General features: G+C 33.9%; 16 protein-coding genes, 4 long non-coding RNA genes, 2 other non-coding genes and 2 pseudogenes across 29 annotated transcripts; 14 read left to right on the top strand and 10 right to left on the bottom strand.

Moving 5' to 3' along the window:
• Positions 1-8237: 8237 nt before the first annotated feature.
• On the bottom strand, positions 8238-11494 carry LOC142529911 (protein FAR1-RELATED SEQUENCE 5-like). The gene is made up of 3 exons (XM_075635612.1): positions 11323-11494; positions 10798-10943; positions 8238-10514 (listed from the first exon to the last, which is right to left on the bottom strand). The coding sequence occupies exon 3, from the start codon at positions 10446-10448 to the stop codon at positions 8253-8255; it is 2196 nt and encodes a 731-aa protein (XP_075491727.1). The 5' UTR covers positions 10449-10514; positions 10798-10943; positions 11323-11494; the 3' UTR covers positions 8238-8252.
• Positions 11495-11628: 134 nt separating this feature from the next.
• LOC142529913 (jasmonate-induced oxygenase 1-like) lies at positions 11629-13882 on the bottom strand. Its single transcript, XM_075635613.1, has 3 exons — positions 13076-13882; positions 12111-12444; positions 11629-11994 (listed from the first exon to the last, which is right to left on the bottom strand). Exons 1-3 carry the CDS (start codon positions 13573-13575, stop codon positions 11740-11742), a joined length of 1089 nt encoding a protein of 362 aa, XP_075491728.1. The 5' UTR covers positions 13576-13882; the 3' UTR covers positions 11629-11739.
• Positions 13883-21788: 7906 nt separating this feature from the next.
• LOC142529521 (protein trichome birefringence-like 3) lies at positions 21789-23951 on the top strand (annotated as a pseudogene).
• A 5197-nt stretch (positions 23952-29148) lies between these two features.
• On the top strand, positions 29149-30812 carry LOC142529522 (uncharacterized). Its single transcript, XR_012815913.1, has 5 exons — positions 29149-29291; positions 29411-29491; positions 30089-30150; positions 30230-30288; positions 30384-30812. It is a non-coding gene; the product is annotated as an uncharacterized LOC142529522 (long non-coding RNA).
• An 8467-nt stretch (positions 30813-39279) lies between these two features.
• On the top strand, positions 39280-46012 carry LOC142529915 (chlorophyll synthase, chloroplastic). 2 transcript variants are annotated; one of them, XM_075635618.1, is made up of 15 exons: positions 39280-39461; positions 39596-39640; positions 39828-39916; positions 40245-40332; positions 40424-40509; positions 40597-40683; positions 40748-40813; positions 40887-40970; positions 41244-41305; positions 41398-41473; positions 41558-41620; positions 41924-42005; positions 45288-45364; positions 45509-45556; positions 45800-46012. In XM_075635618.1, the coding sequence occupies exons 1-15, from the start codon at positions 39359-39361 to the stop codon at positions 45860-45862; spliced, it is 1119 nt and encodes a 372-aa protein (XP_075491733.1). In that variant the 5' UTR covers positions 39280-39358; the 3' UTR covers positions 45863-46012. The 2 variants fall into 2 exon arrangements, with proteins under 2 accessions (XP_075491733.1, XP_075491734.1); XM_075635619.1 differs by having other exon boundaries at positions 39813-39916.
• Positions 46013-46912: 900 nt separating this feature from the next.
• On the top strand, positions 46913-48088 carry LOC142529918 (uncharacterized). Its single transcript, XR_012815983.1, has 2 exons — positions 46913-47308; positions 47370-48088. It is a non-coding gene; the product is annotated as an uncharacterized LOC142529918 (long non-coding RNA).
• Positions 48089-48436: 348 nt separating this feature from the next.
• Positions 48437-53465, bottom strand: LOC142529916 (uncharacterized). 2 transcript variants are annotated; one of them, XM_075635621.1, is made up of 13 exons: positions 52472-53465; positions 52239-52373; positions 51916-52005; positions 51230-51406; positions 51028-51132; positions 50795-50953; positions 50410-50454; positions 50088-50309; positions 49401-49507; positions 49260-49316; positions 49087-49144; positions 48778-49015; positions 48437-48592 (listed from the first exon to the last, which is right to left on the bottom strand). In XM_075635621.1, exons 3-12 carry the CDS (start codon positions 51931-51933, stop codon positions 48854-48856), a joined length of 1110 nt encoding a protein of 369 aa, XP_075491736.1. In that variant the 5' UTR covers positions 51934-52005; positions 52239-52373; positions 52472-53465; the 3' UTR covers positions 48437-48592; positions 48778-48853. The 2 variants fall into 2 exon arrangements, with proteins under 2 accessions (XP_075491736.1, XP_075491735.1); XM_075635620.1 differs by having other exon boundaries at positions 49087-49147; positions 52472-53241.
• A 1114-nt stretch (positions 53466-54579) lies between these two features.
• On the top strand, positions 54580-55899 carry LOC142529917 (uncharacterized). Its single transcript, XR_012815982.1, has 2 exons — positions 54580-55119; positions 55181-55899. It is a non-coding gene; the product is annotated as an uncharacterized LOC142529917 (long non-coding RNA).
• Positions 55900-56247: 348 nt separating this feature from the next.
• Positions 56248-67625, bottom strand: LOC142529914 (uncharacterized). Of its 3 annotated transcripts, none has more exons than XM_075635615.1 (24): positions 67141-67625; positions 66918-67027; positions 66345-66417; positions 66041-66102; positions 65573-65714; positions 64844-65050; positions 64671-64737; positions 64146-64545; positions 62905-63052; positions 62651-62811; positions 61708-61807; positions 60283-60357; positions 60050-60184; positions 59727-59816; positions 59041-59217; positions 58839-58943; positions 58606-58764; positions 58221-58265; positions 57899-58120; positions 57212-57318; positions 57071-57127; positions 56898-56955; positions 56589-56826; positions 56248-56403 (listed from the first exon to the last, which is right to left on the bottom strand). In XM_075635615.1, the coding sequence occupies exons 1-23, from the start codon at positions 67279-67281 to the stop codon at positions 56665-56667; spliced, it is 3003 nt and encodes a 1000-aa protein (XP_075491730.1). In that variant the 5' UTR covers positions 67282-67625; the 3' UTR covers positions 56248-56403; positions 56589-56664. The 3 variants fall into 3 exon arrangements, with proteins under 3 accessions (XP_075491730.1, XP_075491729.1, XP_075491732.1); XM_075635614.1 differs by having other exon boundaries at positions 56898-56958; positions 67141-67624; XM_075635617.1 differs by lacking the exons at positions 56248-56403; positions 56589-56826; positions 56898-56955; positions 57071-57127 and adding an exon at positions 57643-57752.
• Positions 67626-68213: 588 nt separating this feature from the next.
• Positions 68214-68704, top strand: LOC142530199 (uncharacterized). Its single transcript, XR_012816060.1, has 2 exons — positions 68214-68395; positions 68492-68704. It is a non-coding gene; the product is annotated as an uncharacterized LOC142530199 (long non-coding RNA).
• Positions 68705-73084: 4380 nt separating this feature from the next.
• Positions 73085-76667, bottom strand: LOC142529504 (ammonium transporter 2-like). The gene is made up of 5 exons (XM_075635058.1): positions 76169-76667; positions 75731-76076; positions 74501-74786; positions 74267-74370; positions 73085-73675 (listed from the first exon to the last, which is right to left on the bottom strand). The coding sequence occupies exons 1-5, from the start codon at positions 76468-76470 to the stop codon at positions 73235-73237; spliced, it is 1479 nt and encodes a 492-aa protein (XP_075491173.1). The 5' UTR covers positions 76471-76667; the 3' UTR covers positions 73085-73234.
• Positions 76668-83665: 6998 nt separating this feature from the next.
• LOC142528680 (ethylene-overproduction protein 1-like) lies at positions 83666-88151 on the top strand. Its single transcript, XM_075633774.1, has 4 exons — positions 83666-86355; positions 86603-86894; positions 86983-87292; positions 87536-88151. Exons 1-4 carry the CDS (start codon positions 84311-84313, stop codon positions 87784-87786), a joined length of 2898 nt encoding a protein of 965 aa, XP_075489889.1. The 5' UTR covers positions 83666-84310; the 3' UTR covers positions 87787-88151.
• A 1067-nt stretch (positions 88152-89218) lies between these two features.
• Positions 89219-90663, top strand: LOC142528535 (protein NODULATION SIGNALING PATHWAY 2-like). Its single transcript, XM_075633581.1, has 3 exons — positions 89219-89228; positions 89461-89782; positions 89865-90663. Exons 1-3 carry the CDS (start codon positions 89219-89221, stop codon positions 90661-90663), a joined length of 1131 nt encoding a protein of 376 aa, XP_075489696.1.
• A 2174-nt stretch (positions 90664-92837) lies between these two features.
• On the top strand, positions 92838-95829 carry LOC142529124 (small ribosomal subunit protein eS4x-like). The gene is made up of 5 exons (XM_075634523.1): positions 92838-92988; positions 93695-93772; positions 93957-94137; positions 94403-94500; positions 95233-95829. Exons 1-5 carry the CDS (start codon positions 92986-92988, stop codon positions 95665-95667), a joined length of 795 nt encoding a protein of 264 aa, XP_075490638.1. The 5' UTR covers positions 92838-92985; the 3' UTR covers positions 95668-95829.
• Positions 95830-97647: 1818 nt separating this feature from the next.
• Positions 97648-97769, top strand: LOC142530229 (small nucleolar RNA SNORD14). Its single transcript, XR_012816070.1, has one exon. It is a non-coding gene; the product is annotated as a small nucleolar RNA SNORD14 (small nucleolar RNA).
• A 213-nt stretch (positions 97770-97982) lies between these two features.
• Positions 97983-100692, bottom strand: LOC142528665 (uncharacterized protein At5g01610-like). Its single transcript, XM_075633755.1, has 3 exons — positions 100423-100692; positions 99442-99496; positions 97983-98863 (listed from the first exon to the last, which is right to left on the bottom strand). The coding sequence occupies exons 1-3, from the start codon at positions 100507-100509 to the stop codon at positions 98493-98495; spliced, it is 513 nt and encodes a 170-aa protein (XP_075489870.1). The 5' UTR covers positions 100510-100692; the 3' UTR covers positions 97983-98492.
• Positions 98014-98105, top strand: LOC142530269 (small nucleolar RNA R32/R81/Z41). The gene has a single exon (XR_012816107.1). It is a non-coding gene; the product is annotated as a small nucleolar RNA R32/R81/Z41 (small nucleolar RNA).
• A 1470-nt stretch (positions 100693-102162) lies between the features above and the next one.
• Positions 102163-103104, top strand: LOC142529018 (abscisic acid receptor PYL12-like). Its single transcript, XM_075634371.1, has one exon. The coding sequence runs from the start codon at positions 102365-102367 to the stop codon at positions 102992-102994; it is 630 nt and encodes a 209-aa protein (XP_075490486.1). The 5' UTR covers positions 102163-102364; the 3' UTR covers positions 102995-103104.
• A 4855-nt stretch (positions 103105-107959) lies between these two features.
• LOC142528534 (protein trichome birefringence-like 34) lies at positions 107960-108743 on the top strand (annotated as a pseudogene).
• A 9607-nt stretch (positions 108744-118350) lies between these two features.
• LOC142529264 (protein DETOXIFICATION 44, chloroplastic-like) lies at positions 118351-122873 on the top strand. Its single transcript, XM_075634743.1, has 6 exons — positions 118351-118673; positions 120806-121152; positions 121264-121335; positions 121457-121573; positions 121831-121974; positions 122455-122873. The coding sequence occupies exons 2-6, from the start codon at positions 121024-121026 to the stop codon at positions 122464-122466; spliced, it is 474 nt and encodes a 157-aa protein (XP_075490858.1). The 5' UTR covers positions 118351-118673; positions 120806-121023; the 3' UTR covers positions 122467-122873.
• Positions 122874-123423: 550 nt separating this feature from the next.
• Positions 123424-126657, bottom strand: LOC142529791 (putative leucine-rich repeat receptor-like protein kinase IMK3). The gene is given in 3 exon segments (XM_075635431.1): positions 123424-123733; positions 123735-124249; positions 124337-126657. Coding segments are annotated over 3 exon segments (2442 nt in total). The 5' UTR covers positions 126183-126657; the 3' UTR covers positions 123424-123652.
• Positions 126658-126752: 95 nt separating this feature from the next.
• Positions 126753-128714, bottom strand: LOC142528753 (PRA1 family protein B4-like). 2 transcript variants are annotated; one of them, XM_075633896.1, is made up of 2 exons: positions 127948-128710; positions 126753-127028 (listed from the first exon to the last, which is right to left on the bottom strand). In XM_075633896.1, the coding sequence occupies exon 1, from the start codon at positions 128619-128621 to the stop codon at positions 127965-127967; it is 657 nt and encodes a 218-aa protein (XP_075490011.1). In that variant the 5' UTR covers positions 128622-128710; the 3' UTR covers positions 126753-127028; positions 127948-127964. The 2 variants fall into 2 exon arrangements, with proteins under 2 accessions (XP_075490011.1, XP_075490012.1); XM_075633897.1 differs by lacking the exon at positions 126753-127028 and adding an exon at positions 127054-127158 and having other exon boundaries at positions 127948-128714.
• A 623-nt stretch (positions 128715-129337) lies between these two features.
• Positions 129338-131130, bottom strand: LOC142528754 (uncharacterized). 3 transcript variants are annotated; one of them, XR_012815729.1, is made up of 4 exons: positions 130914-131130; positions 129833-130033; positions 129636-129745; positions 129338-129518 (listed from the first exon to the last, which is right to left on the bottom strand). XR_012815729.1 is itself a non-coding variant. In XM_075633898.1 (4 exons), the coding sequence occupies exons 1-3, from the start codon at positions 131022-131024 to the stop codon at positions 129692-129694; spliced, it is 366 nt and encodes a 121-aa protein (XP_075490013.1). In that variant the 5' UTR covers positions 131025-131130; the 3' UTR covers positions 129338-129518; positions 129652-129691. The 3 variants fall into 3 exon arrangements, 2 of the variants coding, with proteins under 2 accessions (XP_075490013.1, XP_075490014.1); XM_075633898.1 differs by having other exon boundaries at positions 129652-129745; XM_075633899.1 differs by lacking the exon at positions 129636-129745.
• A 1898-nt stretch (positions 131131-133028) lies between these two features.
• Positions 133029-136543, bottom strand: LOC142528953 (uncharacterized). The gene is made up of 2 exons (XM_075634259.1): positions 136308-136543; positions 133029-133361 (listed from the first exon to the last, which is right to left on the bottom strand). The coding sequence occupies exons 1-2, from the start codon at positions 136416-136418 to the stop codon at positions 133134-133136; spliced, it is 339 nt and encodes a 112-aa protein (XP_075490374.1). The 5' UTR covers positions 136419-136543; the 3' UTR covers positions 133029-133133.
• Positions 136544-138366: the final 1823 nt, after the last annotated feature.

The following is a 138366-nucleotide window of genomic DNA, read 5'->3' as shown; positions in this document are numbered from 1 at the left end:
TTCATTACAATTATGGATCAATAAATTCATGGTTAGCAGAAAAAATCCATACATCAAATTAATTTGTCTGATTAGTCGATATACCAATTTCATGAAATTAAATATAAATCAACAAATATTTGAAGCAAACAAGAATATTAAATTAAGCACAAAACCTCACAATAGTAAAATTGAAATAATGGAGTTTTTCCTTGAATCAGAAAAAAGATCTTAGCCAAACATGACTCGATTTACAATCTCCATAAAAACAAATAAAGAAAAAAAGTACTAGAATTGTTGGAGCAAACTTGGAGAAAATCTCACGCTTTGCTCTTGCTCTTCACGTGTGATGATGGTGGAAGAAATCCCTTTCTTTTTTTGTCTTTCTCGCGACTCATGCCTTCTTCACGTGAGTTATGGTTCTTGGGTCAAAGAAAGAAGCCCACTAAATTAAAGAAAACATAATGTACACAAAATCATATCCCAATAATAAAAATATCGCTTCAATTATTTTTCACAAATCAAATACTATAATTATGGGTCTAAAATCTGATACTATCTTTACAGTTTTCGAAATTCAGACTCACTTGTGCCGACAGCTGAAGAGTAGTCACAAGGCGTAATCACGCATTGCGGAAAGTACATTTTTGAAAATTTTATGTTTCAATTAATTCACAAAATTCATATTGACAACTTTAATTGTGATAAAAAAAATCACCTTCTTTAGCCCATGTTTATCTTAAAAACAGAAAAAAAAATTCCTACAACAGTAAGGAGAGGTTGAAATGGACCGAGGAATTACATGATATGTTCGAAAAGGCGGTCAATCGATAGCAAGTAAAATTTATTCATATCATGATCAGAAGTTATATTAAACTTCGAAGTATATGCATCGTTATATTTCATTCTCTGTATTTTAGCTCAGATCAGATCATGTTTTATATTCTTTGGTCGCTGGGGCTACACCAAAAAGGTATTTTGAGGGCTATGGCAGTTCCTGGAATGACCATCTTTCATGTCAAGAGTCACTTACAGATTCTTTTCCGAGGGTCGGACCTTTTATGAGGCCATGGAGGCCACCGCCTTAGGGCCCAATTCTTGAGGGGTCCAACCTATATATTTTGATTTGATGACCTGCTGAAATAAATTTTTTTGCTCAATACTAAATAAAACGAAGAGTAATTTGAATATTTTTTGTTTATAATTGATCAAACTCGATATTTTCTTCAAGTTCGGTTTGAACAATTTAAATAATATCAAGAGACTTTGAGACATTTGTTGAGTTTGGATAAGTTAACGAGTTAGTTTTTAACTAGTTTGATGAAGTATTGTATAGAACTTCAACAATTTTTAAGATTCCCCGGTATTTGGCAAAACTGAATGATTTATTCTCAAATATTTATATTGTCTATAAGATTTTGTTAACCATCCTAGTGACAGTTGGAGAAGGAAAAAGGAGTTTATCAAAGTTGAAGTTAATAAACACTTGTCTTCGATTAATAATGTCACAAAATAGACAAAAAAAAGCTAGCTATGTTGTTGATTGACAAAGAAATTAAATGATATGAAAATTGGATTATACAAATTTGATATATATTTTCTCCTCCAAAAATAGCTAGATGATTATTATTTATATAATTATTTCAAATTTTTATTGACTTGTTTTTTATTTAATATATTCTTTCTTGTGTATTTATATTATTTATTATATTATTATTTGCTAACTGAATTTTAGCATTATTTATATCAACAAGAGAACTCATTTTTTAATTTTCGCTTCTAAGTCCATAGAATCTTGTTGATTTTTGTCCAATTTAACGTAGGGGGATCCATACAGATCTAATTCTATGTTCTTTTTTAATATTTTGTCCCTCAATGCATCTTATAATTTTTACAGAAATACCGGATGTCAGTATTCAGTCGAGAAGAAGACCACATCAGTAAGTCTGATTTACCATCTAAAATCGTTTTGTTTGCTTTCTTTTTCTTTTAAGAATTGTGTTTATCCTCTATTTTTCCACAAGCAGGAGGTAGATCTGAAAGGAGAAGTATATCCGAGATGCTACCGAACTTCGGTATAACATCATGAGTTTATCCCGATTGAGGGGTTCTTGAATCCGTCAGCTGTTCCTGTGTTACAGTCAATGACAAGTACATGCATATTCTGTAAGGCGTGCTCAGCAGACTGAGGCATTAAATTAAAATTTGAATATATTTTCACTCAATGGATCGGATTCGACGACATTGCGTTCACGTATCAAGAAATCGTGTATTCATGGAACGTCAGAGCAGTACAATCACCCCTCCCACAGGGACTTCCATTGTCCCATGAATTTGTGAAAACTATCTGCAGTAAAGACCTAAGTATAAGATGAAATCACGGTACTGATAGAATAATATAAATTTTCAATTGTACGAGACATGTTTCTTAATTATTCGACTCAATTAATGAAAAAATATTACTTTTATTTCCAAAAATATTTATTTTTATTATAGATATGGATTGAGTCGCCTGTATCACAAATATAAATATGTGATATTGACTCACAAAAGACCCAAGTATAAGATGAGAAATTCAAAACTTTTTATATTTGAGAATTTTCAAAGTCTATAAATTGTTAATAAGAAAATAATTTTTTGAAACTTTTTTATATAAAGCTAGGACAATTTATTAAAATATGATTATACTGTTTTTTGTTTTTCTTGAAATTCAATTATATTGTTTATATTATATTGTTGTTTATCTATATAAAGTGAATTTTATTGAATTTTATTTGGTTAATCAATTAACGAATACTATTTAATTATTAAAAAAACAAATATAATTAAATTTATGTTCGTTGAATCAAAAACTAACTCTTTAAAATAATAAATTATTAGTGTATCGTTTAATTATTATCTTTCTAAACTAATAAAATTTCATGGGCTCGGCATTATTAGTTTATAGAGGTTTTACTCTGATCGATATCTGAACTACATTGTCAGGTGAATTTTGTCAAGTAAATCAATGGTACGAACGCTTTAGCTACAAACCATCGATCCAAATTCAATTTTAAATTTAAATTTAAGAGTTTAAAAGTGATTTATTAGTCCTATAAATTCTCGAAACATTAGAGCTATATTTGGTAGCTATGATAAGAGAATGATTATTAAATAATATCTCTTATCTCGCGTTTGGTTCATTTTTTATTTAACCTGCAGGCCCTTGATTATGATTGAAAGCTTTCATTATTTATGTTATTTGTGTGATTAAATATCCCTACTCAAAGTTGTGATAATGTATAATTCTTGATTAGTGATAATGATAAAATTATATATTGACCATAATACCCTTGAATTGTCTTCTTCAATATAATATGCAAATTAAAATTAGTGAAAATTTAATAATTAATATAATATTTACATTTTTATTATATTTTTTATAAATTAATTTCTTATATTTTTATTATTTTCAATCATTTTAAGGAAAATAAATTGTAATGCAAATCTATCTTAAATTTAATTTTTATAAATTTTTAATCTTGTTAATTAATTCTTTTATGAAAATAAATATTTATTAAATTCTAATTTATTTTGTTTAATGAATATCGTAATATTTTAAAATATATTTCTAATAAATATATTTAAATTAATTTTAATAAATGTAAATTATAATTATTTAATTATCTATAAAATTATTTTAAGAATATTTATAATTATTTTAAAAATTATAATTTTGTAATTATTACTAAACTTTATTTAACATTAACATTCAAAATATTATTGCTATTTTAATTATTAAAGTAAATGCATATTTACAAATTTATTTCTAATGAATATATTTAAATTACTTTTAATAAATGTAAATTATAATTATAAATATTTAATTATTTATCCAATTATTTTAAGAATATATATTTAATTAACACTTGGGGCATTTTGGTCATTGCAATAAAATTTACAAAATTAATCCATCATTTTAAAATCATACCAAACATCATGTTATTTATCCCACCATATTAATCCATATATCTCATTTTTTAATCACTCTAATTATTAATCATTTACTTATCTCATCACACGTACCAAACGAAGCCTAGGAATACGAGATTAGTTCAGTGAAACTAGCTCAAAACTAGAATTAATATTTTTTACTAACAGATAGTGTTTCTTTTATAAAAAAAGAAGAAGTTGAGACTCTTATATTGTGTTTGAATTGATGAATTTGAGATAATATATTTCGAATTCTTTGACATAATTGGATTGACAAATTTTAAATTGATTTATCTACTCAACGTCAAGTAATACAATATATGTTTATATATATAGTAATACAATATATCAACGTCAAGTAATACAATATATGTTTATATATATAGTAATACAATATATGTTTATATATATATATATATATATATATATATATATAACAAGGTAATCTGCTAAATTTAGTAAAATCTCGTCATGCATTTGTTAAATAAATAATAATTATATCATTTAAGTATCAACATAATATATTAAATATTAACAACAACAAAAACACTTAAATTTAACTTTTTGAAAACGATTTATTTATTTTTAAAATTTTAATAAACTTTTACGGTCATTTTATTAGTACAATTATCTTCAATCAAGATATCAAATATAATGGTAAAGAAATCAATTTTCTGCAGATAATTATTATCCTCATTTGATGCATTATCTCAAATAGTATAAACATTTTTGTATGATAATAAATAATTATTCTCTTATACCTGTTATTTTTATTCATTAGTTACATTAAAAAAACACCATGTGCATCGCAAGGGTAAGATATTATTATATATAAAAATATATTTGTATGCTAAATTTATTAAATCCCGCCAAAATGCATTTGCTAAAAAAAGAAATAATTATATAATGTAAGTATTCGTGTAATGTCTTATTTGTTCAATATAAATATATAATGAATAAGTTATTAAATGTGAAGTATTTTCGATTTCATTTTTAAAATTCAATTTGAATATGATGTCCCTTGAAAACACTAAGTGTTACTTTTATATATTAAGTTTTCACTACTCTATAAAATATAAATAAAATATAATTTTTTACATAATATTGTGTTTTACACCTTTTTAGTTAACAATGTCATCGTAATTTTTTGGTATATTGATTGTTCTTAAATTTATATATTATTATTATTATGTGTCTTAATCACAACGTTAATATAAATATTTTTATCATGTTCTAAAAATTAATTACTTTTTTAAATCAAAATTATTTATCTAATAAATGACAAGAATATTTTACTTTTTGAATAATATTTATTTATTATTTAAAATTTTTATAGACAAAATAATATATGATTTTTAAAATATATTATATATTTTTTATTAATAAAAAGTCCACTAAATCAATATATCAAATACAATGTTAAGAAAGTCAATATGACGATAGAAAATTGTTATCTGCATTTGAATGGTATCTCAATTGATATAAATATTTTTTATACGAATTTTTTATAATGTAAGACCAATCACTTGTCGTTTTACAAAAAAATTATAGTTTGGGATAATTTTACGGCTCAAATTTTTTAAAATGTACAACAACTCAAGCGACATGTTTTGATTGTTTTCTCTAGCAGAGACAGTTATTGCACCTCATCATATAATAATATTTAAAATGTAACTATATTCATTACATAATATCTGTAATTTTAAGTGATGATTCAAATGCTCAAATTTTACTAATTTTAATAATAAATTAAATAAAATAATATTATGTGTGTTGCATGAGTGATATACTAATTTCAATAGCAACTAAGATTGATTTCAAATAAACAAAATATGAGTGTTTTTTTGTTAAATTCATCCCTTAAATCATTTCTCATATCACGTCTTTGTCTCAATCGAATCCATCAATCAAAACACAACATTATTTAATTATCGTATCATAATTTTCAAATGTGATCAATAATAATAAGATCTAAAATATATCAAATTTTACTGGATGTAATTGGTAGCCATTCTATAGCGACAGCGGGCAAATGGCCTCACACTACACAAGAAAGACTCAATCACATTGCATGGATGATCGAGATTGAAATAATACTCTATAACTTATGTAAACTATTCGTTTGAATATAAAAATTGTAACTTTATAAAAACTTTATTAATCTCGATCAGTTCATATTTATAGTTTGTAATCAAATAACAAATTAAACTTTATGTTGAATGAATAAAAACTTTTGTCTTTACATGAAGAGTCATGGATCAATCATTCAAATTGATGCGATTTACCTGATAAACATGATTTGTAGTCTACGGATTTAGCCAAGTAGTTTACACAATGTGAACGAAAAAATAGCTGTTTTGAGCTCCCGGGTCATAAAAAAAAAAGGTCAAATTGATTGTTTTTATTTAACAAAAAAACATTGAAAACAAGTATGGTAATAGAACAATTTGTTGACTAGTTAAAACAATTGATATGAATAAATGATTATTAATTTCAGCCCATCAAGGTAGAAAAATAGGATATCCTTTCTAGTCGTTAAAAAAACGTGCCAATCCTAATTCCTCACCTAAAAAGGGAAACGAAAAAAGCAACACAAAAGTTCGACCGTACAAATTTCAACATATTTATTAATACAAGCGTGAGATGTTCATATAATAATACAAGCGCGAGTGATATGAGTTGAATTCTCGTCACTTGTTTTTTTAAACGTTGCGATTTCAGTCTCGTAAATTGCTATGTTTTGAGTTTTAGTCATATGACTTTTCAAATTTTGATTTTTATGCAATAACTTGACTTTTTTTAATCTTTTTTATGCTAAAAACTACTTAATCCATCGAATATGATCTATTTAGCATTGATTATTTCTTACGTGATACAAGTGACGAGAATTCAACTCATATTACTCAAATTAAAGTTAATATGAAGAAAATAGAGCAAATGTCACTCAATACTTCAAATTGGAGGAAAAAAATTGTCGTTTCCATTTATTTTTGTTTATTTATATTTTATTGTGTAGAATATAAGCTTTATTTTGGCACATGAGTCACGTAAAAGATTATCGGTGTCAAATAATAAATATTTTGTGAATTTAGTAGTTTCGGATAAAAAAGACCAAAACCCAAAAGGAATCTAAATTACTGTATGAAAACCAAACTTTGATATATTACATGACTAAAATTTAAAACAAAGTAACTTATATACTAAAATTGCAATTTTCTCTATTAATTTTGATATATTTTTTTTTTTATCTTTTTGGAGGTTGTGAATTTTTTAGAAAAATCTTAATAAAGCTGAAGGTTTTTTTTTATTATATAAAGGTAATTGGCCTTAACCACTTTGAGCTGTATCATATTCTAATTTTTATATTTTACGATTTAATGATAGTTAATTTTTGCACATAGAAAACGTGTGCTTTGGACCATTAGCATAAATGATCTTTATTTGCATTATCTTATAGGTACATCAAAATGAAGGGACTTAAATCTTTTTTTTCCCTTCATTTTGATGTACCTATAAGATATGCAAATAAATATCATGTATGCTAATGGTCCAAAGCACACGTTTTCTATGTGCAAAAATTAACCATAAATCCGAAACGTAGATATTTAAGGCGGTGATTACTTTTATTTGGCTGAAAAATTGGAAAAAGATTTTGCGGCTTGAATATTCGAACCTAAAATTTCATAAAAAATTCAGCTCAATATTGATAACTAAATTCATTGGGTTTTCATCTTCTGAATCTATACGTGACAAATAGAGAAAAATGGGAGGCACTACAACACAGAGAGTAATGGGGGAGTGGTGGGTTAGGGATGGGGGGTGTGTGAGTGAGGAAGAAGAAACATATGTTCAGAAGAAGATAAGAGATACATAGATACATAAATATGCATACATGTATTTGATTTTTAGTCTTGTTTCGCCTTATAGCATCTGGTATGATACCAAATATATCTAACAATTTTGACGGTCACGTTAATAATAGCCAATTTGAATAACGTCCTCGCTTTTACGAAAATGATTAACTCAAGTTGCTATAGGAGTCCATTGTAAGACCGTTATAAACTCATTTTAAATCATTAATTTTTAAGATGTGGGACAAATGCATCACATATACACATTTGAATTCCAACCTATATTGTTAATTTAAAAGCAAGTTAATATTTTAATTTATTTACTCGATCGACTAATTTATAATCATCGAAAAAAAACACAAATGAAGAAGATTATCTACAGTTGCTCTGGTAAATGATAAATAGTCATATTTACAAAAAAATAATGAGATTAATTGGTTTGTAAAAATATTATAAAACAAACACAAAATTAATCAACGTATACCTGTCATGCAAATTTGGGCAGTTGCGCTTGTCATGTGACACACTTCGACGCCCACATCCACGACATATCCTGGTCTTTGAGGTTGACTTCTCTTTTGATGATTTCAACCTCTTCCCACATCCTTTTGTTCTTACTTCAAAAGGATCGGTAATACCATAGACCTCATCCATGATTTTCTTCTTTTGACTTCCATTGCTGAATGTTCTACTAATGTTAACCTCTTTAATTTTTTTAAAAATATAATCTAATTGTTCATCTAAGAAGTTGGTTCCTTCATCATTCAATGATGCATCATCAATTACTACAGAAGCTTTATAGGATAACCTCGAGTGTCTTGACATCAAACACATTTTTGGATCGTCGATGACATTTTGCTCAGTCATAGCATATATTGCTCCAACCTTTGCATCTCGTGTCCATCGTTTGAGTATATACTTATCAGGCAATTGAAACACTTGATTGATACGAAAAAAAGCTAACATATGTCTGCATGGTATGCCCTCAAACTCAAATTTCATACAACTACATGATATATAATCCAACTGTTTATTATGTGTGAGCGTCCTTGATTTGGAGGAAGAACAAGTTTGAAAATTCATCACATTGTAAACCCCTAATTCATCTCCTACAGATACTTGTTGCACGTAATAACCATGACTCTCACACATTTCACTTTGAAACTCCACATATTTTTTTTTCGTATACACCTTAACCATTTGAGCTTCCATTGGCCAGTTTGTCTTGATCTTGGGATGCTCATTCATATCAATATGGTCAGCAACTAACTCATTGTGCCTTTGGTGCCGTAGTGCCCTATTGAATCGGGTGATAAAATCCATCAATGAATTCTTATTAGAGACGTGCCTCTTGAAAAATGCATGTGAACTTTCAGATCTCTGACTACTTGACATTCCAACACAAAATATATGGTTAAAATATATTGGCACCCACTTCTGTCGCAATTCATACATCAATGATAACCAATCATTTTGCTCCAATTTAGCACACTTGATAACATCTTCCCACGACTTCTCAAATTCATCAGGTGTTGTGGAATTTTGAATGACATTCTTTATGCTTCGATAGTGGTCACGAAAAGTCATAGGGTTTAATTTATCTGGGAAATTGTTCAATATGTGCCACAAACAATATCGATGCACTGTTTTAGGGAAAACTTGTGCAATGGCTTTCGCCATAGCAGGATCTTGGTCAGTGATTATCACGTTTGGTGCACCTTTAGGCATTGCTTCTATGAACATGTTAAACAACCAAACAAAAGATTGAGTTTTCTCGTCAGTTAAAAAACCGCAACCAAACACAATTGTCTGATGATGATGATTAACTCCTACAAATGGTGCGAAAATCATATCATATTTATTAGTGTTATACGTCGTATCAAACACCACAACATCATCAAATACACTGTTTGCCCTCCTTGACACAGTATCTGCCCAAAAACACATGCTAAATCTTTTATCTGAATAAGTCTCATAATCAAAGAAAAATGAGGAATTCTTATCTTTCTCAGATGCAAAGAACTCAATCAATGTTTCGGCATCGATACCCTTTTGTTCATCTCTTAGCTTTTTCTCAAAGTTTCTAATATCTCTTTCAGTACAACCTACATGCTCGGGCCCTCCATACTCTATTTCCAATAATCGCAGTTGTTGACAAGTTGGCACATTGGCTTCTGAAAACTGTTGAGTCAATGCTTTCTTTGATGCCGAAACATTACGATGTGAGCGTAGTAAATGCACCTTCGAAGGAGTCGAGAGTGGATGATTATGGCTTTCCATGAATGTACAGACAATCCAATTAGGACCAGTTTGTTTCTTGACAATTGAAATCTTTGACTTACATCCAGTTCTAACTTCGCCGCGAGCTCTTTCATTTTTCGGTTGATCACCTTTTTCTTGTTTATTCGACCTGATTTCGTTTGTACGCCCTTCTTTAAAGCATACAAATTTCTTCCAAACAACTTCATTTGTTATCTTATTTTTCTTGCTGTTGCTTATTCTTGCGCTAAATCCTGCTTCTCGTGCGTATTGGTTATAGAACGAAAATGCATCCTCTAATGATACGAATTCCATCCCAATTTTTGGCTTTCGATCGTCTGCAACTTGAGGAATGAATTGCTGATCATCACCAATATTTTCTTCCATTTGATGAACATTTTATTTAATCACCCAATTATTATATGTTCCGGTTCCTCCGGCTTCTCCTCTGTGCTGCAAATTTTCGATCCACACTCTCAGAAACCATCATAACTCAAAAGAAAAACTCCCTACTCTCATTCTAACAAATAATTAACGAAAGAAATGAGATTCCAAAAGACCCTAATACACTCACATACACAAAAGCCAAAAACCCCAAATTTCGCGTAGGCGAACCAAAAGGAACAGAAGAACAAAATTTAACTGGAAGCATTCGTAATTAACAAATTAGAACATATGATTACAAGTCGAAAAATTGAAAAATCAAAACAAAATGGTAATAGAAATAAAAACGTACGGGTGGCGGCGAACGACCTTCTCCTTTTGATTAGCTATTTAATTTTGAACTTGGTATCCTTTCTCTCAATCTCACAATTAGGGCTTCACGGATATGGCTGGCTGTGCAACCTGTTGCCGCGATATTTCTTCAAATTCCCTTCCCATCTGTTCAATTTGAACAAAACATGGTATTAGGATAAGAGAAAGCTAAACCGGAAAAAAAAATCATTGACTTATTCCCAACTCCCAATAAAGCAGAAAGTACAACTTTAGATAAGAATTTCATTTTTTTTCAGACTCGGAATATTTTGGGCAACATCATTGTCCCTGCGTACCCGAAATATCCTTCATTCTACAGCTTCAATAGAACGAATAAAACCCTTTACCCAAACACGGGAGTCAATTTCAGCTATGAAATGAAAAGAAAGCTGTGGGAAAACAGCCAAATGACAAGCCTTATGACTCGAAATCTTCTTAGACAATACCTAGTTAAAAACAATAAATGAAAAAATCCTCAAACATTTAACGCTCCAAGTGAACCTACATGATGAAATACGTAGCACAAGTATTCTGGAAGTGGCGATCGATTTTTCACAACGTTGGTGGGTATTTCCCGATCGCTTAATTTTTGACGAGAAGAGAGAGTTTTCCCGATAGCGTTAATTTTTGAGAAGAAGAGATAGTATCTGATTTTGTGTACTGAGAATTTAAAAAAAAAAAGAGCCACCTGGACGCCAACTCAGCGGCGCCCAGGGAAGTACACACACAAAGGTGTGCGGGGTAACATTTTTGTATATATATATATATATCTTGCAAATATTAAACCCACAAGAAAAAGCAATCAACACCATTAATAATACTACTTAAAGTGCATTTACACAACGTAGTGAAGCAAAAGCATGCAAATAATTAATAAGAGAAAATTATTAATTAAGAGGGAACAACGAGGAGTCTGAATTATTTATCGTGTGGGTGATTTGACGAGTGAATCCACTTGGGACTTTCCATGGAGACCCTTTGTCCTAACATAGAGTCTATATTCATCAAATGTCAAGGCTGGATACAAGGACGGATGCTCCTTCGAAACAAGAGGCTCGGCTGGCTTGATCACTATGTCTCCCTTTGGGTTGTAGAAGTAAGCAAGGGAGACCCTCTCTTTCTGCGCGTTCACGATCACCCTATGTTCCACGCTTTTGTAATTCCCATTACTCAGTATCTGCAATATATATTTTGTCAAGAAACTATGCAACTGGAAACCTAGCTTGGTGTTAATCATGTTGTTTTATGGATAAATAAATTGACGCAACAAGACAAAAAAAGATGTGGGGACACCTGAAGTTGATCCGCCACGTTGACTATGAAGGCATTAGGCAGTGGCTTGACGGTGACCCAGTTACCGGCATGGCGAATTTGGAGACCCGAGACATTTTCATCGGGGAACAAAAGAGTCATCGTACCCGGATCCGAATGGGGGGAAAGACCCAATGTGAGATCCGGTTGAGGGCATTTTGGATAGTAGTTAACCCTTAAGCATGTACCTATCTCGTCGTCTCCTCCCAAGGCATCTTGAAGATACCCTTCTCTTAGCCCAAGATTTGTTGAGAAAACCTTCATCAATTTACCACCCAGTTCAACAACTTCTCTACTGTACTCGTCCACCAGTTGCCTGCAATTATTTCAAAAATAACACATGAAATTGTCATGCAACAGATCATACATTGTAAATCTTCAAGGCGGTTCGATTTTAACAATAAAATATGTGTACTTTTAAAGAATCTTGCCCTTTATTATCTATTTTTTGATCCAAGTTCACAAGCTCGAGGAATATTAAGCATGCCCACGCACTAGAATCTAATTATTTCCCTGACGGGATCAAAGTAGCTAGATGAAAACAAGGGGCAAATCAAATTCCTTGGCTCCTGGATTAATCTTGGATTCCATCTTCATTTACGTACAAACAATAATAAATCATGAAAGAAACATTTCATCGAAATATATTTAATTAACACAATGAAACGATAGAAGAATTGTTTAAGATCAAGGGTACTAATATTTCAACTGATTAATTATTTTATAAAATTTAGAAATTCTTCCCCGATTAGTTGATGCCAAAAGAGATTGGAACATCTGGTTATACACATAAAAATGCATGTTCTGACTTTGAATTTAATCACGATTTGCCACGAAGACACGCAATTTACCTTCGAAAATGACAATTATAAACACGTTTTTTGGCGTAGCAAAATAGATATACCTGAACCTGCGGATACTATTCTAAAAAACAGAAGTCGATATACCTGCAAGAAACTGGAAGAGTCGGCCACTTGTTCTGATCCCTGAGCCCCACGGGCAGATAGTGAAGAAAGAAGTAATCACTCCAATCCAGGGACATCCCTTTCTCCACCCCCAGCCTACTCCCATATCCCTCGTAAGTAGTCGGCAAATTCGCGTACTTCTGCTTCTCCTCCAGCGGGAGATGGAAGAATTGGTACCAGGCCTCACGGGTACGTGCCATCAACTCGTGGTTGACGCTGTGGTTGACCACCTGGAAGAATCCCCACTCGCGGCAAGCGCTGTCGATGAGAAGGGCCGTCCTTCGCCGGAGTGACGCATCCACTGAGTACAGATCCTTCATGTCAATGGCAGGAATGTTAACTTCATCACTCGGGACAGGTTCAGCAGAACCCGGCCTTTCCAGTGGCTTCTTCACGTAGCGGTCGGGTATGACCCGTATCCCGCTGTCGGATAAATGTTGGACTCGCACTACGGGTTCCGGCCAGCTCGCCAAGCCGTTCATGATGATAGAAATAGACACAGAATTAACCCGGATATATAATACTAAATATCAATAAATAACTCGAACATAAATTCGATCATGAAAAATCCATGGTTTTTTTTAGCTTGTGAATATATACGTTACAAACAGAGAAATATGGGAATATGATCCTTATAATATATAATTTTACTTTGATATGCAAGAGCTAGGCATTGTGGGCAGAAGAGTAGTACTGGGAATGGAAGCTCTAATGATGAGTAGTAAGCGAGGAAGAAGAGACATATACACACATATATAGAAGAAGAAAAATTAGAGATACAGAAATATGTATGCATATACGTATGTGAGCGCAGGAATGGAGCATATACTTATCCGGCGCCGTGAAGAAGTTGAATTCATACTCGATCTTTATGTCTCTCTGGCACACAGAGAGCAGCATACATCCCATATTTTATTTTGTTATTTATATTTATTATAAAATAAATGTTATTGTCCCATGTGCGTAAAGAAGATTCAATTTTATTATAATACTTTTATATTTATTTTTATTTATTCTACTGTAAAAATGTGTGACGTTATTCAAATCTGATTTTCGATTTCTAACTGAGAAAATTCAGCACTCGTAATTTAGAATTTTGTTTTCTTATGTTTTGAATATAATAATTAATTAAATAAAAATATTGTATTTACTATTGCATTTTTAAAAAGTAAAATTATATTCCGATCCATGTTATTGCTAAGAGTGGTCTAAATTTGTTTCGATTTTTATGTAGGAAAATTATAAAATTGGTTTCGTAATTTGGCCTATTTTGAATTTTTTTTTTGTAATTCGACGCATTTTGTTCTGTAAGATGAAACACTCGACTTCTATTTTGATGCGTCGTCAGTAAACTCTAGAGCTGACACAATACCCTATAAATCACGCTAGTTAAGTAAATTGCATTGGGTAACTCATGTACGACAAACTCATCCGATAAAGAATTTGTGAGAAAATCGAACACACGATCATTGATCAGTCGTTCACCTACTCTACCAACTCGAACTTCTATTGAAAGACAATTCGTTTGTCCATTTGATCCTTCTTTACTCGTAGTACCAATATGTCGCCTAATGTTAACGATGTGTTGTTAATTATTTTTTGTCAAGGCGTTAAATGTCATTGATATGTTGATTACTTATGATCCTCTATTTGTTGAATATAGTACTAACATGTCGTTTAATGTCGGTCCTCGTTGTTACTATACAATGTCAGTTATCGTTAGGGATGGGGCGGAGGCCGATTTGCCATCCTCATCCCCGTCCCCGAATTTCATCCCTACCCTCATACCCGTCCTGATCTCCGTTTTTTCAGGTATGGAGAATCCCAAAACTCGAAACTTCGGGGATCAACTCCTCATCTCTGTCCTCATCCCCGAACCCAAAACCGAAAAAATTGGGGATCTCCATCTCCGTTTTGGGTTTTCCTCGTGAGAAAAGTTATCATTCCTAATTATCGTTGACATGTCTGATGTCATTTTAGTTCGTGAAAAAAAAATACACAAAAGAAGCCTACTAATTGCATCAAAACAAACTTTGATAGCTTACCGAACCAAAAAGCACCATTTGTGGACCAATTTGGTAATTTTTATTTTTAGAATATAGTTTCTTTTTAAAAATGAAGTTTTGGGCACCACTTATTCATCATTGATTCGTCGTGAATCACCACAGTGCAAGCCTCAATGCATGCTAGCAGCCTAACCGGTACGACCAGTTAGGTTCGTCAAATCGATCAGATATTAGATAATTATATTTATAATATTTTTTATATATTTTTATTTTTTTATCTAGTAACAAAAATTAGATTAAAAAATGTTCAAATGAAATGTTTTCTTATAACAAAACCAACATAATCAAAATGAATTAGCTAGTAAATATTATTTAATTATGATATTTTTCGTAAAATTCTTGTTTCTCATAATAGCCAGTAGCTAGGATCGGTTGAAAAATTGATCAACTTGGAATAACACAAGATTTTTTAATTTTTTTTTAAAAAAAACAATATGATTTAATATAGTGCTATAAAAGTAAAATATGTTGAATAATTTATTTTTTGCTGCTGTGCATGTACTTCGAGGGACAACGTTTTCGAAATCAACTAGAAATGAAGTGGCTAAGACTTGTTCGATGCTATCCTCGTAGCAAAGTTTTAAGGATATCCAATTATTCATATTTATTTTTAAATGTCACCATAAAAAAATTTATGAACTGTGTCTGTTAAAATAAATATAGATTGTTAGATGCATTCTTAATCAAGACATTATTTTAAGAGTAACATCGAATTTTTCGCAACTGACATGAATATTTGTATAGATTATATTACATCATATACATGTGTCACGTCTCTAGTTCACATTTATAATCAGGTATATTAGTGTAGTCATAATTCAATTTGGATTAGAATTCAAAACCGTATTATTAATTAGTATTTGAAAACAAAACACAATGTAAAGAAGATATCGTACGTGATTACCAAAGAGAAACTATATGAATGAAATGTTGTACGAACACAGCAGAACTCACGACGGAGTTCGATCTGCGAAAGCTACGATGAGATTAACTGTTTTATATATATATATATATATATATATATTGTTCACACGCATTTATTCTAATAATGACAATTATCAGGCAAAATGGATATATAAAAGACAAGATAACAAATTTAGCCACCAACAAAGTCAAACCAACGGGATTCTCCATTTTTTAAAAAATTATTTTTGGCTTTATCAGGCGTTAGCGTTATCAATATTTTCCTGTAATTGATATTTTTCTATGATGGAATAAAATATTTGTGTGTGTGTGTGTGTGTATATATATAGAATAAAAATATATATGATTTTACATTAAATCATAAAAATTAAATTACACTCTCTAATAAAATCGTTAACTATACATATGATATGGACAAGTTTCTTTCAAGCTCCTTCCATTTTTTTCTAAGAAAACAATCGAGCAAGACACACTTTTATTCAAAACAATAATAAATGCAAAACGACAGTATATATATAAATATATATATTTATTAAAAAAGTGATGTAATATTTCAAAGATGTTTTCATAAATATCTTGCAGCGTCACGAGTTGTCTTGCGGCATCACGAGTTACCACAAAAAAAAAATAACATGTAACATTTCAAAATTATATTATTATATTTGTATGTTTTTACAAAATGATTTATCTTTCCCATACGATTTAATAATATATATTTTTACTAAAAAGTATCAATAAATTAGATGTGTTAACGATATAAATAAATCAAATTAAGATAGTGTTGTTTTTTTTCCACTGAAACCAGAAAAATGAAATAAATATTGTTTGTTTGGAGGATGGTAAAGTCATATATAAACATAACAAAATTGATTCATTAATGTTAAAAAATATATAATATTAAATTTTAGTGATCAAATCAATTGTTATACACTCATATACGTAAGTATATATAATATTTATAAAGTTTGTCAGATGATGATAAGGTTTGGCCGACATCAAACTCTCTAGTGTTATTTTGTCAAAACTATAAATCCATTGTCATATACCGCACGTGGATAATTACATGAATAGGTCATGGATTGGAGTTAATGTAATTATTATTTTAAATTAAATTTTCTCCATCACATCACATCTCTTTATTTATTTTAATTTTAATAAATAATCTAATCTATTATTTCAATTATATAATTAACTAATCTTATCGTTATTTAAAATTTTGAAAAAGTTGTTTTTTAATGTTAGAACTATTTGTGTGTTCATGTAATTTAATTAATTTATTAATTTTACATTGACATATTATATTTAATAAAAGACTCAATAAGGTACTCTAATTAATAATGAGTTTTCAAAGTATTGAATAAATTGTTATGATATATCTTATATGTAGAAACTATTGTTTTGTGTGAGACGATCTTATGGGTCGTATTTTGTGAGGACATATATCTTATTTGAGTAATCCATGAAATAATCTTACTTTTTATACTAAGAGTATTATTTTTTATTGTGAATATTGGTAGGGTTGACACGTCTCACAGATAAAGATTCGTGAGACTGTCTCACAACAGACCTACTCTTCAGACACTCCCCCTCCCCCGCGCTCGCGATGCTTGATATTTTCGGTGTATCATATACGAATCAATGCTAAGTCGCAATTAAGCGACAGCCATGACGAAACTTAAAAATAAAAAATTTCGAATCTTGGATGAAACACAGTTTCATTGTAGCTAAAACAAGTCACGATTATAAAGTGTGAGAAATGAGAATAATCCATTATTTTTTTACGAGAAAATACATTCACCCATATGTTTATTTGAAGGATATATATAAAACAAATTGGCACCCCTAATTGGATGCCCGAACTCGACACGATCGGATCATACAATTATGAATTAAGTTCATTTATATAGGTTGTAATGTGATCAATAAAAGAACTAAATGGGGATATTTTGATGTATTTGTCCGAATGAGCCCAAATTAAGTGAGACCCAATATTTGATGTTGCTCCATAGTTGAGATGTCATAGGGTTGTCGTTCACCTTGTCCAAGCCAACCTCTTGGAAAATGTCATTAGCCATATCTGTGAAATCATCTACTCCATCTTCCATCGAGGCATCCCCAAGTTCATCGGCCTAGCTCGACGAATGCCATCTCCGACATTGTCGAAACAGTGATGTTGATGGATCATCAGGTTTCCCTAATCATGTTAGGCAAGAGATGAACAAAGGCGCAGTCTACTGAGAAACTGGTCTTTTTTCCACAATTTTTAAAAAATCAAGACATATAACATATTAGTTGAAATCGTGCATATAGTGTCATTAATTCTAAGAACCTATTACACTTTTATTAAAAAAAAAAACAAATAATGCAAATTCAAAGGAAAACAATCACACTACTAGCATGGAAAAAATATATACATTTCCCAAAATGGAAACCTCTCCGTTCCTTAAATCAAGCTTGCATGCAATTCTCATTGACAAAACAAATCGTACAAACTTTAAACAAAACCATAGTACTATAAAAAGAAACAAATCACGAAACACTCTTAAAACTCGATGCTATATATTCTGGGTTCGAAATTAAGCTGATCAAGCTCGTGATAAATGGCTAAAAGTACTCTGATAGTCATCGCACTTGTTGCTATCGTTTTCGTTTGGGGTTGGACGCATCGGGTCGAGGGGCAGTTCCAACAAGTAGGAGAATGCTTGATAAAGTGTGGGGAGGAATCAACTATTTGTTCTACTAATTGCGGAAGCAACAAGAACCTGGCTCTCACCTGTTACGAGAATTGTGGTGCTGTGGATATTACTTGTGTCAGTTCTTGCTTAACCCATGGCAAACCAGATGTGCTTTCAATGCCAAAAGTGTGATTTATTTTTAATCCCACGTAATTAGCAATTGCTATGAGTAAATTAATTAACCAAAATGAAGCGTAATATTATAATAATATTGTAACCGATACGGGATAATTATCATCTATTACTACTTCGTGAATTACTACTTTTATAAATGAAGAATTAAGGCACTATTAAATATTAATAAAGTACGTCTCTTGCATGATCTCTTTTATATTACCACGTCTGATACAATTACACATGTTGTCCGATCGCCAATTATTGTCACTTCTCACATTATTTATTTGGTCAGTTTGAATTAAGAAATAATAACTGAGAAATTATTTTTGTCGATTTCGAATCTTTTAGTTATAATTTTAAACAAAAAACATAATATATATTTAATATTTTCATATTATAATTATCAAAAAGAGATTTTTTTTTATTCAAGAGAGAATATAAAACTAATACGAGCCCGTTAACCATTTTTTCATGAAGCTTTTTTATGTGGAAAACAATCAAAGATTTGAGAGGAAAATTGACGAATATGTAAAATTAATAATTATAGGTACAAAATTAGGACTTAACTAAAATGAACCTAACGTTTGCTTGTGTTTGGAGAAATTTCACGGGCTTTTTTTCTAACAAGTATTTCAGCATGAATAATGTTAAAAATACAATAGATATATCATATATTTATAATAATTATATTATGATATTTTGGTATTATCTCATTATATTTTATTTAAATTTATCACAAGATTTTGATAGAAAATTTTTTTTATTACTTTTTTTTGTGTTATAATATATAAGGTCAAGGTTGGACCCGCAGCAGGTGCCTTTCTAATTGATAAGCGACTTCTCAGCTTCTTCCTCGATAAACCCCATCCAACAGTAAAAAAAACCCTGTAGTTGTTGAGCTGTATATTCCAGTATGATTAACGAGTAACAATATATCAAATTGAAACTTTTTCGTTAACAATATGACATTGCGACATGTATGTTCTAACATAATTTCGTCTTTCAAATTTCAAATTATTAATATTATTAATGTATCATATTCGAAATTATATTATAATATTCGGTCAATTGAATATAAATTCTAGTTTATGCTTGTGTGTTCATGTAAAAATAATATAAAGAAAATTAAAGATTGATTAATATACCTTGGAATTGAGGCATGTGTGGAATTTATATATTTATTTTTAACTGGGAAACTTAAAGATGGTATATCGTACCATACCGTATCGAAGATTATATATATCGTATATCGTACTGAAAATTATGATATAAGCAAATTCATAACGAACTAGCATACCGATTATACCGAAATTGTATAGCATACCGAGATTTCGGTACAGTATCGGTATATACCGTTTTATACCGAAAAAACCTTGCATTTTTCAAATTTTATAAATTTATTATTCTAAAATATTATATATTTTTTCGGTATTTTGGTATTTCGGTATATACCAAAATTTTCAAATTGTATATCGTTACCATACCGTTAAATTCGGTATTGTTACCGTACCGTATCGAAATCTTCGGCATACCGAAAATTCGATATTTTTTCCATCCCCTAAGGGAACCCGCAACACCTATTCACATGTGCACTAGATAAACCCTAAAGTTGAACTCAGTCAACTAAATAAATCACACTAGACAAACGTTGTATAACATACTCGTCCAAAAATATGTTGACAAGAAACAAAACACATGACTTATTGGTCACAAGTACACTAACTCCACAATTTAATAAACATTAGAAGGGTAATTTAACTTGAGACCGAAATTTATTACGTTACTTTACTGGAGGCCTTTTTCAGTGAACCCGTCTATTTCAATTTGACAGCCGTAATTACTATAAGATAAAGGGCAACTTATCAAATCATCGAATGATTGTTTAAGAAAAAAGCTCATCGAGGTGAAGAAAATGATCAGTTTTGTCTATGTTATCCTGTTATGATTGAACTTAATTTGGATATCCAATACATATTGGTGTCTCGAAGGTGAACGTTTGATCAATGGTCACGTGTTTGATTCCTCCTATCAGCACTTGCTCATGCATTGGACTTGTCTACTCCGGTTTACTCGACTAGTGCAGTTTGCAGGCTATTAAATTATCCCAAGATTTATCGAATGTCCGTTGAAAGATAACGACTGCGGGATGAGTTTCCACAACATTAAAAAAAAATAACATATCTATCTGTATAATCAAGGAAGGATTTTACATTTTTATAAACAATGCATTCTTAAATCTTACAACTCTAAGGAACCTCATCTGTACCATACAGGAACCTGTTCGATTGATAAGTCGAACCTCTGACGGCAGTGAGTTGATACCCATACAATATTAATTATTACTGTTTCCATTTAGACAATGGATGTGTATAAGAATCTTCGAAACTCGAGCATAAATGAGTTTATACCTAAGATTTAGCTATTGAAAGAATTAATGTAAATCGACATATAAAAATAATGCATATAGGACTTACATTAAAAAAAATAGTACATAGAGTATACATATATTTTATCGACTCTGATCAAATAGGTTATATGATCATGTGTGTGGTAGATCCGAGCCAGGAATTGTGAAAAGTTCCTTAATGTACTGGAAATGAGAGAAAGTTGATATGAGAAAAGAAACATGGAGTTTACGGGCAATTGCACCTAATCAACCTGCTCCTCTAGAAAATTATATATGTATGGTAAGCTTGCAACTTGCTGCCTAATTGGTTTTTATTTGTTTACTTAAAAAGTAGAATGTATTGCTGAATCAGACATGATTCTAACTTCACTTCTACTCAAGAACCAAATAAATTAATCCTCAAAATGTTTCTAAAGTTTAATCAATTTCCTCATCATCCTGCTGCACTTGCATTTGATCACCCCCTCAGGCCTCCCTATATCTCTCAACTTTTCCCTCTCCAGAGTGTCCATCTTCAGCTTTTTTTGTGATGGGCACACCGAGACCTCCGCGTGGGAAGCTGCCTTTATCAGTTCTTATCGTTGTAGTTTGTGGTGTTGCCTTTTTTGCCATTTTGTACACAGAAAGAATCAGCTCCCTTTCATCCAAGTTCAGGTTTAAGCCTTGTGCTAAGAGAAAGGCTGCTAAGAAGTCTGTGTCAGGTGTATATGTGTTATTATGCTCAGTTTCTTGTTTTCGTTTTTATTTAGTTTCCATGTCTGAAAATCTTAAAATTTTGTCCTTTGGTTGTATTGAACAGGTGGAAGATATGTGCATGCTAGTGCATTGAATTATGCAGCCGATGATCGGTTTGAGTTTGATCCAGAAGAGTGCAGCCTTGTCGATGGAAAATGGATGTTCAACCGTTCGATTAAGCCATTGTACTCAGACAGGACATGCCCATATCTGGACAGGCAGGTTTCCTGTGTCAAGAATGGAAGGCTGGATTCGGATTACAGGCACTGGGAATGGCAGCCTGATGATTGTTTCTTGCCTAGGTAATTGTACTTTTGCATCGCCTCACGTGTAAGTTGGAGACTAAAAGAATACATTATGCTGAATTAATACTCAAGACTAATTCGTGAAAGTTGCTGTGATATTAAGCAACAAAAACATAGCAAACTCAATCAAACATAAAGAGGATTGAGCACAAGGGGTCACAAACACTAGCTCTGCTACCACTCCGGAGCTGAGTTGTCCCAAAACCTTGAGCTACCATGGTCCAGCATTAGTTATTGTTTGTTAATAATTTTCTTTCCCAGGTTCAATCCTGTAACAGCTCTGCGTAAACTTGAAGGGAAGAGGTTAATGTTCATTGGGGATTCTTTGCAAAGAGGACAGTGGCAATCCTTCGTTTGCCTCGTGGAGTCTGTGATACCAGAAGGGAAGAAATCGATCAAACGAGGCCGTGTTCATACAGTTTTCAGAGCCAAGGTATATCAGATGAATATGGACTGAAATTTTATCATGGTACATATAGGCCTAGAACTGAACTGTTTTCTTGGTTTTTCAGGAGTATAATGCCACAATTGAGTTCTATTGGGCTCCATTTTTAGTGGAATCCAACACTGATTTGCACATTATAACAGATCCCAAAAACAGAATTCTGAGAGTTGATTCAGTGGAGAAACATGCGAGACACTGGATTGGAGTTGATCTACTTGTGTTCAACACGTATGTTTGGTGGATGAGTGGCCTCAGGATCAACTCATTGTAAATTCTCTCCCTGTAAACTCTTTACATTGAATAATGCACAAAACACAATACCTATACATTAATCGCTGGCCTAATGAAGTGCAGATGGGGTTCGTTTGCAAACGGCGATGAAGGATATGAAGAACTAGATGCATCTGTTTCTTACCGAATAGGGCTCAAGACATGGGCAAATTGGATGGATTCAAACATTAATCCCAACAAACTCGAGTTTTTTTCACTACAATGTCCCCTACGCACCAAAGGTCAGTTCATTTTCAGCACCTAATACTTTCGCCAACCCATTTGACAAATTGCAGAATGATCCACCCAAAAGACTAGTCTTTCTTAAGTTTGTGATTCTATATCGATGTCCCCCATTGAAAACCATGGTGCGATGCGAAAAGGACTTCCATCTAATCACCTATCTATATTCACATTGCATCATAGTGAACTTATATTGATATAGAAATATTGAACCAAATCATATCTACACGTTTACATACTACAACAAATGCTGCCTTTCAGCAACTTTGCGACCCTTCTCATGTTTCAGGAGCACGGACTGGGGGCACGAAAATGGGATCAAATGCTTCAACGAAATGAAGCCAGTGATGAAGAAACGACACTGGGGGACAGGCTCAGATAAGCAGATCATGGGCGTCGTGAAAGACGTAATCCACCGGATGAAAATCCCTGTGATCTTGTTGAACATCACTCAATTGTTGAGGAAATTTAATCCATTTGTTTTTACATGTTTATGTTGTCCTAGTCTTTAGGAGTATCAGTGAGTTTGTTTTCATTTACCTAGTCAATAGGAGTTTGTTTTGAACATTAGTTTCAGTTATGTATTAGTCTATATATATAAGTTGTTTGTTTATGGATGAATAAGGAATAAGCATATTTATCCTCTGCTCCTTCAATTGGTTTTGTTACATCCCCTCCAGTTCTTTTTTTTCTTTTCTTTTCTTGCATCAGTGGTATCAGAGCTTGGTTGATTTCCAAGGAAGAAAAAAATTGATGGCTTCAGAAAGTTTTGTACAGGCAGCCATTCCACGCTTTGATGGTCACTATGATCATTGGAGCATGCTCATGGAGAACTTCTTGAGGTCCAAAGAATATTGGACGGTTGTTGTTTCTGGAGTAGCAGAACCAGCAACAGATGTTGTGTTGACAGATGCACAAAAGGCAGAGCTTGAAGGGCTGAAACTAAAGGATCTTAAAGCAAAGAATTATCTCTTCCAAGCTATTGATCGCTCAATCTTGGAAACCATTCTTTGCAAAGACACAGCCAAGCATATTTGGGATTCCATGAAGAAGAAGTACCAAGGTACAGCAAGAGCTAAGAGGCAGCAGCTTCAAGCACTTCGTTCGGAGTTTGAAATACTTCGAATGAAGTCGGGAGAATCAGTTACAGATTATTTTTCAAGAACGATGGCAATCGTTAACAAGATGCGGATCCATGGCGACAAGACTGAAGATGTTCTCATTGTAGAGAAGATTCTTCGATCCTTGACACCAAAATTTAATTTTGTTGTTTGTGCTATAGAAGAAGCAAATGATGTTGGTTTACTGTCAATTGACGAATTACAAAGTTCTTTGTTAGTTCATGAGCAAAAAATTAACTAGCAAGAAAAAGAAGAACAAGCATTGAAAGCTCTATCAGAATATCACTCCACACCTAGTAAAGTTGATAGAGGACGAGGAAGAGGTAGAGGTCGAGGTAGAGGAGGAAGAAACAACAATGATCGTGGGAACCAACAACAAAATCATCATCATCAAGAGAGCCAATTTCAAGGAAGAGGTAGAGGACGTGGAGGCCACCATCCAACAACTAACAGATCAAAGTCAATAGACAAGTCCAATGTTGAATGTTTCAGATGTCATAGGTATGGCCATTATAAATCAGAATGTCAAACTGATTTGAACAAACAAAGTGTAGGTCAAACTAACTTTGCAGAAAAGGAAGAAGAGGTGTCTCTTTTGATGGTATGTCACGTGAAGGAAGAAACTCAACAAAACATGTGGTATTTAGACACTGGTTGCAGCAACCACATGTGTGGAGAAAAGGAGGCATTTTCTGACTTGGATGAATCCTTTCGCAGCTATGTTAAGTTTGGTGACAACTCTAAAATTTCTGTTATGGGAAAAGGAAAGGTAACAATTCAAACCAAAGGGAATTCAACCCACACTATCGCCAATGTTCTTTTTGTGCCAGATTTAAAGACCAACTTGCTTAGTGTGGGTCAGTTACAAGAAAAAAGATATGAGATTTTTATCAAAGATGAAGTATGTCAAATTCAAGATGCAAAGTTGGGCTTAATTGCTCAAGTTAACATGACTGCGAATCGTATGTTCCCACTTTATCTCCACAACGCTACTCATTCATGCTTCTCAGCAAAATTAGAAGACGAGGCATGGCTATGGCACTTTCGCTACGGGCATCTGAATTTTGGCGGATTGAAAACGTTACAACAAAAGAACATGGTGACAGGGCTTCCTCAAATTACAACTTCGTCTCAAGTTTGTGAAGAATGTGTTGTTAGCAAACAACACCGTAATCAATTCCCACAAGGAAAATCTTGGAGGGCAAAGAAGGCATTGGAGCTTGTTCATTCTGACATTTGTGGGCCAATAACACCACATTCTAGTGGAGGTAAAAGATATTTAATCACCTTCATTGATGATTATAGTCGCAAGATATGGGTTTATTTTTTGCAAGACAAATCTGAAGCTTTTGTGGTTTTTAAAAGTTATAAAGCACTTGTTGAAAAAGAAGTTGGCAACCCAATAAAAGTTCTTCGTACGGATCGCGGTGGGGAATATAACTCACATGAATTTGCAATTTTTTGTGAGAACCATGGAATAAAGAGACAACTCACAGCAGCTTATACACCACAAAAAAATGGTGTATGCGAGAGGAAGAACCGCACTATTATGAATATGGTGCGAAGCCTTTTGACAACAAGTGGCATTCAAAAAAACTTTTGGCGCGAAGCAGTAAATTGGAGCATCCATATATTAAACAGAAGTCCCACTCTTGCTGTTCAAAATATGACACCAGAGGAAGCATGGAGTGGAAGGAAACCTGCTGTAGATCATTTTCGGATTTTTGGGTGTATTGCCTATGTCCATATTCCAGATGAAAAAAGGAGGAAGTTAGATAATAAAGGAGAAAAATGCATTTTTCTTGGTGTTAGTGATACGTCAAAAGCTTATAAACTATACAATCCTAGCACCATGAAAATTGTCATCAGCCGTGGTGTGATATTTGATGAAAAAGCCACTTGGTCATGGAGTCAAAATGACTTTAAAGAAAGCATTCTAGCAGATTTTGATGATGAAGAGAAATGGCAGCAGCCTATGGAGAATGAGCAAGAAAATGAAGTCACACAAAATGTTCCAGTAACTGATCAAAGCCCACTTGCAGCTGAATCACAAAGGCCTCAACGTGTTCGAAGAAGGCCAGCATGGATGACTAATTATGAGGTAACTGGATTTGATCAAGACGAAGATTCACTTACACACTTTGCTCTATTTTCAGATTGTGATCCTACAATTTTTGAAGTGGCTGTCAAAGAATCAAAATGGAGAAAGGCCACGGATGCTGAAATTACAGCTATTGAAAGAAATGATACATGGGAGTTATGTGATCTTCCAAAAGGGCATAAGACAATTGGTGTAAAGTGGGTTTACAAGACAAAGTTAAAGGAGAATGGTGAGGTCGACAAGCACAAAGCACGTTTGGTAGCCAAAGGCTATAAGCAAGAGTTTGGTGTTGATTATAAAGAAGTCTTCGCTCCAGTTGAAAGGCATGATACAATTAGACTAGTGATTGCTATGGCAGCTCAAAACTCATGGCCTATCTTCCAGTTGGACGTAAAATCAGCATTCCTCCACGGAGATTTGAAAGAAGAGGTATTCATCGATCAACCTCCTGGCTATGCAAAACTTGGCAATGAGCATAAAGTGTATAAATTAAAGAAAGCTCTATATGGATTAAAACAAGCTCCAAGGGCTTGGTATAATCGTATAGAAACTTATTTTTTGAAAGAAGGATTTAAAAAATGTCCTTATGAACATACACTTTTCATAAAGATTGAAGATGAAAAAAAAAATGCTCATTGCTTGCCTATATGTAGATGATTTAATCTACACTGGAAATAATACAACCATGTTTGGAAACTTTAAGAAATCAATGATGGATGAATTTGAGATGTCTGATCTTGGTATGATGCATTATTTCCTTGGCATTGAAGTAGTGCAGTCCTCTGTTGGAATTTTTATTTCTCAAAAGAAATATGTTCGAGAAATCTTGGACAAGTTTCAGATGAAGGATTGTAATCCTGTAAATACTCCATCTGAGTTTGGAGTAAAGCTAAAAAAGGAAAATGAAGGAAAAAAGGTTGATGACACTCTTTACAAACAAATAGTGGGGAGTTTGATGTATTTGACAGTAACAAGACCTGATATAATGCATGCTGTAAGTATGATTAGCAGGTACATGGCATGTCCTACAGAGAGTCATCTTTTGGCTGCAAAAAGAATTTTTCGTTACTTGCAATGTACTAAGGAGTTTGGGTTGTTCTACAAGAAGGGAGAAAAGTCAAATCTTTTTGGCTTCACAGATAGTAATTATGCAGGCGATTCAGATGATCGAAAAAGCACATCTGGTTATGTTTTCATGATGGGGACATGACCTGTTTCATGGTCATCAAAGAAGCAACCTATTGTCACATTATCATTCACTGAAGCTGAATTTGTTGCTGCAACAGCTTGTGCTTGTCAAGCTATTTGGCTAAAGAAAATCCTTAAAGAGCTGCATTTCAAAGAGGATGGACCAACTCAGATTTATTGTGACAACAGTTCAGCAATAAAGCTTTCAAAAAATCCAGTTTTGCATGGTCGAAGCAAGCATATAGATGTGAAGTATCATTTTTTGAGGGATCTCACAAATGATGAAGTCATTAGCCTTGTTTACTGTAGAAGTGAAGACCAGATTGCAGATATTCTAACCAAGCCTCTAAAACTTCCTTCATTTCAGAAGCTCAGAAAATTACTTGGTGTTCGTGCTTCAATTGTTTCAATTTGAGGAATGGAGCTTCAAACTTTCAACTCTTATTAAACTGGATGTATAGGAGCATCAGTTTAAGGGAGGGAATGTTGAGGAAATTTAATCCATTTGTTTTTACATGTTTATGTTGTCCTAGTCTTTAGGAGTATCAGTGAGTTTGTTTTCATTTACCTAGTCAATAGGAGTTTGTTTTGAACGTTAGTTTCAGTTATGTATTAGTCTATATATATAAGTTGTTTGTTTATGGATGAATAAGGAATGAGCATATTTATCCTCTGCTCCTTCAATTGGTTTTGTTACATCCCCTCCAGTTTTTTTTTTCTTTTCTTTTCTTGCATCATCAATTATCAGAATACAGAATAGACGCACACTATTCGATTTACACCGAGTCGGGAGGAAGATTGTTGACAGATGACGAAAAGGCCGATCCTCTACACCACTGCAGATTGCATACATTGGTGCTTGCCTGGAGTTCCTGATACATGGAATCAAATACTTTATGCTCATTTGTTGTAGCACATGTATTTAAGAAGAAAATATTTGAACTATTGAGTCATTTTGGCAACAAAGATGCCAACGATGTATGTTTTCGTTAACTTTGTAATTCATCTGTCTGACCATCTGTATGTCTATTCACATCTTTCTCCTTAGGACAATTTGGTAGTATGATGGAACAAAAATTCAATTTTTTTAATAGTTTTAAAGATATTGACATTTAAAAAAATATTAAAATACACAAAAAAAAACCTTTTTAAACCAAATGCATCAGACGCTAAAAATCCCAAAAAAAAAAAAAAAAGTAGCCTCCTGTTTTAAAATATGGTCTGCGAATAATTAGAGTCGTACATTTATAAAAAGAAATATTTAAAATTATGTGGGCCCAGTTTGATCCAATTAGAAAAGAATAGCTTTATTTAAAAAACCAAGAAATATATTTAATATTATGTGGGCCCGGTTTGATCCAATTAATTTTCACTCTAGAGCCCAACACTACATAAGATTTGGCCCGCCTAGCCATAGCCAAGGAATCCATTTATAGCAGGAGAAACGTGAAACCAGAAAATTTGTTCGTCAATCCAAACAACACAGGCAGCCTTTGAGAAGGATTCAGGAGTTAGGGTTTCATTTCCCCAATCGCTTTCAGGTATTGGAAATGTGATCACGTCCTAATTTTATATGTCGTCTATTCCGATTGTATATGTATATATCATCTGTTCTCTGGGATTAATTCAAAGCCGAATTTTTTCTTGCTTTCGTTTGAAGAATGGTTGGAGGTGGAAATTTCATTCACAGGGTAATATCTTATGTGGCCAATGAGCTTATTGTCAACGGTCTTGCCAACAGGTGAATCGATTTTAACGTCGACCTCAATCTTTCTTTCTTTTGTTGTTTGATTTTGAGTCGAGGGGTGTTGGCCGATGATGACTTCCGTAGGCTTGTAATGATTGCGGAGATGACCGCTATGTTTTTGTTAAATTTTTATCGGTCTGAGGCTCCTGCTTTTTTGGGAGGATCTTTTTATTGATTTCAGCATTTTGTGTCTGGCATTCTTTTCTTATTTCCTACATTGGGAGAGAAGTAATTTCATGAGAAATGTTCTGTTCCGATGGCCAAATTTTTTTTGTTGGGGGGAACCCTCCTACCCAATTACCCCTGAATCAGATTCGAAAAAATTGTTTGCGTTCATGGGTTGACAAGAGTTACATCTCGAATTTCTTAGGAAAAAATGTAATGGGGCTATGGCTATGGGTTTGTGCAACATCCTTTCCTCAAAATTTTTGAAGAAATGTGGTTATTTTCTTAGTTTTTCCCCTCCTATATGTCCTGTTTGCCGATAACAACTATAATTTTTTGTTTGGGACTGGACTGGAGGCTGTTTACTTTACTCTTGTATATTTCAGCATTGTTTCTCCTGACGTTTTATCTCCTTACATGTCCTAGTCCAAGATTCCAGAGGTTTGCTGTGAGGACGTCAAAGAAGATGGAGGAACTATCTGATATCGGTATCGAGATACTTCATGTGCATTTTGTTTTGGTTTCATATTTTGGATGGCCTTGTACTAAATTCTATTTCCTGATCAGCTGCTCAAAAGAAGAAAGAACTAGCTGAGCAAATCAAGGATGCGTCCAAGAACTTTGAGGTTTGTATAATCATTTTTTGGCCTAGAATCTGCTGTAGTATTTCCTAAAATCTTTCAATAACGTGAGTTCTGATATTGGTTGTTTAACTAAGCAGTCATCCAAGAACCAGTGACGCCTGTTACTGATGTATGGGCACAAGATTCCCGTTTGATATTGAAGAAGATGAAGCTTTGTCTAATCCAGTCAGAGCTGAGGTTTTAACCTGAATTTAACCAAGCATCTATGAGGAGTCCAAATCGGTCCCAATTATGTAGTGACAAACTAAAGATAATCTTCAAATCGAATGTTACTCGGCTGAGCTATCTTGGATAATATGTGGTTGTGTTGATAATGTTGCATACCATAGTTTGTTTTCGGTTCTTGTATCTTCTACTATTCATTTTCTGTGCTAGCTCCCAACCATGCACTTTCGTGCTCGACTTTTGAATTGTTTTCGTCGTCCCAAGTTGTCTATTCCATGTTAGGGTTTGCTTCTCAAGTTTTGATGACTCCAAACTATATATAGCCCATGATGTGTACATTATGTTTTGTATTGAGTATAGGACGAAAAGATGTGTTGTGAACTCTCGTTCTTTTGCCTTGTTTAAGGATCCTAAATTTCAAGGAGTTGAGGAAGTTATAATAGTCAGAAGCTTTTGTCCTTGTATATAAAAAAAGCGTCAAACGTTTCTTTTGTTGAAAAATATATTTAAAATGTGAGTATTGAATATTTGAATGTTGAATATTTGAATGTTGAAAATAAGAGTTGTAAATATTGAAAATTAGTGTGTGATGATGTAGGTAATGATGTATTTTATTTTTGGATTATTTGTAAAGATTTCCTATAAATAGATCTCTCATTTGTGAAGAAAATCACAATTGAGTAGAGAGAAAAATATTATAAAGTGTGTAGTTTGGTAAATTTTGAGAGTTTGAGATTTTTACTTTTTACCATAAATTTTTACTTTTTCACAACACGTTATCAGCACGAAGCTCTAAAAGTCCTACATACTTTTCCAAGCTCCAAACAGAAGAAAAAGGTAACAAAAATAATTATATTTATTTTACTGTTATTTATTTATTGTGTATTTATTTAATATACAATATAATGTTATTATTAGAAATAATAAAAATAAATTTTTCATAAACTTGTTATAAATCCTGGGAGGATGTTAAGACGACATCCCACACTCCCGGTAAGGGATACGACAAGTATAAAAGCCTATAAGGTTTTTAAACAAAATAAATTATGACACTCATTATAATATTATGATATGATATACATAATTATTTAAACATGTCTAATATTATATATATCATATTGTTACCATAAAATTATACAAATGCATACCTTTATTTTTTTTGTACCCCAACGGTCATAAATGGTAAAAAACGGCTAGTTTTTGCCCTATAAATATGATCTCACAAACACATTCCATCACTCCAACTTTCTCTTCTTCTCTAAAAATTATTCATCATCAAATTTTTCGAAGAAAAAAGAAGATGGCTTTCTCAAGGATATTTTTAATTATTTTGGTTATCATACTCACGAGTCTTTTATTTATCGGAGAATATCCTCCTCGTGCGTTTTCTTTATTTTTACAAATACTTGTACTTGTTGTTTATCCGTTACTTTGTATTGCAATAATTATTAACTAATAAAATGCATCGTAATTTTTTTTAGTACCACCATGTCAAATTTAACAAAGCTCGAATTTGTTGCGCTCGACATCACGGGAAAGAATTATATGCCATGGACTCTAGATGTAGAAATGCATCTTGAGTCATTGGGTCTAAGCGAGACCATTAAAGAAAATGGCATATGCACGTCACAAGAAAAGGCAAGAGCCATGATATTTTTGCGTCGACATCTCGACGATGGATTGAAATGTGAATATCTGACTGAAAAAAATCCCATGGCTTTGTGGAAGGGATTAAAAGAAAGATTCGAACATATAAGAGAAGTTATACTTCCGACCGCCCGGGATGAATGGAATACATTGAGATTCCAAGACTTTAAAAAAGTCAGTGATTACAATTCGGCGATGTATAGAATAATCTCGCAATTAAAATTTTGTGGACATGAGGTCACAGAATCTGAGATGCTTGAAAAAACATTTTCCACGTTTCATGCATCAAATATTACTCTACAGCAACAATATAGAGTACGTGGATTCGCGAGATATTCTGAACTCATCGCCTGTCTTCTTGTGGCGGAAAAAAAAACAACGAGCTATTAATGAGAAATCATCAGTCCCGACCCACTGGATCAACAGCATTTCCAGAAGTAAATGCTGTAAGTAAAAATGAATTTAAACCTGGAAACCAAAATCAAATTCAAAGACAAGGTTTTGGTCGAGGTCGAGGTCGTGGACGTGGACGTGGACGTGGACGTGGAATTGGCCGTGGTCGTGGTCAAGGCCGTGGTTTTGAAAATAATCGAGATAGTTATTTTTATAACTCATCTCAAAAGAACGTCCCAAACCATCCACAGAAAAGGCATCATGAGAATACAAGTGTTAATGAGAAGCACTCAAAAAGATATGAAAGTTCTTGTTACAGATGTGGTACTCCAGGACATTGGTCCAAAGTTTGTCGAGCCCCTGAGCACCTTTGTAAACTTTATAAAGAATCATTAAAGGGGAAAGAAAAGGAGACCAACTTCACTGAACGCAGTGACCGTTTGAGTGATTCAACTCATTTTGATGCTGGTGATTTTATGAATGATTTCTCTGGAAATGATCAATATGTTGGTGGGATAGAAATGAACAATATTGATGCTGCAGATTTTCTCAACGATTTCTCTGAAAATGAACAATATAATGGTAGAATATAAATGTACAATAATCTATTTTTCATGTATTCATAGAATAATGTTTTATTGTATAATTATGATTTGTGTTATATTTAAATATATATTGCAAGTAATTTATTTCATTGCATATTTTTTTGAAGTTCAAATATGGAAAATGCTATGAGCAAAGCTGAAGTTTGCATACCCGATAGTGGTACAACGCACACTATCCTCCGAGATAAAAGATATTTCTTGGAACTAAAACCAACAAAAACAACGGTGAATACAATATCAGGTCCTGTAGACTTGATTAAAGGATGTGGTAAAGCACAATTTTTGTTACCTAATGGTACAAAATTTTTGATCAATGATGCTTTATATTTACCACAATCGAAAAGAAATTTGTTGAGTTTTAATGATATATATTCCCATGGGTATGATACTCAAACAATGAATGAAGGGAATGAGAAATATATGTGTCTTATCACATATAAATCAGGAAAGAAATATGTGATTGAAAAACTACCAATGCTCCCTACTGGATTGCATTATACACATATAAGTCACATTGAATCAAACATGGTAGTTGATAATTCTTCGATATTAACCAATTGGCATGATCGATTGGGACATCCTGGTTCAACAATGATGCGAAGAATTATAGAAAATACACATGGTCATCCACTGAAAGACCAGAAGATCTTTCAGAATAATAAGTTTCAATGTAAAGCATGTTCTCTTGGAAAACTTATTATAAGACCATCACCAGTCAAAATCCAAACTGAATCACCAATGTTTCTTGAACGTATTCATGGTGATATTTGTGGACCAATCCATCCACCATGTGGACCATTCAGATACTTTATGGTATTGATTGATGCCTCCAGCAGATGGTCACATGTATGTTTATTATCAACTCGAAATGTTGCATTTGCAAGATTACTTGTTCAAATAATAAAATTGAGGAATCAATTTCCCGATTATACAATCAAGAAAATTAGACTTGATAATGCTGGTGAATTTACTTCCCAAACTTTCAATGATTATTGTATGTCTATGGGAATCATTGTTGAGCATCCTGTTGCTCATGTACATACACAGAATGGATTGGCTGAATCATTGATTAAACGTCTGCAAATGATTGCTAGACCAATGATTATGAAAACAAAGCTCCCTATTTCTATATGGGGACATGCAATTTTACACGCTGCTTCATTAATTCGCATCAGACCAAGTGCATATCATAAATACTCCCCATTGCAGCTTGCATTTGGTAAAGAACCAGACATTTCTCATCTGAGAATTTTTGGATGTATGGTGTATGTGCCTATTGCACCACCGCAACGAAAGAAAATGGGACCTCAAAGAAAGGTTGGAATTTATATCGGTTATGATAGTCCATCAATCATTCGATATCTTGAACCTCAAACAGGCGACGTGTTCACAGCACGTTTTGCTGATTGTCATTTTAATGAGGAAATCTTCCCAATGTTAGGGGGAGAACAGAAACATACCGAAAAAGAAATTACATGGTATGTATCATCATTGTTACATTTGGATCCAAGAACAAAACAATGTGAAAAAGATGTACAACAAATTGTACACTTGCAAAGAATAGCAAATCAAATATCAGATGCATTTGCAGACACAAAAGGGGTAACTAAATCATATATACATGCTGCAAATGCCCCTGCTCGAATTGAAATTCCAAAGAAACAAATGGAAGATACTCATGATGTCATTAAACGCCTGAAGCGTGGAAGGCCAGTCGGTTCCAAGGATAAAAATCATCGAAAAAGAAAATTCATAGAGAAACACGATGATCACAAAATAAAGAATGACGTTTCTGAAGAAACACGTGATGATCACAAAATAGAGAATGGTGTTCCTGAAGAAACACATGATGATGAAAATGTTCTGTCAGAACCACAAACTGACGAGAATCATGAAATCTCTATCAATTATATTAATACTGGAAAAATATGGAACCGAAAAGATATAGATGAAATTGATGATATATTTTCTTATAATGTGACAATCGACATCATAAATGATAACGAAGATCATGAACCAAAATCTTTTGGTGAATGTAAAAATCGGCAGGATTGGATAAAATGGAAAGATGCCATCCAGGTTGAATTAAATTCGCTAAATAAACGTAATGTTTTTGGACCTATAGTCCTTACACCTGAAGGTGTAAAACCTGTTGGATACAAATGGGTTTTTATTCGAAAGCGAAATGAGAAAAATGAAATAGTAAGATATAAAGCTCGACTTGTTGCACAAGGTTTTTCTCAAAGGCCTGGAATTGATTATGAAGAAACGTATTCTCCTGTGATGGATGCAATTACGTTTCGGTATTTGATTAGCTTGGCGGTATCTGAAAATTTAGAAATGCGTCTTATGGATGTTGTTACAGCTTACTTATATGGATCACTTGATAGTAATATATATATGAAAATCCCTGAAGGATTTAAGATGCCTGAAGCACAAAGTTCAAAACCCAGGGAATGTTATTCTGTGAAATTACAAAGATCATTATATGGGTTAAAGCAATCAGGTCGAATGTGGTATAATCGACTAAGTGATCACTTGATGAAAAAGGGATATGTAAATAATTCAATATGCCCTTGTGTTTTCATTAAGAAAACAACATCCGGATGCGTAATTATTGCTGTATATGTTGATGATTTAAACATCATTGGAACGAATAAAGAAATTCAAGAAGTTGTGTCATACTTGAAGGAAGAATTTGAAATGAAGGATCTTGGAAAAACCAAGTATTGTCTGGGTTTACAAATTGAACAAAAAGAATGTGGAATGTTTGTTCACCAGACAAATTATACAGAGAAGATCCTTAAACGTTTTAATATGGATAAAGCAAATCCTTTAAGTACTCCAATGGTTGTTAGATCATTAAACATAGAAAAGGATCCATTCCGTCCATGTGAAGATGATGAAGATATTCTTGGTCCAGAAGTACCATATCTAAGTGCCATCGGTGCCCTTATGTACCTTACAAATTGTACAAGGCCTGATATATCTTTTGCCGTGAATCTGTTGGCAAGATTTAGCACATATCCAACAAAGAGACACTGGAACGGAATTAAACATATATTCCGTTATCTACGAGGAACGACAGACTTGGGACTTTTGTATTCAAAAGATGCTAATCCAAGTATAATTGGTTATGCTGATGCTGGATACTTATCTGATCCACACAAGGCACGTTCCCAAACTGGATATGTATTTACTCGTGGAGGCACTGCAATATCTTAGCGTTCTCAGAAACAAACGCTCGTAACAACTTCATCAAATCATGCCGAGATTATTGCACTACATGAAGCAAGTCGTGAATGTGTGTGGTTAAAATCAATGACCCAACATATCCAAATTTCATGCGGATTATCATCTGATGAGAAGCCTGTGATACTATATGAAGATAATGCTGCATGTGTTGCTCAAATGAAAGAAGGATACATAAAAAGCGACAGAACTAAACATATTCCTCCTAAGTTCTTCGCATTCACTAAGGAGCTAGAGAAGAATAAATATATTGATGTTCGTCACATTCAATCAAGTGAAAACTCATCAGATCTCTTCACAAAGGCACTTCCTACGTCAATATTCAGAAAGCACATATATAATATTGGGATGCGCAATCTACGAAATTTGTGAAGAATTGTTCGTGTCAACATGAGGGGGAGTTTACGTGACTGCACTCTTTTTCCCTTACTATGGTTTTTATCCCAAATGGGTTTTTCCTAGTAAGGTTTTTAACGAGGCAGTATAAAAACACGTAATGAAGACAATCATTATGATCATCATCACAAGGGGGAGTGTTGAAAAATATATTTAAAATGTGAGTATTGAATATTTGAATGTTGAATATTTGAATGTTGAAAATAAGAGTTGTAAATATTGAAAATTAGTGTGTGATGATGTAGGTAATGATGTATTTTATTTTTGGATTATTTGTAAAGATTTCCTATAAATAGATCTCTCATTTGTGAAGAAAATCACAATTGAGTAGAGAGAAAAATATTATAAAGTGTGTAGTTTGGTAAATTTTGAGAGTTTGAGATTTTTACTTTTTACCATAAATTTTTACTTTTTCACAACATCTTTAAATTTGTACATGCATATGGTAATATGTTCTTTTAATTTTTTTAAAAAACATGTTTTTTATCTATTAATAACATCACATGAACCTGTTTTAATAATTTATAACTTATTCACAAACTAACATATCTACTCAACTTTCCAAATTAAAAAATAACAACAAATTACAAATGTATTAAATACAGTTGCATCTTACTTCTTAAAAAAATCTTATTGAAATGGTAATAACAAGCTATAAGCCTATACAGACGCACACTTATGTGTGATAATCAAGTTAAATACTTGCAACACAATCCAAAATGTTTTTTTTGTCCCCTGAAAAGGCGTTACATGTCACTTGCAGAATTCCACCCAAATTTAATTGGCCTGACAGGTACCCCCGACGAAATCAGGAAAACTGCACGTGCTTATCATGTGTACTATATGAAGATGGAAGATGAAGGTTCAGACTATCTCGTTGATCACTCTATAGTCATGTACGTATTATCCTCCATCACTTCACCTAGGCTAAGTTTGACACTGATTAGTTAACACTCTGAATTCATCTTTTTCTTATTTTTCAAGAGAAACAAAATCGTGAATTTTCAGTCATGTTTGGTCACTTTGACGAGTTTGTGATACATATGATCATATCATAATTAAGACTAAGGGGGCATGTTTTTCTTCGTACATATTGCTTGATATTTGCATATTCTAAACCAAAATCAGCAGGTACCTGATCTGATGGATCCAAGCATGCAATTTGTGAAGTTCTTTGGAAAGAATGAAGATGTTACTTCACTTGCAGATGGAGTAATTCTGGAGATAAGTAAAGCAAAACAAAATCAAGGCATAGATTTTACATTTTCTTCTTGAAGGACTCGAGTTTTGAGATTTAAATTGTATATTTTTGGAGCATTTCTGAAAGAGGTCTACATCTATGAGACTCTGGACTCATTTTCAGCTAAAACTTTTTTCCTAGTTGGTCCATGATAATACCTAAGAATAAAAAGTGGTCTATTTGAATGTCTATTAATATTAATAGTAATATTATTATCCTGTATTTATTTGCATCCATTATAGAAGACTGTCATTCTAAAGAAAGTGTAATTAAATCATTTATTATATTCTAAATTTAATTTTTGAAAATATGTTTGTAGGAAATATTTTTTTAGAAATGTCGAAAGTAAATCAAACATATTCATAATTTTACCCTTTCAAAAATCAGATATTATTTATATATTTTCTTTAAAAAAAATCAGTGTCATCAAATTAATATGTATTAATTATTATTTGGATATATCTATATTGTTAATAAAGGTAAAGAGGTTAATAATAACTACTTTGGACCAAAATGTCATTTGGCTAAAAGATCTTTGGCAATTGGAGACATTGATTAGCCTAGAATATAATCAGTTACCTATATTCCAACCCAAATATCTTCTAGTAGTAGACAATGTCTTAACCTTTATGAATTCTTTTTTTTCTTTCATTCCAGGTAAAGCTTCCTTGAAATATCTACTAATGCACGAGAAACGCTATTAGACGACTTTATTATTTTTACAAATAGAAAGATAGTAGTCGGATATCAAACAGATTTTCATATAGAACACAACAAATCTCTATCAATTTTTTCTAGTCAAACTTCCCGGTCAGTCATTATACCTCCAGAAATAGAAAGAATTACAATCTCCATCTCACTTAAAAAATTTTGAATTCGTTGAGAGTAACATCGTAGAGTTCATAAAATTGGTAGACTTTATGGATGAACCTTAGAATCTAGCACGAGCACAACTTATACTAAATCATCTCTCTATTGTATCTTATTTCCTTTGTGTGCGATCCTTATTTAATAAGATAAGTAATTGATGAGTTGAGCTATACCTGTTTTCTCTGTCATATTGGGATATTTCGATGTCGGGTTTATCAAATATGAATAGAATGGGCCGTTTTTGGAAAGCCCAATCAATTATAACATGGGGAACAAACCCATTTCTACCAAAATTTGTCACTCTCAAATTATCTGACGGAATGGAGATGTGCCACGTGGACAGAGGGTGTATAAGCCCGCAGCAGCAGAACACCGCCATCCTATATATGAATTAAATCCTGGCGTAAAGACAAGTTCGCTTTTTTAACCGGTAGAGTTATCGCAAGACTACACTGCATACATAATCCTGGAAACCGAGCTCTCCATGGTATCAGCTATGGCTTCCTTAGTCAATACTGTCTACTCCACCAAATTATCTTCTCATTCAAATGCATTCAGAACTCCACATCTCGCTTCGTCTTTCAGCAGTAAGCTTCTAACTTCCAAGAATTTCTTCTTTTTTTTTTTTGCTGAAAAAAAATTCTGGGCTAATTTAATTCTGCGTGTTAGTTGTCTGTTTTACTGTTTGGATTATTTAATTGTATATATTGGATCGTTTCAGGACGGAGGCTTGTAGTGAGAGCTACAGAAACGGATACAAATGAAGGTTTGGTGGATTTTCTTTTTCTGATTATTTTTGTAATATGTTTAATTTTATTGGGTTTTGGAGCCTATTTTAGATTTATGAGTAACTTTCTCAAATAGGAAAATACATTCGAAAGAATGATTAAGTGGGGCCTTTTATTTTGAATGATTTAAGCTGATTTTTGATATGTTAGAGTAATGTGTGGCAGTTGGAGCCAAGTCACCAGATATGGTACCGGCGGAGAGTGGCTCAAGCATGAATCAGATTCTTGGTATCAAAGGAGCCAAGCAAGAGACTGTGAGTCATTAATCATAGGTGTTTATGTCATAATTTGTTTTGAGTAGAATTTATGATTAATTTTCATGTTGCTATTTTGAATTAAGAGCTTGATACACGAGTGTATACATATGTAAACTCCATTAAGTATGAACAAAAGATCTTAATAGCGTCACATTGTTGGAATATTGTAATTGGGAAAATTTTGATTTACGAACATGCTTGATGGATCAGGTAATCAAGGTTATAACATAAAATTGGCTTTAAATGTGAGGCTTTGAGCCTTCCCATTTCTTTTATGTATATGATGGTATTATAGTTCGACTACTAATAGCATGAACTTCTTCAGGATAAGTGGAAAATTCGAGTTCAGCTCACTAAACCTGTTACATGGCCACCTCTGATTTGGGGTGTAGTGTGTGGAGCTGCTGCATCAGGTAATTTCTGGTTCTTGTATGCTTATTACACATTGGTTTTCGGCCCTTATCACTACAATGTTGTATTATCTATTTCTGTGCTTTCTTGCAGGTAACTTCCACTGGACTTTGGAAGATGTAGCTAAATCGATTGTCTGTATGATGATGTCTGGGCCTTGTCTTACTGGCTACACTCAGGTACTTCTCACGGTTAACTTGAGTATTTAAATTCAGGAATGTGCTTCAGCATCTCATTTATTTAACTGATCACTCTCTATATTTTAGACAATAAATGACTGGTACGATAAAGAGATTGATGCCATTAATGAACCCTATCGCCCGATCCCTTCAGGAGCAATATCAGAACAGGAGGTATGCTAAGTTCCACTTCCTTTTTTTTAATGAACTATAATCTTCTGACTGCCAAGGTATGCAGGTGCTTACACAAATCTGGGTGCTGCTCCTTGGAGGCCTCGGTTTGGCTGGTCTACTAGATGTGTGGGTACGGCTTCAAAATATGCACATAGACTCTTGTTAATGCAGTAAGATTCTCCCTGATAGCGCTCACCTTGTAGGCTGGACATGATTTTCCGGTGATATTTTACCTTGCCCTTGGTGGATCCTTGCTGTCCTATATATACTCAGCTCCACCCTTGAAGGTATTCGTCCCCCCCTTCTTCTTCTTTTCTACTGAACACCATTTTGGGTAAAATAGGATGCAAGGCAATATTATAAGATACGATTCTTGAGAAAAGGCTATCCAATGCTATTTAACTTAAATAAAAGCCTCAATATTTGCATGAGGATTTGTCTCGGAAAACCCCATTGGATTTTGATCACAGAATGCCAAATTGGCTTGATTATAAGCTACTATTTGTGAGAGAATGACAAGAAAGCGACCATTACCCTGACTCCGTATACCTGTATTCCAGCTTAAACAGAATGGATGGCTAGGCAATTTTGCACTGGGATCAAGCTACATAAGCTTGCCTTGGTACCATTCTTTAAGCTCAGCTGCAGTTTCATTAATCTGTGTTGCCTATGTTCTTTAAAACTACAATAACACTCTCAATTTCCCGATTTTAGGTGGGCTGGTCAAGCATTGTTTGGGACACTTACACCTGACGTGATTGTTCTTACACTACTTTACAGCATAGCTGGTGTATGTATCATCTGTAATATTAGTTCAACATTTTATAAAGGTTTCATACGAATTGATTTTTATTTGTCTCGTTTATTTTTTTAGCTGGGAATTGCAATTGTAAATGACTTCAAGAGCATTGAAGGAGATAGAAAAATGGGATTACAGGTGATTTAGCTTTCATTTAATCACTGTGTTTTGATAGAGAATCGTCACAAGTGCAAATTTTTTTCAAAGATGTATTATTTTAGAAAACTGATATTTGGATACGGAAGAAGCTCTTCGAAAAATGCTCAACAAATATCCTTTTCACTACTGTATTCAACCATAAAACTGTTCCCTCTTGTTTTTATTAAACAAAAACACCGAAGGACACCGAGTTTAAAATAGTATCTTTTAAGCTCTGGCATCTGTATCCAAGTTGGCTCAATCTTGACAATATGATCTTACATTCGGCTACTACTTTTTCAGTCTCTTCCTGTGGCTTTTGGCACTGAGACTGCAAAATGGATCTGTGTTGGAGCTATTGACATTACACAGCTATCTGTAGCAGGTAATTATCATTGCCATTTTTTAATGTTTTAAGTAGACAAGTACGGAGAAGTTAAGCGTTAATAGACATAATATGCAGGAAGTGAAACATCTAGTGTTCCATCGTAGAGTTAGCACTAAGGAAGTAACAGAGACACTGAAGAGGATAAAACCCGGGAAGGCAGTTGGACCGTATGAGATATCAATTGAGGTATGGAAGTGTCTAGGGGGAAGTTGGGATCCAACGACTGACTAGGCTATTTAATAAGATTCTAGATACTGAACAAATACCAAAATCTTGGAGACATAGTATTGTAGTACCAATTTACAAGAATAAAGAAGATATACATGATTGCTCAAACTATAGAGTGGTTGAGCTTATGTGCCATATGTTGAAGTTATGGAAGCGAGTGGTGGAACAAAGACTTAAGGAGTATCACTACTGTATCAGTTAACCAATTTGGTTTTGTGTCGGGTAGGCCTACAACGGAAGCTATTTTCTTGATTAGACAAATGATAGAGAAATATAGAGAATATAAAAAGAGCTGGCATATGGTATTTATCGACTTAGAGAAAACTTATGATAGAGTGACTAAAGAATTAATTTGATGGGTACTTAGAAGGAAGTGCCTCAATGTTACACCAAGATCATTAAAAATATGTATGAAGGTGTCGTAATTAGTGTTAGGTCTGTTGGAGGGATGTCATGTGAATTTCTTGTGGCAGCAGGACTTCATCAAGGATCGACTTTAAGCATTTACCTCTGTGCTTTGGTTATGGATGAGCTGACGAGACATATTCAGTATGAGGTACCTTGATGTATGATGTTTGCAGATAATATTGTTTTGATAGACGAAGCTAAAGAAGGCGTAAATAAAAAAAATTAGATAAATAGCGTGAAGCTCTTGAGAGTAAAGGTTTTAAGATTAGTCGTTCAAAAACGGAATATTTAGCTTCTAACTTTGGTCCTGAATCTAGACGAATGTGTAGTTCAATTGAGATTGATGGGCGAGTCCAGAGTGTGAAGCTTTTCGCTATTTAGTATATATTATCCAAAAGATTTGGGACATTAGAGAGAATATAAACCATATGGTTAAAACATTGTGGATGAAATGGAGAATGACATCAGGAGTCTTATGCGATAGAAATATGCGACTTTTAAAGGAAAATGTTATAAAACTATTGTTCGACCAGCTATACTTTATAGCTCTGAGTGTTGGGCTACTACAGGATTATATTTGCATAAGATGGCGGTAGCAGAGATGCATATGTTAAGATGGATATGTGGCAAAACGTTCAAGGATAGAATTATGAGAAATGATTATGAGCTATTTAGGTGTAACGTCCATAGAGGATAAGATTAGAGAGAGACGTCTGACATGGTTTGATCATGTGAAGAGGAGACCGAACACGGCCCAAATCCGACATATCTTAGATTGACAGGTTAATGTAAGAAATAGAATGAGAGATAGGCCATTGAAAACTTTGATAATAGTGATTAAGGAAAATATATTAGATCTTGTTTTAAGAGATGACATGTAGGAAAATCGCTTAGTTTGGACAATTAATATCCATGTAGTTGACCTCGCAATTAGCGGAAATGTGCTATGATGATGATTAAGTAGATAAAAATATTGTTAAGAGGGTACCAAACACAACGCAAAATTTCGTGGTTTGGCAACAAGGACCTGAAGCCACTACACAGTAGTTTTTGTTTAGATTTTTATCCCAACTTGGCAACCTCTATATCTACGTGAAAATACATTGAGATATTAGGGGATTGTTGTTAAACTAAATTGTAGTCAAATCATATGGAAGATATACCGTATTTTAGTAATCCAAATTTATCTATATACCTATAAAAGTGTGAATAAAGGACATTGTTTTCCAATTGTGCAATGACAAAATTAACCTTCTATACAAGGACATTGTTTTCCAATTGTGCAATGACAAAATTAACTTTCTATACACATTTCAAGAACAGAACGCAACTCCTATATTAATTTTATCAAATAACTCATCTTTATAATATATTTAAATGTTTTATCCTTTTAATTTTCTCTCTACATTTTTTTTTCCAATGATTTTATTGTAATTTTGTAATTATATTTTTAGTGCAATTTCTAATTAAATAATAAATTATAGTATCACAAAAAGATATATGAAAAATTTATAACTAAGAATGTGCATTTCTTTACATATGTTGATTTATTTATTATTTTAAAACTTATTTAACAAGAAATTAATAGTCATCAATGTTAGTCTACAAAAGATCGATATATATAATTTTTTATCCATGACATAGAATTGTAAAAATAAAAAGTAAAAAAATTCTTTAGGAGGTTAAATTAAATATTATGAATTATATTTTACTATCAATAATATTATTTCATTTGTTTTAATATTGTTTTTATGAGTTAGTCACAGTGATTTTAAATTGATAATTATTTGTCTTTAGTGTGCTTCGTTTATGTAGATTATGATTTATACATTGATAAAATCCATAATTTGGTTGATTTTTAGGTTATTATGATTTATACGTGGTATTTGAATATATAATTTTTTAAAAAAATTTGTTTCAGTTCATTTTGTTATATATATTATGTTCATTACAATTTATTATATAACATAAAATCAACTGCTTGAATTTTAATTTGAGAAACAATTTTGAAAGTAAGTTATATAAGTTTTTATAAATCGTCTAATATGATAAGAAATTAAGCCCAAATAAATAACAAAATGATTCAAATTATTTTTTAGAAAATAAATTTTTTAAATTTTTATAATATAATTGATATTACGTGCAACGCACGTGCATCATACTAGTTTCCCAAATATGTTATTTGATTTCTAAGCTCTTTTATGTAGTAACATAATATTTCATTGAAGTGATCTGACATATAAAATTTAATTTTCTTCAAAATATAACAAAAAATAAATGAGATATACACACATTAACCGAGGAAGACGGAAATCAAAGAAGACTTGGTTAGCTCGTGGGGATAAGAAGACTGGAAAACATACATTTATGTATAGAATAGTATACAGTTGGGGGTAGATCATAATAGCGTAGAGGATCCATGTATTCAATCCCACTTAGTGGGATAAAGAGGCTCACCGTTTCGCTTAGTAGGACAAAGACTTCTCGTTGCTGTTGTATGACCAAACTAAATGCAGGCAAAAATAATGATTGATCACATCGAACTTATAGCTAGTCATTCTTCAAACATGGCATTAATGAGATATAGTTGACAATGACTAATTTTCTTTATGGTTTAGATCACTAATCATTATATTGCTGCAGGCTATCTTGTAGGTACTGGTAAACCATACTATGCATTAGCACTTCTAGGCTTAATTGCCCCACAAATCTTTTTCCAGGTAAACTAGACAGTGTGGAATTATGAAAACGTAACCATTTTTGGTATTAGTTAATGCAGTTTCTTTCATTGATTGGAATGCTTCTTCTAAAAAACCGTATGTGGTTGATCTAACTTGTGAAAGACAAACTATTTTGTGATACAGTTCAAATACTTCCTCAAAGACCCAGTGAAATATGATGTCAAATATCAGGTACCTTTAATTTTGTAGCAACATATGAAAATTCATCTGTTGGTTGCATTGGACACGGACACAAGGGAAACACGATCCAAGCACAAACTTATATAGTTTGCTTTCAAATTTGATCCAAGCGGAATTAGATATAATTTGAATTCGAACATGCAATTTCAAAGAATTTTATGAAATATATTTTTGAAATTAAAATTTTGGGTGAGCTAGATTTTAGAGAATATTCTTCTTTGATTTGTTTTTCAGGCTAGTGCACAACCATTTCTTGTTCTCGGACTGTTGGTCACGGCTTTGGCAACCAGCCATTGATTTTCTTGGCAGAGGAGAGGTGGGAAAGATTAAATTGCCTGTAATATTGCATATATTCGTACGCATGATTCTGCCACATTTTTCACCGCCAGTATGCTCAATTTTTAATGAATTTAATTTTTTTAGCAATGAGAATCCCTTTCAAGAATATCTCAACTAAACTCAATTTGGCAACCCATTTATTGAGTTAATTTTTATTACGAGAGACAAATTTATATATAAACGAGAGGGAAATGGACATGAACATGGACAATGGTGTGTATTCAATCTGGATGATATGGAGCCCGAATTCTTGAACTTAGATTCATCGATCTGATGCCCTTGCTGAGCCGCACGCTCGCCACCAGACTTATTAATGGTGCTGAGCCCACCTTTTCGATCCATTTCCTGATACCCTTCTGTCCCCAGCTGCTCCCTCCTAGTCTGCCCTCCTCGGCTTCTCCCTGCTTTCACCCATAATACACGCATATTCTACGAATTTTTAGAATATATTGTAATAAAGGAAACATATTCTGTATTTTATTAGATTGAACTGAGTATCTTGAGGTAATTTTGGTTCTTGATTTTCACAACAAAAATTATTTTTCGCAAATAACATTCACGCAACACGCATCGCATATTGTACAATTAAAAATTGTTGAAAGTCATAGGCCATCGACATAGCGCTAAGCATGTCGCAAAAACATTATTGACATCACATTAAACCAAAACCAATGGTTTGGACGTTTTCGTAGCAGAAAACAACCGATGAACAACACAACACTATGGTATATCGTTGGAGACGAAACAGGCAAGGACCAACCCAAGATGATACGAAGCATGTAATAATAATAACAATATTATTGCATTTAAAAAGACATAACAATATTATTTTTTTATAACTTTATTGGCCAGCCATTGGGGCTTCAATTTGGACCTCTATTTTGTCAATGGGTCCTTTATCTCTAAATTGGCCCAAATTAACCAAACATGTAAGTCGGGCAATTAGGGCTCATATATTTGTGAAACCCTAGTTCCAGATTTTGATTCGTCATGCCAGGATGACATAAACTCACGGCGAATGGCGCAAACTTCACCACCCTTCTTTGGCGAGCTGACGCTGGGCATGGTAGCTTTAAAGTTTTCAATTTTTCGATAAAAGCTATCAAATTTTCGGTCTTGTATTTTGAAATTTTCAGTCAATTCGAAGTAATTTTGTTTTATTTTTAACCCTTTTATCTGGGAATTAAACATGATACTCTACATGATGATGCTATTATTCATGGGCTATGGATCTTGCATCCGATGCTGCTCTTTCTAGTCATAGTTACTCTGATAGAGATTTTTGTTTTGTTTTTTGGGTTCTGAATTTGATTTATTTCTTAAACTCCTCGACTTGTTGATTATTAGCAACTTTGCATATTCCATCAATTTACTGTGATACTATTATTTTTCTGTCTTGCTCGAGTTGGCAAAGCTGTGACATCTAGTTTTACTAAATTTTTGGATTTTTTTATGTTTGCCAAAGGCCGTCGTTTGGAGTTCCTTGTGCTGATTGCAAATGACAGGATTTTATCATGTGAAATGATTTTTCTAGTTCGATAATTTTGTTTGTCTTGGTTCTTTCATTTTCATAATTGTATTTGGAAAGGCAACTTTGCCAGGTGATCAATTCTGCTATTGATTTCCTCTTTTCCCTGTTGCCAACATTGTTTTAGGCTGCATGTCTGGTTTATGGAGCTGATTTACTTCGATTCGGTTCGACATCCATCAAGCCTTAAATTTCCATTAATTTCTCATTCTTCACATGCATAAAGGCTAACTGATAGAATTTTGGGACTTGGTTGTTCGGTAATCTGGATAAATATTTACTTTGAATTGAACTAATTGTAACTTGTGGTTCTGACATCTAATGTAGTGTATCTGCCTGGGTAACTTTAGCCCCAAAGTCGAAAAGTAAGGCGGTGTGAAGAAAAAGGAAGGTCGAATCCAAGTGCAAAGAGTTCGAGCATTCGTATTTTCAGTATATATCAACCTATCCAAGTAACCATTGCAATTTTATGGAATGCAATTCCAGTGATCCTCCTTTCAGTTGGTTGAAATTTCTGTAAAATATGTTTTGACCGTGTCGATTGGTGATTGACTCTGTGCTACATAGCTTCTTAAAAATGAGTGTTTCAGTTTTTTTCCCTGTATTTTCTCATTAAATTTTGGCCTCGCATTTTGTTTTAGTTACTTTGAGTCGTACGATGTGATTCTCAACTCGAATATCTGTCTGAAGCTAAAAATAAGCTTTTCCAATTGAAATCTGGTGGATGTGATTGCAATTTACCGGTGGATTGTTTTAGTTTAACTTTGAGTTGTAATTTATCTGGGTATCCTCAGAGTGTTTGTACTTGTTTTGGTTAAGCAATATTTTTTATTACGGATAAAAGTATCTTTGCACTTGAATTGAAATACTTAATTAAACTCTCAATCACGTAAAATTTTACATCAGAAAAAGAAAAAAGAATTGGTACTTTCCAAGGTGATGTCTGCAGTGATATTAATATGAACCCGAAAAGCTCAAAACTCACCCTTATGCCTAAAAAACAATGACATGAAGGGATCACATTATATACCATGCACAGGCGCTTTGACAATATACCTACCAAAATTCCATTTAATGGAAGCGAAGCGAACCAAACAAAAGAAACCAATAGAGTGTGCCATGAAGTATCCATCTCAAATTTGAAGAAGCGTCAATCTCACCTGTTGAACAGAGTAAAACTACGTCAAAAACTAATAGTATGTAGATATTGCTGCACAAGCATGTCTTTGACAAAATATGTCTTTTAAATAGTACTAGAGCAGAATCGTTGGGTTGGTGTTTCTTCTCAAAAGATCAAACGCTGACAGCACTACCCAAGTAGAATTTAGGGAAACAAGCTACTAACCCGTATTCCTTGCATTTCACAAGCTCTAACGAAATTAAGCAACCTCGATTTCCTGCAAAAGCTTTGAAAAACAACTTTATGTCATGTTCAAAGCCTGTTTCAGTTGTGCAAATGATGCAGGGTGAATCTTAGACATGGCGGTGTTGAATAATTCTCCATGAAGAGTAGCACAAGTCTGGAGATTGTCCCTCACTGAGTTCTCCAACGACATTTGGTTTATTGGGTCAGAGAATTTGATCTGACATGAAACATGATTCAGTGAAAAATTATTAATTAGAACACTGCGCATCTCAAGGAAAAACAGTATACCTGTCTCTTCCTAACCTCTTTATTGGGGAGCTGCAGCTTGCTAGATTGCATATTATCGCTACTATAGTACAAGTAAATTTGATTACCAAACTAGAAAAGGTATATCAAGGCTTATTCAAGAAACAAGACATCAAAAAGTATACTGAGAAGAAAACCATAATATCAGTTCAAACCTTGATTCTTCTTCAGTTAAATCCTCACTTCCACCCAGTATGACACTGGCACATGCACTACATCAAGAACAAAAAAAACCCATAATGTGAACAAATTTTTCTGCAGAATTTTTCATAATTAACGATGAAGATGCTGAATACCTTAGGATCTGATCAAGTTTTTCAAGTACTTGGGGCATTCGCAAAGTTAAAATTATAGAAAGTGCTAGGCCAAAGGTCTTTCTTTGATAGGAAATAACATTGTCAACCTGCAAACCCAAAACAAAGAGCAATCTTAAATGACCAGTAAACAGCATAATTGTGGGCCATGAACCCAGAGTGCAGTCAAGTGACTACATTTTATATGGTTTACCACAAACTTTTTCCACGGCAATTTTTCTGATCGTAAGAGACTATCAGAACACCATTTGTACCAAAACAAAATCTTTGTTAAAAGGAAATTCTTGCTTACGAGTACATAGATAATGTGGCCACGAGTTCACTGTAGAAAAATGTCAAAAGTTCCACATTCATACATGACTAGAAACAATGAATTGCACAAAAAGAGCAACAACACTAAGTCAAGGGAGGACCTTTGTGTATATTAGTCTGGAGAAGCTTAAGTTTTGAAATAGAAGCCTCCAATTTAGTAGTGTTGCACAAGCAGCAAAAATATATATAGCCACTGCGATGAGTACCAGTTCTATAAAAGGAAAAAAAGATTGAAATATAGCATGTAATCATGTACATCATATTTATCACCATATTTATCAACATAGGAAGAACAAAGACAATTCATAGGTGAGTTCAAAATCATCAAATTCAAAATGCCAGAATATATTCACGCACCTTGTCTAGCCATACATCAGCCAGGCAAAGTAATATGTTTTCGTCATTTGAAAATCCAGCTTCCTGGAGATGTGCTAACAGTGATGGTTCTGATGTTAATTGTGCTATATAATTAGTATTCATGACCAAAATCCTTGCAAGTATGGCTGCTGAAGATGCTTTCACAGCTGTCTTCAAAGGTTCACGATCATCTCCTCCAGTCAGGCATATGACAATTAATTTCTAGACAAAAATAGCAAAATCTGAATTCCAGTTAAGCAAAATAAACACTAAAATAAAAGTCAAGGATACAGAATCGAAGAAAGAGAGAAAATCTATTTACCATTATAGTGGTACTGATTAATTGGGGCACGTCGGCAGGAAAACACTGCAGATACCAGAATAAGATGAAAGTCATTTACTCTGGTGACTGAAGACAAATGAAAATGCGTTGAGTGACAATAATCATTATATTTGTTTGACTGAGTGTAGCACTTTATGAACCCAGTTTCAATTATTATAACATTTGCAGGCAAGGGAGTAACACAGTTTATGATACCCATGCATTGCTAGACACTCCAAAAAGATTTATATATACCCCGCACTTTCAAATAAATAAAAAACCATTTGCGAAGATGCTATTTTAGCTTATAAGGACCTGCTTTAACCAATATTAAAATGCTTTGTCAAGAGAACAACAATTTTGCCATTGTGTCAGGAATAACTACCTGAACTAAAATATCCACAAGTGGAACAATTGAAAGCAACCCTCTGTCATTGACGTTACCAACAACTAATTCAAGAAGTTTAGCGAGAGTTGGTGCATGCATATTGAGGAATTCTATTCCACCAAAAAGTATGTAGGCTTCAACGATGCTGGCAGCCACCTGTAAATTGAGTTAAGACTTCAGGACATTCTTTTAAAAAAGAAGATGAAAGAGCAAGAGGAATTTCTATATACCTTTAAGTGATCAAAACTTCGGTCCAAGATCTCCACCAGACATGGGAAATACCCCAACAGCTGAGGAACCATTGAGGTGGCATGAGAAAGAGTGGCTTCCCATAACTGCACGATAATAATACAGAACAAAAAAAATTGACATTTGACATTTTGGCTGTTAAGGTAAAAAAATTCAATAACAAATGCTTGTTCTAAACCAAACCTGCATGCTATCTTCCAAAAGTTCATCAGGGCTATTTGCATTGATTACACTTTGTAAAATGGGCAGTAGCATGTTGTAACATATAAACGACTGATTACCAAGTGCAACGACAAAGTTTTTCAGAGCCATGAGAAGCTGAATTTGCAGTAGGCTTTCACCAGAAGATTCTTCCCACACCTATGGAAAACTAAGTCAATACAAAGCAATATGAAATGATGGGAATGATGAACCAAAAAGGGAGAAAGTTTTTGAGTTCAAATAGGGTTGTGCATATGTCAAGAAGCAAACCACCAACACAACAGGGAAACAGTATCTGCACAAGCTAATGCAGTCTAGTAGAGAGATGTAGGGCAAATGAATGTGATTAAGATGTAGTCATATATTCCCTGTGACAATATTCAGCTCAAATAAAACAAACCAGGAATTCATTACAACAGTAAAACAGTTCCTGAATGAAACTTACTCAAGCTTTACAGAAATAAACAAGAATGCTGAAAATCTGAAGGCAATGTAAGTTGAGAACAAGATTTTTCAGATATGTCCACATAGTAAAAAAAATTCTTCTGATTTTTACTGCTCCATAGAGGGCATATCTCGATTTATGCAGGAAAAAAAAGTCCAATCAACTGTACAAGAAGAATGTGTCATTAGGAAAAAAAATGCACAAACAAGTGCAAACACGGTACCTTCTGGAAAAACTGCATCAACTTGTTTGAGAGAGGAATAACTTCAGTAACCCGTGCAATAAGACAAGAAATTGTATTCAACACTTGAACCTAGTACATAATTTGAATAAAATTGCAATTAGTAAATTAGATCCCGTATGGCGGAAGGCTGAATGACTTAATAGGTGTTTGAAAGAGTCCTATAATCCAGAGTTAAAATAAGATTGAGGGACTGCCGAAAAAATTAGTGCATAGTATCTTAGTCATCAAAAACAAAGTTGCATAAGCTGCAGAAGACACACTTATCACTTGAAAAACTTGAACAATGAGAGACAGTAACTAACTTTCGAATCGAACTCTTGGACTTCATCCACCAATTTGAAACATGAGTCCCAGCATATTGGAAGAAGATCAGAGAATTCCTGCTCTGAGAAATTGGCATCTTCAATATGAAAATACAGGGATCGTGATGCTGCCAGCTAAAAGAAAAGCCAAAAAGAGGATAAAATCAAAACTGCAAAATGAAACAAATTGTTATAACAAGAAACTGCAGAGGATTTGTCAAAATGTATCATACCCTAACACACAGGTCTTTCTCCTGAAGCAATTTTATTAAAGCACAATATACTGGTCTTCTGGTTTCGTCTTTAATCTGTACAGAAAGAAAAACTCAGGAGCCAAATTCTCAGTTGCAGTCGCAATAACGGTGATGACAAACTGCAATAAAATCATCCAAGAGGACGATACAACTCACTCAAACCATGTCATATTTCATGCAACATTGAACATCGGAAAGACATGCTAATTATTCTTTTGAAATTTTATTTACCTTTTAAATAAAACTTTCAGATGGCCAACCTTATTGTGCAGTCCATTATTTTTACATTTCTTATCACATATTTAACTGGATTCATGCAGACTATCAACAAAAAACTAAGTTTGAATTGTCAAAAAACTTTTGAAGATGGGATCAGAATTGGCAATCCATTTTTTCACTAGATGTCTGCGTGATATCTAGTGATTTAATGCCAATCTAGTAACATCTCAAACTTAGCATTGACATCAGGAATCTGAACCACGAGGACACGGCATCAATTTGATACAGTTGACAGCTCAAAGTAACTTGCATCATCCAGTACGATACAAACGAAATTTACTTCAAGTTAATTTGATTCCAGTCCGTAAAATCCTACAAAAATTCTAGCTTCAAGCCAAATTTCTAGTCTATACATTTAATTCATTTAATCTGCAACTGCATCTTCGGTAATTGAGTTATCAAATATTTCAATTCTCAAGCTTTATGATTTCAAAAGCTTTTTTCTCCCTCCTATTAAATATCCAGCAAAATACAAACCAAACGGAGTGAAGAAAAAAAAACCAAGAGCGCGATACAATGAAGCAATCAGGTCAAATGATGAAAAGATTTGGGCCAAGAAAAACTAAATGTGACTTATGAACGATAAGGATTTCATAATTGGTATTGAACTATTGAACTGGACCCGTAGGTAGAAGGGGCCAGACTAGTCTAGCCCCTTCTTTGGGTCTGCCCTTGCTCCACAGCTTCAGAGTCAAAATAAAACTAATTAGATTTTAAGATAGTTCAAGAATACCTAATCCTAGTTCAAAAAAAAAAAAAAAGAATACCGAATCCTTTGGGAATTGGCAAGCCAGAATACCAATATACTATCACTAAACTAGAGACTGATATTTCGAAGGCACCATAAGAAGGCACCAACTAATATCTTAGACACATGAATGCACAGATTTTCTGACAAAAAATGCTTGAAGAAACTTTTTTCCATACATGATTAAATTGCCTGTAATATTGCATATATTCGTACGCATGATTCTGCCACATTTTTCACCGCCAGTATGCTCAATTTTTAATGAATTTAATTTTTTTAGCAATGAGAATCCCTTTCAAGAATATCTCAACTAAACTCAATTTGGCAACCCATTTATTGAGTTAATTTTTATTACGAGAGACAAATTTATATATAAACGAGAGGGAAATGGACATGAACATGGACAATGGTGTGTATTCAATCTGGATGATATGGAGCCCGAATTCTTGAACTTAGATTCATCGATCTGATGCCCTTGCTGAGCCGCACGCTCGCCACCAGACTTATTAATGGTGCTGAGCCCACCTTTTCGATCCATTTCCTGATACCCTTCTGTCCCCAGCTGCTCCCTCCTAGTCTGCCCTCCTCGGCTTCTCCCTGCTTTCACCCATAATACACGCATATTCTACGAATTTTTAGAATATATTGTAATAAAGGAAACATATTCTGTATTTTATTAGATTGAACTGAGTATCTTGAGGTAATTTTGGTTCTTGATTTTCACAACAAAAATTATTTTTCGCAAATAACATTCACGCAACACGCATCGCATATTGTACAATTAAAAATTGTTGAAAGTCATAGGCCATCGACATAGCGCTAAGCATGTCGCAAAAACATTATTGACATCACATTAAACCAAAACCAATGGTTTGGACGTTTTCGTAGCAGAAAACAACCGATGAACAACACAACACTATGGTATATCGTTGGAGACGAAACAGGCAAGGACCAACCCAAGATGATACGAAGCATGTAATAATAATAACAATATTATTGCATTTAAAAAGACATAACAATATTATTTTTTTATAACTTTATTGGCCAGCCATTGGGGCTTCAATTTGGACCTCTATTTTGTCAATGGGTCCTTTATCTCTAAATTGGCCCAAATTAACCAAACATGTAAGTCGGGCAATTAGGGCTCATATATTTGTGAAACCCTAGTTCCAGATTTTGATTCGTCATGCCAGGATGACATAAACTCACGGCGAATGGCGCAAACTTCACCACCCTTCTTTGGCGAGCTGACGCTGGGCATGGTAGCTTTAAAGTTTTCAATTTTTCGATAAAAGCTATCAAATTTTCGGTCTTGTATTTTGAAATTTTCAGTCAATTCGAAGTAATTTTGTTTTATTTTTAACCCTTTTATCTGGGAATTAAACATGATACTCTACATGATGATGCTATTATTCATGGGCTATGGATCTTGCATCCGATGCTGCTCTTTCTAGTCATAGTTACTCTGATAGAGATTTTTGTTTTGTTTTTTGGGTTCTGAATTTGATTTATTTCTTAAACTCCTCGACTTGTTGATTATTAGCAACTTTGCATATTCCATCAATTTACTGTGATACTATTATTTTTCTGTCTTGCTCGAGTTGGCAAAGCTGTGACATCTAGTTTTACTAAATTTTTGGATTTTTTTATGTTTGCCAAAGGCCGTCGTTTGGAGTTCCTTGTGCTGATTGCAAATGACAGGATTTTATCATGTGAAATGATTTTTCTAGTTCGATAATTTTGTTTGTCTTGGTTCTTTCATTTTCATAATTGTATTTGGAAAGGCAACTTTGCCAGGTGATCAATTCTGCTATTGATTTCCTCTTTTCCCTGTTGCCAACATTGTTTTAGGCTGCATGTCTGGTTTATGGAGCTGATTTACTTCGATTCGGTTCGACATCCATCAAGCCTTAAATTTCCATTAATTTCTCATTCTTCACATGCATAAAGGCTAACTGATAGAATTTTGGGACTTGGTTGTTCGGTAATCTGGATAAATATTTACTTTGAATTGAACTAATTGTAACTTGTGGTTCTGACATCTAATGTAGTGTATCTGCCTGGGTAACTTTAGCCCCAAAGTCGAAAAGTAAGGCGGTGTGAAGAAAAAGGAAGGTCGAATCCAAGTGCAAAGAGTTCGAGCATTCGTATTTTCAGTATATATCAACCTATCCAAGTAACCATTGCAATTTTATGGAATGCAATTCCAGTGATCCTCCTTTCAGTTGGTTGAAATTTCTGTAAAATATGTTTTGACCGTGTCGATTGGTGATTGACTCTGTGCTACATAGCTTCTTAAAAATGAGTGTTTCAGTTTTTTTCCCTGTATTTTCTCATTAAATTTTGGCCTCGCATTTTGTTTTAGTTACTTTGAGTCGTACGATGTGATTCTCAACTCGAATATCTGTCTGAAGCTAAAAATAAGCTTTTCCAATTGAAATCTGGTGGATGTGATTGCAATTTACCGGTGGATTGTTTTAGTTTAACTTTGAGTTGTAATTTATCTGGGTATCCTCAGAGTGTTTGTACTTGTTTTGGTTAAGCAATATTTTTTATTACGGATAAAAGTATCTTTGCACTTGAATTGAAATACTTAATTAAACTCTCAATCACGTAAAATTTTACATCAGAAAAAGAAAAAAGAATTGGTACTTTCCAAGGTGATGTCTGCAGTGATATTAATATGAACCCGAAAAGCTCAAAACTCACCCTTATGCCTAAAAAACAATGACATGAAGGGATCACATTATATACCATGCACAGGCGCTTTGACAATATACCTACCAAAATTCCATTTAATGGAAGCGAAGCGAACCAAACAAAAGAAACCAATAGAGTGTGCCATGAAGTATCCATCTCAAATTTGAAGAAGCGTCAATCTCACCTGTTGAACAGAGTAAAACTACGTCAAAAACTAATAGTATGTAGATATTGCTGCACAAGCATGTCTTTGACAAAATATGTCTTTTAAATAGTACTAGAGCAGAATCGTTGGGTTGGTGTTTCTTCTCAAAAGATCAAACGCTGACAGCACTACCCAAGTAGAATTTAGGGAAACAAGCTACTAACCCGTATTCCTTGCATTTCACAAGCTCTAACGAAATTAAGCAACCTCGATTTCCTGCAAAAGCTTTGAAAAACAACTTTATGTCATGTTCAAAGCCTGTTTCAGTTGTGCAAATGATGCAGGGTGAATCTTAGACATGGCGGTGTTGAATAATTCTCCATGAAGAGTAGCACAAGTCTGGAGATTGTCCCTCACTGAGTTCTCCAACGACATTTGGTTTATTGGGTCAGAGAATTTGATCTGACATGAAACATGATTCAGTGAAAAATTATTAATTAGAACACTGCGCATCTCAAGGAAAAACAGTATACCTGTCTCTTCCTAACCTCTTTATTGGGGAGCTGCAGCTTGCTAGATTGCATATTATCGCTACTATAGTACAAGTAAATTTGATTACCAAACTAGAAAAGGTATATCAAGGCTTATTCAAGAAACAAGACATCAAAAAGTATACTGAGAAGAAAACCATAATATCAGTTCAAACCTTGATTCTTCTTCAGTTAAATCCTCACTTCCACCCAGTATGACACTGGCACATGCACTACATCAAGAACAAAAAAAACCCATAATGTGAACAAATTTTTCTGCAGAATTTTTCATAATTAACGATGAAGATGCTGAATACCTTAGGATCTGATCAAGTTTTTCAAGTACTTGGGGCATTCGCAAAGTTAAAATTATAGAAAGTGCTAGGCCAAAGGTCTTTCTTTGATAGGAAATAACATTGTCAACCTGCAAACCCAAAACAAAGAGCAATCTTAAATGACCAGTAAACAGCATAATTGTGGGCCATGAACCCAGAGTGCAGTCAAGTGACTACATTTTATATGGTTTACCACAAACTTTTTCCACGGCAATTTTTCTGATCGTAAGAGACTATCAGAACACCATTTGTACCAAAACAAAATCTTTGTTAAAAGGAAATTCTTGCTTACGAGTACATAGATAATGTGGCCACGAGTTCACTGTAGAAAAATGTCAAAAGTTCCACATTCATACATGACTAGAAACAATGAATTGCACAAAAAGAGCAACAACACTAAGTCAAGGGAGGACCTTTGTGTATATTAGTCTGGAGAAGCTTAAGTTTTGAAATAGAAGCCTCCAATTTAGTAGTGTTGCACAAGCAGCAAAAATATATATAGCCACTGCGATGAGTACCAGTTCTATAAAAGGAAAAAAAGATTGAAATATAGCATGTAATCATGTACATCATATTTATCACCATATTTATCAACATAGGAAGAACAAAGACAATTCATAGGTGAGTTCAAAATCATCAAATTCAAAATGCCAGAATATATTCACGCACCTTGTCTAGCCATACATCAGCCAGGCAAAGTAATATGTTTTCGTCATTTGAAAATCCAGCTTCCTGGAGATGTGCTAACAGTGATGGTTCTGATGTTAATTGTGCTATATAATTAGTATTCATGACCAAAATCCTTGCAAGTATGGCTGCTGAAGATGCTTTCACAGCTGTCTTCAAAGGTTCACGATCATCTCCTCCAGTCAGGCATATGACAATTAATTTCTAGACAAAAATAGCAAAATCTGAATTCCAGTTAAGCAAAATAAACACTAAAATAAAAGTCAAGGATACAGAATCGAAGAAAGAGAGAAAATCTATTTACCATTATAGTGGTACTGATTAATTGGGGCACGTCGGCAGGAAAACACTGCAGATACCAGAATAAGATGAAAGTCATTTACTCTGGTGACTGAAGACAAATGAAAATGCGTTGAGTGACAATAATCATTATATTTGTTTGACTGAGTGTAGCACTTTATGAACCCAGTTTCAATTATTATAACATTTGCAGGCAAGGGAGTAACACAGTTTATGATACCCATGCATTGCTAGACACTCCAAAAAGATTTATATATACCCCGCACTTTCAAATAAATAAAAAACCATTTGCGAAGATGCTATTTTAGCTTATAAGGACCTGCTTTAACCAATATTAAAATGCTTTGTCAAGAGAACAACAATTTTGCCATTGTGTCAGGAATAACTACCTGAACTAAAATATCCACAAGTGGAACAATTGAAAGCAACCCTCTGTCATTGACGTTACCAACAACTAATTCAAGAAGTTTAGCGAGAGTTGGTGCATGCATATTGAGGAATTCTATTCCACCAAAAAGTATGTAGGCTTCAACGATGCTGGCAGCCACCTGTAAATTGAGTTAAGACTTCAGGACATTCTTTTAAAAAAGAAGATGAAAGAGCAAGAGGAATTTCTATATACCTTTAAGTGATCAAAACTTCGGTCCAAGATCTCCACCAGACATGGGAAATACCCCAACAGCTGAGGAACCATTGAGGTGGCATGAGAAAGAGTGGCTTCCCATAACTGCACGATAATAATACAGAACAAAAAAAATTGACATTTGACATTTTGGCTGTTAAGGTAAAAAAATTCAATAACAAATGCTTGTTCTAAACCAAACCTGCATGCTATCTTCCAAAAGTTCATCAGGGCTATTTGCATTGATTACACTTTGTAAAATGGGCAGTAGCATGTTGTAACATATAAACGACTGATTACCAAGTGCAACGACAAAGTTTTTCAGAGCCATGAGAAGCTGAATTTGCAGTAGGCTTTCACCAGAAGATTCTTCCCACACCTATGGAAAACTAAGTCAATACAAAGCAATATGAAATGATGGGAATGATGAACCAAAAAGGGAGAAAGTTTTTGAGTTCAAATAGGGTTGTGCATATGTCAAGAAGCAAACCACCAACACAACAGGGAAACAGTATCTGCACAAGCTAATGCAGTCTAGTAGAGAGATGTAGGGCAAATGAATGTGATTAAGATGTAGTCATATATTCCCTGTGACAATATTCAGCTCAAATAAAACAAACCAGGAATTCATTACAACAGTAAAACAGTTCCTGAATGAAACTTACTCAAGCTTTACAGAAATAAACAAGAATGCTGAAAATCTGAAGGCAATGTAAGTTGAGAACAAGATTTTTCAGATATGTCCACATAGTAAAAAAAATTCTTCTGATTTTTACTGCTCCATAGAGGGCATATCTCGATTTATGCAGGAAAAAAAAGTCCAATCAACTGTACAAGAAGAATGTGTCATTAGGAAAAAAAATGCACAAACAAGTGCAAACACGGTACCTTCTGGAAAAACTGCATCAACTTGTTTGAGAGAGGAATAACTTCAGTAACCCGTGCAATAAGACAAGAAATTGTATTCAACACTTGAACCTAGTACATAATTTGAATAAAATTGCAATTAGTAAATTAGATCCCGTATGGCGGAAGGCTGAATGACTTAATAGGTGTTTGAAAGAGTCCTATAATCCAGAGTTAAAATAAGATTGAGGGACTGCCGAAAAAATTAGTGCATAGTATCTTAGTCATCAAAAACAAAGTTGCATAAGCTGCAGAAGACACACTTATCACTTGAAAAACTTGAACAATGAGAGACAGTAACTAACTTTCGAATCGAACTCTTGGACTTCATCCACCAATTTGAAACATGAGTCCCAGCATATTGGAAGAAGATCAGAGAATTCCTGCTCTGAGAAATTGGCATCTTCAATATGAAAATACAGGGATCGTGATGCTGCCAGCTAAAAGAAAAGCCAAAAAGAGGATAAAATCAAAACTGCAAAATGAAACAAATTGTTATAACAAGAAACTGCAGAGGATTTGTCAAAATGTATCATACCCTAACACACAGGTCTTTCTCCTGAAGCAATTTTATTAAAGCACAATATACTGGTCTTCTGGTTTCGTCTTTAATCTGTACAGAAAGAAAAACTCAGGAGCCAAATTCTCAGTTGCAGTCGCAATAACGGTGATGACAAACTGCAATAAAATCATCCAAGAGGACGATACAACTCACTCAAACCATGTCATATTTCATGCAACATTGAACATCGGAAAGACATGCTAATTATTCTTTTGAAATTTTATTTACCTTTTAAATAAAACTTTCAGATGGCCAACCTTATTGTGCAGTCCATTATTTTTACATTTCTTATCACATATTTAACTGGATTCATGCAGACTATCAACAAAAAACTAAGTTTGAATTGTCAAAAAACTTTTGAAGATGGGATCAGAATTGGCAATCCATTTTTTCACTAGATGTCTGCGTGATATCTAGTGATTTAATGCCAATCTAGTAACATCTCAAACTTAGCATTGACATCAGGAATCTGAACCACGAGGACACGGCATCAATTTGATACAGTTGACAGCTCAAAGTAACTTGCATCATCCAGTACGATACAAACGAAATTTACTTCAAGTTAATTTGATTCCAGTCCGTAAAATCCTACAAAAATTCTAGCTTCAAGCCAAATTTCTAGTCTATACATTTAATTCATTTAATCTGCAACTGCATCTTCGGTAATTGAGTTATCAAATATTTCAATTCTCAAGCTTTATGATTTCAAAAGCTTTTTTCTCCCTCCTATTAAATATCCAGCAAAATACAAACCAAACGGAGTGAAGAAAAAAAAAACCAAGAGCGCGATACAATGAAGCAATCAGGTCAAATGATGAAAAGATTTGGGCCAAGAAAAACTAAATGTGACTTATGAACGATAAGGATTTCATAATTGGTATTGAACTATTGAACTGGACCCGTAGGTAGAAGGGGCCAGACTAGTCTAGCCCCTTCTTTGGGTCTGCCCTTGCTCCACAGCTTCAGAGTCAAAATAAAACTAATTAGATTTTAAGATAGTTCAAGAATACCTAATCCTAGTTCAAAAAAAAAAAAAAAGAATACCGAATCCTTTGGGAATTGGCAAGCCAGAATACCAATATACTATCACTAAACTAGAGACTGATATTTCGAAGGCACCATAAGAAGGCACCAACTAATATCTTAGACACATGAATGCACAGATTTTCTGACAAAAAATGCTTGAAGAAACTTTTTTCCATACATGAATACTCAAAATATCTGATAGTTCATCTTAACGGATAACTGAATCAACAAGCATTTAACTTTTGTACCAATCTCGTTCAGATAAACTAAAATAAGGCAATGTTCCATTCAAAAGCAGAGGCAACCAACAAAGGAAAAGTGCAAAAAATAAGAAACAGTGATGATAAATGCAAATATATCAACAAGTCTTATTACCTCCGAAACCCATTGCCCCAAAATTAATGCAACTTTTCTATGTATCATTCGCATGTTTGGATGGTCATTTGTGAGTTCAACAGATAATGCATTATTGAACCTGCATAAGAGGGTGATGGAATTCTCTTTAAGTCATGCAAAAAAAAAAAAAAAAGTTGGACATGGAGTAGGAAGTAATAAGCATTGATTCAGTAAAAATGTAGCCACAGAATAGAAACTGTAATAAAAAGATATTTGGTAATTTCACAGCTTAACAAAAAAACAGAAATAAAGGGGTTGAAAAAACCTGATAAGAACAGAGATACAATGGTTGAAATAAACAATAGAAGTAGGTAGGAGTATGAATCAGTCAAGCTAGGGTATATCAATAACCTAAATGTCCAAATATCAACAAAGGAAAATCAGGACTGAAACTTGTTTGGTCTTAATTTCGCTAGCATCATGTGACGGTTATCTATATAATTCCAGCCATCCACTGGATTGGAAATTCCTGACAACTGGATTGGAGAAACCCTAATACGGTTTCAACTGAGCTGGCTCTACTACTAGCTTTTGAAATTTCTTGGCGATTCCAACGTTAGAGTGGCAAAGCTTATCCACCTGAAGCACTCACATCTACTCCTGTCTTGCTGTGGAAGCAGTGGGCGGAAGCTACTGACTTATATGTATCTTTTACAATAAAATTTCCATGGAAAAACAAAATCATATGTCCTTTAACTGATTGTCTCAAATAACCCCAACCTCAAAAGCTTACATTGAAGGAACATTATCTCTGTACAAAATATGCATTGAGTAATTGCATTCATCTATATTCACAAATGCAAAATGCTGTTGGCAAAAATCAGAGTTCTCCATTGTAAAAAGAGCCACCAGAAGACAAAGTTGACCAATTCGTGTAACTGGAATCAAATTACTACTTGACACCAATAATTCAAGGACTTACCAGTCTTTGAAACTCAGATAATTCGAAAGCTCATAGTAGACATATGCAGCAGCACCATAAGCAGCATCCTTGAGAAGCAAGGGTGGAGTTATTTCATAACCAGAAGAAGGGAATCCACTCATTGCCTCTTGAAGAATGGAAACCACAACAGGACCCAGGAGCTGAAACGGTGAAAAATGACCATAAGCACGCACAACACTTCCAGACATGTCAACACACAAGAAAATAAACTTAAAAGTGTCACAAAGACCCACTTGGCTGTGATTCTCAAACAAAACAATGTATAATGCTTCTGCGCATGGTCTTAATCTCTCTGACCACAAGACAGAATCCTGCTCGTGGTGAAAAGACTCAGGATTCTGGTACCATTCTTCCATATCGCTTGCTGTTAAAACAAAATACCTGCTTCAGAAATAACAGAAGACTGAGAGAAGTGAATCAAAGAAAGAACAAAATTAAAGATGACATAGAACACATTTTATCTAATCATGATGCCATGACAAATGCAGCAGGCTTGAATCACAGTAAATAATATATCTTATTAGAGAAAGGCATCACCGGGTTGCGGCAAGAATTTTATATCCATCCAAGTACTTGAAGCTTAACCGATTCAATTGGCATCATAACCCCCGCTTTAGGGAGCAGTCTCAGTTCAAGATCTTTAGCTAGCAAAGCATGTCCCCCATTTGTACTCCGGGAAAAGGAAAAGAAAAAAGACTAACCAATTCAAAAAAATCGCTAATATGATCTTCAGGCAAAAAGTTTTAACATCCTTGAAATTGTTTCCGGCCGTCATATCAGTACATGGAGGAAACCTAAAACACTTGTAATAAGAAGAATAGGGAAACTTCCACTTCAAAATAAAGTAAATTCAAATTTCATATAATTAAGAAGAAAGACAAGGAAACAAGAATTGCCAAGGAATTTTAGGAGAACAGCTGATCAAAATGCACGTCTACAGGCTAGGAGAAAAGAATCTGCATCTAGTGCAATGATGCAGCCCAGAGTCAAACTCATCAAGCCATCTGATCAAATTGAATGGATAAGTTGAAGTGGTGTAAATATCTTCTCTTAATCAGGCAGTTCAAAGCATTTTAAAGTTAGTCAATGTGGTTTAAGGTTTGACAGATCTTTCCTGATAGAGATTCTAAATGCCTAAAGAATGCAGAGGTCACAAATTGAATGGATAAGTTGATGTGGTGTAAATATCTTCTCTTAATCAGGCAGTTAGCATTTTAAAGTTAGTCACTGCTGTTTAAATGTCGACAAATCTTTCCTGATAGAGATGCTAAATGCCTAAAGAATGCAGATGTCACAAGTGAATATAGAGAAGGTGAGTGCGGTGCAAGACAGAGCAAACATTTGATTTATCCATTAGCGCCTATAGTTGTTTTTACTTTCCTGATAATATACATTACCAGGCTCCAGAACAATAACTTGATTGAGAAAGACCTGGAAAACAAAATAAAGCATATTTACATGACTTCGTTTTTACCTCCTTATCAGTATGTTACACAAAAGAACCACACGCTCACTAGGCAGAAGAGAAGCCAAGACACCAGCAACTGTACTAGATACATTTTTCTTCATCATTTGAAAGGTAATTCGATTGTCATCCATCACATGACCAGTCATGATTGGCTTGTAATCTTTACATTCAAGAATAGATTTCATCATTGACATACACTGAATCAAAAATTCTTGAAACGAGACACTATCTGGCTCGGGGTTTGTTATCTTATTCAAGCAAAAGTCAACAACAGGCCAAAGGACACTTTTGTCACCAAATGAGTAAGGATGCCTGTGCTGAATTGCAATTAAAACCTTCATCAACTTAATGCATGCCTTCTTCAGCAAATCCCAGAATTTGGGATGTTCCTCTTGAAAAGATGAATCTGCATATGAATTGCAAATCGGAACAATTTTAATTTTTACAGCCCTTGATTTTATTTAGAAGAGGCTTTGATACCTAACAATGGATAATCATTGATAAGACTTAATTCAAGAGCTGAGATCTTACAGTATGGTAGAAACGATTGGACAGCATTTAACACAACAGGACCGACCTTCTTGACAGGTTGCACCTCCTATAAGGTAACAATTTCATAAGTGAAGCAAACTTGTATTGATCAATAGACACAAAAAATAAAACAGAAAGCGAAGAAGAAGAAATCTGAAAAGATGGGACCTCACCTGTATAGACTTCGTGTCACTTGGGAACCCGGAAATTATAAGTTGCCGTATAATCTTTGAACACAGGAACCATCTTTCACAGGTTAAGTAAATATCATCCTCATTCAACTCAGAAGCATTTTGAGCAAGCAATGAAAAACCATGCAATATATTCTGCACATCAGTCTGCCAAAGGTGCCAACTGTAATCAAAGAATTGGGATGCTATCTGACAAATGAAAAAGGTGAAATATTAAGTGACACTTGCACCATCCTTTATAAAAAAATCCCATCCAATTTTACATACAGTGAGACCAATTATTGAAAATAAAGTGCAAAAATTTACATTCAAATCTTTAACATCGATCCAGCATGCCAGCTCACATCAGCTTTAGGCTAACATGAATATCTATAGATTGTAAAGGCTCTTCTACCTTAAGGAACATAATTTCACAAGGATATTGTCAACATAATAACTCCATGACAAATAATAAATCAAGACTCCAGCAAAGACTCAAATTACAAAAACAAATGTGAATATCCTCTAGAGAGGTAACTTTTACAGGATAAATAAAACTTCATTGATGATCTTTATTCACCATATGTACTCTGTTTTTTTCAACAATTCTAGCACATTGGATATTAATGCCCCAACATCCAAATTTAAATTTAGTGCAACTTTATCAAAATGTACATCATGAAATGCACACAGCCATTTCCAAAAATAATAAATAAAATTAAACAAGTGCACCTCCGCGAAGGTCCTCTGATCAGAAGTTAGTCGTTTCGTCGACAACTCCTTCAATGTCCGGAAAAGAATCATACAGATTCTATGAGAAGTTAATAAATCCGCAGATTGAAGCTGTCGAGCTAACATAGAAAACAAGTCTGACCTGTATCCAAACTTGAATCAGTGGGCATAATACACAGGAGGAATACACAGAGAACAGTTTTGCAGAAGAATGAGCAATATAACACATGGCACAATACAAATGTTATATAAGCTTCACTAAGACATGACAGTAGATCAGAAATATAAAACAAGATACTACCTTTTAAAAATAACAATAATTAACCACAAAATTTTAGAAAAATAATATCAGTTCCTTATCTAGCCTCAATATTGTACCATATTTTCAGGGATGAAATGATGGAATATATAAATATCATAAGAAATTTGCTGCCACACTATGAAACCTCATCATGGTAGATATCATACCATTCTCTTGGATAGTCAATGCGAGCGATTTTCGAGATCAAAACGGACAATGTCGCAGCAATCTGTACCAAAAGAGGAAAACACATGAAGCATGACTGATGTTTGAGAAGACAAATTAGAAAATCTTCCAATTTTGTGAAGGTAGTATCGTCCCCAATATCAGTGACAAAAAGATGATGTCATATGCAATAGCCAGTAAATTAATTTAAGCTTTGGCACAAACAACTACACAACTGGTTTTAGGGAACTGTAAGCAAGCAAGCAAAATTCAAAGTTGTTTACCAGCAATCATTATATGTATCACCTGATAATTCTCTTCTCTTAAGTGTGACAGCAACTTTTGCCTCAAATATATTTTTTCTTCATTGCTCAATCCCCTGTGAAAACATATTATAATCAGATGTAGCACCAAACCTAAACATCTATTTACTCCAATAAAATAAACGAAACAAAATAAACACACCCCGATTAAAAGGAGGAATAATATAATGTTCAAACAAAACAGTTCTCAAAACCTTTCCACTTATTCCCTTGGGCAGGGTTCATACCCGCACAAACTTTCATTGATATCCACCAGAAACAACATGGCTATAGCTGTCTAATTAAGTTATCTTCAAAATTAAATCAAGATGAATAATTATCAAACTACACATTTCCTAACCAGATGAAACTTATCGATCGTGAAATGATATATTGTCACCAAAACCAAAGTGACTAACAAAAAAAACTAGCGGTTTAACCAAAGACAATGTTAGACCATTTCCAACCCATCTCTCCTTTCGTCACATTCAGATAAAACAACACCAGTAGATAAAGAAACTAAAGAACACAGTGCACCAAGATGAACACAGATGCTCAAAAAATACGAATGACATACGTGGAATCACGCTTTTGTCTCCAATACCGATTGATGCTGTTCTTGAAATACACTGACGCCAATAATCTCACATCCGTCTGTGACGCCAAATCTTTGGCTGCTATAACTTCCTGCACGATACAAAAAACCTCATAAAAAAGGTCCGACATCTTCACAACTCATAACTTCTCACATGCATTAACACAAACATAAACAACAAGTACAAACACAAAAACTCATATACCATTAGACAAGAGCAGAAACCAGGTCTGCTCTCGAATTGCGCCAAAGCATCTTCGGCAGGCTTTCGTATGTTTATGTCACCGCTCAACGAATTGGCGAGTAGTGCATATATCGCAGGCAAGTCGGAGACTGAGAGAGTCATTTCTTTTCGTCAACAAAAAAAATCAACCAATGTATCAGGCGTATCGAAAAATGCACGCTGCCTGCATAAACGGAGAAAATGCGGAGTTGTTCTTGATCGACGTGTTGACTAAAAGATTCGAACCGTGATACTTTCCGAAGGGTGACTGGAAGATATATGATTAGAAATATCGGAGCAGATTATTTAAAGAGTTGGGAGTGGAGTAGATAGTATGATTCCGACGAAGGATTACCGGCGGCGGTGGGAGGCGGAGAAAAGGTGAAGCCTCCGGCGATGAGATTCTCAGTTGGAACTGTCTCGTGTCACTTTGATTTTAAAATGCAATTTAATATCGTCTTTTCTTTTCTTTTCTTTTCTTCTCTTTTTCTTTTACATAAAATTAAATCTTATATCGTAGTTTCAAAAATATAATTTAACCGTTCGACTACGTATTGACATTTGTTTTTTGTCATTTCTATAATTATATTCTAATTTTATAAATTGATAACTTTTATTTAAAAATATTTAAACAAAAAATTACTATATACTAAAACCTATAAAAATAAAAATGATTACTAGAATCACGACTTCAACAACAACTAGATAACCTCAAAGCTAAATCGAAATATTTTCATAATCAAAATATCTGAGTGTATAAATATAGGCAAAAACTTGTGTGAGACGATCTCACGAGTCGAATGTTGTGAGACAGATCTCTTATTTGGGTCATCCATGAAAAAATATTACTTTTTATGCTAGAAGTATTACTTTTTATTGTGAATATCAGTATGATTGACTCATCTTACAAATAAAGATTCGTGAGAACGTCTCACAAGAGACATACTCATAAATATGACAATGTGTGGAAATAGAATTGCTCAATCTCTTTAATTTTTTAAATGTAAATGGATCTTTTTTGTCTTGATCATTTCGTATATCTTTGTCTAATATGGATGTCCTTTTAATGGGCCTAACGATGAAAAGGCCCATCCAAATTTTGAGACCTCTTATATATAAATCAGCAAAACCCTAATCCAATCTTGTGCAGCCTTCCACATTTTATCACCTCCACCTGTGACAAAGGGAGGAGTCCCGAGCTTTCGATTGCATCTTCTCGTTCGATATGAGAGCCAAGGTATCAAGAATTTTTTATTTCAAGGATTAGTGAATTTTGTCCATCAATTTACAGTTTTATGTTACATTTTTGTTTTGCGATTGATTTTGTCAACAGTGGAAGAAGAAGCGCATGAGGAGGTTGAAGAGGAAGCGCCGAAAGATGAGGCAGAGATCCAAGTAATCCTCATTTCTGCTGGCGTTTCTAGGGTTCCGGTTTCAAGCTTTCAGTTTTATGATTTTGAATCTGTATTAGTGCACCTTATGTTTATGCGCGAGACTTACCAATCAACTAATCAATCTCATGAGATTTCATCGGTTTCAATTTTTATCCGAATTCTATGCTTTTGGTATTGGCGGTTATCCTAAGGATGAGTTTGAAATCGCTTTATGATTTGAGCTTCTCTAGTGATGCATTCCCTGGTCTGGCATGTTTCAGAAGGCCATCATGGAGAGTTATTTACCGCATGAGATAACCAATTCATTTTTTTTTATAAATATATGGTGTAATAATTATAAAAATTGCACCTTGTTCGTGATATTCTTTAACTCCTCCTTTACTCTGTGTATTATCTCAGTACACATTTCCAGTTTCTGTTCTACCCGCCACATATGTTCCCTGAGCATTCCATCAAACCATGGGGCATTAGGTTAGCATATGCGAGCCCTATCTTCCACCCGAATCCTGCCGTTATATCGGAAGGTGTAGGATAAGCTTATGTGTAACATTCCACAATGGATTCTATAGTGAGACCTCTCCTCCAGCTGGCTTGAAATTTCTTGGCTAACTTCTCTTGTTATAGTTTGATTCCGAGTCTCCTTTTGTTAGTTGAGAAGCCTTTTATGCTACTTAGTACGTGAATAGTTTCATTGCACCCTAATAATGATTTCAATGGTTCCTCGACCTTCATTTGATACCTACGACTGGGGGGCATACATCTCATGAGACCCTGAAACTCGTGTCTCCTTCATTAGAAAGAGAGTACGCAACTTTCCATCATGATGGTTCATCAATGTCCACTGATTTAGCCGCCTTCTGCGTTCTCAACAAAGCCAAGATTTGCACTTCGTTTGCACCATTGTTTTGGGGTCTGCAAGAGAGGTGATTTTGAGCATTTTGCATCTTTACCGAACTGATGTGGTTGGCTATTAAATCCAGAAGAGCATTTTCATGATCTAGCCCAGTCATTATGGATCCGCATATTTACAAAATCCTTGCATAGTTCTGGTGGTTCTTGATGTATATGTGCGCGTGTGTTAAACCTTGGATAGCCGACAAGCTAAAACGGCTTTTTTTATTACAAGAAAAAGATTTTTTTGGAACAAAAATTATGCTTAAAATGTGAATATTGGTTTATGCTTTAATTTTTCCTCCCAAACCATTGGTTAAACAAGCTGCACGTGCACTTTCTTGACTTGACGCGTTCGTTGCGCCATATGGGAATATACACATACATGATACCTCCGCTGCGGTTGTTCGAGCCCCCGTTGAGCTGAACACAGAACGGGGTTACCTCTGGCTGGGTGTATGTACAAAGATTTTTTATGAAGTAGGAAGTGAATGTGCACAAGAAAAACAAGTATGGGTCTTGGTATTATGGTTAATCTAAGGTTAAAGATATATCGTTATATTAAAGCATGGGCTCTTGGCATTGCAAGCTAACCTATTCCACTTTATGGTCGATTCGATATTCCGTAACGAATACCACATTGTTGCAATCCATCTAAGATTCCAAACTGTAATTTTAGATGATCGAGATAATTTAGCAGCTAATTGCAGTATAAAAAGCCATTATCGAAGCAAATATAATAGCAAAATAGGACGAGGGAATATAATAATTTGTCGTAGTTCTCCTCAGTACAAAGTTGAGACACACAAACAGCAGAACAAATATCATATCCAACTTGAATTTGACACATTCAAATTGACTGTGCTACCCAAAGTTTCTTTACCATCACAAAATACGCAACAAACCATAGAAGATCTAAACATTACCACATAAAACTAGCAGTAGCTACGTTAAATTAGTACTTGAGCTAATATATATAATCATTCCACGAACACTCTTAATTAACACATCAAAATATTTACGAAAAAAATCATTTAGAAGCTACCACTGCATGTGTATATTATATTACGCATGAAAAGCTACGTTTTCTTCATACTGAAACCAAGAATCCTCTTTCACTGCCTGAACTTGATCCTCTGCGTAATCAGTAAACAAGTCGAACTCGTGATGGTGATGAATCGGAAGAACTGATTCTGAAACCAGGGCCTGCTGGTGGAGCCATGAAATCTGGTCCTTGAGGAACTTCACGTACTGTATGGCTTCCTCGAGCATGGAAACCGTGTCCATTTTCGAGCCGCCGGGTACCAGGCTTCGCAGAATCTTGAACCTGTTGCTGATGCGGTGGCGCCGCCGTCTTGCCGCCACGCTTTGTGGGTCTGAGGACAACTTCACTGTGGCACCGCCGTTGGGCTTCCTCTTATTATTAGTTTTTCGTAAATAACATGTGTTTTTTTTTTAAATCAAGTTTAAAGAGTCAGCTTTGCATAATATAAGCCCAGTTCAACATCGTCTAGTGAAATGTGTTAGAATTAATTTAATGAAATGTTATTTGAATTCTATAAAAACTAGAGTTTATCGTTTATGTCTAGTCATTATGGATACGATACCTATGCAATCATGCTTACGTGAACATGGGCACATAGCAAAGAGGTACTAAACATGATCTTCTGTTAGTAATACATGGTTAGTTTTATAGTAACTTAGGTTAACAAACGAATATGAAACATTTGTTATAAAATAATCACTCAGATCTGGATTCGTTCATTATCATATTGACTTTTTACTCCTCCGATGACAATCACGATAAAGTAAGAATAAATTACCAATATCTTATAAAGAAATATCACTAGCTCCGATCCAAACAAGTAAATAAACCAACATCTCATCGAGAAATTTGATTTAGAACTACCCGATTAAATCTACATATCTAAAAAGTATCGATTTTCCAAGTCTATTACACTAACAAAAGTAATCAGAAATTAGATATTTCACGTATCCACTCCCCAAATTATTACATAATCCAATTCCTAATGCGTACGCAGTTGACTAAAATTGGCCAATTAATCTTTGCAAATTGATTTTCACAACCACTGACATGGATTTGCCAAAAAAAAAAAAAATGGTGAATTGTGGCAGTCGATTGTGTCAAGTATAATATTAAATCCTCAGATTTAATACTATATTAATATGGATATAATATAAAATTCCAAAATCAACAAATCCTACACCTACAACATTTATTTTTTGGTTTAAATTTGGCACATGACAACACCTAGTCCTATAAATCCCTATTAAATTTAGTGAATCCCAATGTTGAAATTGAGGCGACTGGGGCCTCCCCTGAAATTCATATACGTAAACTATCTTTTTCACACTATGGAAATAAAAAATAAAAAAAATTTATATGGAAAAAAATAAATAAATCACCTAAAAATCAAATATATTGATTGGGGGAGCAGACGAAAATCACACGAGTTTCCGTGTTTCTCGTGCAGTGGGGTGGGTAGAATCCTAATAGTTATGACTTGTTCAGCTGGAAATTCACCTGTCTTTTAACTGTCTTTCTCGTTCCCAAGCAACAGCGTATCTGATGTATGTACTATGTATACAAACACGTACGTTTGAGAAGTTCGATATTCTTATTTAACACTTTTTTAGATTATTATTAACACATAAGATTTATACAGTATGATTTATAAATTATTATATTAATTTGAAAGTTATTTATTACACATCGAATAATAACGGTTATATATATAAAAGGAATTCCATCTCTTTAATTTAATATCTTATAGATTGGCTTAATTAGATTTTATCCTTTTAATTACAATATCATATGCCCTATAGCAACCCGATATAAAAATGATTAAAAATGAAAAGACAGCCAATATATTACTTATTCACTAAGATATATATTTAATCAATTTTAAAAGAAAAACATAATTCAATATAGATCAAGTTACGAAATATTTTTAACATTTTCCTTAGAAAAAGCACATGGATTATCTATATTCGAGTTATTATTTAATTGTAAAAACTTGTGTGAGACGTTCTCGCGATTCGTATTTTGTGATACGGATCTTTTATTTGGATCATCCATGAAAAAGTATTATTTTATTCTAAGAGTATTACTTTTTATTGTGAATATCGGTAGAATTGACCTGTCTCACAAATAAAAATTCATGAGACCGTTTCACAACAGATCTACTCTTATTTAATTTATTGGACGGGGGATATTAATAAATAATATGTAATATATTTGAATTATAATTTGATTCGACGGTTTAAATAACCCCCTGTTAACGGAAGATGAATGGAGGAACCATGCGTGACGAGTTAAACAGTTCGTCTTTTTGGTAGGGTTTACTTTTTAGTCACAAAAATCTCGGTTTCTTGGAAGTGTAACAATATAATTATTTTAATATGACAAAAACTTGTATGAGACGGTCTCACGGGTCGTATTTTGTGAGACGGGTCTTTATTTGGGTCATTCATGAAAAAATATTATTTTTTATGCTAAGAGTATTACTTTTTATTGTGAATATAGATATGATTAACCCGTCTCACAGATAAAGATTCGTGAAACCGTCTCAAAAGAGACCTACTCTTTTAATATTACACGTCAATTATAAATGTGACAATATCGATAAAGTTGACACGTCTCACATATAAAGATTCATAAGATCGTATCACAAGAGACCTACTCATAAAAAATACAATTGAACACAACAAACGTTACAAAACAGTAGATTCACACCTTGTCCTTTCTTTTTCCTCTACGCCATCCAAGTTTATACATTTACAGTCATTCCTCTAGCACCATTTAAATGCCAACCTGTGGCGGCCATTTCCACCGGCTGAGCCGGGTTATGCCACCCGTGTTTAGCCGGTTCGTATTTCTCCCCGTCGCCCCACAGGGCGTACGCTTCCTCGCCATGGACTGCATCGTCTCCAATCACGAGTTCCTCATCCGGCATTCTCAGAGGTATAAATATTTTGATTAATAAGAGGATAATTGTCGTGGCAGTGAAATTCCAGCCAATTATAAACAGCGCTGCAACTAGTTGCTTGAGGAACAGTATTCCGCCCCCGCCGCCGTAAAATGCACCCTTGGTGTTTTTCACCGGCAGAAGCATGCTGCAGAGGGTAGGTTCCGCCAGGAGTCCGGTTAAAGCGCCACCCAAAACTCCGGCCACTGCATGTGTGTAGAACACGGCTAATGTATCATCCACCTGTAACATCATCGGATGTTAATATAAACAGAATTCTTTATATATATCATGTGGTTTTCCAACCTAGAAATTATAATTTCGGTAAATAAGCAAAGTAATCCGTATCCTGTACACGAATGAATAAATGAAAAGTGGACAATATTTTTTTTAATTTACAACACCCTAAAATATATTGACATATGTGGATATATATGTCTTTTGGATCGGATATTTTTTTAAAAAAAATCCTAAAAATGGATCTAAAGTTTTCCTATCAATATTAACAGAGAAGTACAAACAACAATTTTCCATTTGAAATTTTCAATTTTAGCTTGGGATCCATTGTTACAGAAGCCAAGTGTTAGGATCTTTAATCATGCATCATTAGATCATACTACATCAATTTTTAATGTAAATTCAGTTTCTTTGCTTCAAATTAATATCTTAGAAATATATGGGAGCAGAAAAGAAAAGGGAACCGAACAAAAAATAAATAAAAAGGAAAAATGCTTGGACTTGAAGAGTCGACACAGACTGAGAGGAAACTAAGCCCCCTAAATAAATAATAATAAAAATTAAGTCTTTACTAGGGGAAAGTAGAGGGAATGGTACCTTTTGTAGCAAAGTTGACTTCTTGTGAAGAATTATCATTGAGAACCATGGGATGCTTCCAGAAAGCATACCATAAACTATAGCCGCCCATGATTGCACCACGCCTATGCTTTCCATATATATTTCACGATTCAACTCAATATATATATATATATATATATATTAAAGATCCCGATAGTAATTAACAAACTTGATTTTTTAAATAAATTATATGCTAAATTAAGTAAAATATACCTGCACCGGGAGTAATGCAAGCTAAACCAGTAATCATCCCCTGAACAGCGCCTATAACTGAAGGCTTCCCAAAGTAATAAACATCGAGTGTTGTCCAAACAAGAAGGCTAGTAGCTGCTGAAATATTTGTATTCAGTACTGCCACTGAAGAAACTAAATTTGCAGCGTATGGCGCCCCGCCGTTGAACCCAGACCACCCCATCCACAGCAACCCGGCTCCGGCAAGCATCAACAGCACATTGTTTGGTACATACCGATCCCTGTCTACTTTCAACCGCGGCCCTACCTATTTCGGGAAAAAAAACAAGTGAAAACTCGTTAATTAGGTCCTTGTGTTCATCAGAATAGAAACTGTATTATTTGGTTCGGAGTGGACATCCAACAAGTCAATTATTAGCTTTGAGTTAACGATAAATTTCCGTTAAACATCATGCAAAAACCATGAATTTGCTACAGTGCATGAAATGTGATTGTATACTGAGTGGTTATCAAAAAATATAAATATTATTTATGACTGGATTCTCTAAATCTAAGTTTCCGTTCAATGTATGGTCTGAGAAGAAGAATAAACATTTAGTTCGCTCATAATAAGTTTCCATGATGTATCATTGTTGTTATATCTACATATATACATGGATACACGCTTATCATATGATGAGTTCATTGACCCACCCTTACCTTAAATCCCCTAGATGGTTCCCATTAACTGAATTAAAATTTTGAGTTGTAGTGATGCACAGCGCTATTCGAATGAGTCTTTTAATTATATATATGTATATATATATTTGGTGCAGATGGTCTATGTGTTTTGAAGTGTATGATCCTACAAATTTATAGTAAGTGCGATATTTTAAAGAATATAGCTTCTCTAGCTACCTACAGATGAGCTGTATGATCTTTTGGAACATACACGAGTCACGATAAACTATATTAAAAATATATTAGATACGCAGTATTCAGATATTCCTCAATTCTCATCATTAAAGAAATGTTTGATGAAGGATTTTAAATTCATGAAGCTGCAGTCAATCAAAAATGCAGCCGACAGAACTTGAAAGCTTTGCAAGAGGAAAAAAACAAGATGTTGCGAATCCAAGAACAATTGAGTCATTCAGATGAAATATTGGCAAAATTTGGCCATTCTTGTTTAAATTATACTTATTTTGAGATGTAATTAGTACTTCTTGAATAGTAAGAAGCTAAACGAGTTTTTTAGTAAAGAAATTGTACCCAATAAGCAGCCGTGAAACCAGAAATCCCTGAAGCAAGATGAATGACGTAGCCGCCGGAATAATCAATCACTCCCCAATGATACAAAAAGCCACCGCCCCACAGGCTGTACGCACCCACCGTGTAACAAAAAGTAAGCCACAAAGGCACAAAAGCCATCCACGCCTTAATATTCATCCTCCCCAACACCGACCCCGCAACCAAAACCGTCGTAATTGCAGCAAAAGTGAACTGAAAGTAAACAAGAGAAGCCATTGGGATGAATGGCTCGTTCATTTTCGTTTCAATGGTGCCATTTGAATAATGATGCGTGCTTTCCGGCACTGCCGCTCGCCCTGTCAGATACCTGCGAGAAATTAAACATGAAATATCTCATCAAATGGGTAAAATTGACCGTCAACTGCAGATTCAATCATTGAAGATTTTGATCCACTGTACTTTTGACCAAGAGCTGGGGCGCCTTTCCCCCAGAAAGGAAAGAGTTCGTCACCGAAAGCCAGACGATAACAGAGAAGAACCCAACAGATCAAGACTGCGGCGAAGGCATACAGCGCCATGAAAGCGGAATTAACGGCCCATTTCTTCTTCACGATGCTGGCGTAGAGGATGACGAGTCCCGGCATGGACTGGAGCCCGACGAGCGTCGCCGCCGTCAGCTGCCACGCATTGTCGCCTTTGTTCAGCCAATCCGGAACTGCCGGCAGGCGTACTTCATATGCTAGAGTTAGATTACTAGACATCTTAAGCTTTCTATTACTGTAGGTACAGTCTTTTCTGCTTCAATTAAGATGAGATTTGATCGGTAGAAGTTCTTGGATTGGGAGGATCTCTGTGCATAAAAAGCATTGCATTAAAGACATGTGAGTCTTGGTTGGTTAAAGTGGGCCGCAATTTGCAACGCTGTGTTGTGTGCGGTGGAATTATTTGAAGTGAGATGGTCAACGAGACTTTGGTTTTAGGATCACTTGCGGGAAATGGGTCTGAAACTCGGAAAAAGATTGAATATTTCACCCTACATGGGTAATGTCTCATTTGTAGATCCAAAGTCAGATTTAACCATAAGTACATAGGATCTACTATTTTTTTTTTAAGTCACAAATGTGACTAAATCTGGACCATCTAAATCTATAGGGACAATGTCCCCACAAATAGGATCGAACGAACCGAAAAAGAGAGCGAAATAATGTATGGTGAGTTTTGCCTGAAGTTTAGTTTCAAGTGATTGGATTGATTTAATTAGACAATAAGATCAAATATTATTATATTATATAATTATTAATATAATATAATAAATAACATAATTAAAAGTTTAAAACCTAAAAATATATATAAATCGATGATGAAAGCTGCTAAGAGAATATGTGAGAACAAATATGGTTAGATAAAAGAAACGTAAATTTTTTTTTTTTAAATCAGAAGTTGTTTTATCACAAGGCGTGATCACGCGATCACGCCTTGTTAGAAAACATTTAATGCGTTTAAGACAATTTTTTTTTGGTGCAGAAGTGATTTACCTTCCTTACCGGATTTTCTTCTTGTAACTTTTGATGTCTTATCGCCTTATCCGCAGTTGGTGCTTTAGTTTTCTTTTTTTTAGTATGGTAAGGCGAAAAGGCGTAAGCGGTTTTAGCAAGTCAATTCCTTTCCCGCTTAGCTATGAAGCAAGGCACTTTATTCCGCTATAAAAAGAAATGCAAGGTTAATGACACAGTTCTGGGGGTTCGAGCTATCTTATAAGGCGTTATCACGCCTTGTTTGAGGACATCTTCTGCACAAAGGTAACAAAAATTGTACTGTTTGAAAAAATATAAAAATAAAAGAAATTAAAAATAATAAGAACAAAAAATTTGGGTTACTTCCCAAAAGCGCTTGATTTTTAGTTGTCAGCTTGACCCTCAAAAACACTTATTCAAAGAACGGCTGACACCCAAAGTACGTGTCATATGACACCATATATGGGTCTTGGTTCCATGTGCCCTCAATTTTGGCTTGATGTATGCAATGTAAGCCCCTCTTCTCAACAAAACGTGACTTTAAATAATAGGCATGGGATGAGAATATCATCGTTGGGTCTTGAAGAACAAAATCTGTTGAAATTGGCAATGAAGAAAGACAAGGATCTCGTAGAGGTATGTATGATAATATTATCGATGAGCTAAAATCGATAGTCTCGGGAGCTTATTCATCTATCAACTTCATTGGTGGCTCATTTTCGTTTGATATTTCTTCCAAAACTTTTTCAGATTGAGGCTCAACAGTTTCCTCATTCAATGCCACGCACTTGTTTACCATATCATTTAGTCGACATATGATTATTTCAAGACTATTTCCCTCATCTTCGTGATGCTCGAAAGGTTGGTCTGTAAAATCAGATTGACTAATTTCTGGAGTGTATTGGTGGCTCTAACTCTGCAGCGAAGGATCCCAATAATGATGGTAGTCAAAATCGGCCATATCATTTAACAAATATATCACACTGTCTTCAGGTCGACTAAGTAGTGGACTACCAATTGTTAGTGCTCCATTAAATACCCATCTTCGTGTAGCTACATCCAAACATTTAAGGAAAAGTCGAATAAGAACATAGTTAGAAAAATCATGATTTATGAACGTTGTTGCTAAATTATTGAATCTCTCTCATGCCACGTAGAATGGCTCTCCGTTTTGTTGGGCAAAACTTGTGAATACTTGTCGATGAAACATCTCGACATATTTCGCAACAAAAAGTTCTCAAATTCTCTTCTCTCGATGAATCACATGTAATAGAAGAACAAATCATAACAAAGAAAATAAAAATAACGAAACTCGATAAAAAATTAACCTTGCATCGTTCCCTGGCAACGGCGCCAAAATTTGGTGAGCTGTCATTGTGCTACCAAACTTAAATTCCTACTCTCTAAATAAAATTAGTGTAATGATGAGCATTGTCGAATCCACGGGGAACGGGAGATTTATTTCTTTCAAGCAAAATGTAAATAAAGGGGGGATTTTGATATATTAATTTAATAAAATGCTAAACTAAATTTCTCCAAGAACGGAAAACAATAAATTTAAATGATAATTAATCAACTAGAATAAAATGAAGATTTTAATACGAGAAAAATCTGATTCAATGGAGTTCTACTATTTAATTATATCAATGTTCATCGGCTAACAAATAACTTATTCATGCAGTTATAAGTAATTAACCTTAAAATTATAAGGATAACCGCTAAAATTCTTGTGTTTTTCTAAATTAATTGACCGAACCCAGCATCCTGTCAAAACTTATCAATAATCAACTGGACACGATAGCGTTCCATATTAATTGAAGATAGCTTTTAGATTTGTGAAAACAGTTAATCCTAAAATCTAACAACCGAGATAGCTGCAATTGATAGATCGAGTTTCGTTCATTTATTTAGATTAAATATATTATGATAGCACAACACATCTAATCTATGCTACTCGTGTACCAATCATTCATGACAACTAAAGATCACTGAATTCATGGATAGCATTAGAAAATTATATATCGAATTAAATTGTCAGATTAACCGAGATACAACATTCATATAATTAAATATAAATCAACAAATACTTGAACAAAACACGATTATTAAATTGAAGTACAAAAAGCCTCACAGTGATAAATTGAAATAGTAGAATTATCCCTTGAATCAGAAATAAAACTTAGCCTAGAGTTGTAGAGAGAAGTTGAGAGAGAATCCTTGCGCCTTTCTTTTGCTCTTCACGTGAGTTGTTGGAGAGGGTTGGGAGAGTTCTTTCTTGTTCAATCAGTATTTTATTGCCGCCTCTTGTTTGTTTCACGTGAATAGTGTAGGAAAGAAAATGAAGTATTTTTATTTTTGGATCCAAAAAAGTATAAAAGCTCAAATATCTAAATTTTAACCTAATTACTAAAAAATAAAAGATATTAGGAAATATCCACTAAGAATATAGAGTTTTTTTTATGGAAAAAATTCTATCTTCTATTTATTCCTTGATATGAAAATTCATCAATTCTCACTAAGCAGCCGAGGAGCAGTCATAAAGCGTGATCATGTCTTATCCAAAAATCACTTTTGAATTTTTCTGTTCAAGTCTTCCACTAAGATCATATCGACGACTTTAATTGTGATATAAAATCACATTTTTTAGCCCAGATTTATCACATGAACAGAAAACATCATCCTACAATAAAATCATACAAAAATGTGTCAATTAAGCACGTTGAAAGTGGTAACAAAGAGAGACGTGACAACAAAAAATCCAAACTATTATGAGCCTATCAATGTACTCTCATAATTCAAATATCCCTTTGAAGTTTTTGTTTTTGTTTTTTTTTTTATGAGTTGCACCCAAGATAGGATTCTTGATCTTCTTGGGTCGGATTTTTTTATTATTTGATTAATTGGATTTTCGAAATTTCCATGCATAAATCTTCTTATCATATTGGTTTTTGTTCATCCCTCATGTATATATATATTTGAAATATATATCCATAAATATATGATAATTTCGAAGATATGATATTACACTATCAACTTATATAATCTTCATTTATCTTAAATTTTTATCTTGTATTTTAATTTACTAGTTTTGAAATTATACTCATAAATTTTGAAATGTACATATACATGTGTGTATATCCAATATCTCACTATTTTATTTCTTGAATCTTGCATAATCTTGACCTATGCATACCTATGTACCAAAATAAAAAAATTAAGTATATTTATCATTTGAAATTCGAATTCCTTGCCTAGTTTGTACACAAATTTAATTATCACCTACCACTTCATATAATCTTGACAATCTTAAAAAAAATCTTGGATAACTTAGTAAAAATTTCGAGTATAAACAATACACTTGGTTTGAAATTCATGAATTTTACATAATCGATCGAATCAGTCTAATTTTGATAACACTTATCAGTAGTACAAGAGAAGAAAGTGGGGGGAAATCAATAATGTGCAAGCTTGTTACGTTATTTTAAGTTTTAACCATACGTAAATATAAATATGATTTTCCATCAATCATGAAATTATAAATTCAAATTTGATCATGTATGGACCTCGTCTCTCAACTATGCTATTTTATGAAGGAGTGAAATGTTGTGTCTAAAACATGTATGGTTTTGTTCAATATTTGTAACTCATTACTCAAAATATGAGACAATATCATTTATTTTTTAAATCAAAATAAAAATATCTATAGTTTGATGACTTTATTAATTAGCAATTGACTTAATGAGTTACACACGTACATGCGAGGTACTTTTCAACGTTCGATAAATTTGGACTAGAGCACGGTCTTCCAAGGCTGCGATCTCATCACCCCGTCATGAGACATGATTAACCCTAAGAAACCGACCAAGTCACCAGCGAATATACTTTTAAATATAACAAAATATTATGTAGCACACGATACGTGATATATTAACTCTTTTTGTGTTTAATATTTGTTGTATATAAAAGATATAATATTTTATTAAGATATGATACTTATAGGATTTAATGAGATTTACTAAAAAATTTAGATAAATTAGAGCTATTTTGAAGAAAAAAATAAAAAAATAAAGAGATGTATAAAATTAGCTAACAAATACTATGAAAGAGTATAATTGTAAAGAAATTTTGGTGTTACATCGATGTATCGAAGTTAATTAGTATGAGATAATCAAGTTTAATAGAATTATTATATATATATATATATATATATATATTATTTTTTTCGATAAAATAGATTTGGTCGTGCTTGGTTTTTTTTTTTTTGGTGAAATTGTACTATCATCTATTTTTTAAAAGTTTATTATTTCATATTGCTAATCATGAATGACTTTTGTTTTTCCTCTTATGATGGCGAACCCTATTACATAAAAGAGAACCCTTCTTACATAAACGAGATAATGTCAAAGTAGTGCAAAAACCTTTAATCAATGACGAGAAAATGATTAATCTTATCAAAACTCTCTCTATAAAGAAAATAATTTGATGACAATATAGAGATGATCAGTCTCAATAATTTTCAAAACCTTACATATTTTTTTCAAATCTCGAGATCGTAGATTTGAAAATGAATACAAGACCAATCCATATTTTATAGGACATCTTCTCAAGAATCTCTTCTTTGTATGTTTTTATTTTATTTATTTATTTATGTAGAATGTCAACATACTTGATATCATCACGTGTCTTTGTCTTTTTACCCAAATATATATGATTCTTTTATCATTAAATATCATCCGATTCGACTGAAAATTTTCCTAGTTTAATTTATTTAGCTTAACAATTTCATTTCATGTTTCTCAATGATTAATCAAGTTCTAGAATAAAATTTGTGGTTTACATCCTACCAATCAAATATAGCTCTAAATGGAAATGATCCCACTCACAATCTATTTCATCAAAATTTAACCTTGTTTGCATGGAAGACCAAAATGACGATCACTAGCAACATGTATAGTCTCTCCTCTTTATTTTCCAAAGTAGGAAATGATAGTTGATAACGAAACACCATGTTTTAAAAGTAAATAGCAAACATAACATTTAAGATACATTAAGAATTAAAATAGTTAAATGATCATGTAATTTTGGTCATTTTGTGTTTTCGATGATGTAATTATTCAATTTTGAGTTTTGTTCATGTAAGTTTTTTTTTTAATTTTTATTAATTTTTAATGAAATGCTGACATAACGTCGAAAAATACTGATTTGTCTGGGGACTACCACATCAACACTCAATAAAGAAAATGACTTATAACCAAAACATAACCTGATTTATGTGACCAAAATAAAATAAAATAAAAAACACAATTTTACATGACCATGTTGGCTATTATCCATATTTGAAATTACCATCACAAGTACAACATATGAAAAAGTAAATCTATGAGAAGACTATAACAAACAATTGTAACCAAGAAACTATAATATCCATTGGTTATTCAATTTACCGCATACCTGATTTATTTTAATGTGTATCAAAGTATTTCGAACCAGAGTTTTCAGAACAAGAATTGATCGGTCGGTTTGATCGGAAACCAACCACGAGTTCAGTCTGAATATCGTCCAAAAACCGTCATATAAATTTTTTTATACACAATAGATAATGTGAGAGATGTATATTATGTTTAAATTATATTATAATTATATTATTATTTTTATCATCCTAGTCACAATCATTCGCAACAGCCAATAAGTCTCCAAAATTTGACGAGCTTTTAGCTTTCCGTCTCGTTTAAGGGCAAAAATTTGTGTGAGACGGTCTCACAGATCAGTATTTCGTGAGACAGATATCTTATTTGGGTCATCCATGGAAAATATTACTTTTTATGCTAAGAAGTATTACTTTTTATTGTGAATATCGGTAGGGTTGATCCCGTCTCACAGATAAAGAATTGTGATACCAGCTCGCAAGAGACATACTCCTCGTTTAGGACTGAGGTTTCGCTTCTTCTCTGAAAAATATACATCTATCACATTATCTATTGTGTATAAAAAAAAACGAATGATATTCATTAATATGCAAAATTAGGATTTCTATTTTACACTAATCTAATACTGACTAAATAAATTGATTATTTTATTTAATCAAAAATAAAATGTGATAAAATCAAAGCTCTAATAAATTTTAACATAATTGATAATTTCGTATTCTCTTGTGATATTAATATTAAAAATGTAAAAATATAGATAAACATAAAAAAAGATTATTTTATTAGAATACGATGATTATTAATGATATAAAATTTACTAAAATTAAACTGGTCCATAATGTTAGTGCACACCTATTTTGTTTTTGGTTTTGAAAGGTCCACACCGACATATTATGTTTCTAAACAAGGGCCTCGTTGTCAAAGCCCAAAATCAAAAAATCAGAGTACGATAAGAGAAAATGGGCCAACATTTCAGCCCACTTATTTCATCGGCACAACGTTGTCGTTTCTAAAAGTGGTGCCACCCCATGTTCTTGTCACCCGCGATCCCGCCATCTCTCCCCCATGGATCATTCGCCCCAACTCATTTAATCAACAGAGGAGTTGCACTCCACGCGCGAAGGATGGAGGTGTCCAAAAATCATCGTATGTTATTCCCCGAAAGATACGGGACGGGAAATGTGAAAAAAATTATTGCAACACAGCTTTTTCTCTTCAGCGGCTCTCCATTCCTAACGGGTGAAATAATAAATCGGGGACAGCTCGAAGAAAAGAGACAGCTTTGTTAGTTAAGAAAGGGAGAAAAAGAGAAAAAAAATTGTGGATATATGCGTATATAGATACATAATTTATTCATAGAGAGGTGAGAGAAGAGTGGCCGTTGAGATTAACGGCCGCCACCGCCGCTGTCCCTCCTATCAGCAATCATCAAGTACCATATTTTTTTTACCAAACCCATAAAGAAAAGGAGAAAATAATAGAAGGAAATTGCTTTCAGAATCAATTTTTGTTTTTCCGAAGTTTTTGGCTTCCCTGATCAACGGTGCGAAAGTTTGCAGGTGTGGAGGATTTGATCGTTTGGTATTTGGTTCCTATTAATGTTTTCTTCTCTTTTTTCTGGTTTATTGTTTACGTTGTAGGGTTGTATTTGATTGAGGAAAATGCAGCAACATATTTTCAATTCGATGCGTAGTTTGAATATGGTAGATGGATGCAAGGGGACCCAATTGTGCGCCATCAACTCCAGTGTCAGCGGCGGAGCAGCCGCTGGAACTGGTGTGGGAGAAAAGTTCTTTCAGCATTTGCAAGAGCATTTAAGGGTAAATTCGATTAGGTCGAAATCCCATCGACATAATCAGAGTTTATCTCAAGGTAATAATGGGAATACAAGTGTTTTAAAGGAGGCCTTATCGGTTTACGGGCTTCCTCAGATAGATTTCATCGAACCCAGCATTGATCCTTGTCTTAAATTTGTTGATAATGTGGAGATTTTAGCTGATGTTTATCGGAAACTTGAGAAATGCCCTCAATTTGATAGATCTGGTGTATATATTGAACAATGTTCGATCTTTAAGGGCTTGCCTGAACCGAAATTGTTTAGGAGATGCCTTAGATCAGCTAGACAACATGCGGTTGACGTCCATTCTAAAGTTATTCTTTCGTCTTGGTTGAGGTTTGAGAGGAGGGAGGATGCATTGTTCGGAGTATCGGCCATTGATTGTTGCAGGTGGAGCATGGAGTGCCCGAGGAGTTCTTTGCTTTCAGGATATAATCCCGAATCTTCAAACGACCCTTGTTCATGCCCCAGAGATTTTGAAGAAGGTGAGAAAATAGAATCAGATGTAGAAAATCAAGAATGTTCAATTTCAGTGGGTCAAGATTATGACATGGATGATGATGATTATGATATATGGTTTTGTATCGGTGATGATGAGATCAAATGTAATAGGTTCAAATTTTCCTCTCTTTCAAGACCTTTTAAAACAATGTTATATGGTAGCTTTATTGAATCACGGAGGGAAAGAATATATTTTTCACAAAATGGGATTTCTGCAAAGGCTATGAGAGCCGCCGAGTTATTCAGCAGGACAAATAGGGTGGATTCATTTGATCCAAACGTCGTTCTGGAGCTACTATCTTTGGCTAATCGGTTCTGTTGTGATGGAATGAAATCATCCTGTGATGCATATTTAGCGTCTTTGGTCAATGATATGGATAATGCTATGATTCTTATCGAGTATGGGCTAGAAGAGGGGGCATATCTCTTAGTGGCAGCTTGCTTACAATTAATCTTGAGAGAACTCCCAAATTCATTACAAAATCCAAATGTGGTGAAGCTTTTTTGCAGTTCCGAGGCTAGGGAGAGATTAGCACTTGTGGGACATGCTTCATTTTTGTTATACAATTTTCTTAGCCAGGTATCCATGGAAGAAGACATGAAATCTAATACAACGGCGATGCTTTTGGAAAGAAAAGGCGAATGTGCTACCGAGAATTGGCAGAAGCAACTTACTTTTCACCAGTTGGGTTGTGTCATGCTCGAAAGAAAGGAATATAAGGATGCCGAGAAATGGTTCGAGGAGGCTGTTAACTTGGGTCACATTTATTCTTTAGTCGGCGTGGCACGAGCCAAATACAAGCGTGGTCACAAGTTCAAGGCATACAAATTGTTGAACTCCCTCATTTCTGACTATACTCCCACCGGGTGGATGTATCAAGAGCGATCTTTATATAGCAGCGGGAAAGAAAAGATGATGGATTTGAATACAGCAACAGAATTGAACCCAACCCTTTCGTATCCCTACAAGTATAGAGCTGTCGTAGTGGCGAAGGAGGATAAACTGGGCACTGCCATATCTGAGATCAACAAGATCATTGGTTTTAAGGTATCTCCCGACTGCCTCGAGCTTCGAGCTTGGTTATTGATTTCCCTCGAGGATTATGATGGGGCTTTAAGAGATATTCGAGCTCTTTTGACGTTGGATCCCAATTATATGATGTTTCATGGGAAATTACATGGTGATCAATTGGTCGAACTTTTATGCCATCATGTGCAACAGTGGAGCCAAGCTGATTGCTGGATGCAACTTTATGACAGATGGTCTTCGGTAGACGATATTGGTTCTCTAGCTGTTGTTCACCAAATGCTGGCCAATGATCCGGGAAAGAGCCTTTTACGATTTCGCCAATCTCTCCTTCTCTTGCGGTAACTGTTGTAAATGAAATGAATTCCTTTTTTTTACCCAAAGCTCGATCCTTTCGAATCATATTCTGATCATAAGCATGTATTGCAGAATGCTTTTATGGACGTTTGATTTTCTGAAGTTTCATCTTTGATTCTTTATGAGAAAATGTGATTTTGGCAAAGTAGTTCCTTTCCATCAGATTTTTCTATGGTTTAATCTCTCTGATTTGTATTACTGATTTGCTGAAAAGTAGCTCATATATTGTAGATTAAACCGCCACAAGGCAGCAATGAGAAGTCTCAGAATGGCCCGAAATCACGCAATGTCTGAGAGCGAAAGACTTGTATACGAAGGTTGGGTTTTATATGACACCGGCTATCGTGCAGAGGCGATAACAAAAGCCGAAGAATCTATCGCTATTCAGAGATCATTCGAAGCCTTTTTCCTTAAAGCATATGTACTATCTGAAACCACGAGAGATCCAAAATCTTCATTCTATGTCATCGAGCTTCTAGAAGAAGCTCTCAGGTGTCCATCTGATGGCCTCAGGAAAGGTCAAGTAAGTATTCTCTTCCACTAGACGAAGTCGTCGTCATTTTTTATAGGCTAGGCAAAAATATTAGCAACCTAATGTTATTACTGTGCAGGCTTTAAGTAATCTGGCAAGCGTTTATGTAGATGTCGATAAGCTAGACCATGCTGTCGATTGCTACATGAATGCATTGAACATTAAACATACAAGAGCACATCAAGGTCTGGCACGTGTATACCATCTCAAAAATCAGCGTAAAGCTGCATATGATGAGATGACAAAGTTAATTGAAAAGGTGCAATACAATGCATCGGCATATGAGAAACGTTCAGAATACTGTGATCGAGAGATGGCCAAAAGTGATCTTGGCATGGCAACACGACTCGATCCGTTAAGAACGTATCCATATCGATATCGTGCTGCAGGTAAGTTCTCGATAGTTTATATCCTAAACAATTTTACACACCTCTCAGTTAGATGCTTAAGACCAGTGTCCCTTTGCCACTGTGTGAGGTCGCCTTAATGTACTCTGCGGAGAGATACTTGCTCGTATAAATTCCAAATAAATAAAGGGATTTCTGGGATGTATATCAGGCCCGCCCCCTGTTAAGTTTTCCCTTTGTTCTGCTGCTTTATGATGCGACTAAGCATGGATTTGTTGTATTCAGTTTACATGGATGACCACAAGGAAGCAGAAGCAATTGCAGAGCTTACCAAAGCCATAGCATTCAAGTTGGACCTACAACTACTCCATCTTCGTGCAGCGTTCCATGATTCAATGGGTGACGTCTCATCCACCCTCCGAGACTGTGAGGCAGCTCTTTGTCTCGATCCTAACCACGCCGATACAGTTGAACTTTATCGAAAGGCACAGGAACGTATCCACGAGCAAGACCAAAACGGTCAGAGGGAAAAATAGATAATTTTGATTCTTGTTTCTCTCTTGTGCTGTTATAAATGTGATTTTCGACGTAGGGTCGTGACCATGCAACATTTTTTATGTTTTCATTTTTTCGGCAGCGAATGAACCAAGGTCGAATTGGTGTGCAGAGCCCTGTTGAGAGATGATTCAGTTAGCGAGAATAATAAATGGAATATTCAATGGCGCCAAGGAAAAATGGTTGATTTTATATTTCTGTGCAATATAGTTTGATTGTAGTTGTATATATAGCTCTATACCATACAGCAGTTGTTTAAGACAACTGATACATACGTGCACTTCTGCGTGAATTGTTGTATTTTTGCTGAGTTTGTTTAAATGCAAAAGAATTGTCTTTTTCATTTATTTTTCTTGCACGTTCCACAAAAATTAATGAACCTGTGGACCATCTTCCGGTTATACATATCCCAAAGAATTCATTATATATTTAAGGTACGTAGAATTATTGTAATAATTCATTTAATTTATAGTTGTTTAGAAGATTTTATTTAATACTTATTTCATAATAACAGAAAGGCTAAAATCAGATGCAAGACATGGGGTGATTTAAATCTTCCAAAGTAACAAAAATAGTGAAGAACAAACATTCGGCCTTCAAGAAATCAACTGACCAATCATTTTAAAACCAAAATAAGAATCAAAATTATGCCTTTTTGAAATCTTTGTGGAACTAGCATATACTGTTTGGAACGTTGTATGAACAAACATTAAAGACAAGTGAGTTAATGTAATTTTAAAAAAAAAAAAAAAAACAATGTGTGACACACGAATTTAAAGACTAAATTAAATAGTGGGTTTCAACATCTGTGCATCTTTCAGTTAGTATAGAAGTACAGATAAGCTTACTACTAATTTGTATTTATTCTTGATATCCATGCATCATGGAGATTTGCTATAAATAGAAATTAATTAATATATTTTTTTCTCTTTCGTCTTACTTATTAAACTTTTTTCCCTCTGTCCACAAGGCAAAGGAACAATTTTGCCAATAAAGAATGAACCAAACTTCTCCATCAAGCAAAGCTACTATTGTCGTCTGTAACTTGAAGAATTCTTTTATAAGATATTATGATTATTTTGAGGAATTAATTTTTTTTGAAATTTACAAAGAAAAGTTAAGGAAATATCTCTTGATTTGAAAAGGAAAATCAAACGTAGATTATGCAGAAATAAAAGTAATTTTTAGTTAATAAATATTTTTACATTTTTATTTACATGTACTAATCTACATATAAATATATTGATGATTTTCTTAATTTTTATTTTTATGTTATGTGATTATAGTTTTTTTAGTAACTAAAGTTTTTTTTTTTAATAAAAATGAACTTTAGATAAAAGATCAAGTATCAAATAGATACATACAGGAAGCGACAACTATTAATAAACTTGTTTATAAATAACCAATCGATAAATGAATATCGGTACTTTATGTTAAAAAAAAAGTATAATAAATTAAATTTAAGGCGTGACATTGTTGATTGATTATTGGGACAATGGAGTATTAAGAAAGAAGACTTGGAAGGGATCTTAGCAATAAATAAACAAACTTGTCATCATCATACGAGATCAATGAACTAGTGTGTCTTCTTCATATATACTATATACATATATGTCATTATCTGTAATCGAATTAATTCCTTCTTATTAAAGTAGTACTGTTGCCACAGATTTGCACTCTACTCTGTACTCTGAGGACAATCAACAAGATATCGCAAGATGATATTGGAACCACCTTTTCTGATGATTTTCCCGATCTTCAAGATTTATATGGTGAATTTGATGAAGATGATACTAAAGGCTACTTGTCTTCGTCGCTTACAATGGAAGAAAATGAATGGAGTCCTTGCTTTTCCTTGAAATCTAGCAAGAATTCAGAAGCATGTTTGTTAGTGGATGAAATAAATCTGGATAAAGAATCCAGTCTTCTTCACCTACTAAAGGCTTATGGAGAGGCTGTTGAGAAGGGCGAAAGTGAGTTAGCTATATATGGTGATCATCGAATCCATAAACGAAAAAAGCAGCCTCATGGGAAGCACCTTATAACGTTTTTCGTATAGCCTATTCCGATCCAGAGAAGATTGCGGTGAATACTTGAGAAAAGAGTCGAGTGAGAATTTTGTGGTGGCATTCAACTTGTTCTATCAAGCCTTGCCTCTTGGAAGATTTGCTCATTTTGTTGCCAACTCGGAGATCCTGGAATCAGTATCGGATTATGTAACAACGATTCATGTAGTAGATTTTGAGTTGGGACAAGGGGTTCAATGGCCACCTATGATCGAAGCCTTGAGTCAAAAGCACAAGAAGCTGAGACTAACATCCATAAAATCAGAAGATGGATGCTTTCCTTCATGGGATTTTAGAAAAACAAAGAAATGGCTCCTGGATCATTCAAGAAAATATGGTCTAGAACCCCAGATCGAAGAAAAGAGTATTGAGGATCTTGCGAGTGAGCTTATGAGAATGAAGAAACGTGGACGAGGCGAAGAATGGCTGGCGTTCAATTGCATGGTGGGACTTCCACACATGGGCAGGAAACCAAGACATTTAGCAAAGAAGTTTCTAGAGATGGGCAAGGATTTACTTGCCAATTTTGCAGGAATTGTAATTATTGGTGATGAAGAAGTGGAGGATGTGAACACTTGTACTAGTTTCAGTTCATTTTTTGACAAATTTGTGAGACACCACAATGCTCTCTATGAAGCTTTAGAGAGCAGTTTCTCGGTTGATTTTGCAGAAGCAAGAACAGCCATTGAAAGTCTTTTTCTTGGGCCGAAGATCGATTTGTTTTCTTGGTATAAACTCTGGGAAGATATTGCAAAAGGTTGTGATCTTGGAGTGGGAACCGAGTTGTCTTGAAGCTGAGTCGAGTAAGCTTGGTTGAAGCGAAGCAAATGGTTAATGAAGTAGAGAGTTCGTACAAGGTCGAGAACGGGTGGATGAGGGAAAACGAGATGATTTTGAAATGGAAGGATGGTCCATTGGCAAGAGTTTCGAAATGGATGTAAAAATTTAGGAAATCAGTAGCATTTTAAAAATAAATTCGATAGATGTATGCAGGTGATTGGGTGATTCGGAACTTTGAGAAATTTTAATAATAATAATAATATAAAATTTCAAAGAAACCGACCTTTGAGAAATTTTAATCGACAGTCAGATGTATGCACGTGATTGGGTGAAACGGAATAAAGATAAACAGCATGCAGCTAACGTGGAACTCTGTGAAAGACCATCTCCCCCTGTTTATAAATTATATATATCGTCCCCTCCGATCCACTCGTGAAACTGAAGAATAAATACTATATTTGATCGGAAAGATTGGAGAAGAGAAGAGAAGAGGAAGCTAGAATTAATCAGGAATGGAAGATAGGGTTGAAGGTCTACTCGGGGACGAAGAACAAGAGCAGCAGCATCATGCAAGCGGTGCTGGGGTGATAAGCGATTTGATTTCTGCTTTTGTTTCGAAAAATAGCGCCGAAGAGGAGGAACCAAAAGATGGGAAACTTGAAGAAAATGAAAAATCCCCGTCAGAAGAAGAAGGCGGCGGCGGTTTATTCGATGATCTCGTTGCTGACTTGACGACGCCGGAGATTGCGGTGGCAGCTCCACCGAATGACGAGGCTTCGATCTTGATTCATTCAGTAATTCATGAGTGAATAGCCAGGAATAATTATGTGTATATACATACGATCTGATCTCCCTGCCATGTTTTTGAAGGCCGTAGATGAATATGTGTATATAAGTAATTGATTCGTATTATAATTAATATTTTACTCCAATAATTCATGGTCAATATCAAGCATAGCAATGGGATTTCAAGTCTCTAAAAATAGAGTTACTACGTTTGAAATTATTCTATACAAAAATTTATACAACCGTCTCACGGATCAATTTTATGAATCATGAAAAAATATTATTTTTTTACGTCAAAGTATAAAACACATCAACTCATTCATATAATTCAAGGAGTCTCGCATAGTGTCCTGCTCATTATTGTATAGGGCCATTGCTTTCACTTAACAAAGGACGTGAAAAATTAACATTTAAGCAGAAAATATGCATTAGTATTTTCCATAGGTAACCTAGCCAACCTTTTGAATGTTCGGGGTATCACCTAATATTGAAAAACAAGCTAAATTACAAAATATTTGTTCTTAATTAATTTTTTGAACTTTGGATAACAAATATGTGAATTTAGGAATCTAGTTGAGTTTCTTTTGAATATAAAAAATAAAACTAAAATCAGACCCAAAACTAAAATCACAAAAACTCTTATAACACCGTCTCGTGAGTAAATTTTGTAAGAAAAATATCATATCTGACTCAATCTATGAAAAATATTACTTTTTATGCCAAAAATATTACTTTACATTCTAAATATAGATCGAGTCGATCTGTCTCATTAATATGAATATGTAGGACTGTCTCAGAAAAATCTAGTCAACTAAATCTGCTTTTATCTTTTGAATTCTGAAACGAGCAAAATATATTTTGGGACCAATTAAGTAAAAGATAGCCAAATAAACGATAATATGGTGATTAAATTAAATATTAGTCATTGAAATATTTTATAAGTTTGTTTAAAAATATATATTATAACCACATGCATATAAATATTGTTCATTTTATAAAAAAAGTCAGACTTATATTATATCGAGATTTATACAATGATTCTTAAACACAAAAAATGCAATACAAGAATTACATTTATCAAAATCTCACGATATAATTATTGTAAATATCGATGTATAATTTTATTCAAAAACTTATCCCCAACTATTTAAGCAAAAAAAAAATTTTAAGTTTCTTATGAGACGATCTCGCTGATTTTTATTCGTGAGATGAGACAACTACGTTTATATTTACAACAAAAGTAATAATTTTGACATAAAAAATAATATTTTTTTATTGAGAGACCAAAATATAATATGTATGTCATAAAATTGATACGTGAGATCGTTTCACGTGAAATTTTGTAAAAAGAAAAATGTGAAAAAAATAAAAAATAAATCCAAACCCCGACTAGAGTTCTGAAATTCCCAAAGCACCCCCGCACAAGGCTTCGGTCCCACATTTAAGAAAGAACTAGGTTTTATAAGATTTGAGCCTTCACAGCAGTCGAAAGAGGATTGAAGCTAGAAGACGCCGGCGGCGCTGTAGCTTGTCACAGCTGCTAACGAGATGGTCAGTTATATCGACGAGTATTTATATTATTTTCAGAAAATTTTGTTAACTTGTATGTGAGAATGATGTTATGCCTTGATTTTTACATATTTCTTTCCCCGTTGATTTTGAGGTGAGAAAATTAGAAATTCCGTTAAAGCTGCATTTTTGGACTCCGATGTACAGATTTCGGTTCTACGTTGTAGATCTAGGATTCTCTGTTGTGCTTTCTTTCGTAGTTTTGAATTTCTTTTTGTAATGTTTATCGTGAAACTGGCAAACTTGGTGGCTTAACGCATGGAATCCTTGTGTCTTTTAGAAATTATTGTGGCCATGTAAATCTAGGACCAAACTGTATCTCTTGTGAATCGTGAAAGAGCCATAAGTAGAAGAATGACAATACGTTAAACTGTAACTCTTGTGTTAGTGTTGAAACGTATTATTTTAATTTGTTATTGGAATATGCATCGACTTTCCCCATTATGACGAGGTAAATAGGCTGGGTTGGAAAAAAATTGCGGCTATTTGTATGTGAATGAAATGGTCTTCCTGTAAGTTTATCTTAAACTTATTCATTGTTCCACTGAAATGAAGCCCATCTTCGGTGCTTTGCTTTAACTTCAACATGATGTTATTAAAAAATTACAATTGAAGTTATTGATTTTTTTTCCATCTGTGATATTGTTAACCAGTGTCTTTTCTATTATTGCTGTTCAATTAATTACAGGCCAGAGGTTTGAAGAAACACTTGAAGAGGCTCAATGCCCCAAAGCATTGGATGTTGGACAAGCTTGGTGGTGCTTTTGTAAGTTACTCGTCCCCATTTATTTTTTGAGTTATTCTTTCTCCTTTTTTGTCCCATGTTTCTTTTGTTTGGACGTTGTGTTATCCTCCAACGTGTTTTGGTCAGATTACCAGGTTTCATAAATCTATATATATGTGTGTGTTTATGGTTGATTTTAATTTTATGCATATATATATATACTCAGGCGCCTAAGCCATCATCTGGGCCGCACAAATCTAGAGAATGCTTGCCCTTGATTCTTATCTTACGGAATAGGTTAAAATATGCTCTCACTTATCGTGAGGTCATTTCCATTTTGATGCAACGCCATGTGCTCGTTGATGGGAAGGTCAGGACCGATAAGACATATCCTTCTGGGTTCATGGGTATGCACTCCATACTGCAATTTAAATATTTTAGTGCCCTATGTGTTCCAACACGTGGTGTCTGGGGGATGAAGTAATAGGCGATTAGAAATTATATGCTCCGATTATGTATTTTCTGTTTCTGTTTCTGTTTCTGTTTGTAAAGAACAGTGCGTTCACCTTTGAAATGGATAGATATTTGTCTAGAGTTGTAACTTGACTGTTTTTGCTTTATCTAGATATGTTAATTAATTAACTGGTCTAATTTTATCATCCCTTTTTCTAGATGTTGTCTCTATTCCAAAGACCAATGAAAATTTTCGCTTGTTGTATGACACCAAGGGTCGATTCCGTCTTCACTCTATACGGGATGAGGAGGCCAAGGTCATTCTCTTTTTCCTTCTTTAGTTTTAGATGACTGTACTTCATTTGATATATTATCCCGAGATATGTGAATTTATTGGTACTTGTATGATCTAGATGCCAGTAAGTTTACTTGGCTTTTTTCTATTTATGGACGGAATTTAATCTTAAGCTCATTCAACGCTTGGGCCCCCAAATTTTGACTCATAAAAGATTATACTGATTTTGGTATACGATTGCAGAAACCTCAAACTAGATGAAATGTTTTTTTATCGGTAAATAAAATTTCATAGCTAAAAAATGTTTAAATACAAATACACCAGGCGTACTTGGGCAAACTACATCTCAACATAATAAGAAGAAAACAATAAAGTCTCGAGCAAGCCCAAGTCAGTCTGAAGCAAACAACCGCAACTAATAAAGAAAACTAATAGGTGCCATCAGAAAAAGCAATTAGAGGCAAGGAAACACAAAAATCTCGATCTTGTGAAAAATAGCATTCAAATGTTTTTTTTTATTTACCTGGTTGGGAGTTTATTTGTAGTTTTGAAAAATAGCATTCAAATGTTTTTTTTTATTTACCTGGTTGGGAGTTTATTTGTAGTTTTGGGATTAATTTGATGGTCAGATGAAACACAAACAATGTTCCAATACAGAGTCCGCAATTTTTTTTGTTTGGCGCAGATTTCTTTTTTGTAGTGTTGGTTTCTGTACATTATATGACTTTACGTTATCCTTTTTATGTCCCTGCAGTTTAAGCTTTGTAAAGTTCGTTCAGTTCAGTTTGGGAAGAAAGGCATTCCTTACCTCAATACATATGATGGAAGGACGATTCGTTATCCTGATCCGCTGATCAAGGCTAACGACACCATCAAACTTGACCTTGAAACCTGCAAAATTGTTGATTTCATCAAGTTTGATGTTGGGAACGTCGTGATGGTGACTGGTGGTAGGAACAGAGGACGTGTTGGAGTAATCAAGAACCGTGAGAAGCACAAAGGAAGTTTTGAGACTATTCACGTTCAAGATGCTACCGGGCATGAGTTTGCTACCCGATTGGCCAATGTTTTCACAATCGGTAAGGGGACAAAACCTTGGATTTCTCTTCCAAAGGGCAAAGGTATCAAGTTGTCTATCATTGAGGAGGCCAGGAAGAGGATTGCTGCTCAGTCTGCAGCAACAGCTTAGAAATCTTTATGGGAGCCTTTTAAGGTAGATTTGTTTCAGTGGCGGGACCTACACATGCAGATGCCTTCGTTTATTCTGCTCTATTTCCTTTGAAGAATTTAAGTTGTTCCCTTTGAGTTTTGACATTTTTATCTTCAGTTTGAAACGTTTTGTTGCTCTGGATATTTCTATGTTGGAATTTGATTAAGTGACGAGATTATGCGAATTATTTAGAAATTTTTACTGAAGGAAAAAATTATGTGAATGGAAACAATGCTAGTCTGTATTTTGACCACAACTCTGAAGGTTTGAGACTAGGGATGTCAATGGGTAGGGTATGGGTCGGATTTCATACATCCATCCTCATATCATTTATTAAATTCATCTCCATACCCATCGGGTATTGAATTTCATCTCCACACCCATCGGATTATCGGATACTCATACCCTACCAAAATACCCTATTATCGTATACAATTGAATTTTTTCAAATTTAAATTGTTTCAATAAAGTTATGAATATTTAAAAAATTATTTAAATGAACAATAAGAAATTATTAATGATAAAAATTTGCAAAATAAACTTTATAGAAAAAATAACAAAATATTAAAAATATTTTATATTATTAGTTGAACAACAAAATAAAGTATTTTTCAATTTTTAAACTCAAACATAAAATAAAATTTCCAATGGAGAAGATGAGAAATTGAATAAAAAATAAAAGAGTGGTAAAACCTTGAAACGTAAAAGTGAAAGGGAAGAGAAAAGAAAAAGTATCGATTTACTTGGATTTGAGAAGATGAATCTTTAATATAAATAAATATAATTACTATATATATACATATATACATACATATATATATTTATATATATTAATTTAAATGGGTATTCGGGTCGGGTGTTGGTCGGATTATATCAAACCCGCCTCCATACCCGAACCCGAAAATCCCCATACCCGATTACCCAATTATTTAATCGGGTCTAAAAAGCCCTCATACCTTCTTCTATTCGGGTCGGATATCGGATCCTCCAATGGGTTCGGAGGAAATTGCCATCCCTATTTGAGACCCCATTCCGACGTGTTTCTTTCGAGGGGCGGGGGTGTCGAACCTCGGTCCTTGAGTTTTCTTATAAAACCCAAATAATTTTTTTATGGATATTGAGAATAATGATGCATCATATAAAATAAATTGTCAATAATAATAATAGTAATAATGTAAACATTTTTAAATTTAAAAATTTATTAAAATAAATAATAATAATAATAATAAATAAATAATTAATTAATTAATATTACCAAAATTACGGATGGAGTCATGGACAATTTTTTTAAAACCAATATACCGATTTAATTCAAAATTTGGGTTTTTAAGAAAAAATGTTTTATTCGGTTTCCTTTTGAATACTTTTATAAAAGATTGGTAAAAATCGAACAAAGAGAGTTTTAAATAATATTAATATTTTCGGATTATTCAAAAGATTCAATTTAATTTTCATAAAAAGCTAAAAGCATTAGAATTTTATTTTAAAAAATCTATAAATAATTTTATTTACAAACTTTGTTTTATTCGGTCTGTTCGATATTTTATAAATAGAAATTAAATCGAATAAGCCAATTTAAAGATATGAAAACCAATTATATATGTCAAAATATATTTAAAGCAATTAAAATTTTATTTAAAAAACTCAATATGATTCCGTAAAATAAACACGTTGGGGTGTTATTTTGGTAAATTTTATTTAAAATAACAAAAAAACCTACCCTTGATTTATGACACCCGAGCCAAAATTCCCCGCCGTCAGATCGTGCGAACCCTAACCCTAATTTCGACATCAGACCCTCTATAAATTGGGGACTTTTCCACCGCCGATCCATCCCCAGGCTCCAGCCTCACCTCTGAATAATACAAGCTTGCTGCATTTCTCTGTTATTACACATATCTTGAATTTCTTTTATTTTAGTTTCGAGCTTTTTTATTTTGTTTTCAATTTTCAATCGGGGATCTATGATGATAAATGGAAAGGCTTGTTTCTCAAACATTCGCAGTGGCCGCCTGAGAGCTTTCGCCTTCGCCAGGCTTGAGAGCTATGCTGCTTTTATCCTTCCTTGGATGTCTGAGATCTACAATCCCCTCATAAATATTTATCTTTTTTAATCTTCCTTCTGATATCTGCTATTGGTCACTTCTTCGATTTTAATTCTTCTGAGTTGAATTTGGATTGGGAAATTAGGAATGAGCACATAAATCAGGTTGAAAAATTCTCGATTTTTAAATTTTTTTTATTAGATTTGTGGATTTAATCAACGCAAATACTAACAGTTACACTTATGAAACAGTTTTTGTGGGTTTAAAGTATTTATTTGAAGGATAAAAATGATGAAAGTAAACGATGGTGATGGTTAATTCCACTTGATCAAGATTTCAACTTGTTTTCGCTACGTTCTTTCTGATTTATCCTGCATCAGCTTTTATTTTGTTTCTAGTTTTTGTTTTGCAAATTCATTTTTATTGTTTAGGATTCAATTAATTTTTTTAAGGTTTTTGTTCTATTTTCTGAAATATAAAACCAATCTTTGTTCATTTGAGACCCAAAACAATAATGTAAGTTTTGACTCGAATCTCAATTGGAAATGGATACGTTTTCTGTCGGGACTTTTCAAAAACTTGTGGAATTTCTTCTGAATGAAATAATAGCTCCCCGTCTATACAGGGAGCAAATGCAACAACTTTCAACCACAGAGACTATTATCGAACACAAATGTTTCACTAGTCAAATTACACCAATAATAATAGAATAATAAAAAAAGATGTAAAATTTAAAAGGAATTACATCAAACGACCATCTTAGAATTTTTCTATGCTTATACCATCTCTAAGAACCTCATAAGCATCTCTGTTTCGAGATTTCTTCATACCAGCGGTGAAACAGAGCTTTGAATTCAAAGATGAAATACATGTCACTTTGACCCACACCATCACTTTAGTTTTGATTCCGTCGACGTCTGACAACTTGCCTTTCTCCAGATAACAAGTTACAACGCTGGAGAATCGTAGTACGGATGAATCTCTGTAACCCACTTCACATATTGATGGAATGTAAACAGTAAGCTTTTGAGTCTCCTCGTTGAACTCATAATGGGTCGTGTCACGTGGGAAGATGCCTATTGCAAGGTCATACTCCTTGAGGAGCTCTGGCAATGGCTTTTGCATTTTTCCTGGTTCAGACAAGTTTCGCATTCATGATCTATACAATAAAAACTAGCACATAACTTCAAGGGAGCTACATATTTATTGAGTGATCAAAGCAAAACTCTTTTGTAACTAACGTATGCGATGATACAGTAAAAAAATTCATTTGAGAAATTTGATAGCAGCCATTCAATCCACTTGATTCATTTCTACTGATGCTGCTTGTACGAATTGTTCTAGATCAACTTTGTTGATAAGGGAAACCATGATACAGCAGGAAGATCAAGTTCATTATTTAAATGGCCGAATGAGGTCTAGAAGATCAACTTTTTGGGCCTGTTGTATTGAAGAGAGCGATATTTCAAGGAAACATTAGTAGAAAAGGTTTTGGCAGGAATTACATTGGGGCTAGGAACAAATGCAAGCATCTAAAAGACACTAACTCATGTTAATGCAGCCGAGTATATAGCCATCACAACAAACAGATGTCAAGCTGTTTTAATCTTCCGTAAACAATTTAATACAAAAAAGTTAAACTCCTTCGTTCATTTGAAGAAAAATGAAAGTAGGAACACCAAAGTAACTTGGGAAGACGAACATTAACCTTTCATCTTGTTAACCAACCACTTGGCTCCCCCTTCAATACTGCTTGACAATGACTGACAAAACAAAACAAAGGTCAGTGTGAAACCAAAATGCATACTCATTAAAAGTAAATTCAAAGAAATTCAATCACAATAAACAACAAAAAGTCTCTTAGAATAAAATTTTATGCACAATTGCTTCAGCCAACATTAGTATATTAAAGATTACACTTCATGAGTGAAATTATTTAATCATTCAAACTTCATTGAGAAGCACAGCAAAGTTGAGACCAAAAAACATTGTCATAGTTCTTCTCAATTGAGGAGTTGCGTTTTGATTTGGATCCAACTTCATGCTGAAACTTTCTCATGATTTGTTCATGCCAGCCATCTTTTCAGGCGTCAGATTCCCGGAATCACACGTAAACTTTCTGATAATGCATTATACCATCACCCAGCAGATTATTTAAACGTGAATTTTTTTTTTGAGGATATTAAACATGAATCATCGTGTAAGCAAAGAGCAATTCCTTGGTATCAGTCAACCCCTAGATACCCATAAGCAAACGGAAAATATAAGTGAATTTTCACACGAATAACAATTTATTGGCTCGTCCAACAGCCTATGCTTTCGGAAAGTACACGATAATCACAAGGACACAGATTCAAATCATCGTCTGAAACTCACAAGATCATAATTGACCTATATGTATTATTAGGAAGATCATAACTACAACACTCACTCATCCACACCAATTAATAGCATTCCCAAAACCAACAAAACCGCAAAAAAAGCAGCATTTCAGCTAAAACCTCAGCCGCACAGCACTAGACAATCCACAGCTTACATCTACTACAAGGTTGCTAAATCAAGCACCATCAAATTCAGCACACACAAAAGCCAAACAAACCAAATTTCAGCAGACAAATGAGAAATGAGAGTGAAAATCCGTAAACCCAAAGAAACAACAGAACTTTAAAACAATAATCCAAAGCCTTACATTAATATCATCGCCAACTGAGCCAATTTCCTTGTTCGCCTTTTGACCCAACCAGTAATCCCCAACCTTATTCGATATTTGATCCATTTGCTCTTACAAATAAAACAATCCGTGGAGTGAAACTACAAATACTCTCAAAATTCGAAGATATACTCCCTCCGATCCCTAATTACAAAGCGATAAAGAGAAATTCGTTACCTTCTTCGAGAATTTTGCGACTTTTCTAATTTCTACGAATATTCAATGTTCACTCATGTAACTATCCAAGTTGAAGTCCCCCAATCACACAATTTTAGTTATTTCATTATATTATTATTAATATATTCAAACCCGATACATCTCTTGTGAAACGTTCTCACGGATTTTTATTTGTGAGATGGGTCAACCCTACAGATATTCACAATAAAAAATAATGCTCTTAGCATAAAATGTAATATTTTTTCACGGATGACTCAAATAAGAAATCCGTCTCACAAAATACGACCCGTGAGATCGTCTCACACAAATTTTTACATTCAAACTCTTGATAAATTCATAATTTTTCCAATAATCTTTCTAAATAATATATTATTATTGAATAATAATGATTATTTTTCTCTGTAAATTTTTTTTCCCAAAATATATATTCCTCACACTATATTTTTCATGAAAAATATAATTAGATAACACTATATTTTTCAATAATAGTTTTGAAAATTGGCAAAGGATGAAAACTGAACCAAGATGATCATCTTCGTTCAGTTTTCATCCTTTGCCAATTTCGGTCTCACGAATTTTTATCTGTGAGACGGGTCATTCCTACCGATATTCACAATAAAAAGTAATACTCTTAGCATAAAAAGTAATAATTTTCCATGGATGACCAAATAAGATATCCGTCTTATAAAATACGACCCGTGAGACCGTCTCACACAAGTTTTTGTCACAGTAAATTTATAATCAATTGCCGCGGCTTGTGAATAATAATAGACTTGCATCGTTATGTGAAGATTTTATTCCGAATTATGCAATGTTCTATATTTTAGTTTGAACTTAACATTTGGTCGTATATGAATCTCTTATTTTCTACACCAACACGTTTTTTGGCCAAATTCAATACCCGCAATATACATGGGTTCAGGCATGAATGAATCCCACGGCTCAAAATGAAGTAGGCCCTTATTCGAAGTAGATATATAAATCTGAATGAAAAGATTGATTATGTATGTCTTTATTAATACTTAAAACTGCGTTTGGTTGTGATTATTAAATGATGAAATGATTAATAGAGAAATGATAAAAAGAATGATTGAAGTAAATAAAGATAAAATGATATTATGTTTGGTATAATTTTTAAGAATGAGATAAATAATAATCTTTTGATGAATTGACAAAATTGCTCTTCAAGTTTTTGTGGCGGCGGTCGACGGTGGCTGTCCGGAAGCGGCGACGGCGGTCGGCGGTCGTTGTAGGGAAGTGGTGGTGAGTTTGGATTTAGGAGAATGGTAAAATTGGAAAAACATGATGGATGAAGAGTATGATAAATAATCATAGGGGATGAGGAGTGATTATTTTATCACAACTAATATAACCTAATCATTCATAATAAAGATAGATTTAGTTAAATAATCATCCTTATCAAACATATGATTAGGTGACACCAAACGCGGCACTAAATATATAGTGAACCATTTAGTAAATAAGTAATATACATGAGGGTTGTTCCGTAATTTTAGATCGAGCAAGTGGATTTTTTATATAAGGGAAACATCAAGTGGAGCCTATGTCTGATGGCATATCTTCTAAACACATCTATTGCTTCTTTTCTATCAACCAGCCAATAAAATGGCGATTTTCTTGGCAATTTAATTCACTTTTGGTACGTCTTCTGATCTCTCTTTCCTTTAGCTCAGATATTCGTCGATCGTAAAACAAGAAAATCAGTCGGAACCCACTACGAAAAATGCCTTCCGATCTCCCTAAATCTTCCCTTTTACTCCAAAGAATCAACGAAGCTGCTACCACCGCCTCCGCGGCCGCATGCAAACAATCCTACTGCCATCCCACCGCTGCCCAGGTCCAGGACCACGTCGCCGGATACAACCACCACGATGCGAGAGCCAACAAGTGCTGCTTCGCCGTCACCCAACACATCTCCGCCCCAGTCTCGGCAGTATGGTCAGTCGTCCGCCGCTTCGACAACCCACAAGGCTACAAACACTTTGTCAAGAGCTGCCACGTCATCCTAGGGGACGGCGGCGTGGGGACCCTACGCCAAATCCTTGTCATCTCCGGGCTGCCCGCTGCCAGCAGCGTCGAGCGGTTGGAGATTCTGGACGATGAGCGGCATGTGATCAGCTTCAGTGTAGTGGGTGGGGAACACCGGCTGGCCAACTACCGCTCCGTGACCACCCTGAATGAGGCGGATGACGGCGGTGGAACGGTGGTCGTGGAGTCCTACGTTGTGGACGTGCCGGATGGTAATACTAAAGAAGAAACCCGAGTTTTTGTGGACACCATAGTCAAATGCAATCTTCAGTCCTTAGCTCAGATCGCTGAAAAATCAGCCAGATGTAACCCTTCTTCATATTAACATTATTTTAATATAAATTGTTCTTTTATGAAATTAATATTAAAAGATAGGTGGATTGAATATTTGAACGTTGAATATTTGAATTTTGAAAATAAGAGTTGTAAAAACTAGAAATTTGTGCTCACCATTCGTGAAGAAATTCACAATTAAGTTATTATAAAGTGTGTAGTTTGATAATTTCGAGAACTGTTTCACGTCAGTTCTGAGTTATTTCTATTGGATTCTTGTTCTTGAATATAATACTTTTTGTTTGTAATTTTTTTGGCCTTTTCTTTAATTAGCATATTTGTCGTTTATAAATCAGATATATAGTTTAAGGAAAATTAAAAATAAAAATTATTATTATTATTATTGAAACTGCAAGTTGGCTGTCCGAAATGTCAGTAGATTCACCAACTTCTTATCATATATATATGCGCCAAAGTTGCGTTTGGGTCTTTATTGACTTTAATGCACACACGCTTTCGTCCTCTCCAATTTCTTCTTTTTATTTATTATTTTTTAAAACACGTTTTAATATCTCAAACTTCTCTAGTTTTTTCTTCCTCCCAAGGTCACAAATTAAATCATGTGAAATTTCAAGTTTTACTATACAGTGATTGATATATAGAGAGAAAAATTTCTGACATGTGAAACTTGAATTTTGAATTCATACTTCATTTACAAATTCAATTTAAAACGACAACACCCAAATTATGTCCGGCCCACTACTAACCGGGTTGGGTTTGATAATTTTCCATATTGGAATGGGCTTCGTTATTCTGTCCGGCCCACTAAATTATCAGAATAATGGACCCCATTCCAATCTGGAAAATTATCAAACCCAACCTGGTTGGCAGTGGGTATGAAATAGTTTTTGTATATCAAATTTGAAAGTGGCAAAATTTTATTTGATAAAATAGATTTATTTTTTTTAAAAAAAATTAATATATTTTTAGACATACACTATATGTCAGTCTATCTTTTTACTTACCCTCAAATAGCACAAGATATAAATATGTATGTGTTAGATCGAGCATTTATCTAATACATATTGAAAAATAACGATTGTATATTCGCACGTAGAATAAACTATATGTACCTAGCCTCCTGATTAAAATCTAATGCTTAAAAAATTATATATATATATATATAGTTATTACCTTTTACGTTTGTTTTTTCTTTCCACGAATTTGCTAATTTGCGAAGAAGCAAAAAATATTAAATTTTCAAATGTTAAAAAATGTATTTTGAGTTCACAAAAATTTCTATAAAACGGTTTCACGAATTAATTTTTTATGAGAAAGATCTTTTCTTACGAATCAATCTGCAAGATGTGGAAGCTGTGAAACAAGGTAATATCGTTGCGAAGCAACATACTGGGGATGTGTGGTGGTCGGATTCGCCTCTAAATCATTTGAGCTACACAATTATTCCGATATTGATCAGCGCATGATGTATTTATTATTATTATTATCTATCATCTTTTGACGGGTTGGGATTAAAATGAATACTAGTTCCATAATCTCTGTTTTGTTCTTAATGTTGAGTAAAACACATATTAGAGAAACTGAAACACAAACTTTCAAGTGATTCTTTCTGTTACATGTTCATGTCTTTGAGCATCACCAACTTATTATTATTTTTATATAGAATATGTGCAACCTGTTGAATGTGCTGGTGTTATATGATGATACTCACGGAAAATTTAGGGTCTGATTCCAGCAAGTGTCACTAGTCCAGACGCAGGTTTTGGAATTGTCCTGAGCCTGAAATCACGAATAAGACTGTTAAAAGGGGGCCAGGAGGGTGTCCTGGCATAGCCCCTCCGACGCTCAAGTCAGAGACTGATGATATGAATGAAGAGCAGCTAGGGGTACTGCCTGAAAAATAATATAGTGAATGAATTAACTGAACACTCAAACCTGGTATTTATAGGAGAATACATGGGCCCTTGATGTGCTTGTTTTCCATTTGGGTTAGGGATATGCCAGGATTGTGAGTTTGAAATGATAGTGTTGTAACGAAGAAATACGAAAGAAAAAATAGACATTTACGGGTAAAATTAGTAAATTGAATTGCCTCATTTCAACCCTTCTCCTTACATCACACAAATCGATCCATGTCATTCACAGCAAACATTAAATCAATTTCCACACAATAATCCCCAAAACACACAAACAAATTTGAAGAAAAAATCCAGAATCAAACAATGTGCTGGTGTTATATGATATGTGATTGCATAAATAATTTCGTAGTTTAAATATTTAAACACATAATTTTTGTAATTAATTCATTCAAATATCTCGTGAATGGATTTGTGGATATCGGACATTACAATATTTGAAATTCATTGATTTGAAATACAATCCAACGCAACCTAAATATCCGTTTGGTTCAAATTTAGAATTAAATATTTGAAATAACTTATATTGCATTTGGATTGATGAAGTTGGATTTATGAGAGGAAGTCAAATTAAAGCATTTGAAATCCATATATTTGAAATGACTAGGTCGAGGAGTGAATTTGAAATTAAACCATAAAAATGTACTTCGCTAACATAAGATATTCTAAATCCTTAAATATAATTATAATAGCTACCCACATTTTTAAATTTCAATTTCAAATCCCCTTCTCAACCTAATCGTTTCAAATCAATGGATTTCAAACTTTTAGCAAATTATATTCCATCATCCCAAACGCAAATAAAGTTTTAAAGTCGTATTTTCTTACTAACATCTTTGAAATTTCTCGATTCAAGTATAAAATTCTTTTTAAAACAAGGGTTTTCCTATCGTGGCTTCTCCACACACTTTAAATTGTAAAAAATCTAAATTTTCGGTTAAAACATAAAAAAATATTTCGATATAAATTAAAATTTTCAAATACAACTATATATTATACAATAGCATGTGCGAAATCTAATAATTGACAGCGCACATGTTGAGATTTTTTTCAATATAATTTCAAACTATTTAAGAAGATACTAAAAAAATCTTGAATATATATACTTCAAAATTTTTAAACTGAAAGCAGTTTGATTAGCCAATGGAAAACAACCTCTTGCTTGCACGTCTTCACAATAATGACATTCTTATTACATTCATATATATATATATATATATATATATATATAATATTCTTGATCATACGTGCCAGAAGATGGTGTTTGTTTATTCTTATTTTCTTATCAGTTCATATATATATGTCAAAATCTGTGATATTTATTGAAATATTCATCGAGTGTTTTATGTATGTATTATCATTACAAGAAAAAACACCTTCAGCAACGCACTAAAACCGTTGTCGTATATTTTTTAACAATGGTTTTAGTAAAAACCGTTGTCGTATAGAGTTTTTTTAAGCTAAAAATCGTTGTCTTTTCGCTTTTTTTTGGGATTCAAAGACAATGATTTATAAATTAGTGTTTTTTTTACAATCGACAGCGGTTATAGTAAAGCGTTGTGGATTAACGTGTATAACCGTCGCAATGTTTAAATCAAAAACCGTCGTTAATTTAAAAATTACGACGGTTTATTAACAAACCGTCGCTAATTAGCGACGGCTTTAGCATAACCGTCGCTAATAGCTATAGTTTAATAAAAACCCATAAACTGTCGCTAATAACGACGGTTAAATCAAAACCCGTTGCTAATTAACAACGATTTAGTCAAAAACTGTCGCTAATTTTAGCGACGGTTTATACAAAACCATCGCTAATGAGGGTGCTGTTGAAGTGCGTTCAAAGACAACAGTTAAAAACCGTTGTCATAGCTATCATATTGCGACGGTTAGCGATGGTTTTTCAAAAAAAAAAAAAACCGTCGCAATATGATAGCTATGACAACGGTTTTTAACTGTTGTCTTTGAACGCACTTCAACAGCACCCTCAGTTACAACAGTTTTAAATGACCTACGACAACGGATTTTCTTATAGCATTTTTCTTGTAGTGTATTAAATGAATGATTCATTTTTATTTATCATAAAGTACAGAAAAAACTGATGCTTAATGAGTTTAGCTTAAAGTTTTTTTCTCTCTTGAAATATAAAGTCCATTAAATTTAAAGGTCCTGTTTGTACAGAAGAGAATGTAATATCAAGAAACATATACAAAATTTTAAACGTTAATGTGGAATGACACACAATCTATAATATATATTTCAAGTAAATATTTTAATAAGATACTGAATAATTTGATAACCATGTGATCGATTGGTCAGTGAAGAGGCTCCAATGATTAATCACAATTTTCATGCAAAATATAATTTATTTGATAGTATTCTAATATGATTGCATGAAGCATGTATAAATATCAGTGACATTCATCAGAGAATACATACATTAATCAAAAAAAGACATGAAAATGGTTTTCAAAAATTTGAAAACTAAGGTGCATTACGCTAGAGTCCTATACATTGTGCAGCACTTCTATGCGGTTTTGTTTGTTTCACTTTCGAGAATCAAGGAATATTAATAGTTCAAATGTATAGCAATCAAGAGAAGATAGTATCGGGATGTAGGCAAGAGCAAATTGAACCAGAAAAGAAGGCTGCGACTTGTTTAATTTTCTGGTAAATTGGTTTATGACAGAAAAATGGACCCTTTATAGAAAGAGGGAGAGTGTTCATTCATGGAGGGTGATTCTGTTTGTGAGAAGTATGGAAGAAAGGATCTGAAGTATCAGAATTGGCGATGGCATCCTCGTCATTGTGATCTTCCTAGATTCTTTTCTCTATTTTAATTTACAAAAAAGACACGCCAAGAGAAATAATTTAAGTATTATGTACATGATCGAATTCTTGCCGTCGTAATTTTTTTAAAAAATTTAAATAGTTTAAGCATCACCTGTCGATAATTGTTATGCCAGATAAACAGCTATACAGGGTTGTAGATGCAATTAGTTGTTGCTGCGTAACATTTTATTATCGAATAAACCAAATTGTAACCATCTCGGCAATCAAACAAATGAACTTGGTTTATATACATGAAGGAATACAACGCCAGCATAGGGTTTTACAGGTCTCCATTTCTAGTTGAATCTAACAATGGTGATCCATACTTCCACCGGCTAAAAAATCGCGTAATTCGAGTCAAGGCCATTGAAAAGCATGCTAGGCTCTGGAGTGATGCAGATATACTCGGATTTGACTCATTCATGGTGGGTAGTGCCATCAATGACAATATTGTAAGTACATTACATTCCAAGAAACTAATAGCACGATAGCTTTCCCTGCTTCATTTAGCGGTATATATCTAATGCGTGCACTGTGTCAGGCGGGGTTCATTTGGGAGCCCCGACTCGATCTACAACAAGGTGGAAACAGGGCCACGTCTCTACAAAATGGCACTAAATACATGGTCGGGTTGGTTGGAGTTCAACATCAACCGAACGAAAACAAAGTTGTTCTTCATGAGCCTGTCACCTTATCATGAAGTATATGCATATTTGTAATGCAAAATATTTGAACTTTAGTTGTTTAATATATATATATATGTAAATGTTAATAATAAAGTCGAGTATAGTTCGTTAACATGGCAGGGGCAAAGATTGGGACAAGGAGCAAAACTGCTACGGTGCAAACGAGCCTATTCTAGACGAGGGGCATTGGGGGTTTACCCCGAATGGCAGCTTCATGCACGCAGCGGAATCCGCGATACAAAGGCTGGCCGCGCGAGGCCCAAAAGTTGAGTATCTGAATATAACACAAATGTCGGATTACAGGAGGGATGCTCATCCATCCATTTTTGAAAGTTTTTTCACAATGTAAGCGAAGAGCACTGAGGGATCGGAAAAGTTAAATTGCACAGGACAAATTTTGTGTCACAGTCTCGTTTGAGAAAATATTGATAATAAAAACAAATTTCCGATCATTTTCAAACATTCACATAATCCACGACTCAAACACCTTGAGCTCAATTAATTTCTTTTTGTTGTTGATATGAAGCATTGGTTTATTCTTGAGATGGACCACACATACGGATATTTGCAATTCAAAAATATCATTTTTTTTACATAGATATTATCAAATAAAATGATAAACATGTTAGCAATGTTCAATGTTATTTTATCGATTTCCGATATCATGTCAATAATTCGATAAAAAAAGACTAAAAGTGAGAATGAAAACCAATTTACAAAACTAAAACCGTAACTTGTAAACTTAACTGACTGAAAATAAAAAAAAATGGTCAAGTTATGAGACCAAAATTGTACTTTCTCTTGATACAAACATGACTTAATTTTAACATCAAATGTTAATATAAAATCAAACGTTTGTCGTCTTAACAAAAGTTGTAGCCGATGATAATAATAAAACTTTAATATTTTAAATCATATAACAGTCTAAACGTCACGTTGTACAATTATTACATCCCAATAACCAATAATTAATTATTACCATCAAAATCTAATATACTAGGAAGAGGGACCATGGCATTAAATCACAGCAATTATGGGAAAGACTTGTGGTGCTCGAGGGGGCAAGGACCATATGCGGAAGCAGGAATTTCAATTTATGAGCAAAATTATATATATATTTTTTAAAATTCACATAGTTATACATATTTTTTTAAAAATCACATATACTATGTGAAGTTGAATTTTACATTTTGAACAAATACGTATAAAATATTTATAAAATCTCACATTAAATACAGTCATTTTTTCCCATTTGTTACATCTCCCTTGACAAAAATTTGTGTGAGACGACTCACAGATCATGTTTTGTGAGACAGATCTCTTATTTGGATCATTCATGAAAAAATATTACTTTTATGCTAAGTGTGTTATTTTTTATTGTGAATATCGGTAGAGTTAACCATCCTCTAAGATAAAAATTCGTGAGACCTCTCACAAGAAACCTATTCTACATCCCTTGATTACTACTTAAGACCCCACTTACTGCCATCAAACCGATCATCATTGCACTTGCACATATTTATTTACTTAACCCCCCCGGTTTGGTTTCGCCAGAGGGACCATTCGCAATACTTAATTTTCTTTCAGGGCAATCATTTTCTCAAGAAAACGATGGCTGAATTTTACATATATTTCTGTTTGTGTATTATAAACATAATTTTTTTTTTTAAAAAAAATTAGTGTATTCAAAGAAGAGAAAATAATTAGCAAAGGGAATTTATGACATTTAAAAAATAATTACACAAATTTTATATTCAAATATTTATTTTGGGTTTAAGCGTGTAACCGGCAACTTCTGAAATTGATGCACCCCACATATAAATATATTCCCATCATAAAACACCAAGTTTGGAGACAAAAGTTCGTGCATGAGACCTTCCACCACATCTTTCCGGACCATCTCAGTCCTCTGTTTCAATATTTATTTCTTCTATTTAATTCATATATATTCCACATATCAAAATGGGAGAATAAATTATAAGGAAATAATAGGGATTATTTTGTGATTTTTTATGGGTTGTTTATAATTTTCAGAAAAGTTTGAGGATTTTACTTAAGAGATAAAAACTAGAAAAATGAGAGAATACAATTTGGAGGGATTGGAAAATTAAAATTACATTTATAACAAAAAAGAAGAAGAAATGAAATATTATAGAATTTTCAAAATAATTGTAGATTGTAACAGATATATCTTAAGTATTATTGCCGTCTAGATGAAAATTACTGCATCGTTTCCACTTGGCAAGTTGATTTTACACTAAAAGGGGCCCTGGCATGTATTTCACCAATCCAGCCAGTTGCTGGGCCTGCCTCTGGAGTTAATTAATATTTGATTTTTTCCTATCATTAATTAAAATTTTATTTGGTAGTCAAAGTGTGTGTGAATACTGAATATTCGTAGAAACTAGAAAAGTAGCAAAAATTCTCTAATAATTTTTATGAATTATGTGATTTGAATTCTTCTATCGAATCTAAATAATTCCATCCAAATGCTACCGGTGCAAAAATACGAGGAGTAAGTCTCTTGTGAGACAGTCGGTTTCACAAATCTTTATCTAGAGATCTGTCTCACAAAATACGACTCGTGAGACCGTCTCACACAAGTTTTTGTCAAATATGAGATCATCACATTAATAATAACTTTAATTGCACAAGACACCATTATTGATAGCAAATGAGATAAGATCACATTAAGAGCATAGATGCGTATAATTAGAGTGCTCAAAATGAATTCAGTTATCTCAGGTCTTTCCACCCATCCCACCAAATTGTAGGTTGTAGAGGGTCGCTGGCCAACCCATCAAATATAACTTAAAGTGGGGTTAACCCGCCAAATTATAGGTCCTAATCATTATTTGTGTGAGACAGTCTCACGAGTCGTATTTTGTGAGACAGATATCTTATTTGGGTTATCTATGAAAAAAATATTACTTTTTATGCTAAGAATATTAATTTTTATTGTGAACATCGATATGGTTGATCAGTCTCACAAATAAAGATTCGTGATACCGTCTCACAAGAGACCTACTTTCATTTAAGACGGTATCCGATTGGTAGAGCCCAATTGTTTGAGAAACCTATTATTAAAGCCAAACAAATCTAAATGATCTCGAATAAAAATATCATAAATGATTAATTTTTAGAAAATTGGATATTTATTTATGTATAAAATGTCTAAAAAAATAAAATATTTAAAATTTCCACAAAAAGATGGAAACTTTATCGATTACTGAACATAGGTCGTATCTGACTTGGATTTTATTGTTGAATGAAATCATGATCACTCGAAGACTTGGGAGTCAATTCTGTTGCCTAAAACTAGGACCTAGATAGGGGTACGAGCCTCTCAAATTTGTCTGGTCGTGTCCATGTTTTATTTTAGTTAGAAACACTTATTCAATTTTAAATAAATATTCATGCCATGAGATATTTATGTAATTTTTAATTTTTATTTTGGAGATACATATGTATTAATTTCACATAAAATTTTGGTGATCAACTAAGTATAACGATTAAAAGTTTGTTTTTCCTTGTAACCTCCGAGTATTTGGGATCTGAGTGAGCGTTGATCCGATGATTTGGGATCAAGCATTCGAGACGTCAAACGATTCAAGAACTTTCACTTTATTATATTCAAGAGTAATGCAATTCATTTCTCCGGGGAAAAAAGAAAAAGAAGATGACCAGTTAATTGTAAGATTTCGATGTTTAACATGAGATGACGGGGTATATTTTACTATTCTTGTATTAATTATAAGTTTTCATGTTAAGATATGAAAGGGACCAAAAGGACCAAAGATTTTGTGTTCATAAATCATAATTATCCCGAAGATTGGTGGGAAAAAGGGAAAGTTATAATGATGTAGCAAGAAAATAAAATTGACCTTGAACTCTAATTCAACCACACAAACAAATAAATACATGAGATTTGAGAAAATTACGACTCATAGAATTGCAATTTACAAAAAAACTAAATTAGTCTTCAATTTTCAAGAAACCCAAAAAGTAGTAGTCGGCAGAGGCCTTTACGACTGACACTAAATTAGTGAGTGACAAAAACTTGAGTGATAAGACATCACAGATCGTATTTTGTGAATATCAGTAGGGTTGACTCGTTGAAACTACTCTTAGTGAGGAACCTACTGATTAGAAAACACATCCTACATTTCAATGTCGTAACTGAAAAATATGAAAGAAAGTGTAATTCTCGATGCTTTAATTATGTACATCATATATACAAGAGAAGTTTCCAAAAATTACATGATACTCTTTAAAGTAATAAGTCATAGTTCTTTCAATATAATCAGCCTTTGACAGCACTAATTCTTCCACGATTTGAGAAGATAATACCCTTAAAACCTGGTTATGGAGGGTGCGAAACATCCAGTTCGATACGAAAAAATTAGTGAAAGAATCATTTGGCATAGACTTGGTAGAAAAATTTGCTGGTTGAGACGAAGAAGTAATATATCTAGTAACCAAAATCCTCGTTGCAACCTTTTCCCAGAAAAATAATCATTTTGGTTCGAGCGTGATAGTATTTAAGCACATATACGAAGAGCATAACATTATCAGAAAATAAACTAGCTAGGGTGGCCGAGGAAGAGAGACACCCCAATAATGAGACTAACCATGTTTGATTCTGTTGTGGTAAAAGAAACCAGATTTTTATTTCTCAAAATATACATTTTCCATAAGCCATTATGGGTATAAAAGAAAAAAAAACATAACAAAAAATAAATAACCCAAACATTAACTTTGAATAAGAAAATTACTCTCATAGAATTGCAATTTACAAAAAAATAATTATTAAAAATTAATTTGTGTGCACCAAAATCAAATCTTGTCAGACAGTGTTTGTAAAAACTTATTTTAAATGTTTTTCAATTTTTAAATATAATTTTCAAACATTTTATTGAGTAGATATTACGTAGCACTTAAATAAATTTAAGTAAAACTGACTTGTAAGTATAATTCCAGGCTTCTTGTAACTTTAAACTTAACCCATTTGAATTTAAAATATGAGATTTTGTATATATAGATTATAAAATCCAGTCAAAGATTTCCAAAGGAGGGAACTCTTCCTCGAGGGAACAAGTAATTGGCGACGACCATCTGCCGATCACCACGTTACTTTCCTGCTATAAATACTCCCCCATTTGCATTCATATCAACCCCAACCCTCTCTCGTTTTTTGAACAATATATACAAGTTATCAATATAATAAATATAATAATATTGATGCGGATTTCTGCTTGATTAAATTAGTATGGGGAACCCGCGAAGCTCAGGAGGGATAGCGCCTGATCCGACTATCATCTTGACCGGCGCTATCCATCTTGAGTTTCACGGTTTCTTCGTGCTGTCTTTGCTTCGAGATCTTGATGAATTTTTCATGCATACCAGAGGAAAAGGAAAGGTACTGGAGAAGGGCTGCACGCTCAATAATGATGCTCGATGTTTTATTTAATTTATTATTTCTGAGTTATGCCTTTTTCTTTTTCTTTTGTCCTTTTTTTGGGTATCTTAAAATCAACGAACGATGAGTTTCGATCCTGCCCTGAATTGGTATAGATTTACCCCGTTTTCCATGCAGGAATCAGAAGCAGTGGACTTCTTAAGAAATCTTAAAAAGAATTATATATTATATATATAGTAGACCTTTTTCATATGTACGAATGTAGGAAAATTTGGGAATCTGAACCCAATTTTTTTGTGAAAATTATATTTTTACAAAATTCATCAACTAAAATTTTATTTTAAAAAAAATCCATTTTAAAATTTTTTTTGTATATATAAAAAAACACACTGGGTGGTTAAAATGAAATATTTTCTGTCTGAATTACCCTTGCAAATTAAAGTAATCAATTATTTATTATAAATATAAGTTTTGATGAGAACTTAATTTAGATTAACAACTTTATGTTAAAGTGCACACAAATTGTGTAATCTGCATAGATCGATCAAAGATAATGAAGAACAATAAAGAGATGAACCGCTCTCTATCTCAGGAAAAATGAGAGAGTTTTTTTTTATTAAAGAAGAATGAATTACATTTCTCACAGTGTCCGTTTATATATGTACAAGAAGTGAGTGTTGGTCAACTAATTGACTAAGAAGCTAAAAGACTAATAATAGGATAATACATGACAGTGTGTAACATCTCCCCTCAAGCTTGGAGTATATTGAGCAAACCAAGCTTGGAGAGCAGAAAACGATGTTGATCAGAGCCCGACGCCTTAGTAAAAACATCTGCCGGTTGACAATGCGTAGAAACATGAGATGTAGCAATGACATGATCTCTAATTTTTTCGCGAATAAAGTGGCAATCAATCTCGATGTGTTTGGTTCGTTCATGGTACAATGGATTAGCAGTTATGTGAAGAGCAGGCTTATTGTCACAGTGAAGCATTGTAGGACTGTTAAAAGAGAGACCCATGTCAGTGAGGAGCCCTCGCAACCATACAATTTCACATGCACTGAAGGCCATTGATCTATATTCGGCTTCCGCCGAAGAACGAGAAACTGTACTCTGTTTCTTGGACTTCCATGAGATCGGGGATGTGCCAAGTGTAATAAGATAACCAGAAACAGATTTACGACTCATGGGACAGGATGCCCAGTCCGAATCGCAATAAGCATAGAGGCTAAAATCACAAGAAGCTGATAAGAGAATACCAGTTCCAGGAGACCCTTTCAGATAACCAATGATTCTTTCCGCGGCACGCATGTGAGAGGACTTCGGGGCCTGCATGAATTGACTTAAGTGTTGTACAGCAAAACAGATATCGGGGCGCGTAATTGTGAGATAAATGAGGCGTCCAATAAGCCGTTGAAAGACAGTAGGATCAGGGAGAAGAAGATCAGTGACAGAGGAAGGTTGCACTGGGGTGATACTTGCATCAAACTCAGAAGATGTTAATTTGAGGTGTTGTTCCATAGGAGTAGGAAAAGGCTTGCAACCAGCCATGCCAGTACCTGGGATCAATTCCAAGGCATATTTCCGTTGATTCAAACAGATACCTTGAGCAGAACGAGCAACTTCGAGGCCCAAAAAATACTTGAGAGGGCCAAGATCCTTGATAGCAAACTTAGAATGAAGATGAGATTTTAATTCTACAATAGACTCATGATCATCGCCAGAAATGACAATGTCATCCACATAAACCAAAAGAATGGTAATGTAAGGGGCGCGATGCTTGATAAACAGGGAGTGATCATGCACCGATTGTATAAAGCCATGTTGAATCGTCACAGAACAAAACTTTGAATTTCATTGTCTAGAAGCTTGCTTTAGTCCATATAAAGATTTCAATAACTTGCAAGCAAAATTCTTTGGCTGTCGTGCAACACCCGGAGGAATGGACATATAGATGTCCTCAGTGAGATCACCTCGCAAAAAAGCATTAGTGACATCCATTTGATACAAAGGCCATCGTTTTGCCGCAGCAATCGACAAAAGACATCTTACTGTGACAATTTTGGCAACAGGGGAAAAAGTGTCGTGATAGTCTATCCCATATTGTTGAGTATAGCCCTTCGCCACAAGCCGTGCTTTGAATTTGTTAACACTACCATCCGCATTATACTTGATTTTATAAACCCAACGACAACCAATAGGTTTTTTGTCCGGAGGAAGTGGCACAATGACCCAAGTTTTGTTGGCCTCAAGGACTTCAATCTCAGCAGTCATAGCCTTTTGCCATCTTGGATCAGAAGAAGCTTCTGTAAAAGAAGTTGGTTCGGACAAGTGAGAGATGGATGCAAGATATGATTGATGGGTTAGAGAAATATTTGTGTAGCCAAGGTAGTTGGATAAATCATAAGGTTTGTTGGAAGAAGATGATGTAGAAACAGCAGAACAAACAAAATCTTTGGTCCAAATGGGTGGTTTAGGCTGCTTGGATGACCGTCGAGGTTCTGGAAGAGGAGAGAGAAGGGGTGGTGAGCTAGGTAATGGGAAGGACACTGGAGGAGGTGGGACATCATCATCAGAGTTCATGCAGGTTGAAGACGGAAATGGAGTAGCAGGGGCAGTGGTGGCGGCAATCTTCATGGCTCTGCTCCAAATACCATAATTCTCCGGTCCAATCAGTGGATCGAGAACGAGAGAAACCCCTGGAGCATCAAATGGATGCAAATACAGAGGATCATTAAAGCTGAAATTTGAGGTTTGAGCTGCCATCTCACATGAACACAGATTCAATCGTTTCTACGCAGATGCATTTCCAACCATATCAATGCGGATCGATTGAAAAATTAATAGCTCTGATACCATGTTAAAGTGCACACAAATTGTGTAATCTGCATAGATCGATCAAAGATAATGAAGAACAATAAAGAGATGAACCGCTCTCTATCTCAGGAAAAATGAGAGAGTTTTTTTTATTAAAGAAGAATGAATTACATTTCTCACAGTGTCCGTTTATATATGTACAAGAAGTGAGTGTTGGTCAACTAATTGACTAAGAAGCTAAAAGACTAATAATAGGAGAATACATGACAGTGTGTAACACTTTAAATCTATCATTTTTTAAACAAAAGTCAACTTTATTTTTTCTGGGTTTATGGAGAGGAACATTTGAAATTACAATGTCTAGCTTTGAATTTAAAACATACTCATTTCTCTACAACTCCATTTATTTTGCAGTGATATTTACAACTGATGACAATAAATTTTATCAATCAGGAAATTTTAATAAATTTCACATGTGAGGAAAACGAATTGTTCAGTTCATGAATGCAAAGATTAGAATTGAGTTATCATAAAATGAGGTGTTGTCAAATTTCAATATGTTATTTTATTTTGATAATTTTAATTATTTTTTCGACGTGACATACATGAATAAATGTTAATGTGACGTTGATAAGATTGAAAGTTGATAATATAAAGTATTGACGAAGAAACGTAAGATTAAAAACACAATATTTACCTTGTTTTTCTATTTTTATTTTTTTGACGGCCATAACGACGATGAAGGCACGGTGATCGGTTACTTCCAACCGTATTACCGACTAATGTATGGACAGTAATTGGATATTTCATTATCTGAAATTGCACAGCCGTTAAAATTCAACAATATAGATTTATCCAGCTCCGCTTACACCAAGATCTATCCACCCAAGATTCTTTCTTCTGAAAAGATTCATCAATGGCATGTAATTCCATACACCATTGCCACGGCCATTTTCTCTTTTATTGCCACTTCAGTCTCAACCATTACAGTAGTTTTCCCGATCAAACCTTTTCACAGTACTAGTGTTTTACGAAATGCGCCTATCATTTTTCTTCTCGGTTTCTGAAAATCCAGAAGTTGCCAGCTACCAAAAGCTCCAATAACGTGGCGCGAAAGGAGAATTCTTGGTGACGGATAATCGGGACAGTGGGTGTGAGTGTGACGCGGATCCTGGTCCTGAACTGGATGATGTTTCTGGCGGTTCTGTTTCGAAGAGTGTTGGTGCTTTATTTTTCGTGTATTTCTGAAGTTTTGTTGGGATTTATAGATGCCGCATATGTTGGCCATTTGGGTCAAAAAAAATGTCAAAAAAATCGTGGATTAACAAATGGTTGTTTCTTGTTTTGGTAATTAATTACATAGGATTAACAATTCATCTGAAAATGTGTTGCTTAAAGTCGTGACAGATGTGAGCTAGAGATTGTTTGCATTTGAAACTCTATGGAAGGATCTGATATTATTCATTTTCAGTGTTAGATTATCCAACAAACTTGATAACGAGATTTATAGAGCATTTTGTCTTGAGCATGAGTGTCACGCCCCTATCCAAAACCGTGTCATCGGCAATATTCTAAAACATGTTTTGCTTCATATTTTCAAGATTTTATGATTTTAAATCATAAACGTGTTTATTCATTTTTTATGTAAAAAAAATGAGTAATTTCAAGAAGTGAGTGACTGAAAATGGGAAGCAAGAATGCTTGAAAATTTGAATTTTTATTTGCTGGGTCGATCTAAGCCAAAAATTTCTTGTCCTCGCTGGAATTAATGCCAGTGTTGATTTTTATACTTATCAGAATTCTGTAGCTTTTGATGGGGTATTTATATAGGCGAAATCAGAGGCATTAACCTCAGATATTACCCTCTCATTTGTGCCTCATTACTGCCATAATTTGTTTGATAATATCCTTGACATCAGCATTACTCGGGGGATTTATCGTCCAGAAACAAGTCATTTTGCTGTTAATCTGTGATCAGAAAGAATCCTTGTCAAAGCAAGAATTTTGGGGAACACTTACTGTTTTTAAATTAAAACTTAGCAAGTAGTTGAAAAATGATCCCATTGTTTGAGTAGATGTCCTGTAAGCCAACTGTTGGTTGGAGAATTTATTGATTCGAGTGTAATAAACAATCTTTATTTTAATATAATTTATTTTTTAATGGTTTCGTTTTACTTTATCTGTATAGACATGCAAGCAGCATAGATAAAGTCCTTGATTATGCTTTAATACAAATGAATCGTAATTCGATGTTGAAACTCATTTGTAAGCACTGCATATTCTAAATTCTTTCCTAGTCGATTCAGCCGCCTAAAACATGGATAAAGGTCACTTGAGCTCGAGACTAGCATCTGTGATGTAGTGTACTGCGTTTCTTGGTAAGGGCATAGAGATGTCCAAACATACAGATGGGTAGTCATATGATGATTATACTGAACAACCCTCCCTCGGACTTTCCAAGTGGTTATCATTCATCGAGGGGATAAGTCCGTGGTTATGATTGTACATCATTAATCCTTACGACCCGGGACAACACTGAGGCTCTATATGCTAGGGCTGTGCTTTGACTCGTTTACCGACTCCAGGAGAGTCATCAGGTGGCGAGATTGTGTACAATTGCGACACATGTAGGAGCCAGTGATCCTATGTGATCTGACGAAATAATGAGTGCATGGAATCTCTGGCCAGAGTACGAAATGTACATTAGAGAAGGAGTTCTCTAGTTGTACATGCGATGCCACTATTTATTCTCAAAGATGTGTCACATAGTTATCGAATTAATATGCAACCCTCGATGAACCAATGGTTGCAGATTCGATCGGGATAAATGAGATGAAGGGACCGTACTGTACGTTAATCATAATCGACTGGTTCTTGCAGGTACTATCAGTGATACCTAGGGAATCATGGGGCGATGCTACTAGACGCTCTTACCATGATTCGATGGGTTTAATCGGAAATAGTTTCTAACATTCTCATGATCAAATGTTGGTGCATGGAATGGGGCAAATTAGGGTAAGCTCGAATAAAGGAATTGTCCTGAATCACAAAGAGTTGTGAACCCACGGCTAGCTGTATCCCTGAACCATTGAGGGTCACACAAGTACTGGTTTACTTGTTCCCGTTGAGATAATAAATTCAATGAGTTGAATTTATAAGAAATAAGTTTGATATGATCAATCGATAAGCTTATAAATACAGTTTATAAAAGCTTATAGAAATTTTGAGAGCATGACTGCTAAGACAGTCAAAAGAATCACACATGCCTTATTTAGATTTTGGTGATCTCGAAATTAAAGTGTGCATCATAATAACAAATAATTTGAAATTGTCACATCGATGATGTTGAATCGTCGATCGAAATTATGATGATGTTAATATAATGGGAGCATGGGTCATGGGCTTGTAATAGTATAAGCCCATCATACTAATTTATTAAAGTTCAAATGGACTTTAATAATTAAATTGTATTTTAATTGAATTAAAATATAGCCCATTAAGTTTTTATAAAATATGATATTGATTTATGTAATATGAAAATATTCATGATACCATGATTTAAAAACTTACACACAAAGAAAATAATATTGGATGATTTGTTCTGTGATATTCTCGTGAGTCAAGGATTCAATTGAGATTCATTACTTAATTGATTTGATTAATTAAGGAAATGACAATTAGTTAATTAAATTAATAATATATTTGTTACTTTAATTAATTAATTGTGGAGATCACCGAAGCTTCAAAAAGGGGAATAAGGATTTTGATTCTATATAGAAAAGAAGCCATCCGAAAGTTTTGTTTAAGAAAAACCTTTTCGGCTCTTCCAATTGGCAAGAAAAAAGTTTTTCTCTCAAAAGGTTTTTTGAACCATTTTGATTTCTTGATCTCAAAATACAAAATCTTCTACACTTTCTAGTGCGAGCTAGAAGAGGAACAATTATTCCAGTCGTGGACCTGATTCGGAGATCGAAGAAAGTTCGAAGGGATTTACAACAAGAGCTACGTCCGCTAATACCGGAGTAGTTGGTGCAAAGTGAATATTCACTAAATATATATTTTAAACATCTTATGTATGTTTAATTCACGTAAACCATACGAGTGTCCAAAAGAATTATTTTGTTTTTCAAAAATAAAATAAAAATTTTAAACTTCCGCTGCGTTTGGGCACGTAGAAAACCAAAATACAACACCCATAATGTCCGGGTATGTCAAATACAGTAGGACTGTTGGTCTGAAACCATACTTAATCATCCTTCTCACTGCTGTGGCTAAAGAGACATTTTGAGTGGCATGAAACGGTCAAATATATGAGCCAAAGTCAGTTGTCGACATTTCTTTTTAATTTCATTTCCCAGGTGCTCTCCTGACAGGAAGAACTATAGCAGTTCTTATGACTACAACATTAGCTACATCCATAGCTGCGCATGTAGGTCCCATACGAATGGCTGTGCATCAGATTTGTTTTCAAGTTTGGTTGGCCTTATCTTTGTTGAGTGATGGTTTAGCACTTGTAGGGCTGGTAAAAACGTGAGATTTTTTGGAGGTAATAAAACATATGCAGGCAACACCTCTGGAGTTACTTTGGAGGAGAATTAAGCTATCCCCAAAATTCTCTCATTTCGTTTTACAGGCTCTACTTGCTAGTGACTATTCTCAAGGGAACTATGGTCTGGTACGGCAACTGGTTTACAAAGTGCTGCAGGTATAAACGATCTGATTCTTAACCTTCTATAACTTTTTGTGCATTTTAAATATATATTCCACGTTGATAGACTCAAATGGTTACCTTACTGAATGTTTTACACATTTGATGATTTAATCAGGTTGGTTTGATCATGGGCCTAGCTTTGGCTGTGATTTTGTTCATTGGATTCGGTGCTCTTTCTAGCTTATTTAGTCCAGACTCAGAAGTTTTTGGAATAGCCAGATCGGGAACCTCGGTAAGAATAACTTAATTCAGCCGGAATTCTTCCTGAATTTGGCTGAAGCACAGGAGATGGTACTGATTGCTCGAAGAGGATCAAATACAGGATTCTAATACAGTTATATCTCTTGAATCCTGTGTATCAGGGATACAGTGCCATTGTTTTACTGAAACATGTTTGATCACTTATATTTGTGTTGTAATTTGTTGCTGAATCTCAGCCTATGAATGCCATTGCTTTTGTTCTTGATGGGCTTTATTATGGGGTTTCAGACTTTGGATTTGCTGCATCTCTTTTCTGGTCCGACTGATCTCTTCAGTTTTCATATTGATGACTGTTCCTCTGTTTGGTCTCACTGGTGTCTGGAGTGGGTTGTTTCTATTTATGACTTTCCGTGTATTCGGTGGTATTTTCAGGTAAAAATGACTATAAAAAAATTCTCTTGGACATGTGACTTTTTGGGGTATAAACAAATGGAATCGAGTTAAATATTACTTTTTTTTTTTTAATTCTAAAATTGTTTTAGGTGACCAGAAATTCGAATACTGAACTATATGGGGCTTGAGTTTGGCTCGATTGGTGTCTGAGTTCAAGCTACATTCGTTTAATTGAATTTAATTATCTATCTCTACCAAATGAAGGCTCTAATGATAGTTCAAGCTTGTGAGTTCATTTAGTAAAAATATATCCTAGAGGATTAATGATTCATAAGCCATCAAACAAAAAAGTTCAGGCTCAAAAATATAATGAACATGTATCAGCTCAAGCTAGAATTTGATAATTTCAAGTTCAGACTGAATGACATAATTGTAAATTTGATTAATTTCTTACTTTCTTTTACTTATATTCATGCTTCTTAACTTTGTGCAATGCCACTAAATGGTTGTTAATTTCAGGCTAAGCTCTAGAACCGGACCATGGAGATTGCTCTGGACAGATAATGAAAAAGACAACACTTGAGTTCTTTAGCTCATTTCAAGATCCTCGCGGTTTCTGGTTTTATGCATAAACACCACCAGAGTTTTTTTCTTTGGGTGGCTTTCGAACACAAAAATTTGTTTTACGGCACTCTCAGTGGTTTATATCGAGGTGCACCAACTTGTTATACCCGAGAGAAGACCAATATCTAAATGCAAGCCATACCTTCATTTTCATTGGCCTTGATCGAACGGTTTGCCTTCTACAGGGAACAAATCAACATAATATTCCCACCTCCGCTTTTAAGTTTGATTTGTCAAGTTCGAAAATTTAGTTTTTTTGTATTGTTCAGGTCTTGTAAACTGGTTTAGTTATGCAATGCAAATTCCAATTTCCATTCAAGCGTGCACTTCATTATTGCAAAGTTTAGTTTGAGTAATTTCATATGGTTACGCAGAAAACAAGTGAAGGAAAATTTTGAACAACACGAGTTAGGGCATTTGGATGTGAGGATTTCAAATCCAAGTTTTAAATCCATCCCACTTGTATTTCAAGTTTCAAAAAATATACAGTTATGTGAAATGCTTCTCTGAAATCCCTTCCTTCTGCTACAAAACAGAACACTTTTTCGCCCCTAAAGAAAACTGTCAATCAATGGAGGTTAATATACCAGCTAACACCAGGTAATGGTGGAGGATCAAGTCCCTAGCGATTTAACAGCAAGCTTCAAGAATATCATTCTCAAAACTTAATATGTTACAGAATTGAGCTGCAAAATCTCATTGTGCGCCTTTATGCTTCCGGAGGATCTATGGAAATGACAAGAGGAACTGATCGAGCAACAAAGAAGTAAAAAAATATATCAAATAAATAAATAATCAATACATCAATCATTTAATTTAAATAAAAAATATTTACATTTCATAATTTCTAACAGAACATCTACTATATAAATATATATTGTCATTCTCACAAGTATTTAGCTAGAACAAATTACATGAGCAAAAGAATTCCAATACAACCTCATATACATACATACATAGAGTGACTATTGAAAAAAGATCCATTATTGTAATTTCAAGGCAAAATTATTAACACCAAAGAATAAAATAATATAGTAAACACTTCAATTCTCAAAATTTACTCAACTTTTGTCTCACTGCCGCTGTATCACCATCAGAAAGCTGGTAGAATAACATCGGTGTCCATTTCAGGCTTTATCTCCTCCAGTTTCTGTAGAACTTGATGAGCCTCAGTCAGGCCGGGCTGTGGGCGAGGGGTCGACACAATGGAGGGCTAATTTCAAAGTACTCAACAATTCATCGCTTATATTCGGCGCATCCCTCATAAGCTCCACATCGAAAACTTCATTAGTCCATTCATCTTTAACTGTTGATGCCACCCACTGAGGCAGATCGAGCCCATCTGTGGCCTCGCTTGGGGATTTCCCTGTTAAGAGCTCCAATAATATCACCCCGAGGCTAAAAACGTCGGTCTTTGTGGTGGCATTCTTGATCTCGGAAAGCTCTGGTGCACGATATCCCATTGTGCCTGCTGTGGCTACAATATTCATGTTGGCAGCACCAGTCATTAGTCGAGAGAGGCCAACATCTGCTATTTCAGGATTGTTTTGCTCATCAAGAAGAACATTGCTTGAGGTAAGATTGCCGTGTACTATATCTTGTTCGGTGTGGAGATAGTGAAGTCCTTGGGTTACGCCAATGGCTATTGCCATTCTTTTTGGCCATTGAATGTTGGTTTCTGGCCCTCTAGCTGCATGCAACGAATGAAAATGTGATGGTTAGCGAACGAAAACAAAAGTTTAGTTGCATAAATAATGGTTCGGGCGAGTAAACTAACCATGGAGAAAGGAAGCAAGGCTTCCATTAGGCATATAATCATAGACAAGAAGCTTTTCCCCTTTAGGTCCAAGATAATAAGCTCTAAGGGCCAAGATATTTGGGTGTCGAATCTTTCCAAGCTCTGAAACCTCGCTTTCAAATTCACTCTGTGGCTTAGTGATCTTCTCTCTGAGCCTTTTTACAGCAACTACATTATTGTCCTCCAATGTTGCCTTGTATGCTGTTCCATAACTGCTCTTTCCCATCATCTCTGCAGTAGCACACAACAAATCATCAGCTGTAAATACAAAAGGCCCATCAAAATGTACTAATTTTCCTCCTGTTTCGCCTCCAGATTCGGCTATATTCCCTGCTGCTGGAGTTGCCTTTGCCAGAACACCACCTGGTTTAATATTTCTTGAAGCTGCTTTCTTTCTGATCAAGCAGCACATCAAAGTACAGCACAGAATTAGTAGGACAATTAGAAGAGCTCCAGCAGATATGAGAATTATGTCCTTTGAGCTCAATTTTCGGCGATGTTTTTCGGGTGAAGGCAGATTTTCGGGTTGGGGAGAAGGACATGGAGTCGAGCCACTGTATCCACACAGCTGAATATTGCCCATAAACGAGCTCGAACTAAATCTACTTGCAAGAACAGATGGGACGGTTCCCGAAAGATTATTGTACGAAACATTGAACGAATCAAGATTGGGTAAATTCACCAAGGAAGTTGGGATTTCCATTGAGAGATTATTGCGAGAAAGATCAAGAAAGGTAAGAGTGATGATGTTACCAATGGTCCCTGGGATTTGCCCTTTGAGCTTGTTGTTACTCAAGTTCAGAACAGAAAGATTCCTTAAATTTTCGACTGATTCTGGGATATGGCTATCTAAATTGTTGTTTTCCAGATTTATGGTTACAAGAGAAGAGAGATTGGTGAGCCTCGAAGGAAAGTTTCCTGTGATTGCGTTGTTTGATAAATCCATGGAATTTAGCTTCAAGAGATTACTAAACTCTTCGGGTATGTTCCCATTGATTAGGTTGTAACTTAAATTCAAAGACTGAAGGTTATAAGAATGGTTATTATTTTTTCTGTTCCAAGAATCAGGGATAGAACCAGAAAGATGGTTATTTTGAAGGGCAAGGAAAGTTAAAGAAGGGTTCTGAGAAAGTGTTGATGGAATAGAACCAGAAAGGCCATTAAAGCTCAGATTAAGCCTATACAACCTTGTGGAATTTGCAAGACTCGGAGGAATCGTACCAATGAGCTGATTATTACTAAGATCAAGAGTTTGTAAAACCAAACAGTTACCAATTGATGGAGGGATCGAACCCGAAAGCCGGTTATTGAAAAGATAAATCCCTCTTAGATTGGGAAGGAAACCGAGGGACGTTGGCACCGGACCAACAATAAAGTTGTCGTGGAGGCTGAGTCGTCGGAGAGCCTGAAGTTGCCCAATTTTTTCTGAGATTCGGCCGCCTAATACCTTCCATGGAAGCTGGATAGCTATAACTTGACCATTAACACACTTGATGCCAGTCCATTCACCAGAACAAGCACCGTTACTGGTGTCATTCCAGCTCTTTAAAACCCCTTTCGAATCGACCAGTTCATGCTTTATGGCCTGGAGAGCTTGATAATCTGCTTGCGTCACAATCACCCCGTCCCATTTCTCACCCGAAACGAACCCCAGACCAGAATTTAGCACAAGAAAAATGTAGAGCAGGAGGTGGGGTTTCCTCCATTTTTCTATCTCGGTATCCGAATCAGCCCTGCTCCGACCAGTATTTCCATTAATCAGACAGCCTGAAAACCCATCTGAACCATTCCGACATCGAAATGGCACCTGAATTCGAACACCCATGAACTAGCAACTAGTTCAAATTAGTTTAATGAAAAAATGGGAAAGAAAATCGAGTACATGCAAGCTCCGATTTTTGTTTTATTAGGCAGATTTATTTTTCACGAAGGGTGAAGGAGGGAATCTAGGATATTGTTCAAGAAGAAAAGATTGGATTTTTTTTAGAGTGGGGAGTTAGAATAAATGGTTTCAAGTTTAATACATCTCAACGGCTAGTTTTATACTGGTAAATGTTTTGGGTCACAGACAACATTTATAGAATTTTGGAAATCCCCAATAATACTGATAACGACTATATTCTTGTAGTTTTCTACTCAACCGTTGCAATCACATTGACTTTTCTCACTACTCTTTTTCGCTCGTTACAATTTTGTGATGCCAGTTTTAATTTTGATAAAAACAATTTTTTGAATTCATTATTTTATTTGTAAAGAATTTGTTTCCGCACCATATGTTATATATATTTCCTATATTTAAGAAAACATACGTCGCTTATGTGGATTCGAGCTGGTCAAGCAATTTGGATCAAACAACATTTTTATATATAACCATATATTTTTGAGTAGGTGACGACGAGTCAATCCTATCGATATTCACATTAAAAAATAATACTCTATCAAATCTATGTTTCAGCTTTACACAAATGACAAAACAGTGTTTACATAAAGGAAAAAAAGAAGAAAAACTAAGCGAGTTGCAAATTTTACAATTCAAACTGAAAGGAAATGTATCTAGCATTTAGTGTAGTTGTATTGGAAATACAGAACAAAGAAAGCCAACTCAAAATTTGTTGTTTCACGTACATTTTTTAAAGACTTCACATCAATTTGTTGACAACATGAGCGGTTCCTGCATTCAAATTACAAACATGCGATCGATTATTCACCCAGTAATGGCAAAAATACACCCAACCTTTTTAATGAAAAAGTAGGACCACCAACATTCAACTTGAAAGTGATCTGCGTTGTGCAAAAGATAACTGTACAATTACAAATTTTTCGGTCAAAAATCTGAAAAATATACCGACTGAATTTGCATTTTTCCTGCAGCATATACATAGAAGATACAGGGTAAATAAGCTGGAATATAATAAAGATACAAAAACAGGTAATGAGCATATAAACCCCAATAAAATCCATTTATGAGTTAAATTAATAGATGAACTGGCCATCAATAAGATTTGTGTGGCACACGTCGACTTTTATTCACATATTCATGAAATTATCTAGAAATTACAGTTACTGAATTCAAATGTACTGGTTGAATGTAATAAAAAGATCAATATGTTTATATTCTTTCTCATGTAATAATTAATTTGAGTGACAAATATTACTTTCTATATTAAAAATATCATTTTTTATCGGAAGCATAGACCAGATCGACATGTCTTACGGATATAGACATGTAAGACTATTACACAAAAAACCCACTCAAAAATAAATAAGAGTAAGATGCCGAATGCATATCATTAGTTTTGTAAATTAAGCTACAATCACAACAAAGTTGACAATCAAGAACCAGATGCAAAAATAAAACAGACCATGATAAAAGAACGTGCATCAGCATATAAAGTTATATGTCAAGCATCCACGGCAATGCACTTTAAGAAATTACCAAACACAGTCCCAATCAACAAAAGAATATGTCGCGTGAATCAGTCGATAAGATTAATTTTCAAAATTTCTTATGTCGCGTGAATCTTTCAATATTTCAATCAACAAATTAAAGATATTAACACCCTTAATTAGGTAATAAATCCATTCATTACCGTCATAAGAACGATGCTCAAACCCTTGCGGCCACCTGAGTCTGAGTAATCGCAGCATTGGCCCCGGGGAAGAAAGAAAGGAATCCAGAAGCACCCGTGCTCTGCTCCTGCTCGTCAAGGAAAAGATCTTCGGGAACCCTAAAAGCACCGTGCGCGCAAACAATCGCAACACCAACCATAAGAGCCGACACCAAAACAGATCCGACGCTAGTGAGGAAGATCACAACGACGGTGGAGATGACCAAGAAGAGAAGAGTCTCGCGATCCGAAAATTGGCGGCCGAAGACGACGAGCGGAGGATCAGAGGACTGGCGGAAGAGGTAGAGGAACATCCACGCGGCGAGGAGGCCCGCTAGGAGGATAAGAGAAAAAGGGTTTGTTAAAAGGGAGATGGCGAGCACGGCGGTAACAACGGTGAGGTAATTGATGCGAAAATATTGATAATTCTTGCGGATTCGGAGGGTTGCTTCGGATATGGATTCAGGCTTGGAGAAGGCGGATCGGTCGACAAGTTCCGGCCAGGGGCGACGATTGGAAAGGCCGGATCGGACGGTTTCAGAGATCCCAGCAAATAACATGCGAACGGCTGATGAGGATTGCTGACCGTCGGCTGTAGTGGCGGTGGATTGCTGGGGATTGGAGATGGGTAGGATTGCAGGAGAGGAATTCGCCATGCTTTTGGGTTGGAGAGTTGATTTTCTTCAGACGAAACAAAGATTACGAGGCGAACGCAACGCGGTTGAAATCTCTATATATTGTATTTATTTGGTAAACAAAAATTATACCCATTAAATAATAACGAATGATAATAATAAATACTTCTTTTACAATAAAAACAAATTAGCAATTACTTAATGATAATTAGTAATACTTAGTAAACGTAATATCAATTTTAAAATAAAATATCATCTTAATACATTTTTTTGTGTGAAATTCTTATTTGGTGGCACGTGCTGTCCTGCTTAGAATATAGTCGGTGAATTCTTCTTTTTTTTAAGCCAAACAAACAAACAAACAAAGCTCATATATATCAAACCACCACGAATGAAAACAATGTACGAATATTTGTTAAAGTATATCATTCATGAGTAAAATAGTCATGTCTACATCTATGAAACGTAGCACGTAAACTAATCATCATATCCAAACAAAGTATATGGATTTGAAAACCATATTTCGACAACCTCAACCCAAATGCACACTCTAGGAGAATGGAGAACGGCCAATAATTGGATAGTTCAGATGTTGTCATGTTTTGGAACAGCATTAATACCAGAAATATGCATGAGAATAAATTAGCAAACTAAAATAGGCAGTAGCATTCGTCCATACCATAGATGAAGACTCATTAATATTCCCCGAAACCATGCAAAACCAAGTAAAAGTATCATGTCGATGAAGGGCCATTCGATACAAGGTAAACAGATGACGAGCATAACCACCCGAAGCTGTCCAAGATGGTTAATCAGAATTCGGATACATATTATTCAGTGCATCAAAGTTTCTGAAGGGGTGAAAAATCACACAAAATAAACCTAGAAGGTCGACCCATTCCACCCAAAGTTGGAGCCCTGCAAAAAGCAAACAGATATCAACGAGTGCGACAACATGACAATATATGGAGTCGATTTTTTAAGACAATATAAACAATTATTTATATGCAATTACAAACACTAGCAAACCAGTACTTGATATCACAATTACATGGACGATCTGATCAATAGTGAAAGTTCATTCACATGATTTAGTACTGGTGTAAAGCATGCAGACATTGTGCATTTTCTTGGCTCTGACTGGCCTAAACAAGCAGCAAGAATGCAATGAGAAGACCCAAGAGCAAATCCAAGCACATTCAAAAAACAACTTAAAGGGTTGACTTCCTTGCCTTTGTATCATCAAATTTGAGGTAGAATCGTGACTTCGAGACAGACAACTTGGTCTCCAGTATGTTGGCAATAGCACCACTCAGCTTTTTGTTCACATCGGGGTTGAGACCTCCGATAGAAACCAGCTCTCCATAGGCAGCAGGCTGTTCTGTCCCTCCAAACGCTATCGGTACAGATCCCTTCAACACAATCATCACATACTGCAAAGAAGAAGGTTGGATTCCTTATCGTGCCAAGAAAAGAATAGATAAAATTTCTTTACGTAGAATAAAAAATGTATTCTACTTTCAAGCAATTCACATGATTCAACAAGTAATATATTTCATGATCAAGGCCGTAAGGCTCTTTGTAATAGCAATCCTAAAATCGGAGCAAGGATCGAAACATTAAATTACGAATCAAGGAAAGTGTAAACTGTAAAGTAGATTCAAGTTATAGTTATCCCGTCAATATTAAGTCATCAACTCAAGTCCAGCACATCTTCTTATATGGTTGACACTTAAAAGCACCAACATAGAATAAACCTCAGACTCATGAATACGAACATGGTTCCCAAATTTTGTGATTGCAACATTTGAATTTGGGAGTAGTCTTTTCATAGTGCACCAACTTAACAGAAAAGGAAAGCATTACCACGTTCAAATTGCAGTGTCAACTTTGACACTATAACAAACACCATACCGTTTACAGAGAACAATTCCTCGTCCTAGCTACTAATTCATGTTTGGGCTCCAGCTAAAGACCTCCACTCACATTAGGTTTCTACTTCACAGATGACCCAAAGAACATTAACAAGCAGACCCGTATAATTAATAATCCAACATGCCAGGAAATTCTACAGCTTTTATAGGCAAGGAACCACAAATCTGCCACAAATTTTCAGAATGTCATGACGCATTACGTCAGTTGCTTAAAGGTGAAGCATAAGGCTGTGGAAAAAAATAAAACAAGAAAATAAACAGATGGAATCCAATAAAAAATAAAAAAACAAAGAAAATTCCTCAGTAGAAACTTGAGATGAAAATTGATTACAATTCAGTTAACCATTGGAAACCAAAAAAAAAAAAAAAAGATACAGACAGCCTCGGGTTTTCCGATGATCTTGGCTACAGTGGAGGTTGCTTCAGAGAGGATGGTGGAGGTGTCCACGCCATCCAGGCTCACGTTAGTCGACAGGTTCAAACACGGCATCGTCTATAAACCCTATCTCGCAGCCGCAGGCTCCCTCCCTTCTCCCGCAGTTTCTTATCTACTGTGCTGTCGGAGTCGACCAAAAATAATAATTTTTATTATGAAATTTTGACTTGCATTTGCACTTTTGGTCCTTTTATTTCACGAGCTAACTACTCATCGCCTTATATTTTACTGTTGTTTTAAAAAATATTAGTATTTACTCGTGCGGTGTACAGAATGTTATTATGTAATTAGTTATTAAAATCAATAAATATTAATGATTGCACAAAATTATTGCTGTAATATAAAGAATATATTTGAATTTTAAATATTATCATAAAATATTATTATATCAAAAATGTTTATATAATTTTAAATAGCAATCGAATGAGGATAACAATCTTATGTTATTATCGTGGCTTCTTTATATTTGTCGAGTGGAACTGTTACAAATAAATAAATATAAAAAGATAATTAAAAAGCTTATATTATTTTGTCTATCAAAATTTTTAAAAAATAAAAAATATTTTCAAAAAATCGAAAGTTTTGTTATTTATTAGATGAATAAATTTTGATTAAAATTTTTAAAACATGTTAAAACTACTAACATTAAAGTTCCAATTAAGATAACAACAGCAACGATACTAATATCAATTTACAACATTCAATATAACAAAATTTCATGACGAAAAACTTTTAAAAAATTGAAACATGATATTATATAAAATATTTTTTATTTTATTTAATATGTTAAACACTAGTGAGAACTAAATATGTGAAAGTAACGCAAAACTCAAAACTATAACAAAAATTAAATGAAAACGTAATTTATATTTCAACAGACATCATATTCAAATTTGAATTTTAAAAAGAAATTGAAAATATATAAAAATAACATAAAAATTAAAAATTCGTAATCGAAATTAAATTAAGTGATATAACAAGTATAGACACTTAAATATAAATTATATTTTCATGAGACATCATATTCAAATTTGAATGTTAAAAATAAATTGAATATATTTTACATTTAATTATATATTTATTCCTATTTGTTTTCAAATATTTTACAAGATAGATGAACATATTAATTTGAAATTTTTTTGTTATATATTTTTTGAAAATTGAGGTATATGATTACCTACATTTACAAGTATAAGAGTAGGCCGTCCAATTTTCTATCATAAGCTACAAATGGATTTTCAGACAATCTATTATAATATAGAGAGGTCTACTTCTAAATTTCAAACTCAATTTAACATCTCAATACTTAATTCAAATAAGAAAGAGTAGGTCTTTGTGAGACGGGCTCACGAATCTTTATCTGTGAGACGGTCTCACGAAACTCTATCGATATTCACGATAAAAAGTAATACTCTTAGCATAAAAAGTAATAATTTTTCATGAATGACCCAAATAAGATATATGTCTCACAAAATACGATCCGTGAGACCGTCTCACACAAATTTTTGCCAACAACAAGAGAAAAGGCATGGTTGTCACAACTCTACCATGATTTTAGAACCGACAAAAAATCAATTACTTTCAGAATTATAGTTCAATTTAACAAATATTCTAAGACATGCCCGAAAAGAGAAAATTGGATATGTCTCTTAAATAAAATAATAAAAAAATGTAATCTCACTATCATATACATGAACTTCTGATTGTCGTTTGTCCAAACATGTTAGTTCAATTACAAATAATTAATTATAACATTTTCTACCTTAATTAATATGATTAAGCGTGCAAACTTCGAGTAATGAACATAAGCTGATTTTAATCGACATCAAACTGCATTGGTGTGCGATAATAAATCAGACAACCTAAATTTTATATTATAAATGCTGTACATTGCCTAGTGTGGAGTGTATCTTATTTGAAACGAGCCTGGTCAGATAAGAAATTCATCTCACAAATTTGATCCATAAGACGGTCTCATAAGATTTTTGTCAATGTGTCGAGACTTGAGATTAGCAAATGCACATAGAGTATTAAGTATGAGCAAAAAACCGATCGAAGAACGTACTACAATGTAACAGAACTTGTGTAATGAAGTAGGGATAAAATTTTATTGAATCAAACACAGAAAAAGTGCAGGCAGAGCGGAATAATTGAAAAAGTGGGTCACAATTTAGAGGTATTTTGGGTACTTTTTACGTTAAAAACCTTGAGAACAAATCGAGTCTTGGGAATGGAAAGTGTATTTTGTAAAATGGAACCAATTGTAGCAATGAGCTTTCTTTTAACTTGAGAGTCGACGCCACTCATGGATATGATTTCAGCCAGTGCTGCGGGTTCTTTGTTCCCTCCAAAGGTCAGTGCTACCGATCCTTTCATCAGAATCATCACAAACTGGACATCATTCATACATGCACATATCATTTTAGATAATATATTTAAAAGAAAAACGTTAATAAAATATATAGTGAAAATTGCAAAATCCGTAATGTATGTTTGATGATCTTTTTACTGTTTTAGTTCTCTGTTGTCGAAATTGGATATTTTTATATATTTGTATTTTGTTGTAAACAAATACAATTTGATTATACAGAAAATCAAGATTATAAATATACGAGAATATAAAATATTAAAGACAAAATTTTGAGTCTGGCTCCAAAACGTTGCATGCCAATTCAAATGTATTGATGTTTGTTTGGTTTTGTATTCCCAAAATTTATTTTTATTCCTCGAAGCAAAAAACAAAATAACATCATGCTATTGTCAATTATTTTCTTTATATCAAAACATTGCATTATATTTTAAAATTTTATGATATCTTACTTGTTATCTTCAAAAATATAAAACAAAAACTTATGTGAGACGGTCTCATGGATCATATTTCATGAGACAGATATCTTATTTGGGTCATCAATGAAAAATTATTACTATTTATGCTAAGAATATTATTTTTAATTGTGAATATCGGTAATGTTGAACCGTCTTACAGATAAAGATTCGCGAGACCGTATCACAAAATACCTACTCAAAATATAAATGCAAATATTGGCAAAAACTTGTGTGACGGGTCGTATTTTTTGATACATATATCTTATTTGGGTCATCCATGAAAGAATATAATTTTTTATGCTAAGAGTATTACTATTACTTTTTATTATGAATATCGATAGAGTTGACCCGTCTCATAGATAAAGATTCGTGAGACCGTGTCACAAAATACCTGTTCTATCATTTTTACATCAAAAGTTAAAAAACTTGCAACTTCTATAGACATACACACACAATCATAAACCCGAAAAATAAATTCTTATTGGATCTCACTAATAAACACATCAATCTACATTTTTTTTTAATCATCTTCATTTATAATCTAAAGTTATATAATATAATATCATAAGTATATATTCATTTTAATTAATTTAGTAATGAAATATATTAACTGATATTTTTATGTTTAGAAAAATTAATAAGAACCGTAGAAACACTTGGTAAAACTTAGATATCATCAACTATAATATGTAACTATTTAAGATAGCTTCCTGAGTCGATGGTTTCACTATAATGTTATATTTGATTTTATTAGTTAATGAATTTAAATGTGTAGTGACTTACAATTTAAAACTAAGTTATACAATTACATATTTCTTTAACCTATTTACATTGTTATTACATTTGATAAATATTTTAGGATTATTTTTCAATAGATAACAGTGTTAAGATAATAATAGTATCGTATATAAGATTTATAGTTGAGCTATAATGTAAGTATACTATAAGTGTTTGAATAAAAATAGTATTATACACATAATCTACGTCTACGTGCACATGTACCTATATCAGAAGTGTTAAGTACGCCGACTTTCAAGTAACTAATCGTGTAAATATATGTAAGGTAAAATAGAAGAAGCTAAGTGACTTTTTATATACTATTTGAAATAAGTTGAACTATATATAATTTATGATAAATATTGTGACAATTTGTGATACGGATATCTTATTTGTATCAATCAAAAAAAATATTATTTTTTATGCTAATAATATTACTTTTTATTTTGAATATCAGTATGGTTAAAGCGTCTCATAGAGAAAGATTCGTGAGATCGGTCTCACAAAATAACTAGTCATATAACAAAGATAAATATTGTGCTTTTTTGCATTTACTTCTCCTCAATTTGATATTTATCTCACTCGCATGTTATGATATTTGTAATCAATAAAAAATGTATGTTTCAAATAAAATAAATATACGTGGCAATTGAAAAAAAACCAAAAAAATGTTGTATTCCATGTAGAAATTAAACGAACAGGCGAAAGATGCACACGATATTACTATTTTTTTAAAGCCGATCAAGTAATACTAATTAGTTAATACGAAATTGTTTCAATTTATAAAATTTGTGTAGATTTTTTTTCCATGTAGAATGTGAAGTGATTTGAAGATATTTTTAATAAATATTAGATAAAATTCAGGATCTGGTCAAATCCTCCTTATTCCCCGCCATGATAGAACATGAAAGTTGTTTTTTTTATTAAATAAAATAAATTATAAAGTATAAAAGTGGGGTACACTATTTATTGATTATAAATTCTTGCATTAACTAGTTGGAGGAGAGTTGCTTGTAAACTTGTGGTCCTGGTGCTCCATTATTTTCCTTGTCTGGGTCAATGGTAATATGAACACAAGTGGACCCTTGAATAAATAATAGAGGAGTCCGAACATATCACTCCTTGTGTTTTATTTTTATCATAAATATTTCTATAACCTCGGGCAAAGAATGGTAATATATATATTATATTATTAAGTTTAAATTTAAGTTTGAGATATTTAAATTAATTAATTTTTGGTATTTTTAATAATTATATATATATATGTTAATAAAGTACTAAAATTTTGACAAAAAATAAAAGAAAGTAAAGGAAAACCTAGCTAGAGTTCGAATTTAAGTTTAAGTTTCCACTTATAATTAGCACGTACGTACGAAGAAGAAAACCTAAATTATAATCATTATCCATCTCATTAGAAAGACAAACGATAGCGAGTTTGAACAACGGAGTAAATCTCGTGTTTGGATTGAAGTAATTGATTTTGAAAAACGTGATTGGATAAGTTAGATTTCCGTAACTATGATATTTTACCATTTTGAAATGTCTCCAAAATTTTGCAGAGACGGGTGAATCTACTGTTTCATTCCTAAAGTTGTTCACTTTCACCATCGATTTTCAGTCGGAGAAGCCGAAATGAAGCCATTGTTGTTCATGCTTCTGGTTAAACGACTTCCACCTCAAATCAAGCATATTCAAACTGGAATTCATATAAACAAGAGCAAAAAAATCACTTACGTTTTCGGGTTTTCCGACGATCTGAGAGACGGCTTTCGCGAGCTCGGAGAAGATGGAATCAGTGTCGACCCCATCAAGATTCACGTTTGTGGAAATATCAAGACAAGGCATCTCTTCTTCTTCTTTTTCGTCTTGGACCTTATTTCTTTTCGCAATTTGCCAATTTTTCCTAAGAAGGGGACGATGGGTTTTAGTATTTTAGGACCATCAATTGTTGAGGCAACTAATATTTATAGATTGGACAAGTTGTGTCAATATCGTTGGTCATTTGGCCCATTCAACAACGTGGCCATTCAATTGAGGTTGCTTATTATTCGAGAGAGTGTATTTTTTTTCTTGTAAACTCGGTCAAATAAGATTTCTTGAATTGTTCTAATAGTTAATAGTTTCAAGTCTTGCTTGAACATCAGTTTCTATATATATAATCGGACCTTGAATACAACTCATATTTATTTTCTTTTATTCACTCATTTCTCAAATTACAAATTGAATCAAATTTTTCTCAAAAAGAAACCGACCTTACCCCAATATATGGCCAAGATTATTAAACTCGAGCTAGGGAATTGTATGGTGGCCGTGAACTTCCCAGAAAGAAAGCAGTTTACCATTAATTTAACAATCTTCTATCCAATCTACCATTAATTTCATTTGGACCGGCAATTCGATAAGAAGTGTCCCGTTCAAGCACATTTGTTTTTGTTTCAAGAGTGGGTGGACAGAGATTTGGTCTTCATTTTGGATAAATAAATTATATATAATCAATCATCTCGTTGATTCATAAAAAAAGATTTAAGTATAGAATTCATAAATATCATTTATTTAAGAGAAAATTCCCCATTTATTTAAAAAGGGTTGATTTTGCATTGCTTCAACTCTATAATAGGTTTTTTTGCTTTGTACAATGTAATACTTTTTTCCTAATGTGTATTTGTTTGAATGTTTATAAATTATTACTTTGTAATGAATCTTACTCTTCTACCTACAAATGGGATTATTCTTTTGTCGGTCTAGTATTGAATTATAATTTAATTTATATAATCTTTTAATTATGGTTAATTTTACTAATATAATCTCGAAAAGTGTGAGAAATTGTAAAATTGATCTTTATGTTGGTCTTATTGTAATTTTGACCCATTAAATAGTCGATATCAATCTTAATAATCAAATATATTTTCCCATTTTATTTTCTCTTTTGCTCGCCTCCCTTTCACAAACGAAATAATAAATCGAAGAAAAAACTTTATAGTACATTATACGTAATTGTATAAGATATTATGTTAATGAATTTATCAGTATTCTAAGTGTTGGAAATTTGAATCAAAATTATCTCATGAATTGGGAGTGTCTTTTGGCTCTCCACATTCTTGAGTTAGTTGTAGCTCATTATTGTGGAAGTGTCTTTTGACTCTCCACATTCTTGAGTTAATTGAAGAGTTTTGCCTCTTCATATTCTTGAATTAATGAAAAGATTAATTGAGTTAATTAATCTTGCATGACTCTTGGTATGCATTTTGGAGCTTATAAATAGTGTGTTCATTTCCTCATTTCAAACATATGAAAATCTTATCTCTTTCAAGTATTCTCTTGCATTTCATATTGTTAGCTTTTCATTTGGCCTCCGTTAAATCTCGATGATAGAGTAAATGTACGTTTTCAGTTCGTCGTAGTAGTGTCTCGTGCTAAGTCACTGGTGGTTGTTCCGTTATATCCTGAGAAACAGACGTCCAAGACGATCCTCGAAACACATACAGGAGGGGACAAATATGTTTTAAGTACAATGTACTTCGTACAGGCCTCGGTTTGATTTACTTTAAGATTTGATCTACTATGTTTTCTTCACCATTTAATTCATTGGTTTTTACGAAAGATACTGTACTTTATCGTTCGATATATCGTGGAACACTACGTAGGTATGACCAGTTAAATATTTTAAAAGAAAATGTGAAACTAGTTTCAAAACTTTTAAAAGCTCTATAGCAAAAAAAAAATTCAACAAACGAACACGGAAGAATCCTAAACAAGAGAGGCGATGTGAGGTTTCAAAACGATAATCGAAGAT

Source organism: Primulina tabacum, chromosome 16 (genome assembly GCF_025594145.1).
Source record: "Primulina tabacum isolate GXHZ01 chromosome 16, ASM2559414v2, whole genome shotgun sequence".
Classification (NCBI taxonomy): Eukaryota; Viridiplantae; Streptophyta; class Magnoliopsida; order Lamiales; family Gesneriaceae; genus Primulina; species Primulina tabacum.
This window is presented reverse-complemented; position numbering and strand designations above follow the sequence as displayed.

Excerpts from the sequence above, each read along its gene's own strand:
- LOC142529911 (XM_075635612.1), bottom strand. The coding sequence starts at position 10,448 with ATGGAAGAAAATATTGGTGATGATCAGCAATTCATTCCTCAAGTTGCA.
- LOC142529913 (XM_075635613.1), bottom strand. The coding sequence starts at position 13,575 with ATGAACGGCTTGGCGAGCTGGCCGGAACCCGTAGTGCGAGTCCAACAT. Across the intron at positions 12,445-13,075 it reads ACTCTTCCAGTTTCTTGCAG|GCAACTGGTGGACGAGTACA; the intron begins GTATATCGACTT and ends AAATAATTGCAG. Across the intron at positions 11,995-12,110 it reads ACGTGGCGGATCAACTTCAG|ATACTGAGTAATGGGAATTA; the intron begins GTGTCCCCACAT and ends TATATATTGCAG.
- LOC142529915 (XM_075635618.1), top strand. The coding sequence starts at position 39,359 with ATGGTATCAGCTATGGCTTCCTTAGTCAATACTGTCTACTCCACCAAA. Across the intron at positions 41,306-41,397 it reads AGCTACATAAGCTTGCCTTG|GTGGGCTGGTCAAGCATTGT; the intron begins GTACCATTCTTT and ends TCCCGATTTTAG. Across the intron at positions 45,557-45,799 it reads AATATGATGTCAAATATCAG|GCTAGTGCACAACCATTTCT; the intron begins GTACCTTTAATT and ends TTTGTTTTTCAG.
- LOC142529916 (XM_075635620.1), bottom strand. Across the intron at positions 49,317-49,400 it reads AAACTTGATCAGATCCTAAG|TGCATGTGCCAGTGTCATAC; the intron begins GTATTCAGCATC and ends TTCTTGATGTAG. Across the intron at positions 49,016-49,086 it reads AAGAGGTTAGGAAGAGACAG|ATCAAATTCTCTGACCCAAT; the intron begins GTATACTGTTTT and ends GTTTCATGTCAG.
- LOC142529914 (XM_075635614.1), bottom strand. The coding sequence starts at position 67,281 with ATGACTCTCTCAGTCTCCGACTTGCCTGCGATATATGCACTACTCGCC. Across the intron at positions 64,738-64,843 it reads GTGACACGAAGTCTATACAG|GAGGTGCAACCTGTCAAGAA; the intron begins GTGAGGTCCCAT and ends GTTACCTTATAG. Across the intron at positions 58,765-58,838 it reads GAAGTTTTGATCACTTAAAG|GTGGCTGCCAGCATCGTTGA; the intron begins GTATATAGAAAT and ends CTCAATTTACAG.
- LOC142529504 (XM_075635058.1), bottom strand. The coding sequence starts at position 76,470 with ATGTCTAGTAATCTAACTCTAGCATATGAAGTACGCCTGCCGGCAGTT. Across the intron at positions 74,787-75,730 it reads GTTTCACGGCTGCTTATTGG|GTAGGGCCGCGGTTGAAAGT; the intron begins GTACAATTTCTT and ends TTCCCGAAATAG. Across the intron at positions 73,676-74,266 it reads AGTCAACTTTGCTACAAAAG|GTGGATGATACATTAGCCGT; the intron begins GTACCATTCCCT and ends ATGATGTTACAG.
- LOC142528680 (XM_075633774.1), top strand. The coding sequence starts at position 84,311 with ATGCAGCAACATATTTTCAATTCGATGCGTAGTTTGAATATGGTAGAT. Across the intron at positions 86,356-86,602 it reads CAATCTCTCCTTCTCTTGCG|ATTAAACCGCCACAAGGCAG; the intron begins GTAACTGTTGTA and ends CATATATTGTAG. Across the intron at positions 86,895-86,982 it reads ATGGCCTCAGGAAAGGTCAA|GCTTTAAGTAATCTGGCAAG; the intron begins GTAAGTATTCTC and ends ATTACTGTGCAG.
- LOC142528535 (XM_075633581.1), top strand. Across the intron at positions 89,783-89,864 it reads GTTGAGAAGGGCGAAAGTGA|CCTATTCCGATCCAGAGAAG; the intron begins GTTAGCTATATA and ends TTTTTCGTATAG.
- LOC142529124 (XM_075634523.1), top strand. Across the intron at positions 93,773-93,956 it reads ACAAGCTTGGTGGTGCTTTT|GCGCCTAAGCCATCATCTGG; the intron begins GTAAGTTACTCG and ends ATATATACTCAG. Across the intron at positions 94,501-95,232 it reads TACGGGATGAGGAGGCCAAG|TTTAAGCTTTGTAAAGTTCG; the intron begins GTCATTCTCTTT and ends ATGTCCCTGCAG.
- LOC142528665 (XM_075633755.1), bottom strand. The coding sequence starts at position 100,509 with ATGGATCAAATATCGAATAAGGTTGGGGATTACTGGTTGGGTCAAAAG. Across the intron at positions 99,497-100,422 it reads CAGTTGGCGATGATATTAAT|TCATTGTCAAGCAGTATTGA; the intron begins GTAAGGCTTTGG and ends TTGTTTTGTCAG. Across the intron at positions 98,864-99,441 it reads GTTGGTTAACAAGATGAAAG|GAAAAATGCAAAAGCCATTG; the intron begins GTTAATGTTCGT and ends TGTCTGAACCAG.
- LOC142529018 (XM_075634371.1), top strand. The coding sequence starts at position 102,365 with ATGCCTTCCGATCTCCCTAAATCTTCCCTTTTACTCCAAAGAATCAAC.
- LOC142529264 (XM_075634743.1), top strand. The coding sequence starts at position 121,024 with ATGACTACAACATTAGCTACATCCATAGCTGCGCATGTAGGTCCCATA. Across the intron at positions 121,336-121,456 it reads TGGTTTACAAAGTGCTGCAG|GTTGGTTTGATCATGGGCCT; the intron begins GTATAAACGATC and ends TGATTTAATCAG. Across the intron at positions 121,574-121,830 it reads TAGCCAGATCGGGAACCTCG|ACTTTGGATTTGCTGCATCT; the intron begins GTAAGAATAACT and ends ATGGGGTTTCAG.
- LOC142528753 (XM_075633897.1), bottom strand. The coding sequence starts at position 128,621 with ATGGCGAATTCCTCTCCTGCAATCCTACCCATCTCCAATCCCCAGCAA.
- LOC142528754 (XM_075633898.1), bottom strand. The coding sequence starts at position 131,024 with ATGCCGTGTTTGAACCTGTCGACTAACGTGAGCCTGGATGGCGTGGAC. Across the intron at positions 130,034-130,913 it reads TCATCGGAAAACCCGAGGCT|TATGTGATGATTGTGTTGAA; the intron begins GTCTGTATCTTT and ends TCTTCTTTGCAG. Across the intron at positions 129,746-129,832 it reads TCAAATTTGATGATACAAAG|GCCAGTCAGAGCCAAGAAAA; the intron begins GCAAGGAAGTCA and ends CTGCTTGTTTAG.
- LOC142528953 (XM_075634259.1), bottom strand. The coding sequence starts at position 136,418 with ATGCCTTGTCTTGATATTTCCACAAACGTGAATCTTGATGGGGTCGAC. Across the intron at positions 133,362-136,307 it reads TCGTCGGAAAACCCGAAAAC|TTTGTGATGATTCTGATGAA; the intron begins GTAAGTGATTTT and ends AATGATGTCCAG.